Source organism: Manis pentadactyla, chromosome 7, assembly GCF_030020395.1.
Source record: "Manis pentadactyla isolate mManPen7 chromosome 7, mManPen7.hap1, whole genome shotgun sequence".
Classification (NCBI taxonomy): domain Eukaryota; kingdom Metazoa; phylum Chordata; class Mammalia; order Pholidota; family Manidae; genus Manis; species Manis pentadactyla.
Window position 1 is genome coordinate 32,871,641 of NC_080025.1, and position 144,179 is coordinate 33,015,819.

General features: G+C 37.8%; 1 protein-coding gene and 3 long non-coding RNA genes across 6 annotated transcripts; 2 read left to right on the plus strand and 2 right to left on the minus strand.

The window, feature by feature from the left end:
• Nucleotides 1-955: 955 nt before the first annotated feature.
• LOC130684378 (uncharacterized) lies at nucleotides 956-4,616 on the plus strand. The gene is made up of 3 exons (XR_008998625.1): nucleotides 956-1,364; nucleotides 2,567-2,718; nucleotides 2,901-4,616. It is a non-coding gene; the product is annotated as an uncharacterized LOC130684378 (long non-coding RNA).
• Nucleotides 4,617-5,178: 562 nt separating this feature from the next.
• On the plus strand, nucleotides 5,179-73,707 carry ADAM18 (ADAM metallopeptidase domain 18). Of its 3 annotated transcripts, XM_057505224.1 has the most exons (22): nucleotides 6,232-6,869; nucleotides 7,311-7,387; nucleotides 14,445-14,500; nucleotides 16,790-16,868; nucleotides 17,246-17,322; nucleotides 18,284-18,461; nucleotides 24,616-24,681; nucleotides 25,620-25,676; nucleotides 27,524-27,595; nucleotides 27,803-27,969; nucleotides 28,711-28,792; nucleotides 36,885-37,021; nucleotides 43,115-43,298; nucleotides 46,389-46,484; nucleotides 49,586-49,784; nucleotides 56,220-56,325; nucleotides 57,267-57,456; nucleotides 59,842-59,922; nucleotides 66,567-66,681; nucleotides 68,934-69,090; nucleotides 72,697-72,776; nucleotides 73,521-73,707. In XM_057505224.1, exons 1-22 carry the CDS (start codon nucleotides 6,806-6,808, stop codon nucleotides 73,592-73,594), a joined length of 2,394 nt encoding a protein of 797 aa, XP_057361207.1. In that variant the 5' UTR covers nucleotides 6,232-6,805; the 3' UTR covers nucleotides 73,595-73,707. The 3 variants fall into 3 exon arrangements, 2 of the variants coding, with proteins under 2 accessions (XP_057361208.1, XP_057361207.1); XR_008998723.1 differs by lacking the exons at nucleotides 66,567-66,681; nucleotides 68,934-69,090 and having other exon boundaries at nucleotides 5,179-6,869; nucleotides 73,521-73,578; XM_057505225.1 differs by lacking the exons at nucleotides 66,567-66,681; nucleotides 68,934-69,090; nucleotides 73,521-73,707 and having other exon boundaries at nucleotides 5,179-6,869; nucleotides 72,697-72,832.
• LOC130684449 (uncharacterized) lies at nucleotides 48,537-56,203 on the minus strand. The gene is made up of 3 exons (XR_008998727.1): nucleotides 54,261-56,203; nucleotides 52,437-52,640; nucleotides 48,537-51,030 (listed from the first exon to the last, which is right to left on the minus strand). It is a non-coding gene; the product is annotated as an uncharacterized LOC130684449 (long non-coding RNA).
• A 2,620-nt stretch (nucleotides 73,708-76,327) lies between the features above and the next one.
• On the minus strand, nucleotides 76,328-77,988 carry LOC118908297 (uncharacterized). The gene is made up of 2 exons (XR_005023136.2): nucleotides 77,441-77,988; nucleotides 76,328-77,237 (listed from the first exon to the last, which is right to left on the minus strand). It is a non-coding gene; the product is annotated as an uncharacterized LOC118908297 (long non-coding RNA).
• Between the last annotated feature and the right edge of the window lie 66,191 nt (nucleotides 77,989-144,179).

A 144,179-nucleotide genomic window follows, 5' to 3' on the forward strand; every position in this document is an offset into this window, starting at 1 on the left:
ATTAATTTTTTGGTTAATGGGTGTCCAATTTCTCCAGCACAGTTCTTTGATAAAGCTGACTCATCCATTTGTTTTTTGCACCTTATCAAAAATTAACTGGACATTTTCATGTTGCCGTACTTTTCAGTTCTCTGTTCAGTTGTCATTCTCTCCACCAGTGCTACACTGTTCTGATTATTGTAGTTGTACAGTAGTGTTTAACATTGGGAAAGCGATTCCTCTCCCTTTACTCTTCTTTTCCAAGTTGTCTTGGCTATTCTAGGGTCTTTCCTTTCCATACACATTTTAGAATAAGCTTGTCTGTGTATACAAAAAATATTGCTGTGATTTTGATACAAGTTGTATTAAACTTATGGATGAATTTTACAGAAATGAAACCACATACTTACAGTCACTGATTTTTGGCAAGGGTGCCAAGGCAATTCAGTGGTCTTTCCAACAATTGGTGTTGGGACAAGTAGATATACACATGCAAAGGAAAGAAGTTAGATTGCTACATTATAACAATCACAAAAGTTAACTGAAAATGGATCATAGATCCAAAACTTATAAGTTTATAAGTTTTATAAACTTATAAAACAGAACACGTATAAGGAAATCTTTGTTACCTTGGCACAGGCTGTTATAGAAGACACCGGAGCACAAAGAAGCAAGAGACTGATTGAACTACATCAAGATTAAGAATTTTTGTGCTGTCTATGGTACGTCTAAGAAAGTGAAAGAAAAACTACAACATGGGATACACATATTAGCAAATCTTTTATCTCATGTGGGAATTATATCCAGAATATATAAAAAGCACTTATAAGTCCATAAAAAAGACAAGGTGCAATTAAAATTGGGAAGGGCTTTAAAGAAATACATCACCAAAGAGGAAACATAAATGCTCAATAAGCCCATGCTCAACATCTTAGGAAAATGCAAATCAAAACCACAATGAGGCACTACCCCACACTCAATAGAATGATTATTAATGACACAGGTAACATGTGTTACTAGTGAGGCTGCGGAGAAATTGGGATCTCCTTGGTCTCTGTTTCCAGCACTGCTCAAACTCTAGTCTCTCCTTTCTATTCTTGAACTAGTAAAAGCTGCTGTCTAATAATCAGCTGCAGATTGTCCCATAAGATTGTCCCATACTCTGTGTCTGTATTGTCCTTCTCTCTCTGCCAGGAACTTCCAGGAGACTCCCAGCGCTTCTGCAGGCCTCAGTGAGCAGAGAATCTTCCTCTCCAGTGCCGCCCTGCAGATCCCAGCCATTTCTGCTGCTGAGAACAGAGCCTTTGCCTCCTGAACGCAGTGAGAATGCTGTGTTTTGCTCAGGCCTGTGATTCTCTGTGCTCAGATCAGCCGATTGGCCACAGGTAGAATTGTATTTTCATAAACACACCCTCATGTTTTCCTTCCTTCAGATGTTAGAGTTTCCGATGTCCTGTTGAAATCCAGAAACCATTTCCCTCATGTATTTTGCCCTGTTTTCTATTTTCTTATGAAAGGGCTTGGTTGGCACCACGTACTGGAAAAATTTAATCCTGGCCAAAGTGGAAGCCCTGTCTTTCTTCCTTGGGGTAATGGATAGTACCCAATTAATCCAATAATAATTAGGTCCAATTTCTTTTATCAGCCGTTGGAGTGATTAAGCACATGAGAGGGAAGCTCCACTTACAAAATGGTCACTTTTGTGAAGGCACACTAATGGGGCAGTGACCTTTTCTGACGGATGAGGCAGGGAGAGCAGAACTTTCCATGGTGGGTTCCACCCCAGCACAACACTGCTGCACAGTGGCTCCATTTCAGTATTTCTGCACATTTGTGCCAATTTCCTTACTGTAATATATAAAACATCCTGAATCACCTTCTTTTAGGGAAATCACTTTTTGTCAGGGGCATTCATTTGTATTTAATACCATCATAGTTGTTTTTGTGATAATTTTGACAGCTTAATTTAATTTTTTGTATTTTAGTCACCTGATTTATTTCTTCCATTTAATTGAAACAAATTTCCATATATTTTTCTAATTGTGCTGTCTTTATAACATCTAGAGGAAAATCTATTTTTTAAATTAATAGTCAAAATTTGAACAATATCATCTTATACAGATAGTATGGAAATTTAACCTAGTCTGCTATCATTGATTGTTTTTTTAAATTAATCTTCCATTATGTCAATAATTTTTCATTAAATCACTTGTAAAATAGTTCTTTCTTGCCCTATTTTTTAAGTATGTACTTAGGATAAATATCAATTTAATGCATTCTAAGCAATTTATAGGATGGAATATGATAGAAGAAAATACATTAGTATATAGAACAATATATCACATGTATATTATATGTTATGTAAATATGTAATTTAAAATAAATTTATGTCAGTTATGTTGAAAGACAGTGAGAGAGAGATACAGAGATGACAAATATATAAAGCCCTTTGAGGAAAAACACTTTTAAAATTAAGTTTATTCATTTTCTGACTGTATTATCTGAATCCCCAGTTTATATAATGCAAATGACTAGTATGCATTGAATATCATTTTTGAAATGTTAAAAGGCACTCTCATGTTTTCAGGTAAAAATTTTGTGAAACCATGTTCTGCTCCTTGAAGAAATGGCCTTGATCAGTTTCTATGTTTTTCTACCTTTCCTTATTTTAATGGCCGTCATTGTTCTTAAATGGAATAAAATGAGATTTTGGAAAAGAGAGGCAACAACAAGTGGAGGGTAAGTACAAATTTTTTATATAATATTTAAAATGCATTATGGGAAGAATTCAGATGTAATTCCGAAGTACTACAAGTAAGTGCTCTTGGATGGATTGGGCTAATGTTTAGAAATATTATCTGAGTATATCCCAGTGTCGTTTTCAGATTTCAGAATGTTTGGTATCCTTCCTGTTCTTATAGGACCAGAACCAACTGAAAGTACGCAGTCAGTGCTCAGTGCCGTTCACACAGGAAGCCACGTGGGCTAGAGTTTCTGTAGGAGGTTCTGGCTGCTCTCCAAGCAACCCCATTCCCCGCATTGCCATTCATTTGTGCCAAGGAGATCAATACATACAGGGAAGCAGGTTTGGTGACTAGAATATGGAGAAGGTGGAAAAACTATAAGATGACCAAGAAGGAGGGAGAGAACATGAGACAGAACACTGCCCATTTAACACTTAATTAATATAATATTGCTCATATGTTTCTAAAATTAGAATTAAGGTACTTGCATAGCTGTTGCTTTGTAGAGCAGAGCTTGGTTAGGTCTTCATTCTCATTAGGTATGACTGGGAGATGACATATTTTGGGTGTCCGACATAAGGAGGTGATACATACACACTGTGAAATGATCAGCGTGACATGACATACAGTTAACATGTGTCACTGAATGTAGTCAAAAAAAGCTCTTTTCTTATGATGATTTTTAAGATGTATTCTCTTAGTAAGTGTAGTCCGTATGTTGTGCATTACATCACCATGACTTTTTAATTTTTATTTTGTAAGCTTGTACCTGTTGACCCTCTTCACTCATTTAGCCCACCCCCTGCTCCTGCCAACAGTCTGTTCTCTGTATCTATCTGCTTGCTTTTGTTTTTAATGCTTAGATTCCACATATGAGTGAGATCATTATTTGTCTTTTTGACTTATTTTACTTCAGAGTTTTTTCATTACAACACGAATACAAACCACAATTTGCTTAGTGAATATTTAGGAAAATGAGAATGCCAAAGTAAGGATAAGTAAATGGGTCTCATTCCTCCAAACTAAAGGAAAATGTCTGTCTCTCACTTGTGTAGATGGAGATAAAATTATGGTATAAAAAAACTTCCATCAACACCTCTGTTTCCCAAGTTAGTTAGTTTTATTTACCCACAAGTTAGTAACACCCAGTTAAAGTCAGGGTAGAATTCTGCATGATGCACATGGTCATTTACATAATCACCATCCAGTTGCTCTAAGTGGACTGGATGGAAGGCTGTCTGGCAGAATCTCCCTGTGCTCTTATTTAAGGCACCTTGGACAAACCTCAGTGGTTGCTAGAAGTAACCTGACTTCTGTGGCCTAAGGGAGTAACAAAATCTGGTCCTGACAGCCTCAGTTTCAGAGCAGCAATAAGTGGTTTCGGGCTGCACAGGTAAGAGATGACGTGGAGCTGATGCCCAAAGGGTGGCGACAGCCTGGCTGGTTGGGAACCAGGTCCTGCTCCCGTTTCCCAAGGGCCTTATGGTCGACATCACGTCCTGGTCTGTGGCCTTTCTCTCCAAAATGACTGCTCTGCTTGCACGTGGCCCAGCAGACCTTCCTGAATCCTTTCTAGATTCATTTTCAAATAAAACACCAATAATCTGTCCACAGCCAATGCCTTGTAGTTCCTACTCCAGGAGACAGAAGGAGCTAGCTGTGCAGGTGGACCTAAATTCAGCCAGTGTTCTGCTGGATTTACACCCCTGAGTGAGGTGCTCAAACCTGACCTCACCTGTGGCCCAGGAACTGAAGCCACGTAGGGGGAACCTGAGCACCAGACACTCTTCCTCCTCATCAGGCACTGGGTGTGGGAAGGAGCCCAAGAAAAAATGGAGGCTGTGAAAATACCACCAAATGTAACTGAATGTTACATTTGTGAAAAGACACAGAAGCCTCCTTACAGGTCACAATAATGAAAGTGAAGTTAGTTATTCACATAGTTATTTGATAGAAATAGTATAATTACAGATATGATAATTTAAGAATTTTAAGATTTACATTTAAATTATCTTTCTAACTTTGGGGAAGTATCATCATATCATAGATATATTAACATCTCATTCTGTCTTCCATGTAGACAAAATAGAGAAAAGTACTACATGGATTTTTAGTTTGAAATTTTAAACATGCTTAACTTCTTTGAAAATTAGATTTACATTAGAAAGAGACTGAACAGTAGAATATATGATCAATGAGTGGGATATGGGAAGGAAGGTGGATATTGGTAATTGTTAATTGAGTAATTACTACAAATCTAGCATTTTTACTTGACTTTAAGGCTACAGTGTTTCCTAACCCTAAAAATAATGCTATTTCTCTTACACAGATCTCTGTCAGAAGACAGCAATGACAGCAACCAGTCGTAGAGATAAAAGGTGAATTAAAGGGATCAAACTATTGACAAAATAAAATCATGAGAAATTTTATTACATTTTTAGCAATACTTTAGTATAAGAAAACTATTATTCCCATATTTCATCATCCAGATTCCTATCTTCCAATTTAATATACTAAAACAGAGACTAGAACAAAGAGTTTGATGTCAATTTTGTTTTAAAGTAATTTAGAAATAGATAATGTTAACTGATGTTATCAGCCATCCATGAACTCCCGTACTTAAGGCTCTAGGGCTAGAGTGACTGAGTGGAGGGAGTGAGGGATGAGTGTGGTTTTGAACATGTGTGTGTGGAACATGTGTTGGAAATGCACGGAGGACTTTTGGAAGTACTCTTCCTCTGCAGATAAAAATAGACAAATTAACAGTAATTATTATCTATTTCCTCACATATTTTTATTGTTCTTGTCCTCTCTGTTTTCTTGCTGATTTTCTTTTACCATGTGAACTGTAGAGACTGTGTACATGAAACACACATAAACTCCAGGTTATAATATTCCTTTTAATGTGGCTTCACAGACGATAAGGAAAAAGAAACGGGTTTGCAAATTTCGCAGACACAGGCATAGATGGTGACAGTATAACCAGCGTCTTTTATACTAAATACTTGCTACACCTGTGGTTGCATAGTAAAATTTGACAGCTTTGTTGACAGTCAAAACTTAGCATTTCTATTTTTCTATATTTCTTTTACAACAGTGACTAAAGAATAATGTTAAAAGCCATAGGTTGGAGAAAAGGTATTACCAAGACCCTCACCATTACCTGACCTGATGCAAGAACGAGAAAAAACAATCGGCTCTTCATTCCTTTTGTTGTGGCTCCAAGCTCTCAATTTCACAAACCCAAATAAATCCTGGGAGTGACAGCACATAGGCTGCGGGCTGCGGGCTCTTCCTGCCGCCGCGATCCCCTGGGAGGAAGCAGGCGGCTCCGCCCCTCGGGGGACTCGGAGGCCCCCCATCCCGCTGAACCCCCTCTGCCCGCCGCCGCCGCGCGGGGTGCCGGGCCGCCCGCTGCTCCCGCCGCGGAAAGGACCCCGCAGCCCGCGCCCCGCCGGGAGCTCAGGGCTCCCCTGCCCTCTCCGCTCTGGGCTTTGGAGTACTGAGAGGAGGGGCCGCGGGAAGGCCGGCGCCGGGCGCCCAGAGAGTCGCCAGCACTCATCCCGCCTTCGGGAATTGCCACCGCTGAGCCCCGGGTAGTAGGTAACCTTGTGCTACCTGGGCCTCAGGTGAGGCGGGATGCAGGAGCCTCGGTCCCGGGGGCGCCGGGCTGGCTGCTCCTTCGCCCCGAGGCCCAGCTTGTCCGGGCGCGATGTCCTTGCCCCGGGGCCGGGCGCCCCGTCTTCCTCTCACCGAGACGGGTGCCCCTCCGCGTGCCGCCCGGCGCCGCGCACGCCTTCGTCAGTGCCCACGGGGCCGCCGGGTCAGAGCGCCCCGGGGGGGGGTCGGGGACGGGGGGCAGAAACCTTCCACACAGACGTTCGCGGGGCTCCTTCCTCTGCCCCCCGCCGGGCGGACGCAGCGCCGGAGACCCGGGCCGCGAGGCTGGCAATTACCCCGCGGCTGCAGGCGGCGCGGGTCGCGTCGCCCGCGCCCCTCAGGCCAGGACGCCAGCCGGTCAGCGTCGCCCCGCGCCCGCCGCGAGCCTGGGGCCGCAAACGGTCCGCAGCGACGCCCCGGCCATGCTGCTGCTGCTCGGCCTGCTCGGCCTGCTCTCCGGGCTGGCGCCGTCGCCCGCCCGTCTGGGTGAGGCCCGGGGATCCCCGCCCGCCGCTCGCTTCGCGCGTCCCCGCGGGTACCAGCCCGACACCCGCCCGGCGGGACTGGACTCCGGGACGCGGCCGCTGACCCGCAGCCGGGGTTCCGGGCCCGTCTCCCGCGGGCCGAGGGGCTGGGACTCCGGGGGGCGCCTGGCCTGTTCCGCTCAGACCCCTGGGACAGTAGGCCGACGCGGCTGCGCAGAGGAGCAGGGCGTCCACGGTCTCTTTTTGTTGTTTATACCTTAGCCGTTTTCAATGTGCCACCGAAAATCCAGCGAAAGCTGTGGACCGCAAGGAGGGTGGGCGCACAGGGGTCAGTTTACTTGCAATTTGAGACCCGGCTCTGGACTCAGGGTTAAGAACCCATGCTTGGCTGACACGGTTCTTGTTGCAAAAACACCGATTTTCTTACTTTTCCTTACTGCAGAGACTGAAGGAATATTCCTGCATGTCACGGTTCCACGGAAAGTAAGGTCAAACCAGAGTGTTGATTCAGAAAAGCAGGTAAAGGTTCAGGAATATTTGATAATTAAAATTTTTAAGACAGTGTTTGTTCATCTTTGTGTTAAGTCTGATCGCACTGATTTGTATTCACGTGCCAAGCAAACTGTTTTCACGGTGCTCCCGTCTCAGGGCATTTGGATCCAACCTGCCCACACTGCTCGTTCCTGTGTCCCCTTTTCCTCTGCGTCTCTTATGATCGCAGTGTTCAAGAAATATCAAATGCTTCTCAGAAATCATACCTGAAAAAGAAAAAATAAATATGGAATAAGCATACCGATGGTCCAGCCTGCAGTTTATAAACATTTGTTCATGGCCACTGAGTGCAGAGAAACTGGTGAGGAGCAAAATTCAGACCTACAAGTGTGACCTGGAAGCATCAGGCTTAGTAAAACCAGTGGGCGAAGAAAGGGGAACACTTAAGAATGTTACATTTGCCCTATTATGATGAAAAAGATCAGAGTAAATAAATATTAACTGGAAACAGAAGTTGAAAAATTGCTTACGTGCAATACAAAATAAAGTGATTCAATTGAAAGCATTTGACTTGAATATTTTCTTGATTAAAATGCTTCAAATTGGCATAGTTACAATGTTTTATCTCACAAACTGGAAGTCACAATAAAGAGTTTAGATTTCAATGTGGTTAATGTGGTGTGGTCCATGTATTAGTCCATAACCCTGAGAACATTTTTTCAGGTTGAAGGAAAAATTTTGAAATAAAAGTAAGTCAAAAATTAAGAATCCATTAACTGTTTTGGAATACAGTATTTGAACCCATCATGACTGTGTTCTACTGATCATAATAAAAATAAAATATATGTGAGATTGTACTTGAAAATCACAATAAAATAATTTTGAGAAGTTGCATTTTCATACTAATTTCATTTAATTCTCATGTTAACCTAGTGTAGGGTATATATATATACACACACAAATACACATATATATGTACTTAAGAAGACGATTAAAAATGTTAAAGGTGTCAAAGCTACAAGTTTCAGGCCATGGAATTTAATCTTTAATATATGACTTCAGTTCCATTTTAAGTAAACTATCTTTTGTTGAAAAACTCCTTATGTAAAAGTTATATATTTTTTTCTTCTGTGTTTTTCTGTTTTAAATTGTCATGGACAATCACTTTAAACTTGATATTGCTTACTTCAGATTGCCTGTCGCAATGCATATAGCAACTGTGCAGGACATGAGACAGGTTTCCCTGGAGGACGTGTTGTGTCCATACTTGTCTACACTTGCTGGATTCCGTATGGAATTCCAGAAGCCATTTTTCCGGTGGTGGGGTGCAGGTTTCCCTGGAGGATGTGTTGTGTCCATACTTGTCTACACTTGCTGGATTCCGTATGGAATTCCAGAAGCCATTTTTCCAGTGGTAGGGTGTGCTTACTGTTCTCCTCATATTTCTTTTTTTTTTTTAATTATTATTTTTTATTGAAGGGTAGTTGATGCACAGTATTACATTACATTAGTTTCAAGTGTACAACACAGTGGTAAAACATTTATATACATAATTCTAGGTTCCAGCTATCACCCTACCAAGCTGTTACAATATCTTGACTATATTCCTTATGCTATACATTACATCCCGGTTACTTATTTATTTTACCATTGGAAGTCTGTTCTCCTCATATTTCTTACAGTAGACCTCCCTTTGTCTCTCTTGCTCTCTTCTTTTAATCTGTTATTACCCCATTTCTTTTTTTTAATTAGACTTAAAAGGATTCTTTTTCATGGACTTCCAGTGTGTCATGACAAGCACATATTCCACTAAAGCAATGGCTTGGATTTTGTGATATTACAGTAATTATGCAGAACTTTCTTGGGTTTGCCCAGATATATTTGTGGAAGCCATAATGCCATTATTGGAATAACTCTGGGAAGAGACCCCTCAGCTAAGGAGAGCTGACCTCAGTTACAGTGGGTTTATTTCCTCCTGTCTGTGCCTTCCTGCCAAAGACTGTTGTGGAACAACAGTACTTTATTAGTCATTGCAGTGAGGGGGACATACACCACAGGGAACCCTGGGGCATGTCAGCAAGGGGGTGTTAGATAGGCCTAATAAGACTTTGACTTGTGTTAGGGGTTTGGATGTGGTTAGCAAATAGAGGTAATTCAATGATTATGTATCTTCATAAATCTCATCTAGGAGAAAGGAATCCTAATACAGTGCTAAAGTTGTAATTGGTCAAGAAGTAGCAGCATCTGATGTTAGCCCAGGAAAGACTTATTTGGTCATTTTCTCTGGCTTGGAAAATACTAATATTTTGTTTGTATTCAGACATGATTGCAAAGTGATCTTGTTTTCCTCTTGATTCATAATTGTCTCAACAGCAGAACACCAAGGCTCACTGATAGTGTCAAGCCAGCTCTTCAATATCAGAACTGCTTTTCTCTTTTTCATTCCTTTTGTAATTAATTTACATTGGTCATGTTTGACTTTAATTAAGGCTACACCTATATCAAGTATTGACATTATAAATGACAGGAGAAGACTACTGGGATATATATGTATATACTAAGTTCAAGTTGTTGTGGTAGAGTTTGGGAAGAACTATCTAAGCAGCATATTTCAGCTGACTGTTGATTTTATGTTTGTACATCTATGTACGATTGGAGTTAAACAAGGAGGCCATTAGACTGGGTGGCTTTAGTGCCTTCTGTAGCCTCCATAAGTAAACCAAAGCCTAAGGCAAAATTAGTGCACCAGAACCTGAACAAATGAGAACTACAACTACTCACAAACAGCCAAATAACTAAATTTTCCCAAAAGGCATGTGTTTAAGCAATAGCCAATTAAATTATTTGCTTTGCTTCCATGTCTTTTCTATAAAAATATCTGCCTGTACCCCCTCCCATGAAGTGCCTCTAACCACTTTTTATGAGGATTAAAAATATGTGTAAAACTCTCAGAACATTCATTGCAGGTATATTTTTCCAGAAATGTTTCTGTTCTAAAAGGCTTTCATCTAATGATATATTTAAATACTGTCTTTTGTAGTTAACCAAGAAAACTTGGACACCTTGATATGCCCAGTTAGTGGGAGAACCTGGGCTAGACCCTTGCTGTCTACATTTGTGATCGAGTGCTCTTTTCAGTCATATAAAATTGTTTCTTTTATTACAAAAAAAAATTAATGGGCCTCAGTTTGTCTTTTTACACTTCTGGTGATAGAAGTTATAATAACTGTGTAATATGTTAATATTCATCTTACTTACAACTTAAAATGATTTTATCCCATTATATGTAATTTTATAAATCATGTGGCTGATTTACAAATAAAGCTTAACTATAACATTCCATAAGAGATAAAAAACACATGGAGATATTTGCCTAACCTGAAGCCAAACACAAATTTTTTCCAATTGCATAAGACCTGACACTATTATGAATTAAGGTATATAAATAAATGCATAAAGAAAGTAATAAGGAGACTGAAATTGGTGTAGTGTCCCAGAGATACTGGCAATTGATGTAGTGGATCTGTGATTTACAAATTTCAAACATGCCCCACATTACTATTGCCATTTTGTGCATTGTTTTCTGGCTATTTGGTAGATTCATAGTTCCTTGTTTCTCATTCTGCTGTCTTTTTCTGTCAGTATGCTTTGACATTTTATCCTGTTCTTTTGTGTAATTACTACAAGTTTTCCCCTTAATGTTACCATGAGGCCTACGTAAAACATCTTCAAATTATAAAACCCTATTTTAAGCTGATAACTTAAAATCAATAGGCTTCCTAAATTTTACCCGTATATTTCTCCTCCTACTCACATTTTAATTAATTGTTGTTACAATTTATGTATTTTCATATTGTGTAAATAATAACAGATTATTACAGTTATGGTTATTTTTACTATGTTTCTTTTATTAACTTTTAAACTAGAGTTGTAACAGTACCATGTTACAGAATCTAATTTTGACTCTATATTTGCCATTACCAGTGAATTTTATGCTGTCTTTTTAATGTTTTTGTGACATTAATTAGCATCCTTTACTTTCTCTCAAAGAAATCCCTTTAAATTTCTTTTAAGGTAGGTCAAGTGTCAATGAACTCCCTAGGGTTTTTTGTTGTTCAGTAAAGTCTTTTATATTTCCTCTTTCATTTCTGAAGGATCGTTTTGCTGTGTGTGTAGAATCCTTGGTTGACAAATTTTTTCTTTTCAGTATTTTGAAGACGTCATCTCATTCTCTTCTGGCCTGTAAAGTTTCTGTTAAGAAATCTGCCAATCAGATTTCCGCTCTCTTATGCGGAGCCCCTTGTTTGTAACTTCTCTCTTTTTCTTGCTTCTTTTAAATTATTTGTCTTTGAATTTTGACAAGTGAATTATAATGTGTCTCAGAGTAGCCCTATTCAAGTTCAACCTATTTGGTGTCCTTTGGGACTTACGGATCTGATGTCAAGTTCTCTCCCCATGTTTGGGAAATTTTCAGTCATTATTGCTTTAAATATACTTTCTGTCCCTTTCTCTTTCTCTTCTCCTGCTAGAATTCCATAAGGTAAATATTGGGGTTTTTTTCATTGTTTCCCACAAGTCCCATGGACTTTCTTCACTTTTCTTCATAGTTTTATCTTTTGCTCCTCGGACTAGATGTGCATAATAATATAAGGCATACCTCATTTTATTGTACTTTGCTTTTTGAGCTTCACAAGTATTGCATTTTTTACAAAATGAACTTTGTAGCAACCTTGCATCAAGCAAGTCAGTTGGCATTATTTTTCCAACAGCATTTGTTCACTTCCTGTATCTTTGTCACATTTTGGTAATTCTCACAGTATTTCAAAATTTTTTATTATTACTTTATTTGTTATGGTCATCTTTCATGTTACTGTTGAAATTGTTTTGGGGTGCCATGAAGTAGTGTCCATATAACAACAAGCTTAATAAACGTGTGTGTTCTGACTGTTTCACAGACTGGCTGTGGTTAGTGTTTGAGAAAAAAAGCCTATTTTGATACTATGCCCATTTTTAAATTGGATTTTTTATCGTATAGAGCTGTCTAAGTTCTTTGTGTTTTGCATATTAACTCCTTATTGGATGTATGATTTTCAGTTAGTTGCCTTTTTGTTTTAATGATGGTTTCCTTTGTTGTGAAGAAGCTTTTCAGCTTGATAAAGTTCCATTTATTTTTGCCTTGGTTTCCCTTGCCTTTGGAGTCAGATCCAAAAAAAATGCTGAAAGTGATGTCAAGGAGTTTGCCTAGGAGTTTGACTGATGTCAAGAAAACCTACATTTTCTTCTAGGAGTTTTATGGTTTCAGGTCTTACATGCGAGTCTTTAATCCATTTTGAGTTAATTTGTAGGTATAGTGTAAAAGAGTGGTCTAGTCTCATTCTTTTGCATGTGGCTGACTAGTTTCCCTAGCACCATTTCTTGAAGGGACTCTCCTTTCTCCATCATATGTTCTTGGATCCTTTGTCATAAATTAATTGTCCATATGTGTGTGGGTTAATTTCTGGGCTCTCAATTCTCTTCCTTTGATTTATGTGACTATTTTTGTGCCAGTACCTTACTATTTTGATTACTGTCGTTTTATAGTTTGAAGTCAAGGATGTGATATCTCCAGCTTTGTTGTTCTTTCTCAATATTGCCTTAGCTATTCAGGATCTTTTGTGGTTCCACACAAATTTTAAAATTATTTGTAGTTCTGTGAACTATGCCATTGGAATTTTGATAGGGATCACATTGAATCTGTAGATTGCTTTAGGTAATATGTACATTTTAACAATATCCTATTCTAACCTATGCACATGAAATATCTCCCCATTTATTTGTGTCTTCTTTAATTTCTTTCATCAGTATCTTACAGTTTTCAATTTACAGATTTTTTTACCTCCTTGGTTAAATTTATTTACAGGTATTTTATTATTTTTGTTGCAGTTGTAAATAGGATAGTTTTCTTAATTTCTCTTTTTGTTACTTTATTAGTATATAGAAATTTAACATATTTTTGCATATTGAGTTTGTATCCTGAAACTTCACTGATTTGTTACTAGTTTTAACAGTTTTTTTGTAGAGCTGTTAGGGTTTTCTATGTGTAATACCACATCATCTGAAAACAGTTGCAGTTTTACTTGGTTGTTTCCAATTTGGGTGTGTTTTCTTTCTTGTGTTGCCTAATTGCTGTGGCTGGGACTTCCAACACTATATCAAATAAAGCTGCAATAGTAAGCATGTTAGCTGTGCATTTGTCACATATGGCCTTTATTATGTTGACGTGTGTTCCCTCTATACACACTTTGTCAAAAGTTTTTATCATAATTGGGTGTTGAATTTTACCAAATACTTTTTCTACACCTATTAAAATGTTGATACAATTTTTATTCATTTTATCACTGTTGTATATCATGTTGACTGACTGGCAGATGTTGAATCATCCTTGCATCATGGAATAAATCCCACTTCATTGTGGTATATGATCCTTTTAGTGTATTGTCTAATTTGGTTTGCTAATATCTTGGGGATTTTTTGCATCTATGTCCATCAGAGCTTTAGCCTGTACTTTTCTTTTTTTGTGGCGTACTTGTCTGGTTTCGGTATCAAGGTAATGCTGACTTCATAAAATGAGTTTGGAAGTATTCCCTCTTCTTCAGTTCTAGGAAGAGTTTGAGAAGAATAGGTATTAAATCTTTGAATATTTGGTAGAATTCGCCACTGAAGACATGTGGACTTTTGTTTGTTGGGAGGTTTTGATTATTGATTCAATCTCCTTACTAGTAATTGGTCTATTCAGATTTTCTATTTCTTCATGATTCAGTCTTGGAAGATTGTGTGTCTCTGGTAATTTATATGTTTCTTCTAGGTTGTCCAAATTTTGGCTTATAACTGTTTATAGTAGTCTCTTACATAGAAAACTATTCTCTATGTAGTTGTGTATTTGTTGTGTTCCTGGGAGTGAGGAAGCTCAGGATCTTCCCACATCTCTATCTTGAACCCAACCCCCTGAGTGAATCACTTTTTGGTTGACATGAGTGAAGTATACTGGTTTACTTTATATATTTCTGATTTACTGAATCATCTTCATTTATTTTCCTTATTTTAGGTGATTTATATCATTACAATTGATGAAAAAACATACACTCTGCATCTCAGAAAACAGTAAGATATGATTTTCCCTTAATGCTTAGATTTGTCTTTTTAAGTGTTTTGTATACTATTTAAATTTAAGAATGCTGTATAATGTAGACTGTTTAACCAATCCATTTTTCAATTTAATTCATTAAGTCTTAAATGTTAGATCTATGACAATATTGCATTTTAATTTTCCAGCTTGTTATTTTCAAATTAAGAAATAAGTAACATATTTGTAAATCTTCAACTGAATATAAACATTGAACCCAAGAACTGCAAGTTATATATTAAGTATGCTCAATGTGAAATCAAACACAGTTACTCATCAAGTGGTTATTGGTGGAAAATTCCACTGGTTGCATACATTTTATTAATTATATGTGTATTTATTCTTAACAACTTTATTGGGTACATTTCACATATCATAAAACTCATGTTTAATTCAATAATTTTTAATAACTTTATGCAGTGTTGTGACCATCAACCATAAATCAGTTTCAGATCATTTCATTCTCCACATAAGATTCTTTATGCCATTTCACATTTATTCCCTGTTCACATCCACCACTTCAGGCAACAATCAATCTACTTTCAGTATCCCAATCTGCATTTTCTCAACATTTCATATAAATGCACTAAAAAAACTGCTTCTCTGCCTGCATCTTTGAAATACATATTTATAACAACTGCGTTTTGTCTGCCTACATCTTTGTAGTTGAACAAGGCTGGAGAAAATTATCCTCACTTAATTCATGGCTGTTCTCACCTAATTCATGACCATTAAACTCATGTTGGCCTTTAATGTCTCTACAACTCTATTAAAAGTGTTTGTTGGTAAGACTATCAGTGACCTTCATGTCTCTGAATGCCAGTTATTTTTTAGTCTTCATTTTCTTGACCAGTTGGCAACACTTTATATAACTAATCTGTGTCCTCCAAAAATACTCTCTTCATTTGGCTTCCAGAATACCACAGACTTCCGGTTTAATTCAACGTAGTGCTTACCCCTTCTCAGGCTCTTTATTTTTTTATTTGTTTTTCAGATTCTTCCTCATCTACCCAATCTTACAGTACTCCATGGTACTATTCTTATCTTGTGTTTTTCTAACTACATTGAATCACCTGGTTACTTCATCCTGTCCTGTGGCTTTGAAGAACATTTATATGTTCATTACTCTCAAACACATATCACTCCTTTATTCCTATGCAATGAAAATTATATTCACTTATCTGACTACTTATTTGATAGCTGAGTATTTGCTAGAATTCTCACACTTAGCATGTCCAAAATATAGTTCCTCTTCCAAAATGTATCCTTCCCCAAATCATCTCAGTAAGCGGCAACTCTGTTCTTCCACTTCACTTCCTCAGAACAAAAGCTTTGGAATCATCCTTGACATCTTTCTTTATTTTGTTTTCCCCCACATCTAGTGGATTATTAAATCCCACATGTTCTACCTTCAAAATACACCCAAAATTGGACTTCCACCCCTGCTGTTGTCCTAATTTAAGCTACCATCACATCCTGCCTGGATTGCTGTGATAGCCTAACTGCTGTCCCTACTTCTGCTTATTTGCAGTATTCAGTCCAAGTCTATTAAAAAGTTGGTTTGTCATGTATCTGCTGAAAATCTTCTGATACCTTCTTATCTCTGCCACACCATCTCTTACTTCTGTCTCTTGTCATCAGTCCACACTCCACTATGGGCACATTGCCCCCTGGCTGTTCTTTGAATACACAAAGCATATTTCTGCCCCAGGGTCTTTGCACTTACCCCTAATTCCATCTGGAACAATATTTCTGTGTCATTCCACATGGATTGTTTTCAGGTCTTTAATTCAAGCAGACCTTTCAGTGCCATCTATCTGCATTTTGCAAACAACCTCCCTCACCTAGGTCTTATTTATCATCACCTAACATGCTAGCAGTATGTATCCCTCACTGTCATGAAGACGGGTGTTTTTGTCTTTTGTTCACTGTTGTATCCCAGTACCTAGAAGAGGATCTGTCAGTAGGCACTCAGTATTTGTTGAATGAAGAAATATGCAGGCACACACACAAATACCTGATACAGAGGATTCAGAGTCTATTAACAGGATATTATTTAACAGAATATTAACAGGATATCCTATTTAACAGGCTATCATTGTTAAAAGCCTGAACTTTCTGATACAACAGTTTTATGAATTTAAAATTAAAATTACTCTAAGGCATATTATTATATGAATCCTATATATTTCACATTTATGTTTATTATTTTAATGTTTATATTCATATTAGATTAATGACAATCATTTTTTTTTTGTTTTCCTTAGCTCATTTTTATCCCAGAACTTTGTGGTTTATTCATATAATGAAACTGGATTTTTGCATTCTGAATCTTCATATTTTAAGGTAAGACTCAGATATCAGTACTTTTTATCATCTGTTTCCTTATCAAAGTGGACACAACATTACCACTGGGTTATGTTTGTTCCATGTTGACAATTTAATACAAATATTTTATTCCATATAACTATGACCTGTCATGTGGTTGATTTTTGTACAAAAGGAATGGCATGTGATAGACATGAAGCCCAGGCTGAGAGCATCCTGATGGCACCTATAAAGGGAGTTGTCGAAAGCTCTTCTTGAAAATATGCATTAATAAATCTATTTTCTATTGTGTTATTTTCAAACCTTTCAATATTTTGATCTGTTCATAATGTTTGCCCATATATTTTTTATTCACAAAGAATTTATTTATTTGCCTTTCTGTATTGTTTTTTCAGATGCATTGCCATTACCAAGGATATGTTTCCAATTTTCCATACTCAGCTGCAATGCTCAGTATCTGCTCTGGACTCAGGTAATAGCCTCTTAGAGGATTTGTGCAGACGGAGAACTTACAATAAACTTTGAAATGAAACTTAGCTGGAAGACACAAATCTGGGGAAGTTTACGGGGAATCCTAATCTCCTTTTCCTTTATAATGGCCTTACATTTTTACATTAATATTAGTAGTTGGCCCTTAGCGCCTGTTCAAGTGAAGTCTCTCCAGGGAATCATGACTGGGAACATTTTCAAGATACTTTGTCAAAGGGGGTTAGTTTTAGTGAAGGAAACTTAAGAACTAATTATTATTATTGCATTATCTACCAGTTATCTCAAGTAGTTATGGAAAATGACATTAATTAGTTATTTAATTAGGCACATATTGTATGCTCTCAGCTTAGATGCACTCAGCATCAGACATAAAACTAATTGAGAAAATCCTTTGGAGGAAAAGAACAGGGATAGGTGATTTTCATCACTGATGGTAGCAGGGAGAAGATACTAAATTTATCAGGTAGGCAGGCCTAGAGCAGAGAAAAAAGACTCTTTCTAATTTTGGCTGCCTAATTTCCAGAATTCACTCAAGTCAAGTCAGAAAACTGGTATTCTCTGACTGTGGTTTTTCATAGATACCAACCTCTTTGGATACCCACCCTATATGGCTGCTTTCCCTTATTCCCTTATTCCCTTATTAATAAAGAGACTTTATTCTTAGAATTCTCAACCAATATCTTGGTTCCCAGCAAATATTTGGCCTTAATTAATATATCTTCAATGAAGGTGACAAGTATACAGAAAATATAAATACTTTCAATACATCTAGTTCTTTAATATGTGAGCAGAACTATGGTGGATGTGGTAGACTGAAAAAATGGGAAAAGACAGTGGGTTTAAAATATATTCCTTACTGTGATTCCTTATTTCTCACATTTTGGATTATAGATTTGATGGGATCATTTGCAGGGTTTTTATGTCATTGCTTTCTAAATATTCAGGGGATTCCTTCAGTTTGAAAACATCACCTATGGAATTGAGCCATTGGAATCTTCAGCAAGATTTGAGCACATAATTTATCAAGTGAAAAATGGAAATCCAGATATACCAATGCTAGCAGAAAATTATAGCTATATTTGGCAGAAAGACCAACCCTACAAAATTCATTTAAGCTCACAGGTAACTGTGATGGTTCTGATGTTATGAAATTATTTCTGAAAATTTTGTTGTGAAAAGGAACTACTTGGCCATTGAATAGGAATATTAAATTTATTATCTTCTGTACCTTAAATAAAACATCCATATTCCATCTAAAACTTATGGAAAATTGCACAAAATGTATTTAAAGCTTATTGTTTTTATAGTGTATTATGTAACATTTCTTCTACTTTTATTCAAACAAAAATGTGTGTTATTGACTAAAATATAGAAACATAGGAAGAAGAGAGTCACTATTAGTTACCACTACCTTGATAAAATTACTTTTAATATTTTGGCATATAGCTTTACATACTACCAGAAGAAGTCTTTCTAAAATAAATAATCATTTGTTATTAAACTCTCTTAACTTACCTATAGGCTGGATTGGTTAACAGATGTTTTCTTTCATCAGTTTGAATATTTCAATTCATTGTCTTCTGGCTTCCTTGGTCTTTGATGGAAAATCAACTATTATTAATCTTACTGAGGATTCCTTATACAGATGGGTCCTTTGTTGCTTCTGCCAAAATTTGCTCTTTGTCTTGGCCTTATGGCAGTTTTCTTAATGTGTCTTTAAATGGATCTCTTTGAATTTATCCTCCTTGTAGTTTACTGAGATTCTTGGAAATGTAAATTTGTATTCTTCATCAAATGTGGAAAATTTTTGGCATTAGTTCTTTGAATATTCTCTTGTCATTTATTTATCTCCTCACTTTCTGGTAGTCCCATTACATGTATGTTAACATATTAGTTTCTGTTCTTTTTTGTTCCACTCTTTTTTCTTTCTCTTTCGCAGACTGTTTAATCTCATTTGATATATCACCAAGCTCCCTGATTCTTTCTTCTGTCTGCTTAATACTGCTGTTGAAGCTCTCTATTGGATATTTCATTTCAAATATTTTCAATACCAGAACTTCTATTTATTTCTTAATAATTCCTATGCCTTTCTTGATATTCTCTATTTAGTGGGACATCATTATAATACTTTCCTTGCTTTGGTTCTACATGGTTTCTTTTATTTCTTTGAAATCATTTAAAATTAATTTAAAGTATTTTTCTAGTAAGTCTAACATCTACTCTTCCTCAAAGACAGTTTTCATTGATGGCCTTTTTCCTGTATACCTCTCTTGGTCCTTTTCATGTCTCGTAACTTTTTGAAAAATGAAATGAGTCATTCCAAATAATATAATGTGGTGATTCTGAAAATAAGATTCTTCTCCATCCCCAAATATTATTGCTGCTTGTTTTAGTTGTTTGTTCTGTGAATTTTTTGAATGGTTCTCTAAAATCTGTGTCTTTTGTTGTGTGTAGCCGCTGAAGCCTCTATTCTTTTATCTTATTGGACAGTTAATGATCAGGCAGAGTGTTCTTTAAATGCTCAGACCCAGTAATTTCCCAGTTATTGCCGAGAGTGTCTGTGTGCATGTTGCCACATGCCCTTTTCATTAAGCCAGGCAGATAACAACTCTGCTTCTCATGTCACATTCTGCTTGCAAGGGCTTTAAATGAAGATTGGCCAGAGGTGAGAGGTTAGGGTCTTTGAATGTCTTTCCTAAGCATGTACACAAGCTTAGGTATGCACTTAGCCTGATGCATGTGTGTTACAGCTTTTCAAAGCTGTGTGGATCTGATTCTCTGGCTTTGCCTTTTAAGTGAGTGTTTTTGTTCTGTTTATTTTTGTCTGTCCCACTGTTACTCACTGCCTCGGACAACTCTGAAGGTAAAAAAAAAAAATGCCAGTAATTGTTTACAACAAATGCCTTTGGGAAAAAAGTTTTTCATGCTGGGTGAGATGTAATTCAGGTCAAGTACAGACTAGCTGGAAGTGGGTCTTCTAGGAACCACAGAAAGCTCAGAACACATTTCTCTGGAAAGGAGATTTCGAAGATGCTCCAGCCACATTCTGCTATTCTTCTGGTTGCCATCTGCTGGCATTCACTGCAAATGTCCGCTATTAGTTTTCAAATACTGGGAGAAGAGACAAAGACAAATGTAAATCTCACAATCACTATTTTTACTGAGATAAATAATTTTTCTTGAACAAGCAATCCTAGAATTCTGTAAGCCTTGGTTAATTTTTAGGGCTCTGAAAAAGTTGATTCTAACCATTTTTGCCAGTTCTCTTGTTGGTTTCTTGGAGGAGAGAGTTTTTGGAGATTCTCACCCTTATTTTCACCTTTGTCGCTGCATTTCATGAAATGAATATTTAATATATATACAGTATGTGTACTATATACACATATATAGTACATATTTATAGTCTCTTAATATAACATGTTTTTTAATTTTCCTTGATCCATGGGAAATTTAGAAATGTGCATATTTGGGGATTTTCTAGATATATTTTTGGTACTAATTTTTAATTGAGTTTCATGTTTTTGTTTTTATACTGTTTTGTTTTTATACAGACTTTGTCAATATAAAATACTGCCATTTTTAATTGACTTTATCACATTCAGATAATGCATCTGTACATATGTTTCTGTACGTATCACGCAGTTGTTTTATGGAGTGTTGTACAAATGTCTATTAGGTCAATTTGTTTATATTCTTCAAAACTTATGTTTTCCACATCTTTGTTTCTCCTAGGAAATTTGTAGTTTATGTCTGTTGTCATTACATCTTCCTGTATGGCATTTTTGAGCTTTTTATGCATTTTTCATTTTTCAGTAATGTCATTATTGAATCTTATATTAAAATTATCCAGGATAAGTTTGGCACATTTTCACTATTTACTTTCAGACACATGTTGGTTTTGTCTAGTCATTAGTGGAAACATTATAATAATAGATTTCTGTCTGAGAAGCAAGCAGAGAGAACCCCTTTCTCTTTTCCTGACCATTTACAATTGCAAGGTTAACAATTTCTTACAAAGAACAGAATGCAGAGGTACTGAGCGATAAAATAAAGTGTGCTGAGACACATGTTGGTAGGGACCACCAACTCTTTCTGTAGTGGTTGTGGTAGAAATATTTGATGTTGAACTACATGTGACATGACCTTGCTTGATTAATATTTTCCCTTAGAGCCTTTAATGTATTAATTAAAGTTGCTTTAAATCTTTTTTCTGATAGTTTCAGCACCTTGTCATTTATCAGTCTGACTCTTATGAGCTATAGCTTTCATATCACATTTCTGCCTGCCTGCCTATATTCCTTCTCACTTTTTTTTTGGATGAAAGCTAAACATGTTACAAAAGGCAGTAGCCACTGAATTGAATTAATTATTATTTTTTGGCTTGGAGATGAGCACACCTTTCTTTCTGCTGTGTCTTTAGTTTGAAAGTGTGTGTTAATGTAGTCAGATGTAGGTCTATTTCTGTGCATTGTGGTCATGGCTACCCTTAGTGTACCAGCCAGAGGGGGATCGTCAGTTCCCTTTAGTGATATCTTATGTTTATTGGGAATGATAATTTGCAAGAGGGATGCCTGTTCTCTGCTTAGCTTTGGATTCCTCCACTTGGCTTTGTTTTGTGTCTTTATTGACAAAGTCTGTCTCTTCCCGATTCCCCTGCTCTCTTTACTGTAATTTTTTCTTGACACATTGTAGCACAGGATGAGGGCTTGGCATGGAGCAGAGAACCGAGGAATTCTGGGAAGTTTAGGATGAGACTCAGTGTTAGGAAGGCACTCGCCTGGAGTTGGGGATATAGTCTCCACAAATGTCCCTACGTCCATCCTCCAGAAGTCACACCGGGCCCAGCAAGTATCTCTTCCTCTCCCTGCAGAACTAGAGCTTCTTTCCCTCCTCCTCTCTCAACTGTGGGTGTTTTCACCAGTGCCCCAGGCTGCAGCCCTCAGTAAATCAAGGCTTTTCTATCATAAAGGTGGCAGAGATGAGTTTGGGGAGAGTTTCTGCAGGGGCCGTTGTTCTTCCCTGCCAGCCAGCACCACGAGGGACTCTTGCCCAGTGTATTCCACAGTCTTCATTGTGCGTAGCTTGTGGGGTTCCTGGAGGAAGCTATGAAACTGTAAGCATGAACATTCGGTTCTCTGCCACCCCATCCAGCCAATACCCAGAGAGTGTTGGGTAGAGAAAGAGTTTTTTCAACAAGCTGGCCAGTTGGAAGATGGGAGGATTAGTGTCCTGAAGGCCCATCTTCATTCAGGGTTGGTTTCAAGCTCCCTTTATGCTGGAGAAGGGGCAGCAGGAGGGGAGCAGGAGATGACGGACAACTGCAGACATTGGAGCGCCAGTGAGGGCCGAGGGAGGTCGTGAAATTCCCCGCATCGGCTGACTCCCACCGGCACAGGTGGTCATGATGTCTCTACAAATCCTTGATGAGAGAATCATTATTTTGTACATATTTTCTTATCTTTTTGGGGGACACAAGCCTCGGGCAAGGGGTATTTGCTGATCTCTAGCTGTAGGCAGAGCTATTAACAAGCCTACCTGCAGGCCTGCAGGTTTTTTGCAAATCTAAAAGGGAGTGTCAGTTAAGGGTTTTGTGGCAATTTTCAGTTCCACTGCTTGGTTTGCCTTTGTGCTGTTTCTATCTGTAAACTCCAGGAACAAAACAGACCCACAGGGACAGTTTCCACATCTATGCAGTCACCCTTACCCTTTCCTGGCAGCCTGCGAGGAGCCAGACCCCAGCTCATAACTCCCTCAGGAGTGGTTACAAAACCAACTATTTTTATGGCTCCCAGAGATTTCGCCCTTTGATGCCAGCCCGAGCTTGGCCTTTAGAAATTCAGCAAAACAGTTTTAAATGTATTACCCGTGTAATCAACCTTGGACAAAGTCAGGCATTGTAATGAAAATGTTAAGATGATACTGAGAGATGTTATTGTTCCAAAATATCAGAAATATTAGAGGGACATACAGGCAAGAAACTGAAGTACATAAGTATTTATCAAGAACTAGGGTTTTGCTTACACTATTTTTTATCACTGAAAAACTTTGAAAAATTTTTGACTTTGTATACTCAGATATATGTATGTATATAGTTAGAAGAAACCTACTCTTGAAAATAACTTTTGAGTAGAAATATTTCTAGGTCTACCAAAGTAATAAAATTGAACTAAATCTCAATTTCAATAATTATATAATTTAAATTTCTTGTGAACCCCCTTCCCACTCCACATTATTTCAGTCTGAGCACTACATTATTTGGTCACCATTGTTATAAAGAACTAGTAAGTGTTGAAAAATTGCAGAGAAGGTGATAAAAAAGTGCTTGAAACCAAACCCAAAATCTTATGAGGGACACTGAGAGTTAAGAGCACTTCCTTTCCTACAAAATTCCCTATATGCATGTAGTCAGACAGACAGATAATAACAATATTAGATGTGTGGGGTGCAGGCATACTGTACTTCCCTATGGAAATATAAACGAACTTATTTAAACCAAGGCTCTACAATTGAGTCCAGTTTATTTGCTTGTTTATTTTAACCCAAGCTATTTTATGATACACCAATCTTTGCACCCCCCTTACTCTTACATTTAGGGATCAATGTATTAGGATTAAATAAGAAACTTTTATTTCTTTAAATTTTTCTATGTGAAATGGCATTTCAGTGTGTTAGAAAATTAGTTCACATAAAAATTGCCATTATAAGTGCTACAAAATGATGTAGTAAATTGATTTATAGCTCACTGACTTGGCACAATCCAGGATTATTACATCTCATCAAATGGCACACATGGCTGATGCCCCAGAACTAAGGAATTATTTCTGATATTTTGCTTTCTGTTCTTTTCTGTATGCACATACAGTTAATACAAGTCACACTGTTTATCTGAATTTCTGGGTAGACTATGAGTTCTCAAACATTTCCTGTTATTTTCTGCTGAATGAATGGAAGACAACAGTCCAGTTCTCCAGTGTGAACTGGTATACATTGGTCATGAGATGAAGACAACAGAATGTGTATGTTTATATTCACTTTCTTATTCAGTATTAATAGGGAGGACTGATTCCTACATTACTCTAGCAGGCTCACTGTGTCCATTTAAACTTGGAATATGTTTCCAAGTGCAATTCTCTGATTGGAAATTAATTTTTATACTTAAGTCCTCATGATGGTACTATATGCAACCTTATTTACCTTCTTCACGTGTCACTCTTTGCATTTAAGAAATTCAACACATGGTTAACATTTGATAAATCCCATTTCTTTTTTTTTTCAGCAAAAAATTATTTCAAAACTATTACCTCAATATCTAAAAATGCACATCATAGTGGAAAAAGCTTTGGTAAGTGAAATTTCCTGTTCCTATCTGCCCTTCCAGGCTCCTTTCCCCCTTCTTTCTTTCTGTCTCTTTCTTTAAACTTAATGAAAATTTTTCCTTAATTTCAAATATTTCATTGACTTTTTAATTTCCAAATAAAGATATATTATTTTAGGTGTTACTCAGCCACAACTAGCCTAGATTGCCCTACACTGTCTCCCCCGCTCCCCATCCTCAGCCTTGACCGCACTGCCTAGCAGCCTTGCGCTGCCCTTAACCTGCTCTAGCCTCTCAGGCCACATTGTTTTCTTTGAGCATACCTGACAGTGATCAGCTTACTAATTCATTTAATATATTTTTCCAACTTTATGGCAGAATAATGGACAAATATAATGGTATATATTTAAAGCACACAATGTGATGATTTATCTATGTATACATTGTGCATTAATAGCCAAGATCAAGATAATTAATACATCTATCACTTCACATAGTTCACTCTCTCTTCCCTGTGTGTGTGTGTGTGCACATGTGTGTGCATGTTGAGAACACTTAAGATCTACTCACAGCAACTTTAAAGTATACAACACTATTACTAACTCTAGTTACCATGCAGTCCATGGGAGCTTCAGAACTTGTAGTTCAGCACTTCTTATAACAGAACTTCTTATAACTTTGACCTACCCTTCTCATTTCTCCTCCCTCCAGTCACTGGCATTCTGTTTCTATGATACCAGCTTTTTTTTTTTAGATTCTATGTGCAAGTGATACCATGCGCCTTTGCCTTTCTCTGTCTGGCCTACTGCACGGAGCCTTACACCCTCCAGGTGCATATCATGTTGTTGCAAATGGGAGGGTTTCCTCCTTTTTTATGACTGAATAATATTCCCTTGTATCTGTATGTATACCTTTCCTTGTCTGTTCATCCACTGATGGACACTTAACGTTATTTCTATCCATAGGCAAGTATGAAAAAGGCTGCAGTGAACTTGGGAGTGCAGATCGCCCTCCTGACAGTGGTAAAAATTCGCATGGTATTTCCTTTGTAGTACTTACCAAGGGTTTATCAACTGTACTCATCTTTTCACAGAAACTGTTTGGATTTCTTGATTTTTTAATGTTCATTTCTCAGTTTATTGCTTTCCTCTTTTCTTTGTTATTTCCTCCCTGCTGCTCTGATTTAGATCGGATCACTGATTTCATCCATTACTTATTTTCTAATGTGTTCCTGGTTAAAATTTTATCTGTAGTCAAAGAGCAGATATACAATACAGGGTTTTTTTGTTGTTTCTAGTAAAACAAATTTTGATATGCCTGATTTCCATCAAGATTTAGTTTTTTTTTAAGTTATTTTCTTATTCACTTGTACGTGTGGATGTATGTGTTTGACCCTTGAGTAACTTAGAGTTGTATTGGTTAGATTCAAGTTATTTGGGGGTTTCCAAGTTATATTTTTGTTGTTCATATTTAGTTTTATTCCATATTAGTAAAAGAGCATGATCTGAATGATGTAAAATCTTTGATATGTATTGTGACTCCCTTTTTAGCCCAGTATATGGTCAATTTTGTAAATGTTTTGTTTGTATTTGGAAAGGGTTTATATATCCTGCAATTGTTGGTTATACTGCTCTACATACTAATGAAGCAAATATTTTAACTGTGCTATTCACGCCCTCTATGTTCACTGAGTCCTTTTGTCCTATCAGTTCCTGAAATAGTTAATATCTTGAACTGTTATTGTGGGTTTCTTAAATTCTTTTAATTGTGTCAGTTTTGTTTTCCACATTTGATCATCTGTATTACTTCCTACTAATTAAGCATTGCTGTGTGTTCTTTATAGATCAAGAATTTTGGCCTTGTGAAATAAAACCTTCGAAGCTAATGATATCTTCCAAAGTGTCATGACACTTAGTATAGGAAATTATATATTCTACTCCTTGATGATCTTCAGTTTTCATAAATAGGATTTTTCTTATTTGTGTGTTGTATAGGAATATATATAAGCTGCCTAATCCAGTGCCTTTTGTATTACCAGGAAGATATCATTTTGTCTGGAATATATCTAATTTTTAATTCATCCAATAGAAGTATGTAGTTTTACATTACTTCTTTTATCAACACTCATGAGTAGTCCATCCATTTCAATTCTATTGCAACTGTGAGTGAACAAGCTATACAGATTTCTAAGATTTGGTAGGAGTCCTTATTTTCAATTTGTAGAATTGGCAACTTTTGCAGAAGTTTTAAGCATATTCAAAATATGACTGCAAAGAACAACTGTACTCATTAAGCTCCCAAATAACATGAGTCCATATCTTCTCCAGAATTTACCAGTTTCAGAGACCAACTTTTCCTTTCTCCTGCCATTTACGTTATTTTGTCTTATTCTTTATCAAACCTTTTAAAATCATTTATTCCACGTAATTTTTAATTCACATCATTGGGATTTCTTTCTTTTTGCCTATAGGTATATATTTTTTTATGTTTTCTTCATTTGCTCTCCTTAATTTCCTAAGAATGCCCAGGAGATACTGTGTCAGCTAGAAAATTTCTAGCTGAAGAAAGCCTTTACCATAGAGCAGAATGTGGAAAATCATTTTCATACCACTTGATTTAGATTGTTTTTGCACAAGAGTGTTTAAAATATTAAAAAGTGAGAATCTATTTTGAATGCTCACTTATGATTTTTTCTTTTTGTTGTTTTCTTTTATTGTAAGTGTAATAGTCTTTATAGTAGCATACTTCAAATTGTTTGACAGATCCTATGGTTTGGTTTTCCTGCCTGTTATCATCAAGATATATCCATTATACAAAACAATTTCTGTCATTCACATTTTAAAAGAATCATAAAAAATTTGTTTTCCAGTATGATTATATGGGATCAGAAATGATGGCTGTAACACAGAAAATTATCCAGATTATTGGCCTTGTCAACACTGTAAGTTTTAACACTTTTACATTGATAATTTTATGAAAATTCATTAAAAATAATTTCCATTTTATCATGACTAATTAATGACTTAAAGGCCCTTAATTAGTTTCATATCCAAAATAGTCAACTGAACTTTTTCTTCATTCATTATGCACTGTTTTGATGTAATAATTTATGTTACTTAAATAAATATACCATAAATCTTATCTTTAGATGTTTTCTCAGTTCAAACTGACTGTGATATTGTCTTCTTTGGAACTGTGGAGAGATAAAAACCAAATTCCTACCAGTGGGGATGCTGATGATTTATTACAGAGATTTGTGACATGGAAACAGGGCTCTCTTACCCTACGGCCCCACGACACAGCATTCTTGCTTATGTAAGAACTATACATAAATAATTCTATTAATTTGATAATTTAATGCATCTATCGTGGATGTCAGCTTTCTGTAGGCCCTTTGGAAATGTTAAATTAAACTTAGCCTTTGTCATAGTTGTGATAGTGTAGTTGGAAATATGATAAAAATAAAAACAACATGAATCATTTCACTAACAGTATATTTCAGAGCATAATTTATGTGAAAAGATCTATGTTTCATGAACTTTCATTATATGAATTATACTACAGAACAAATATAATGCATAGCTTATTAATGATGTAAAAATTGACACTCTTCTGTTAGTATTGCCTATATATATTAATACATTTCATGTCTACTGTTCGACATGAAGAGGGGTTTGGATTTTTTGGTTATATTTAATTTTAACAAGTGTTTACCTTTAGGACAGGCAGGATGTATTTTCCAATAATTAAAAATCCCTTTTGTTTTAACTTTTAGCTTAACAGTGAATGCAGAGTAAGGGAAACTGAGGAGAATTAGAGATAATAAAATTATATCAAGTCCAGGAGATATATGAGGGAAGAAAATGGGTACTATAGCAAGTAATACTTTTTTAGTGACTTGAGCACTTTATATATTAGATATTATCCAGGTCAAAAATATATTTGAAAGATCATTTATGGAAGGGAGATATAATTTAATAAGAAAGCTAGTGAGTTGTTCCGAATAATCATGCTAATAAAAAAGGCAGTACTGTAATCACTGCTGTAATGCTGTAGTTACAGGAAACATCCTAAATATGTGGGAGCAACATTTCCTGGCACAATATGCAATAAAAGCTATGATGCAGGTATTGCTATGGTATGTAACTTTAATCCTTCTTTACTATTTCCCTAAACTTTATAGTATATTTTATATTCTTTTATGTAGTTAAGCGATGTATAATAACTTGATTTTTTTCTCATATGTATATTTATTATTTTGGGGGGACAGATCATTTTAATCTCAAAAACTTTATTTAAATGTAAATTTAAAACATAAGGAAAATAATATCAACAAACATCAGTGTACTCATTCATACGTGCATCACATCTTCTAAGGACAAAAAACAGAGCAAAATTAAAGCCTCCTGTAGGTCACGTTCAAATTTAAGATGTAGCAAAAATCATAAATTTGTGCTTGTCATTTTGTGCACTCTTAATAGTGTTGTTACAAATATATGTATCCATTAACCATGTATTGTTGTTCTGCATTGTTCTTATTTTATGTACCATTTCAGAACTATTTTAAAAGATGTATACATGTGGAAACATCACTGCAATCACTTTTTACTTAAAAATTTTTATTTTGTCAAGTAACACACGTATACTTATAAATACAAATGGTTTTTACAAGACTAATAATGAAAAAAAACTAAGTCAGTTCCTTGTAAATCCCCCCTGAATTCTGTTTCCCATTTTTTAAACTTTTCCTTCGGGCATGTCCTTTTTTGTTTGTTTGTTTTAAATAAAAGTTTTATTGAAGTACATTGTGAAAAATAATTAAGGGAAAGCTCATTAATATGGCATTGGGAGGTCTGCAGGGGGAGCTCGCCCACTCGCCAAGCCTCCAAATCTCAGGCCCCACTAGAAGGTAGGGGCTGGGGGGAAGCCATTATACTGTTTTAGCTACTTTCCTACCCAGCAGGAGGAAGCACAGTTTGTACCTTCTGCTCCCCACAAAGGCCCAGCCAACAGGAAGCCATGATCTGTGGGACTCCCAGTTTACTCCAATGGACTTGTTGCTTAGAAACAGCCCTCCCAACTCAGCCCTTTCCTCTATAAGAGTTTCTCTCTTTTGTTCTGTGAACTTGCCTGTGGTTTTGCTTGTTCCAGATTGCTATCTTTGCTACTCCCCCCCCCACCCGATAAACCCATTTTTGCTAGTAAACACGTTGATTATTTTATTTTTAAGGTTAACAGCATCATGTATAGAGAACATTGTACAAGTCATACCTGAAAAGCACAATCTTAATTTTGGCTAAGTCAAATACATGGGTATATAATACATCACAGAGAAAAAAATGGAATATTGTCAGCACTTCAGAACACCCCTATAACTCATGCCTCCTCCCATTTATTAACCATACCAAAGAAAACCTCTGTCCTGACACCTGTCTCCATCGGTTAGTGTGAAATTTTTTTGAGCCTTATGTAAATGAAATAATACAGTGTGTATTCTGTGTCTGCCATTTTTTGTTCAGAATTAATTCTGTGGAAGTTATCCATGTTTACATGTGTAGGGGTAATTCGTTCATTCTTTTACTCTATATTTCTGAATAACGTGTCCATGAAATTTCTTACATAATTCAAATCTAGACATTATCTATTGTCTTCCTATTATCAAAGTGAGAATTTAACATCCTAACAGCTCATCATATCTACATTCTGCCTCTTCCATTCTTCCTCTATAGTTATATAGCTTATTAGAATTGCGTTTTATTTTCTGAGAAGCCAAATAATAACTTGAGATTAAATTGCTTTTATTACATAACTTTCAGTTGTTCCCAAATAAGTAATTGCATCATACTGTTTTTGCCCAAAATCTTGAATAAAATTTAAAATTACCTCTAATTTTCTACATTTCAGACATTCCTCTCTTTAACCCAAGACATTTCTTTTTTTTTTTTCAACAATCTTTGTTAGACTTTTGGCATAGCTGGTGTTCAAGAATCTCTCTCTTGTCTCCTTTGTAATATGTACATTCTTCTTTCATGACTTGCTATATTGGTAGAATACATACTCCTATAATTTACTGAAAAAGTAAATAGGTATTAAATTGTTGGGGAGTTGCATTATTGAAAATGTATTTAATTATTTTAAAAGATTGTTCAGTTAATTTTAGTTTTAAAACAATTATACCTCAGAATTTTAAAGGTCTTCTCCTTTGTCTCTTAGCTTCTGTTTAGAAATCCAGTGTCATTCTTAGTCTCATTCATTGTGCATGTGGCCTGCTTGTTTTCTCTGTGGAAACATTGACTTGGTGTCTTTTATGATCCAATATGCTGGTTATGTTGAAGCCCTTTCAATCTGGATGCTAATTTACTTTTGACTTGAGAAACTTTACTATATTATATATTTGATAATTTTTTCTTTTCTCTTTCATTTTGGATTTTTGTCAGTTATGTATTAGAGCATTTGACTTGTCATGTCATTTGTTTTCTCAAATTTTTTTCTTTATACATCCTGTAATATTTCTTAATATTCATATTTTGGATCAGTCCCTCACCACATCCTCTCAGACCTATTTCCTGCTTATCCCTGTCCTGCTCTGTCTCACAGGGAACTAACTATACATTCCCCAGCTTCATTGCTATTTGGCTATTAAGTATGTTCAGCAAATGTGGATGATTAGAGGGCAGAAATGTCATGGTATCTCTACGTACTGGCCCTATACAAATGGTGGTGTGGGAGTGTATTTTTTATGCTCATTACACTCGCCCTTGACTGTGCTTCTTGTGATCACTGTCCTCTGTAGGCTGGGAGAGACAGTTACATGAGTTGTGTGATACACTATAGGGTTCTCTATATGGATTCTGTCCCTGTTTGGAAATGCCTCAGAGCTACTGCTTCCTGGTCCTGTGAAGCAGCTCTGTGGGCTCACTTCCTGCCGAACAGCACTTATTTGTGGATTCTGTCCATAGCTCCTCATTCATACATCCTGTCCTGGTGTTGGTGGCAACATTCTGCTTTCCAGATCTCAGAGTTGCCTCATCATCTTCTGTTACTTCATCTATATTTTGTTACCTGTCAACCAGTTGCTTTTATTAAACTATTTCTTCTTGGATTCTGTGCTGACTTTAAAGTAATCTGTCTCTCTTTATCTCTCTCATTCTTTCTCTTTTTTTTAACGTCTAGGCCAATATAGCTGAGAATCATGTCCCAAATGAATTAGCCACGTCACAGAATCACAAATCAACTTGGCTCCACACCTGTTATTCTATAATTAGGGCATTAACTGGAAAGGAGTGAGACCTTAGATTTGGGATGGTAACATTAGACAAACTAAGATGCATCTAATAAGTCTAAAACCCCCAAGCCCTGCTAAAAGTTTTGTCCACTGAAGCAGCTGATCCTCCTCTGTATGGTGAGATGGGCCTTCTTGCTTCTCGTATTTAGAAATCCTGCAATGGCCTCATTTCAGTTGGATGCCTTATCATGACATCTATTCACTGTAATCTCTCAATTGGCAAAGTTTTTATGTAAAGGGCCAGATGGTGAATGCTTTAGGCTTCCTGGGCCATATAAACTGTGTCACAGCTACTCAGCTCTGCCATTGTGGTACAAAAGCCAGTGATCGAAGGGTGTAAATTTATGAGCATGACCTTCACCTGTTACAAAATATTATTTTTCTTTTGATTTTTTTCAGCTGTTTAAAAATATAAAAATTTTAAATACATTCTTATTGGCAGACTGTACTGGTCACAGGCTGGGTTTGGTCTATGAACCATAATTTCCCCACCTCTACCCTATTCCCATCAACCCTTATGCTCACAGATTAATAATAAAAGTTTTAAGAGCTTCCCTGGAAGGTGGTAGTTTATAAGCCAAAACAATTTATGAGATTTTGCTAATTTATATTGATACATTCCGGGGAACATGGAAAGAAATAGATACTAAAGGTTCTAGACAAAGAAGTATGGGATGATCTTTGGTTCAAATTCAATTTATAAGCAGAGGTGAAAATACTTGAGATTTTGGATTTAGTGTGTTCTCTCTAACATTTGGAAGTGGCTGTAACAGTTACACTGATTGACTGAAACATGTGATCAGTGGTGGTGTATTTGCAATGAAGTTGGCATAATAAAAAGAAAGGAATTCACAGGCCTATACACAAGGTGCTATGGGAGTGTATTTATGATGCTCATTACACTCGCCCTTGACTGTGCTGCTTGTGGTCACAGTCCTCTGTAGGCGGGGAGGGACAGTTATATGAGTTGTTTGGTACAGTATGGGGTTTTCTGTGTAGATAATTAGGTCATCAGATGGAGATAGTGTTATTTATTCCATTCCAATCTGTCTGCCTCTTATTTCCTTTGACATATTCCACTGGCCAGAATCCTCTTATTGAATAGAAGAGCTGAATCCTAATCCTTGCTGTATTCCCAATCTTGGAGGGAATGTATTTTCATTCTTTCACAGTTTCATATGATACTAGCTGTAGGTTTTTGGTAGAGGCCCTTTACTAGAGTAAGGAAGCTCCGTTTGATACTCACTTTACTGATAGGTTTTTTTATTTGGTTATTTGGTTTACCAGAAATGGATGTTGAATTTGTCAAATGCCTTTTTTTGCATTTATACACTCATATGGTTTTTATTCTTTAGTCTGTTGATATGGTGAGTATATTATTGATGGATTTTTCATTTGTTGAACCAGCTTTGCATTCCTAGAATAAACCTCACTTGGTCTTAACACATTCTTTTTTTTATGTTGGATTAGATTTGGTAAAATTTGTTAAGAAATTTTGCATTTATGTTGATGAGGTGTATTAAACTGAAGCTGTCTTTTTCATAAGGAGTATTTTTTTATTTGATATCAGGGTAGTCATGATTACATAAAATGAGTGCATTTTCTCTATTTTTGTCTTTTTTTTCTTGAGTTTATGTACAGCATAGAGAACAGAAAAATTGACAAAACTAGTTTTTAAAAAAGATAAAATTATCTAAACATACTAAGCATCAAAAAGAGAAGATTTAAATAAATAAAATCAGAATTGAAAGAGGAGGCATTACATTGATTTTGCACCATTGTCAAAAATCACTTGAGTATATTTGGGTCTATTTCTGGAATCTCTTATCTGTTTCATTGATCTATTTGTCTATCTTTCTGATGTTACATTGTTTTGATTATTCTAAATATATGGTAAGACTTAAAATTGGGCAAATTGATTCTATTTCAAAATTGTTTTCACTATTCTAATTACTGAGCCTTTCTATTTAAATTTTAGAATCATTTTTTAAAAAAACATGGCAATGATTTGATAGGCGTTCATTAAACCTATAGATCAATTTGGGGAGAATTGACCTCTTTACTCTGTTGTAATTTTTAAGCCATGAACATGCTATGTTTCTCTATTTCTTTTGGACTTACTTGTTCAGCATCTTCTGATTTTAAGCATATAGTTCCTATACATGTTTTGTTTTCTTTATATTATTATGGGGCTGAATTATATCTTCCCAAAATAATATATTAAAATTCCACCCCTAGTACCTAAGAATGTGACTATATTTGGAGACAGGGCCTTTAAAGAGGTAATGAATGTAAAATGAAGTCATATGGAGGTTACTAATCCAGTGTGACTACTGTTCTTATAAAAGAGATTAGGACACAGACACACTCTGAGAATGGACCACGTGACCACAGACGCCGGTCATCTGTAAGCCAGAGAGAAAGGCCTTAGATGTAACCAGCCCTGTCAACTTGATCTGGGACTTCTAGCCTTCAGAATTATGAGAAAATAAATTACTATTGTTTAAACCACCTACTTTGTGGTACTTTGTTATGGAAGTCCTAGTAAACTGATGGATATGCCTAAATATTTTTACTTTTTTAGAGAAATTATAAATGGTATTGTTTTCAATTTTTGTTTTATTTGTTCTGTGCTAATATAAATATGATGGATTTGTGTTTGTTGAACTTGTATCCAAGTTCAACTTGTGTCAGGTTCCATTTGTGTATCAGCATTTTATCATTTTACTGCTCACTTTCTAAGCTCTCATTTTTAGTTTTCTGAGCTTTTATTTTTAATATCACTTGAGATTTTCATATACTACATAGATAATTATGTCTTCCACAACTAGGGACAGTTTGGTTTTTTTCTTTCTAATCTGTGTGCTTTTATTGACTTACTGTATTGGCTAGTACTTCTAACACTATGGTCAATAGGAGTGGTAAGAGTGGATGTGATAGATACATACATACATATATATAAATAGATAAATAGAAAGATACTTTTTTGACATAAATGGTTTAAAAATGTGTTGTGCAGTATCTGTGTGTCATGAGTTTGGAGATTTTCCTGTCAAACTTATTTGTTCTAACTTAATTCTTTTATACTCAGAGAATGCATATTGTATTCTTTAAGTTCTTTTACAGTTGTTTTGTTTTATTAAATGGGATGTGGTCTCAGTGAATACTCAATGTGTGTATGAAAAAATGTGTATCATGCTGTGGTTAAGTGTTCTATAAATGCCAGTTTATAGACATTGTTTGATGGTGGTGTTCATGTCTTCTAAACAATTTTTTATTTTTTATCTATTTTTTTTTATCACTTATTGTGAGAGTGTTGTTGAAGTCTCCAACTGACTGTATATTTGTATATGTGTTCTTTTCACTGTGTCAGTTTTTGCTTCGTAAGTTTTGCAGTTCTGTTGTTTGGTTCCTGATTTAAGATTATTATGTTTTATTGGTGAAGTAGACCTTTTTATTATGTTATAATGCCCTTTGTCCTCGATAATTTTTTCTTTGACATTAACTTGCAACTGTTATTAGTAAAGCCTCTCTGGTTTTCTTGTGATAAATATTGACATATATTTTTTCTTAACTTACTTTTATCTCATGTGAGTTTATATAAACAGCATATAGTTGGGTCATTTTTTTCCCCTGAATTTTGCTAATCTCTGGCTTTTAATGGGTATGTTTAGACAGTTTGCATTAAATCTAATTGTTGACATGTTTCTATTCCAGTCTGTCATTTTAATATTTGTTTTATGTTTTACACTTTCAGTCCTCTGAGTTGGCATTAAAAGTTCAGCTTCTGTTTCCTACATCTTGCCCTAAAAAATGACAGCCAGCCAGATATCATCTCTCATGTTCTTACTCTGTCTTTAACCTCCATTCAAATTCTGATACTAGGATTTTCCCTTTCTTTTAACCTTAGCTCTTGTAGAACAATAGGAGAGGGTGCCTATTAACTGATATTTCCATGTTGCTCCATAATATTCCATGTTTTCATTCACACACATACACAATCTTTTTTCTCTTTAGGTATGAATTACTTAAATTTTACTCACTATAAATTTCAATTGATGTAGACAAATTAGAGAAGTTCTAGGAATTTTGCTTACAATAGATTAAAGAGATGAGAAAAATTTCTCGATTTATCAAAGTTAATGTGAAACGCCACTTTACACTGCTACTAAACTTTTTTTCATACCTCCTCATTCCAAATTTCCATCATCATTGCTTTGTCTCTGTCTCTGACTCCTGCCGGGTTATGTCTTCACTCATGTACTACCAGCGCTGGCCGGGGTCCCACACAGCCGCCCCATGCGTCACCATGCTGCTGGATCATTCCCCAGACTCTGTAGCTCAGCCGAAATATCAATTCCACAAATAGGTTGTTCTAACCACCTTATATATATCCACCTCAAAATTCTTTACTGGAGCACTTCATTTTCTTCAGAGCACTTTACATGACCTCTCTCTATTTGGGAAGTTGGTTGTCAATTTCCTGTGCATTTTCTTTATTCCTTTCTTTAATATAAGTTCCAGGTGTAGACAACATCCATTTCTTGCATGCGCGCCACTATATTCCTGTCTATTGTAGGGCCTGACACATGTGCATATTGAGTTAAAATGTGTTAATGGGAGGGGCTGATTTAATGGAAAGTTAAATAAATGTGTTTCATATTGATTCCATTGGAAATACTAAATGTGTTTAGGGCTATAGAAGCCAGGCATGCCAAATTTTAAACAAGAGACTGTTGGTAGTTTCATTACTTTTTACATTTTGTGCTTCTTAATCTATTAACTAGTATGGGTATGCATATCAATGACATATCAAAATAAGATGTAAAATAGCTTAACATAGACAATATTAAAATACAAGAATTTTACAGGAATAAAAATGGTTTAATTTATTTCTTGATGTGTTTTCTTCTTATATGATTGTTTTCCCTTTGATTCTTTTTAGTATCCAGATGCAATAACTTTGGAGGGATTTTCAGTTATTATAGCTCAACTACTTGGCCTTAAAATTGGATTAACATATGATGACATCAATAAGTGTTCTTGTCCAAGAGCTACGTGCATAATGAATCATGAAGCATTGTAAGGCTTCTTTTTATTCATAATTAACTTTATGTATATTTATGAGGTTGTTTACAACATGTAATGAATTCATTCCTTATACTCCTTATAGTCCACTCCACATCAAAAATTGGAAAGGTATGTTTTGCACAATGAGATTCACATTAACAAATTTGTTTAAGTGACATAAAACTGCAGAAAGCAGTAAATCCCACTATTAAGAAATATTCACTCAAAAGAATTAGAGGGAAAATTTTAAGATTTATGAAGACTATGAAATATTGTGTAAACATATGATGCTACTGTTTGACTCTTGTAGTAAGTTGTTGCTCAAGGCAAAGATGTCTAACATCAACCTGAATGATATAATATAGTACTGGCAGTTTTAGCTAGTATTTTAAAGGAAAGAAAAAGGAGGAAAGATTTGAAGAGGACAAACATTGTCTTTATTTGCTGGCATTATAACTGACTACTTAAATCAACAGAATCAGTATACAGTTAGAACAATAACAATATCAAAAACTCATTAGGATGATCATTCTAGAAAAACAGCATATGTATACCAGCACTAAGGATATAGGTAAACCTACTATAAAATGGCTGATATTTTCAGAAGAGGCTTATAAATTCAGCACAATCCCCAAAAATATTTAGACTGTTTTTAGGAGCTTGATAAACTATATGGGATGTAATAATGGGGATGATAAATACAAACTTTTAGGGAGTATGAAGTGGAATTTATGATCAAAAGAGAGCTTGTATGGACGGGAAACAGTATATATCATCTTTATAGTCAACTCCACATCAGACTGATAGAAATGAAGAGAAAAGTAGGAAAAGATGATGTTGGATATAAAGAAGACTTAAAAAGCAAAATCATTGAGTAAAGCAGGATAGAACCTAGTGCATAAGTGGAGGGTCTGGCTTTAATTAAAGCTGGGTATATTCAATTATTGTGATAAGGTCTGGGGAGAGTAAATAGATAAAGATGTATGTAATTTAGTTGATGGAGGTGTAAAGATGAGGACAGTCTCTTCTGATAGGGAGCTGAAGGCAAGGAATATAAGAGCTTTGTTAGAAGACATGAAACACTTGGTCTTGGAGACTAGAAAATAGAAATGATTTAGGAAGTGCGATAGGATTGCTGGGCCTTTTGAAGACATCCTTAGAATTTGTTAAGTACAAATTGAGTATAAAATCAAATGCTGTTTTTTTTTATATTGGTCCATTTAATTTCAGCTACTGAAGTGCATATGTAAAGAATGAATAGTTGATCTTTTGCTAAGTTAAAGTCCATGGATTCAGAAAGAGTTAGGGCTGCAGGAGAAGCTGTGTTCCCCTGATATAATTACTTCAGTTTTTTCCTACCCCACAGTGGGAGCTTTGGAAAGAAATTAAAGTATTTTGAGATAGCTGCCTTAGCTCACCTTATTTTATAATTGTCTTTAGGCCTGGATGGTAATCTTCCCCACAGATAGCCAATCAATTAATACTTACTTTGAAATGTCTTATGTCTATTAAAATTCTATATACTTAGTCATTTATATATATAATATATATGTGTTATAGCTATATATTATTTTTCTTATTAAGGTATCATTGATATACACTCTTATGAAGGTTTCACAAGAAAAACAATGTGGTTATTACATTCACCCTTACTGGGTCACCCCCATACCCCACTGCAGTCACTGTCCATCAGTGTAGTAAAATGCCACAGAGTCACTACTTGTCTTCTCTGAGCTACACTGTCTTCCCAGTGACCCCACACACACCATGTGCACCAATCATGATACTGCACAATCCCCTTCTCCCTCCCTCCCCACCTGCCCTCCCTCACCCCTCCCCTTTGGTAATCACTAGTCACTTCTTGGAGTCTGTGAGTCTGCTGCTATTTTGTTCCTTCAGTTTTGCTTCATTGTTATACTCTACAAATGATGTAAATCATTTGGTATTTGTCTTTCTCTGCCTGACTTATTTCACTGAGCATAATACTCTCTAGCTCCATCCATGTTTTTGCAAATGGTAGGATTTGTTTCTTTCTTATGGCTGAATAATATTCCACTGTGTATATATACCTTGTCTTCTTTATCCATTCATCTACTGATGGGCACTTAGGTTGCTTTCATATCTTGGCTATTGCAAATAGTGCTGCAATAAACATAGGGATGCATATATCTTTTTGAATCTCAAAACTTGTTTTCTTTGGGTAAATTGCTAGGAGTGGAATTCCTGGGTCAAATGGTATTTCTATTTATAGTTTTTTGAGGAACTTCCATACTGCTTTCCACAATAGTTGAACTAGCATACATTCCCACCAGCAGTGTAGGAGGGTTCCTCTTTCTCAACATCCTCACCAGCATTTGTTGTTCCTAGTCTTTTCTATGTTGGCCATCCTAACTGATGTGAGGTGATATCTCATTGTGGTTTTAATTTGCATTTCCCTGATAATTAGTGATGTGGAGCATCTTTTCTTGTGCCTGTTGGCCATCTGAATTTCTTCTTTGGAGGATTGTCTGTTCATATCCTCTGCCCATTTTTTTAATAGGGTTATTTGCTTTTTGGGTGTTGAGGTATGTGAGTTATTTATATATTTTGGATGTTAACCCCTTGTCAGATATGTCATTTACAAATATATTCTCCCATACTGTAGGATACCTTTTTGATGCAATTGTTAATGGAATTGTTTTCCTGTTCTGCTGATGGTGTCCTTTACTGTACAGAAGCTTTTTAGCTTGATGTAGTCCCATGTGTGTTCATTTTTGCTTTTATTTCCCTTGCCCAAGGAGATGCATTCAGGAAAAAGTTCTTGATGTTTATATTCAAGAGATTTTTACCTATGTTTTCTTTTAAGAGCTTTATGGTTTCATGATTTACATTCAGGTCTTTGATCCATTTTCAGTTTACTTTTATGTATGTGGTTAGACAATAATCCAGTTTCATTCTCTTGCATATAGCTGTTCAGTTTTGCCAACACCAGCTGTTGAAGAGGCCGTCATTTCCCTATTGAATGTCCATGGCTACTTAACGTATATAAATTGATGATATATGTTTGGGTTTATATCTGGGCTCTCTAGTCTGTTCCATTGATCTGTGGGCCTGTTCTTGTGCCAGTACCAAATTGTCTTTACTACTGTGGCTTTGTAGTAGAGCTTGAAGTTAGGGAGTATAATTCATCCACTTTATTCTTCCTTCTCAGGATTGCTTGGCTATTCGGGGTCTTTTGTGACTCCATATGAATATTAGAACTATTTGTTCAAGTTTGTTGAAGAATGCTGTTGGTATTTTGATAGGGATTGCACTGAATCTGTAGATTGCCTTAGGCAGGATGGCCATTTTGACAATATTAATTCTTCCTATCCATGAACATGAGATGTGTTTCCATTTATAGGAACCTAATTTCTCTCATGAGTGTCTTGTAGTTTTCAGAGTATAGGTCTTTCATTTCCTTGTTTAGGTTTATTCTTAGGTATTTTATTCTTTTTGATGCAATTATGAATGGAATTGTTTTCCTGATTTCTCTTTCTGCTAGTTCATTGTTAGTGTATAGGAATGCAACAGATTTCTGTGTATTATTTTGTATCCTGCAACTTGGCTGAATTTAGATATTAGATCTAGTAGTTTTGGAGTGGATTCTTTAGGGTTTTTTATGTACAATATCATGTCATCTGCAAACAGGGACAGTTTAACTTCTTCTTTGCCTGTCTGAATTCCTTTTATTTCTTTGTGTTGTCTGATTGCTGTGGCTAGGACCTCCAGAACTATGTTGAATTGAAGTGGGGAGAGTGGGCATCCTTGTCTTGTTTTTGATCTTAAAGGAAAAGTTTTCAGCTTTTCACTGTTAAGTATGATGATGGCTATGGATTTGTCATGCATGGCCTTTCTTATTTTGAGGTACTTGCCCTGTATATCCATTTTGTTGAGAGTTTTTATCACGATTGGATGTCGAACTTTGTCGAATTTTTTTTCAGCATCTATGGAGATGACATGTGGTTTTTGTCCTTTTTGTTGATGTGGTGAATGATGTTGATGATTTTAGAATGTTGTACCATCCTTGCATCCCTGGAATAAATCCTACTTGATCATGATGGGTGATCTTTTTGATGTATTTTTAAATTTGGTTTGCTAATATTTTGTTGAGTATATTGCATCTATGTTCATCAGGGATATTCACTTTTAGTCTGTGGTTTTCTTTTTTTGTGGTGTCTTTGCCTGGTTTTGGTATTAGAGTGATGTTGGCCTCATAGAATGAGTTTGGGAATATTCCTTTCTCTTCTACTTTTTAGAAAACTTCAAGGGTAATAGGTATTAGGTCTTCACTAAATGTTTGATAAAATTCATCAGTGAAACCATCTGTTCCAGAGTAGATTTTTGATTACCAATTCAATTTCATTGCTGGTAATTGGTCTATTCAGATTTTCTGTTTCTTCCTGGGTCAGTCTTGGAAGGTTGTATTTTTCTAGAAAGTTCTCCATTTCTTCTAGGTTATCCAGTTTGTTAGCATGTAGTTTTTCATAGTATTCTCTCATAATTCTTTGTATTTCTGTGATGTCTGTAGTGATTTTTCCTTTCTCATTTCTGATTCTGTCTATGTGTGTAGACTCTCTCTTTTTCTTGGTAAGTCTGGCTAGGGGGTTATCTATTTTGTTTATTTCCTCAAAGAACCAGCTCCTGCTTTCATTGATTCTTTCTATTGTTTTATTCTTCTCAATTTTATTTATTTATTTATGCTCTGATCTTTATTATGTCCCTCCTTTTACTGACTTTAGGCCTCGTTTGTTCTTCTTTTTCTAGTTTTGTTAATTGTGAGTTTAGACTGTTCATATGGGATTGTCCTTCTTTCCTGAAGTAGGTCTGTATTGCAATATACTTCCCTCTTAGCACGGCCTTCGCTGCATCCCACAGATTTTGTGGTGTTGAATTGTTGTTGTCATTTGTCTCCATATATTGCTTGATCTCTGTTTTTATTTGGTCATTGATCCATTGGTTATTAGGAGCATGTCGTGAAGCCTCCACGTGTTAGTGAGATTTTTCATTTTCTTTTCATAATTTATTTCTAGTTTCATTCCTTTGTGGTCTGAGAAGCTGGTTGGTACAATAAATCTTTTTGAATTTACTGAGGCTATTTTTGTGGCCTGCTATATGATCTATTCTTGAAAATGTTCCTGTTTCATCCTTCTTGAGAAGAATGTGTATCCTGCTGCTTTTGGGTGGAGTGTTCTGTAGATGTCTGTTATGTCCACCTGTTCTAATATGTTGTTCAGTGCCTCTGTCTCCTTACTTAATTTCTGTCTGGTTGATCTGTCCTTTGGAGTGAGTGGTGTGTTGAAGTCTCCTAGGATGAATGCATTGCATTCTATTTCCCCTTTTAATTCTGTTAGTATTTGTTTCACGTATGTAGGTTCTCTTGTGTTGGGTGCATAGATATTTATAATGGTTATATCCTCTTGTTGGATGGACCCCTTTATCATTAGGTAATGTTCTTTTTTGCTTCTTGTGACCTTCTTTGATTTGAAGTCTATTTTGTCTGATACAAGTAGTACAACCCCTGATTTTTTCTCCCTATTAGTTGCATGAAATATCTTTTTCCATCCCTTCACTTTTAGTCTGTGTATGTGTTTGTGTTTGAAGTGAGTCTCTTATAGGCAGCATTTAGATGGGTCTTGTTTTTTAATCCATTCAGTGACTGTATGTCTTTTGATTGGTGCATTCAGACCATTTACATTTAGGGTGGTTATCGATAGATATGTACTTATTGCCATTGCAGGCTTTAGATTCATGGTTACCAAAGGTTCAAGGGTAATTCCCTTACTATTTAACAGTCTAATTTAACTCACTTAGTATGCTATTACAAACATAAAGTTTCTTTTTTTACCCTCCATTTTCTTCCTCCTCCACTTCTATATATTTATTTTAAAAGAATATTAAATGTTAACATAATGGTAAAGATTAGCAATATAAATGAAAATTTAACCATGGCTGACTTCACCTCTGCTAAAGTACAAGGGTTTCATTTGAGCCATCTCAAAATTCATACTGTCACATGTGGAGCATTATTTAGATGTGGTTTTATTTGCATGATTGATTTACCTGAGGAATGTTATTTTATTTTAGGGGATCCAGTGGTATAAAGATTTTTAGCAACTGTAGCATGCATGACTATAGATATTTTATTTCAAAACTTGAGGGTAAATGTCTTCAGAACTTACCAAAGTTGCAACCATCATATCAAAATCAATCAGTGTGTGGTAATGGGATTCTGGAACCTGACGAAGAATGTGACTGTGGCAGTGAAGCGGTGAGTAATATACCATCTGAAATATGAGCACAATTTCTTGTGTTTTCAGTAAGTTGTTGTCATGGTATATACGGGATGATATGCAGCTATGTCCTCCATATAGAACTTAGATATGAAAATGAGGATGAGATATATCAGTGACTTTCCCACCCCTCTTCAGTAGAGAAGACAAATGAATCATGAAAACTTGGTTTGCACACACTCTTCCCGATTATGCCAGCAGAGAGATTTTTGACTATGTAGGTTTAATGAATGCCTTTTTTTCCACTTCTTTCCTAACTCAGATGCCCTCAGTGTCTGTTTTCTCTTTAGACTTCTCTAGAATTTCATTGTCTTGTGGTTGCAAGAATGTCAAAACATTATAATGTGTGTTTCTTAATCATTTCCAAACATTTTTGCATTTCTGTTTCAAGATGTGTGAAATTTGTTCTATTTGCTCACTTCTAAATATAGATATGCAGTCTACCACAGGTCCATCAACCAAAAGTTCAATGTATACTATTCTCAGCAGATAGGAACAACATTTAGTGTATTAAACATCATTATTGTGTAATATTTAACAATTGTCCTCTATTTAAATAAAAGTTTCTTCATAATTACTCCCCCAGCAGTTACATGAATTTCTTATCCACCTACAGAAACAGCTGGCCACCACTTTTTTACATAAAATTAAACCCCTACAAGTTCTCTTAATCATCCACCATTCCCCAAAGTAAAGAATGTGTGTGTGCATGCCTCTGTATATATGTATATAGGTTTTCCAATTATCTCAGACCTTCCACTGTCATCTTGCAGTTCATCTACCCTTAAATATGGTGCCAATTACCTGCCAAAAAATCCAGTTATTTTTCAAGAAGGATAGAATAAAACAATGTAATCTGGGACAAGGTCTGCGCATTGTGAGATTCCACAGCTCCAGGCAGACCAGCTCACGGCAGATACTGTCAGTGCCCCACCAGTTCCTCCTAGGCACTGACTGTCCCTGCAGAATGCTTTTGCTCTTAAGTATCCGGCCTCCCTGTTGGCTTCTTCTGCCCTCGGTAACATGCTCAGCCACAGGTAGGATGGGCTTATGCTCAGGACTTATGCACCTGTGATCAACGTCCGTGATCATGATGGATGAAGAAAAAAAGCAAAGTCATTCTAATTATGTCTAACAGGGAAACCTTGAAAATCGTCCAAGTCACAAAAATGGCTGAACACTCTCCTGTCCTGGCTAACAGGAGTAATTCCTGCTTCTTTACTGGTTTCAATGTCAGCATTGGAATAGTCTTTTCTTCTTCAAGAGAAGAATCCAGTAATAGATGTACCCCTGTTTTCTGATAACCTCTAAGCTAGCAAAGTCCAGATTCCTTAAACCTTTCCCCAAATCACCTAACATGAGCCCATATCCTATAATTATACCTTCTTATGAGGTATCCACAGTTATCATGGTGTGTATTCTCCTTTTGCTAAAACTAGCAATAAATCCAATTTGTTCAGCTTATAGATGTGTTCTAGATGGTCCTTAGGAAAATGACATTGACACCTATATCTTCATAAATATTCCCCATTTGACACAAATACAGCTCCTTTTATGCACCCTCCCACACACATGCAGATGTGTATATTTATTTGTTCCTGTATTCACAAATATAATAACTAGTAATAAATATTTGAACAATTATTCCACAAAATATAGAGAGATACATTTCAGAAAAAAATTAACCTAAAGTTTTTAAAAAACAAAATACCACAAGAAAGCATTGATAATATTTTATAATTTTGGCATAATGGAAGTCTTGGTAAGGAGACAAAAAACCCAATGTGCATAAAGAGAACATTGCAAATTATCCCAAATGGCAGGCACCATTAAAAAGTCAAACAATAGACTGCAAAGAAATGTTATAAACATATAAAAAGGAGAAAGGATAACTGGATAATATATAAAAGCTGTTCCTATTATTTAGTGGGGAAAAGACAGGGAAAAATAATTTACTTAATTCACAAATAAAATTGTACAAAATTCAAATTCATGCTCAAACTCACTAGTTAGCAGAGTAATAATGACAATGAACAGTGAGGCACCGTCTCCCCATTAGCTTGTTATAAGTTAAGCTGATAGGTTGTAATCAGTATGGATAACCATGGTTGGCAGAGCGTCCTCGTTTACTGCTCATATACATACGTACACTCATGTAACGGTACTGAGCTTTGGAACAGGAACACTGAAATATACCAAGTGATTACCCCTGAAAAATCTGGGCAATATGTGTTTATCCAACACTAAGGCCATTCTACTTATGGCTGAGCATGTACCGAGGTTACATATCCAACATATTTCTTCTTATGAAATAACTACAGCTTTTACTCTAAACTTTCTATATTCTAGGATGGGAGTATTTGTAAATACATATCGATTCACATAAACACATGAAAAAGTAGAAACAAACAAATGGAAAATTAAAGAAGAATCCTGCCTTCATTCTAACTGGCAAGATCTTTGAAACTAGATTTTTGAGTAAATGGAACATGTTTGATTTAAAAAAAGAATATAAAAATATTAAAGAATTACATCACTACAATGTATTTACATGGAAACAATATTTGGTTTGTTGATATTATTTATCACCTAATTTGAATAATAGTTGACTGTCATTTACCTTGTAAAACTTATATGTACTGACATATCTTTTTCTGTTCATTTCCATTATAGTGAAATGATAACTGTCCTAAATGTATTTTTATTATATTGCCTAACTCTAACCCTAGTCACAAAGGAAAACTTTAGTAAACAAATCGCTAAAAAGAAACTGGGGAGAGTTTTCTCTTGGGAATTCATACTTTTCCTCCCAAGATTTTGTTCTTGTTATTAATTACCAAATATTTCAGGTAATAAATTTAATGATGAACTGATATTTTAGATGTTATTTAGTTCTTGTACATGCTTTTGGATAGTATTGAAATAGTGAAATAGTAAAGCTTCATTGAATATAACTAGAATGTATAATTGAAAAGTTGAATACAAGCGAGGATTTAAAAAGTTGATTGATTCAGAAACAGCTGTTAAGTGGTTAAACTAGAATGGTATTTCTTCTTATGAAATTTTAGGAATGTCTATTTAAGGAGTGCTGTGATTACAAAACATGTAAACTGAAAGGCTCAGCAAAATGTGGTTCTGGACCATGCTGTACTTCAAGCTGTGAGGTAGGTTTCTGAAATTTAGAAAAGGGGTTTGAACTGTCGTAATAAAAGGTTATATTAATTGAATTAATGTGGAGTCAGTAAAAAGAATATAGAAATAATGGAAGGGACCAAAAAAGTGAGCACAAACATGACCACAGGTGGATAGGAAAGCAACTATGAAATAAGAAGGCATCTTATATTGGTACTGATCATTCTACTGTGTAGAAACCACAGCTTACCATCTTCTAAATTATCAGATAAAGTGCTGGATAAACATACACATTACTATATCAAGATATATAAACTCTTGGAGAAATTGTGAAGTCAAATAAATGGTGTATGACCAATTGTGGGAAAAAAATTCTAACACAAATAGCAGACAAAATGTGTAGCAGACTAAACATGTCGAATATAGAATATGCAAAGAATTCTCACACACTGATAAGTAAAAGACAAATCACACACACACACAGTAAAAGACAAATCACTCACACACACACACACACACACACACACACACACACACACATAAACATAGGCCAAGGGAGCCCCCAGGATATTTTCAACAATGAAAATAGAATTATTCAATGAATACACTGATTGTCTGCAGTATTAAAATAAACATGAATAAAAATAATAATTCAATATCCTAAAGCAGTCATCCAAATGGCAATTTTAAACACAATATCAGATACTGGCCAAGGAGTGGGGATGGAGATCATGCTCAGACAGTGTTGTGGAATTTTGAATTACTATAATCCCTCTGGTGAACAATATTTGCATATCTCTGAGTAGAGTATAAATTATCAAGTTAATTGATTATCACCAGTTCTCTCATGTATATACCTTAGAAACATGCACATGTATGGAAAATTCAGTAAAGAATATTAATTATAGAATTGTTTGTAAAAGCAAATCATAAAGGCAAACAGTATTTATTGGTATTGGATGGCACATAAATGTACATTGTATAAGAGGTATTTAACAAATGCAGGCTAAATATACATATGCTAATACGACATTATCTTCAAGATAAGTTGGGATAAGAAAGCAAGTGGCATGATACAAAGATTTCATAATTCCAGTTCTGGTATATTATATACACATAAATACTCCCTATATTCTTTTTGCCCAATTATTCAATAACTTATAATTTATTATAGTAAACTTATTTCAATGAACACTTTTGAATATTATGGCAAGCATATTCAGTCTTATAACTTAACACCACAATCAAGGGACAGGCAGTCTCACCACTACTCCCCCAGAAATGCCCCTGTTCCCCACTGCAGGCAGTCCACACTTCCACCCATAGGCCCTGGCAACCACAGGTCTGTTTCCTGCATCTGTAATTTTGCTTTTGCAAAATGCAATATAAACTGAATCATTATATGGGTAAACATTATAATTAGGCATCTTAGCATAATGCATTTGAGATTCACTCATGTGGTGGTGTTTCTTACTTTTTTCTTTTTGTGTTGCTGAATAGTATTGCATGCATGCACCACAGTGTGTTAATCCTTCCCCCAGCTGAGGAACACCCGGGTTTTCAGTTTTTGGGGACGCAGATACAGCCACTATAAACAGTCTTCATAAGCAAATTTTGTATGAACATAGTTTTATTTCACTTAAATATCTATAAGGGAGGTTGCTGGGTCATGCTGTAAATGTATATTGAATTTCATAGGACACTGAAACCTATTTTTCAAAGTGGCCAACCTATTTTGAGTACCCGTAGCATTGATGAGACATGCAGTTGCTCTGCAAACTAAATGTAAACTCTAAAACCATACGACATAGGGTTTCATTTTATGTTTGCTACTGGTGTATTGTTTATACTTTAAAATTCATTTTACTGTTTGTCTCGAGTTTACAATTCTTTGATTAATCAGTCTGATTTCATATAATACACCACTTCATGTGTAGTGAATTAATCTCAGAACACTCCCATATACTAGAAACACAAAATATACTGTTACTATTTTTGCTTTATATAGTCTTTTATCTTTTAGAGCCAGTAAAATAAGGAAAGTAAAAAAACTTTCTTATTAACATCATTTATTCCATTTCCAGCTCTCTTTTTCCTTTTGTAGATTTCTGTTTACTGTCACATCGCTTGTGCCTAAAGACCTCCCTTTACTCTTTCCTGTAATTTAGGTCTGCTGAAAATGAATTCTGTCAATTATTATTGGCCTAGGAAAGTCGTTATCTCTCATACATTTTTGAAATATAGATTTCACAGGTATGGCATTCTAGCTTGGAAGTTCCTTTTTATCTTGTCATTTTGAAGATGCCACTTCATTCCTTACCCATCTTTGTCTCAATCTGTGAAGTGCTAATTCAGTCAGACTGGATTGTAGAATGTCTCTGAGTGTATGAGAGCATATATAGTGGGTCAGCATTTGGACCTGTGAATTTCATTGTTGAAGGCAATGGATAACTGATTGAATCAACAGGCCATAATATTTGATAGCTGATCTACTCTTTACCTGAGCTATGCAAGAAGGCCCTTCTGCTCTCAGATAATAGTAAATATGATGATGATGGTCATAACCTATTTCATACATTGATTCCATGTGTTATTCTAAGCACTTTTTAAATATTAATTCCATTTAATACTAACAATCCTCTGACAGAATGATTATTATCTCAAGTTTACAAATGAGGAAACTGCAAAACAGATTCTGTACCTCAGCCACACAAATAAGCTAGTAAAAATCCGAGCAAGGGATTTTCAGGCTGTTTGGCTCCTGGGTCTCTCCAAGAACAAAAAGACAGAGGCAATGTTCCTCCAGTTTTGAGGGACAGGTGTGTTTAAACTAATCTGTCCCCCTCCAAAAGCCGGTAGAATTAGATGGCCTCCTCCTGGGAGGAGAACACAAAGCAGTTGCAAATCCTCTGTTGGAAAGGATCCTTTCATATCTCTGAGAGAGTTACTCTTCTTCAGGCTGCATAATGAACACTGTACCTGATTTTTCCTTCAAAAAACTCAGAGCCATGGGAACTCTGGGATTCCCTCAAGTATCCATGATCAGATGTATTTTATTTGAAAATTCTCTTGAGTAGGTAACTGAGGGTGGTCATTCGCAGGACATGATTTTCTTTCTCTTTTTCCCTCGTAGATATCAGTGGTGGGCACTCCATGCAGAAAGAGTGTTGATCAAGAGTGTGATTTCACAGAGTACTGCAATGGGACCTCCAGTACTTGCGTTCCGGACACCTACGCGCTCAATGGCCAGCTGTGCAGGTCGGAGACCGCGTTCTGCTATGACGGACGGTGCCAAACTGCTGATAAACAGTGTGCCCAGATATTTGGAAAAGGTACTGCTCTAGCTCATGTGTTTCTTTTACCTTAAACTGGGACCCTCCAGAGGATATACTACTTATCACACCTCTAGAAGTGGAGGAACCTGAAGCACAAGGTCAAGAAAGATTAAATTTCAATTAAAGAAGGTTTGTTTTTGTAGGAGTGTTTGAGATTTTCCAGAATGGTCTTGCACATTCCTTTTCTCATGGTTTGGTCTGGTTTCTGGTCATTAGCTACCTAGGCAGAAATCCATAGGATGGCTCATGATTTACAGAGAGATTGGAATGGCAAGTCAGTAGCTTCTGAAATTTTCCTTAGACTCCTTTTATGTTCATGGTCTACTTTTAATTTGAAAGGTTCAGAGTGAATTTCGTTCAAGTATAATCATATTTCCTCGCTGAAGAACTGCTAGAGTAACAGTAGTCATAGGTCACTGATGACAATTCATTTTATATTTTGCTTTTTAAACAGCTTTTGAGAGTACTTCAACTAAGACTCACACAGATATGCTTGCCTTGAGGCAGTAATTATTCACAATACCCCAATATGATTTTGTATTTTTAGAAATTAAGTTAAATTTGAATAAATCAAAATCACCCAGGGAAAGGCCCTCACAGTCATCCGCTCATTGAGCAAAGTAAATGTATACCATCAAGTTTCAGTGATCTCCCCAGAAGTAACATAAATACAGTTCATACCGAAGGACGTGGTATGTGGTCCATACGGTCTTCCTAACCACTCAAAAGTTGTCTTTAGGATCCCGTTGCAGATCAGGTGCCTTCACCACCATGCAGTGGCCACAGAGCCCTGGCCGTCTGAGCCACAGGCGCCGCCCCTTCTGGGCGCTGCGGCTCCAGGACACCCCTTTTCACTTGCTGTTTTCCTTCAGGGCTTACTTTCATTTGAAGATCCACGATCAGGCATATTTTCAGGAGCCTCTAAGACACGCCCCTTTTTAAGATTAAGTAAAACTTTTAACCACAATTGAGTTACTTGACATTTGACGTCTTTCCGAGTTCTAATAAGAACATGTCTAGCTCAGACTTGACCATTCCTGTATTTCCTCTTCTAATATATACTCTAGTGTCCCCACAAAACTGAGCCAAATGGGTCAAGAGTTTGATCTTTTGATGCAGTTCATTCATTCCCCTTTTATACATTTATTCAGCTCCCATCTGGAGCAGGTATTTCTTCTTGTTTTTATGTTACTGAAAACTAGAAGGCAAACGTCTGCTTGTAAGGTAGTCTGCTATATGAGACCTGTGAATGAACAAACAGTTGCTTATATTTTGCATTATTTCTTTAAGTAAATTTAAACTTTTAAAGCAACTGTAGAAGTTTAACCAGATTGGTTATATTTTCCCACGAAAAATATATTTACTGAGTATGTGCATAGAGATGACAGTATTCAATAAGACAGGCATAGACACGTGGTTATTAGACTCATGGAGCACTTGAGCAGGAGACAAAGACAGCAAGTACATAGACACAAAAGAAGCAGGAGGCCTCGCACTGGTCTAAGTGCAGCTAATGAAAAGATAATAGGATGCAGAAAGGATCATGAGGTGTAGTGGACAAGAACAATACTGCCTGCTGCCATCAGACAGTGTCGAGCTACCAGCTTGCTCTTGCAGAATCTGTCTCAACTGCACAGACGCACCTTACCCAAGGGCCCCACTTCCCGTGCAGCACACGTCTGGTTATGCAGTCATATTAATGAAGGTAGAATATAAAGGCCTGGGCAGGTGGCCCAATAGGCACCTGTCAGGCATGTACTCCGGCAGGCTATTCATGCCACCCGTGGGCCTGCATCTCACTTGCCGTCTCCGCTCCGTCCCACTTCCTCCCTCTCACTTCCAGATGTTCGGATCACTAATAAATAGCTCACATGTCGTATTTCACCTAGATGCTGGCTTCTGGAGACTCTAACCACTAACAGTTGATACTCAGAGTGATGTGAGGAAAAAGCCTATGAGATAAAATTTCAAAAGTAAATCACTTGCTGCCAGGCCATCGGTGAGCACCCCAGCACTGGTGGAATTTGAGAATACAGTCACTGAGTGACCTGAGATGGTGTACCCATGAAGGAGCATGCATTAGCCAGTACCGCTGGGGTGTAGGCGGGAAATAGCAACTGTACAGAAAATGGCATGGGATGGCTATTACTCAGCATCACTGAAATCTAGGAAAAGGTAACAAAAAGGTGTGCATTTGAAATCAAAGTGTGAGCTGGAAGGCTTTCCCTGTAAAGGTATAAAGAGGCTCCCATCTCTTAAAATCAGAGGTTAGCAAAGTTGACAGAACTCCAGAGAAGGTTCAATTCTCAGTCAAGCCTGTTTGGCCAGGATTAGGTTCTGGTGGGGAAAAGAATGGGACCTGCACTTGGGATGGGAACAGATGAAAAACTGGCCCTCCAGATTTTGAGCCTCCACACTTCTCTGAAATTTCTGAATCTGTAGAATGATGCAGCCCTGTTCCTTCACACCACAGCCCTTCCCTAGTAAGAATGGCGAAAGTATCTTCTCCTTGCTTAAAGATAATGCAGAAGCCTGTCACTCACAGCACAGATTAAATCCCTATTCGATCTTGCCCCTACCCACCCTGGCCACTAGCTGAAAACAGAGGGAAGGCAGAGCAGCAGGGAGCCGGGCTGTGCTGGAACTTACCCGGGAGTACGGGAACTACTCCCCAACGTAGTGCAGGTCCTACACAGCCGTTCCTACCAGTATCAAGGGAGGGCACAGGGGCCTGGATTCTGCACGTGCTCAGTCATAAGACTGGACAGGGGAACATTAAGAGTGGATAGGAGAGAGTTTGTTGATTTGGGAGCACTCTCCCAAGATATGGGATTTAACATCCTGGCAAGGATCCTAGAAGATAGCAAACATTTCCATTAGGATTATTTCCCGAAGCATGGAAAAAGCACAATGGCTCACTCGAAGTTTAAGTGGCAGAATTGTTACAGTGGAGGAAAGGATTAAAAGGCTCGAAGAAGTGGAGATGCTCAACTGCATATACTGTATATGTTTGGCCAAATAATTAGGCCCAACAGGAAGGCCCAAGGCATAGGGAATGAGCTGCTCAGAGGAAGGCCAGAGTCACCTGACATTTCTACAGTGGCTTTCTCTGTCGGCCAGGGCTGATGATAGGAGATGCTATTAAAGAAGCAGGCTCATTGAGAGCAATGGGTGTGATAAGATCTTGAAAAATCAAGGCCAGATAGCAGTGCGTCACTGCCAGAAACCAGATGGATAAAATTATTGTAAGTAATACAGACAGAGTAGCAGACATGGGAAGCTGATCTATACACAGTCAGGGACATGGTTAGTAGAATAGGACTTCTATTCTGTTGTATTCTTTGGGCAGTCAGCAAGGGTATTACCTAGTTTGTGCTATCAAAAGAAATAAAATGGGTGACTATTAAACTGAGGAGAGTTACTTTAATGAATGGCATAATCCCATGTCCAATTCTGAATCTAAGCCAATTTTCAGAAACAAAACTCCTTGACTTAAAGCAGGGTTAAGGATCCAGAAGGAAAACACAACACCTTGGCAAATATACGTGTGAACAATTCTTCTAAAACATCCATAGATGAATGTGAAACCATTTAATCAGGTATCTGCTCACTGGGGAAATACCTGAGCATTTTGGAAACTGGTGGACAAAGAGTCTGAATACCTGGAAATCCAGGGAATGAATATGGTCCTTCCCAAGTTTCAGTTTACAATGGGTCCACTAGATCCACAAGTCCACTGGTAGTCATTTCTCAGTCCCAAAGGGCATCCTTGGGGCTGGCCCATCAGTGGTTTGTGCAATACCATTACTAGGTCCTTGTCCTGTGTGGTGAGGCCTTGGGCAACGTGTCTATAACTGTCACTTTCCAAATACTGGTGCTCCCCTCAAAGGGTGGTTGGCTGTGTTATATGTACATGTAGTTACTCAGTCTGATCCCTGCAGAAACCAGATGGTCCTCAGAAGATAATAGTAATCTACTGCAAATACAGCCAAGTCGTAGATTAAGTAATTGCATCCCCTGAGGTCTCTCTGCTCCAGCAGATCAGCATGGCCTCAGATATATGGTAGGAGAGTAGGCACTGGTTTGGCAAATATAGTCTTTTCTATTCCTATTTGAAAAAAGAAAACTAGAAACAGTTTGCATTCACGTGAAAGGGACAATGCCATTAATTTCCAGTTTTGCTTCAGAGCTATGTTTACGCTCCTTCCCCCAGGCATCATGTAGCTGAAGAGATGTAGACATCCCAGAAAATATCACATTGATCCACTCCATTAGTGATTTCATACTGATCCAGCTAAATAAGCGAAGCATAGGTAGAATGGTGGGGGTCTAAGTAAACACATGTGTGCAAAGGGCAGGAAATAGACCCTCAAAATGCTCAGGAACCTGTCACATCAGTAAAATTTCTAGGAGTCCAGTGGTCAGAGGCATGATCTGATACCCTGTAGAAAGTAAAAAATACACTATATGCACCTTGCATCTCATATGACAAAGAAGGGTAACGCTGGTGGGCCTTGGGTCCCAGAGGCAGCAGACTCCCCATGGAGGAGGACTGCTCAGCTCCGTTTACCGGGTGGCATGAAACGCGGCTGACGTTGAGTGACGTGAAGAGCAGGAAAGGGCTCTGCAGCACATCCAAGCTGCCAGGTGAGCATCCCTGAATTTTGAATCATAAAACATCACTGATCCAATAATATTAGAGGTGTAGGTTGTGAGGGGAAAAATGCCATGTGGGGCTTGTACTGGGCTTCTTTGGGAGAGTGACAGTGAAGTTCCCTGGGGTTCTAGACCGAGGCTGTGCACTCTGAACCAGAGAATGATACCACTTTGACAAAAAAACTGGGCACACTATTGCTCCTAGTGGAGACAGCGAAGCTGACTTTCATACACCAAGTGACCATGTGTTCAGGACTGTGCGTCATAAGCTTAGTTATGTCAGAGCCACTGAGTTAGATGAGTAGATAGACGGGAGTCACTCATTCATCTGGATTCATGCACAAGCAAAGAGGGCGCAGAAGAGCAACCCATGAGCGGGAAGTCCAGAACTGTACATCTCTCTCCGCCTTTCCCCTTGGCTTCTCCGTCGGTTCATACCGGTGGACACATGGGGCCTCAGTATGACCAGCTGGCAGAGGAGGAACAAGCCTCGGCTCTTGCTGTAGATGTGTCGGCTCACTAAATCGGTTATGAGCTGAAAAAGGACAGTAGCCATAGCATAGCCTCACTCGGGGGGATGCCTGGTCCACCATTTCCTGTGGAAGGAGACAAGGTCAGAAGTTAGGTCACAGATGGCCTCACGGACAATGAATGAGGGCCCAGCTGGTCAGCGGGGCGCCTGGACATGGGACCCTGGGAAGGCTAGAGCCCGGAGTTCTGTGACGGAGCTGTGTGAATAGACACGTAGGAATGAACGGGAGATGTGAAGACCTCGTTCCACCAGGTTAGCAGCCGCCAAAGAGCGCCCACCACGGGAAAGGCAGAAAACCACCCAAGGGACACAATGACTCAGGCGATTCACGTTGGCCAGCCCTGTCACCATCCGCCCTGGCGCCTGGAGGGTGGACACATTTCTGGGCTTTGTCTTCTTTTATTATTACTATTACTTCTTCTGAGATAACTGCATCTTCTCCGAGGTGAGCTCCTCTCTGCCTGGGCACTCTCCCCGTCTAGTCCAGTGCAGCCATCAAGACACATTTTGGTTCCTTGCCCTTTCGCTTAAGGCAACAAGTCCCTGAAGGACATTATCTCCTTTTAAATGACTGAGAAAATGGTTTCTCCAAATGTTTCATCCTCACAAAGCATGTATTCCTCTCCTTTCAGCCTCTGATGATAGTTTTCTTCACACCTACTGCCAGGCTTCAGTTCAGCACCACATAATTTAGGTATGGTTTGTAATAGAACTCTATTCAAGGTACCAGTTCCTGTGTTTAAGGAAATGGAAATAACCTTAAAATCCTGAGGCTCACATGTCCTGCAGCTATTCTGCTCCCCCACACTGCCTTCCCTGTGACTCCAGACTCGCAGCTAAGGCTGTGCTTGCAATACCGCTTATCCCTCATCAGAGAAAAAGAGTATGTTGCTCGTTGTACTAGTCCTGAAGATTTCCACCCATAAATGACAAGCGTCAATTCTCTCATTCCATTAAGCAGAGCAGGTTACAATATCTGTCTTAATCTCCACTGGACTAGGAAGTATGCATTCTCACTGGGAGGGGTAGGAAATTGTTTTCAACAGTAATATGATTTACTGCAATAGATACAATCCTTTTCTGTTTTCTGTTCAGTAAGCCAACTGTTAACCTTCTACTTGCATTGATGGCACACACAGGGAGAAAATGATTAAGTTCATGATTTTTCTGTTTATGCAATAAGAGTTTTTATTAGCTTTTTATAGACAAAAATTTTAATTTGGATTACCTGTTTGCATTTTAAGGTGCTCAAGGAGCTCCGTTTGCCTGTTTTGAAGAAGTTAATTCTCTGCATGATAGTTCTGGAAAGTGCGGTTTTAAAAATTCACAACCATTGCCTTGCAAACAGAAGTATGTATCTAAAAGTAATTGTTTCATTGAGTTATAAAAATTACTGTTTCTTATCAAGAGACAAGATAGAAATGGACAGTAAATCTTATACCAGGAGAATAGTTTCATTTAACATTTTCCATTTATTTTCCTTCTATGCAATTCAGTTTCCTTTTTCCTCAGTATTGTTCTAATAAGGAGACTAGACTAAAGAAAGGCTGGTGTTTATTACCAGAGAGAGGAAGTGCACATAAACTGCCAAAAATCAGAAATTTGTGCTCTATATGGAAATTTTAAATTGAGGTTTTTTTATTAAGTTGATTGATAATGATGCTAAAGCAAGTGCTTTGAATTTTTAAGACATAGGACTGATGAAACAGAGTTTTATTTTGTTTTTGTTCTTGTTGTTTATTTCTAAAACACTGTTATGTAAAACAGTACCTATGGATAGCTAACCTTGGAGTACTAGAACCTGTTTTGTATCAACTATGTAGAATAAAGGGATTATGGCAGGGACCATGGGCATAATCAGAAGGGACTATAGGATGCACGGAGAGCAAATAAATGCCATCAGCCACTGTCAGAAAATGGTGGGTAACAAATGACCAGACTGGCTAATCTGTATCAAAGTGGGCTTAGGTGATGAATTTTCCCAAAGAAGGAGCAAGATACGATGACCTCTCTAACACCATTGGAGATGAGGCAACAAAGTTGAGCTCTGAAACAGGAAATGAAGTCCTCTCTGCACATAAAGTTCAGAATTTTTCAGTTCTGCTACAGTGCTAATTAATTGGATTGCATTTAGTTTTGTGCACTGTAAGATAATATTATTTTGGCATATTTTTCTGGTTTTATATCATCAAACAAACAACATCTATGCTACCATCTAGTAAGATAATACTTATTTGGAATTAGGCATCATTTAAGAATAAAATAAAAAATTTTCTGCTTTCCATTTCCAGGGATGTTCTCTGTGGAAAACTAGCTTGTGTTTGGCCACATAAGAATACTTACAAAAATGATGTTCAATCTGCAGTTTATTCATATACTCAAGGGCACGAATGCCTCTCTGTAACTACAGGGTCATTAGTGAGATCAGATGGAAGAGGTCATGCCTATGTAGCTGATGGCACTATCTGTGGTGCGCAAATGGTAACAAAACATGTTCATTTATATTTAGCCATGTTAAATTATGTAATTTTATCAGATGTGTATTTCACGATGACTATCACAATTACACTGAGGGGATTTGAACCTTGTGCTGCCGCTTATTTTCCATATGATATTAAAAAGATAAACTAAGCCTCCGTTATCCAGTAACTTTTATTTTTAAATTAACTTGTCATCACTCCTTACATGAGAAAAAAATGCCTGTGTTTTAAGCACAAGATTCCACTAACAGGTGATATTTTTAGATCTTTGAGTTATAACAGCTTTAAAGTACAGAATTCTAATTTAGAGTTTGCAATATTCTATGCTTCCCAAATAAACATAATTGAGCTTTCATTTTATTTAAATTATATGCTTATGTGTAAATCAAAATGTCAGGGTGAGAAGTTTGGAAGAATCAAACAAGAAGTCTGTAATAGAAAAGCATGGTTACAGCGATGTACAAGCTTATGATATGTGCATATATACATATGAACATTTACATTCATGTAGTCACAAAATCAAGGGAGAACAAAAATGGCTGAGGCTTATTCAATCTGGAAGTATGAGTGCACACATTACAGAAAACATAAGGCATCTGAGATTTAAAGAGTATTTCATGTATATGGCACTCAGCACTTACTTCTGAATTAAAAATAAAAACTAGACATGATGACTGAATTAGCCAGCTTTTTTTTTTAGTGTCATGCTGTGTGTTAATTATTTTTATCTTTTTTATTGAAGTATAATTGACATAAATATTACATTAGTTTCCAGTATACAACATAATAACTCAACATTTGTGTACACTGGAAAATGATCACCCCAGTAAGTGTAATTACATCTTAGTGTAATTAAGTAAGTGTAAAAGTTAATGCAATATTATTGACTATACTCCCTGTGCTGTACATTACCTCTCTGTGCCTTCTTTATTTTATAACTGGAAGTTTGTACTTCTTGATCCTGTTCACCCATTTTGTACCCCTCGACCCTGCTTACTTTGGCAACCACGTATCAAACAGAAAACATCTGTCTATGAGTCTGCGTTTTGTTTGATTTGTTTGTTTTGTTTTTTAGATTCCACATATAAGTGAAATCATGTGGCATCTGTCTTTGTCTGAATTGTCACCTAGCATAATATCTTCAAGGTCCATCCATGTTATCACAAATGTCAAGATTCATTCTTTTTTATGAAACTGGAAGTTTGTATCTCCTTATCCCTTTCACCTATTTTGCCCATCTCCCAACCCCTCCCTGTACAACCACCAGTTTGTTCTCTGTGTTCATGAGTCTATTTCTGTTTTGTCTGTTTGTTTTTCATGTGCTTGTTGGCCATCCCTATATCTTCCTTGTAGAAATATCTATTTTTGTCTTCTTTGGCCATTATTTTTGAGTATTGGTTTTTGTTATTGAGATTTATGAATTCTATATATATTCTGGATATTAATCCCTTATCAGATATATGATTTGTTAATCATTTCTCCTATTCTGTGTGTTGCCTTTTCAGTCTCTTGATAGTGTCCTTTGACACATGAAAGTCTTTTTAATTTTGATTAAGTCCAGAGTATGTGTTCTTTTTTGTTACCTGTGATTTTGGTATCATATAAAAAAAGCATTTCCAAATTAATGTTAGGAAGCTTTTTCCTGTGTCTGCTAAGAGTTTCATAGTTTTAACTCTTAGGCTTGGGTCTTTGATCACTTTGAGTTAATTTTTGTAAGATAAGGTGTAAGATAAGGGTCTAAATTCATTCTTTTGATATCTAGTTTTCCCAGTACTATTTGTTGAAGAGACTATTCCATGCCGTTGAAGAGACTATTCCATGCCATTGAAGAGTCTTGGCAGCCTTATTGAAAATCATTTGACCATATTTACAAGGCTTTATACCTGGGCTCCCTAATCTAATCCATTGGTCAATGTGACCAGTTAACTTTTCTCTTGCCAGATTATTTTGATCAATACCATAATAAAGATTCATGACAATTTACAATCCAAAATATTACTTATATTTGAAACCCGAACAAAATTACTGAATTATGTTCTAATTTTTGAAGGGATAAATCATTAACATTAATCTAACCAATTATTCACAGCAGAACATTAACATAATATAGAAAACTCCCAATGGACATTCTCAATTCAATTCCCAATTGTAGGTGTCAAAACAAATTATATGATATCATTACATAAACTATGTCAAGGTGAACATCCTCAGATTTTTTTCTTAAATTTATTGTTTAGAATTTTGTATTGGACTTGCAGAGTCAGAGTAATATGGAATCAAAAGTCTCTACTTGACTAATCTCATATATCTACATATATAAAACATAATTCTTATATTACATCAAATTTGTGGATGACTATGAACTATTATGTTTGTTTTATTATAGTATTGTGTAAATAAAACCTGCAAGGAAGTTCATTTAATGGGATATAACTGTAATGCCACTACAAAATGCAAAGGGAATGGGGTAAGTAATTTTTTTTTTTGTAGCTCTTAATTGCAAGTTATTTTGTGGGCAATTCAAAGTAAAAATGTATTCTGTTTGGAAGAATTGCAAATCTAACTGACCTTGCCTAAAAATAGCTAATATAAAGAAAGTCAGCTGAGCTAATTCAAACACTATTAAATGACTTGTACTATATGTGTTGAATTTATAAATTAGTAAAAATGAATTAGAACAACTTCCGATTAGGAACGTGTTTAAATGAAAAACATTTATTCTTTTCTTATGCCAATAAACACACATTTTACCTAGATTGTGAACATATTTTATCATTCCTCATATTCTTCATAATTAAAATGTATGGCTACATAATAATTTACAGAGAATATACTTAAAAAATGTTGACATGGTAGAGAATTTTCTGATTGTTCTTATGAAGAGGTTTCTAATAGGCAGTGTATCCTCATGCAAAAGAACTTTTTGTTTCCTCTCAACTGCTTCTCTGTTTTTGTCTGGTAATACAAATTTTTTGTTACTTTTACATGTCATTTTCATATCTTCACATTTATAATTTTGCTTTTTTTTTCTTATTTTCCTAAAAGAAAATCAGTGTATACTGTAGTCAACATAAGACTGATCCCAAATTCACCAAATTTACTAGTATTCAACTTTATAATTTTTAAACTGATTGGAGCGAGACTATGTAAAATATCTCAGCATTGCCTTCAGTGTTCTGTGGGCTTTATCTTAATATTAACACGCTGATGTTATCCTTTATGTTAATGTGTTCCTTAATGTCAATGTTATCATCTTTAAATTCAGCAAACAAAATAGCTACACTTTTTATTTTTACTTTCTGTAACAGTTATTGGCCTGGTCTTTTTCTTTCTTGTTCAATCATCTGTTTTAAGTCTTCAGCCTTAATGTATTTTATAACATCTCAGAGTTAGAGATTGTAGATTATTGATACTTTGTTTTATTGAATACAAATTTGTTTTCTTAATTTATTACTATTTGTATTCCTGTTTTATTTTTACTTAAGACTTTTTGGATGTTTTTCCTTTTGATAAAACTTTTTACCATGAAATATGACACACATAAAAGAAATAAATAAAACTTCTATATTCATTCTTAAATTTTCTCTATGATGTTACATTTCACGATTAAAATGTTTAAGAAGGAAAACTATTTAAAAGTAATATATAAGAACAAAGAAAAAACTGAAGGAACAAAGCAGCAGCAGACTCACAGAACCCAAGAATGGACTAACAGTTACCCAAGGGAAAGGGACTGGGGAGGGTGGGTGGGAAGGGAGGGACAAGGGGGGAAAAGGGGCATTATGATTAGCAGACATAATGTAGGGGGTGGAGGGACCAAGGAGGGCTGTACAACACAGAGAAGAGAAGTAGTGATTCTATAGCACCTCACTATGCTGATGGACAGGGACTGTAATGGGGTGTTGGGGGGACTTGATGATGGGGGGAGTGTAGTAACCATAATGTCACTCATTGTAGATTAATTACACCAAAATAAAAAATAAAAAATAAAAAAAGTAATTAATCAAGTAAAATCTAAATAAATCCAAGAGAATCTCTGTTTTCTTCCCAGTGACATCTCAACAGATAGTCAACTCTATCACTGACAGTGCATGGAATTTATATCTCCTTCATTTACAATTCCAGTTCAGTTTTATGAGCATGTAATTGTTCAGAAATCTCCATTATGAAATTTTGGCAGTTATTGAAGTATTCTTTCTTTATTCCTGATATACTTTTCTTTATTAATAAGATTTCCATTTTTTTAGAACAGTTTTGGGTTCACAGCAAAATTGGGAAGTCCAGTCTTCCCATATATCTCTTGCTCCCACACATGCATAACCTACAGCATTACCAACATCCTGCACCAAAATGGTACATTTGTTATAAACGATGAGCCTGCACTGATGCACCATTATGGCCCAAGGTCCATAGTTTACCTTAGAGTCACTCTTGGTGTTGCACATTCTGTGGGTTTGGACAAATGTATAGTGATATGTATCCATCATGATGATATCATACAGAGTATTTTTCCCAGCCTAAAAATCCTTTGTGCTTCTCCACTCTTCCCCGCTCCTCCCTCAACCTGTGACAACCACTGATCTTTTTACCATGTCCATAGTTTTGCCTTTTCCAGAATGTCATAGACTTGAAAACAAGCAGTATGTCACCTATTCAGAGTGGTTTTTTTCTCTTAATAACATGCATGTAACGTTCCTTCATGCCTTTTCATAGTTCGGTAGCTCATTTCTTTTTAGTGCTAAATAATACTCCATTATCTGGATATACCACAGTTTATTCATTCAGCTACTAAAAGACATCTTGGTTACTATCAAGTATTTGCTGTTATCAGTAAAGCTTCTTAAATACCCATGTGCAGGTTTTTTGTTGTTGTTGTTGTTATCATTAATCTACAATTACATGAAGAACATTATGTTTACTAGACTCCCCCCTTCACCAAGTCCCCCCGACAAACCCCATTACAGTACTGTCCATCAGCATAGTAATATGTTGTAGAATCACTACTTGTCTTCTCTGTGTTGAACAGCCCTCCCCATGCCTCCCCCCACATTATACATGCTAATCGTAATGCCCCCTATATTTTTCCCCACCATTATCCCTCCCTTCCCACCCATCCTCCCCAGTCCCTTTCCCTTTGGTAACTGTTAGTACATTCTTGGGTTCTGTGATTCTGCTGCTGTTTTGTTCCTTCAGTTTTTCTTTGTTGTTATACCCCACATATGAGTGAAACATTTGATACTTGTCTTTCTCTGCCTGGCTTATTTCACTGAGCATAATACCCTCTAGCTCCATCCATGTTGTTGCAAATGGTAGGATTTGTTTTCTTCCTATGACTGAATAATATTCCATTGTGTATATGTACCACATCTTCTCTATCCATTCACCTACTGATGGACACTTAGGTTGCTTCCATTTCTTGGCTATTGTAAATAGTGCTGTGATAAACATAGGGGTGCATCTGTCTTTTTCAAACTGGGCTCCATGTGCAGGTTTTGGCATGGACATATTTTCAACTCTTTTGGGTGTGTGTATTTTTCTCTTGATCAGTCCCCCAACCACTAATTTCCAGAATAAAATCAACCATGGCCTTTTTAAAATTTAATTTTTAATATATTGTTTGATGTATTAATTCCTATTTTATGAATGAGACTAATTTTTAAGTTTTATATCTTATACTTAATGTAAAATGAGTTGAAAGGATGTTTCTTTATTAGTTATTTTTAAAAACAATTAATATACATTTTTAAAGCCATTCAGGTTACAGAAAAATAAGTGAAAAGCACAAAGAGCTACCATCGTTCCCTCACTCCCTCTCCCCATGCCTGCTTAGTGTGGTACATTTCTTACAATTTGTGAGCCAATGTCTAAAAATATTATTAACTAAAGTCCATGATTTACATTGCAGTTAACTCTTTTATACATTTTATATATGTTATGAAATATAACATGGTTCCATCATTACAGTATCATACAAGATAGTTACAGTGCCCTAAAAATCCCGTGCTCCACATAGTCAACCCTTCTTCCTTCCCCACAAGCTTCTAGCAACCAAAGATCTTTTCACTGTTTCCATAGTTTTGCCTTTTCCAAAATGTCAGAGTTGGTATCATACAGTGTGTGTATGTCCGTGTACGTATATATTTTTGTGGCTTCATAGCTTCCTTTTATCATGGAATAATATTTTATTGCATGATGTACCATAGCCTATTTATCAATTTTGGTTTCTTATAACCTTTACAATCATGAATAAAGATACTATAAACATTCATGTGCAAGTTTTTGTGTGTACATAAGTTATCAACTCACTTGGTTAAATACCAGGAAGCCCAATCACTGGATTATATGGTTATGGCATGTTTATCTTTTTAAGAAATTACTTATAAAGTAGTTGTATCCTTTTGCATTCCCAACCAACAAGGAATTAAATTCTTGTTACTCCACATCCTCACCAGTGCTTGGTGTTTTTGGTGTTTTGGATTTAACCCATTCTGATTATTGGGTAGTGGTAACTCATTGGTGTTTAAATTTGTAATTCCAAATGACATATGATGTTGAGCATCTTTTTTTATGTTTATTTGCCATTTTTTCTTATGCTTCCTTGCCCTTCATCTTCTTTGGTATGGTGTCTGTTCTGATCTTCTGCCCATTAAAAAAATTGGGTTGTTTGTTTTCTTATTGTTGGGTTTTAAGAGTTCTTTGCATATTTTGGACCAGACCTTTATGTGTTGGACATATCTGCCTAAAATATTTTTTCCCAGTCTGTGGCTGTTGTTTCATTCTCTGAACAGTGTCTTTAACAGAGTAAAAGTATTTAATTTTGGTGAATTCCATGTCTTTCTTTCATAGAATATGCTTTTTGTGCTATATCTAAACAGTCATTGGCAAACCCAAGGCAACTAGATTTTCTCTTAGGTTACCTTCTAGGAATTGTATGGTTTTGTATTTGACATGTAGCTCTATGATCCATTCTGAGCTAATTTTTATGAAAGTCATCATTTTTTTTTGCAAGTGAATATCCAACACTAAAAGGAAGATCATTGTCTCTCCATTGAATTGCCTTTGCTCCATTATCAAAGATCAGTTGACTCTGACTACACAGGTCTAACCCTGGTCTCTCTATGCTGTTGATTGATGTGTTTGTCTATTCCTGTGCTCATACTATACTATCTTAATTATTACAGCTTTATAGTAAGTATTCCTGTCAAGTTGCCAAAGTGATCTTGTTTTTGTTTAGTATTCTGCTGGCCATTCTGGGCCTTTTGCCCATCTATGTAAACATGAGTTTGCCTTATCAGTTTGTCAATATCTGAAAAATAACTAACTGGGATTTTGAATGGAATTGTGTTGACTTTATAGATCACATTGGGAAGAACTGACATCCTGACAATATTGAGTCATCATATCCATGTAGCTAGAATATCTTGTATTTATAAAGATCTTTGAGTTTCCTTCATTAGACTTTTGCAGTTTTCCTCATATAGACTGTGGACATATTTTGTTCATTTTATAACCAAGTATTTCTTTTTTTGGTGCTCATGTAAATGGTGTTGTATTTTTAATTTCCAGTTCCAATTTTGTATTGTGTATAGATGGGCAATTGACTTTTGTGTTTTGTCCTTTCATCGTGCAGCCTCATGTAATCACTTATTGGTTCTTGTAGCTTTTTTGTTGATTCTTTGGTATTGTTTTCATAGGCTGTCATGTCATCTGAGAACAAAGACAATTTTATTTCTTCCCAGTTTTTGCATCTTTTATTTCCTGCTCTTACCTTATTGCATTAATTAGGACTTCTAGTATAATATCGAACAGGAATGGAAGGAGGAATCATCACTTCCTTGTTCTTGATCTTAGCAGGAATACTTTTAGCTCCTCACTCTTTTTAAATGTATTTCTCCAATGTAGTATGCCATGTTAATTTGTGCATTTCTAACTAAGACAGAAATTTCTGTGTATTTCAAAATAAAACTAAACCTTAGAGAGGGTCGTGTTCAAATGAACAAAAGTAATAAAAACATTCCGTCCCTGGAAACCAAGAAAGGGGATACACGTCACAACCCAGGGAACACTTCCCAAGTTCCTTTTTCCTCTTCTTCACAATTTTCTTTCATGTCATTTTATGCTGGAGCCTCTCATCTGCCACCTTCTACCCCCAACACACAGGCAAAAACTCACAAAATAAATCCTGTTTTTCTCTAAACCCCCAACTTACTCTCTTCTTTCCCTTTGTTCTCTTCTTCCTCTTTCTCCCTCAACATTATCTCTTTTTTACTCTCTTTTATTTGCTTTTCCTTTTCTCCTTTGGCTTCCCCCTCTTCTCTTTGTATTCTTAGCTTTACTCCTTCTCGGCCCTTTCCATTTTTCTGGAGATGTTACTGACACATAGCATAATATTCGTTTCAGGTGTACAACACAGTGATGCAATATCTGTATATATTGCAAAGTGGTCACCACAGTAAGTCTAGTTAAATCCATCACCACACATAGTTACACCTTTTTTTTTCTTGTGATGAGGACTTTTAAGATCTACTTTCTCAGCAAATTTCAAAAATGCAGTACAATATCATTACCTACAGTCTCACCATGCTGTACATTACATTTCATGACTTAGTTATTTTATAATTGGAAGTTTGTACCTTTTGACCCCCCTTCAGTCATTTAGCCCATCCCCATCTCCTGCCTCTGCAACCACCAATCTGTTCTTTGTATCTATGAGCATGTTTTTTTTTTATAATTCCACATGTGAGATCATATAGAATGTGTGATATTTGTGAAAAATTCTAAATTCACCCAATGACGTGCTCTCTCCTCTGTGAATATGATGGTCATAATTTAATGACTCCTATTTGTTAAAAGATGATTGGGGAAGACAAAGTAATTATCAAAAACAGTCAATATATAGGGGTCGGAAATATACTATCATGTATGTAGTGATTTTTGTCATTCATTATTGTGTTGTCAAAATTTTCACTTATTTTTCTAACCCCTTTTTCATATTTACAGTATTATTAAACCTAGAAAAATAGTGATTTTTATTCTTTATAATTTAGGTATTTATATGTAAGAGGTAAAGACTAACATGATTTATAGTAATTATGTGTTTTTCTGTTTCAGATATGTAATAACTTAGGTAATTGTCATTGCTTTCCGGGCTATAGGCCTCCAGACTGTGAATTCCAGATTGGTTCACCAGGGGGAAGTATTGATGATGGAAATGTTCAGAAATCTAGTAAGAAGAAATTAAATTTTTTAAACCACACAGAATGTCATTTTATGAAATAACTAAAGAAATATACTGCCAAGTCAAATTTTATGATCTGTGTAATTGTAAGAGTTATCCTGAATAGTGGCCTCAATCAAATTAGTGTGACACAATGTTTGTGATGAGATTTTCTGAGACATTCAGTTTCAGTCAACTTAGTTAAACAAGTTAGAGTACTCAAAAAACTTTAAATTTTTTATATAAAATTATAAATTTTTATATATAAATATGTAAGTATTATAAAGGTAATAGCATGAATGCAAAACAAATCCAAATATGGAAGAATGACACTACACAAGTGATTTGCATTCCATATTATTAAAAACCTTGTAGGAAGCAACTATAGGATAAAGTGTTCATTTTTAATGAAATTTGGAAAAGACATGGCAAAGTATAAATAGAAAGAGTAGCAAATCATATTTTGACTGATGAAGTCCATGTTTATACTCTCTCTTGTTCCCATGAATGAAGGTAAGTGCCAGAGCATATCCCTAATTAAATCATTCAATCATCATTAATACATTACCTCCACAGCATGTTATTAAGTGTCAGGGAAGGCAATAATATTGATATCCACAATTCAGAAAGTCTCTTCAAGCAAAAAAGTGAAGAGCAGTTTTCATAACATGAGGAATGAAGGTAAATTACTTAGCACTATGATTGATTATAAAAGCTTGAAGTAAGCTGAAAGAGAAGATAAATAAGTCATCACATAATATCAAATATTTGTTAGCAATAAGAAATAAGGCATGATGATCAGTTGTGTCTGGCACAAGCACCAGAATGGATAATGATGGTTTATCCATGTTTTCATAAAAGAATCAGGATAGACAAAGCATGAAGTTAATGAATTTGACTTTGAATAGACAGCATCTAGGTCACATGTAGAAGAACCCACGTGAAGATGTCTACAGGAATCCACGGGTGTCTGATAATAGTTTCAACTAAGTAGGGATGTCAGGGATTGGTAATCCTTAGATTATAATTCACTTATAATTAATTAAAGTAATTTGTGAGATGGTAAAAATGTGTACCTTTTTATGTGGCATAAGGGATTTGAGTATAATTTCAGGGACATAATTTCTAGATTATTGCTGATTCTTGAAAGAAAGATCATAAAAAGGAGTAGTCCCAAGGCCTTCTGTTTCTGGCCGTGACAGAATAACACTAGAGAATTAGATGAGGTATTTGTTACCAGATAATAAATAGTATAGGACTATGACCCTTGAGATAAGGGACATACATGCACAAGACTCAGCACTGTGTCTTTAAGTCAGTATTAACCATTCTTGCCTACCGTGTAATGGGTGATTCAGATGAAAAGGACAAAGAATGCGCAGGAAAGACACTTGAAGAAACAATGACCCCAAATTTCCTAAACAAGATGGAAAACACCAACGTTCAGTTACAAGAAACTAAGTGGACCTCAAGCTAGATAGATATAAAGAACTTTACGCCTAAGAAAATCATAATCAGGCTTCTGAAAACCAATGGTGTAGAAAAAAATTTTAGAGCAGCTTGAGCTGGACTTCTGTTATCCAGCAATGTAGAGGGAGGAGATCAGGAAAACCTCTCCTCCAAAAGCCGCCGAAAGGACGGGCCACCTGTCAAACGAACCACTTCAGTTCTATGGAAACCAACCAAAGCCACACTAAAAAGTTGTTTCCTCATGAAAACCACTTCAGTTAGCAGGAGTGAGTCCGTGGCTTCCTGCCCTGCGGCCGCCCCGTCTCCGCAGGCCCAGCTCTGTCACCGCGGCAGTTCAGCCAGGACGCGGCAAGAGGTGAAAACCGCGAGCTTTGCCGTCGCTCTCCGTTGGTTTCCTTTAAGGAGGGAAACTGTGAATTCGGCGGGAGAGGGATGGGGGTTTTCCCACAGTCCATTCCCTTCTCAGTTTTTAACTTAAGTCCTGTTAATGTATTACCCTTCAAAATACTGATGTTATAAATAAGCTGAATGTAGTAAGCAAAACTCAAGACATGTATACAATACCATAAAAATTAATATGTATAAAAGACAAACAGGAGATCTATGAAAAACGTACCATTGTCATTTTGGGTCATGGGCTTAGGTATGGTTCTATATCCCCCATAAGAGTTTGCAGCATATTGAAGTTTCGATTATGTTTTTATGCGTATTTATGCAAATATATGATTAAAGTGAAAGAAACACACTTGAATTACTCAGTGAATATCCACTGAATTCTGTTTCATTTCTAGATACAATTTTCATTAAAAAAGGCTACAATGCACAAAAGAACTGGCTTATTCTGAGTTTCCTCATTCTTCTGCCCTTTTGTGTAATTTTCACCATTATGATTATGAAGCGAAATGAAATGAGAAAAGCATGCAACATAGAGAACACAGAATATGAAGGGTAAATATAAATATACAAATAATGGACATACATGCATCTTAAACTGCACCGGTCACTGACCAGTGTCATAAATTCATAGATGACTGTACATTTGTTATATTTATTCCTAAGTCTGTGCTATTTATAATCTAGTGTAAATGCCATTTTTACTATTTTGTTTTCTAATAGTTTGCTGTTAGCATGTTGGAGCAAGTCAAAATTTGGACTATCCTAGAGCTGTTTTTTTGATAACTGTTCCACTCTGTGCTAGGGACTTAGTATATCAGAGAATTTATTTGGTGCATGATTTTAAGTTCCTTTCCAAGTGGGATCTAAATTACATACTGGCATTGGTTTTCTTCAGGGAAACCCTGTTTTAATTTAGAAGCTGTGTGAAAACTTACGTTAATAAATTCTTTGAACCTCACAATTTTTCTATTAAAGTCTCAGAACACTGTAACACTTCCTATTAGTATTCTCAAATGTTGTAAAAAAAAAATCTCTCTTCAGTATTCCCTTGAAATTAGGTACTATTTCTTACAAATTTATACCTGCCATTCTTACATCTGTGTCTCTTCTGACCAAACATTTAACTCACTGAAGGCAAGAAACCCTCATTTAAGTACCTAAAAGTAACCTTACAAATGTCAGTTTTCTTGAAAGCTACCACCATTAAGTGGTCCACTTAATGAAAAAACTCATTTGTAATTTGTACACACATGACATGTATACTGTTGAGGGAAGTAATGGACTGTACGTAGTCTCTGAAAGCAGAAGTGACTTAATTTTGGCCTGTCATGATTCTTTGCAGAGAAAAAGAGAAAAGAAAATTCAAAGAATGGCCTCATGGGTAATATCACTGGGGGGATCTGAGTAATGCCCATGCTCAGTACATCTCCCCAATCCAGAACTTCCCCTGCTGAGCCTTAGTGAATGCCCCTTTATGACCTCTCCCAGCAGACCTGGGAGGTGCACCTTCAGGCCTTGCATCTTTATGTCTTCTACAAGCAATACCTAGGAGCCATTGAAAACGTTATTTTAATCAGCTGGAAATAAAAGTATTTCACCTTGCGGCAATATATTCATTTACATCATGTATTTCCTTCTTAAGTTTATAAAGGACTTCAAGGCTTAGCTGATTCTGGAATAGCTAACATAGAACCGTCTGTCCTGTCTGGAGTCACGAGGGACTTAGTTAGCAGGGCAACTAGACTGGAGCCTTACAAAGTCCTATTTCCCTCCCTTTACTTAATTTCGTGATACTTGATGCTACAAGTAAGACAGTCTTGCCTCTGAAGTACTGCCACCACTACTTTGTGTATGTGGAGTGTATGAGAGCTGAATTACCTGGTTTTCCCCCTTTGCTTATTTTTAGTTTTCCAAGGGAACTTTTTATCCATCTTTTTGTTATATTTTTGGATGGCCTCTGCAAACACGCCCTCTCAGTCCTGCTCTTCACAACACTCTCAATCTTTCATTTGAGTGAACTTAACATAAAGTATTAATAGACAAAATACTGGGCCTTCTTATAAAATATGCGAATCTAATTCACTTGTCTTTCTGCTTGTCACAAAAACAGTCATTGAAATTAACAATATAACACACTAAGAAAATTTTATGTTAAGTGAAACCCTGAAGACACTAAGGAAGGAGCACAGTGGATATCACAAAGTGGGGAAAGGTCCAGCCAGGCTGGGAGAGTTAAAGAAGGATACTAGGAGATTCTCATTAATCTTTTTGGCTTCACACACAACCTGAAAATAATGGATGACTGTGACTGACAAAGTGTTATGTGGTAACAGATAGATAGGTGGTTACTTTAAAATAAGTAAATAAATAATTAGTGAAAGAAATTTCTGAGAAATGCAATTCCTTTCATACATAACATGTTCTGTTGGTCCCCACTTGGGTTCAAGAAATTATGTCCCTCTTTTGTTTTATATATATGTGTATAAATATACACACACACACCAGTTACATATCTATAAAACTATATATATAACTACATAAAGAATTATTTAACTATATATATAGATAGACATAAACACACACATATATGTATACTTCCTTATATATAAGCAATGTAATATTCCTAATTAATTTGCTTTTTATATGCTTTGCTAATTAGTTTTGAGAAAATCCGTATCTGGTATATGGCCTGGTACATTTAGGATAATTTTGGTTGAAAATAATAGAAAAGACTGAGTATCTCCTTTCCTCTGGTCTCAGTTCAAACCATCATCTTCAGATAGACTTCCCTTTTAGTGGGAAGATGGATGATTCTTAGATGTTTCTTAGAAGAGTAAGTAGTTCACCTAAAATGCTAAACATCCTAGTGGGTGTGAGGCGGTAGCTCATTGTGATTTTTATTTACATTTCCCTATGATTAATGATTTGAGCATCCTTTAATGTGGTGATGGGCCGTTTCTAAATCTTCTTTTGGAGAAATATCTATTCAAATCATGGTCAATCAGGCTGGGTTTTTTTGTTGTTTGTTTAGTTTTGATTTTGTTGCTGAGTTTTGGGAGTTCTCTGTATATTCTGGGTATTAATCCCTTATAAGGGAAATTTTCTCCCATTTTTTAAATTTGCCTTTTACTCTATTGAGATACAAAATAATTGAAAGTAGGGTCTTGAAGAGAGATTGTACCTCCGTGTTAATCACAACATTACTCACAGTAGCTAAAAGGTGGAAGCAACCCAAGTGTCCATGATAGATGAATGGATGAGCAAGATGTGGTGGTCTAGACAGACACTGAAATTTGGGGGGTGCAATATCCAGCCATAAAAAGAAGGAAATTCTGACAACTGCTACAACATGTATAAACTTTCAGGACATCATGCTAAGTGAAATAAGGCAGTCACAAAGGACAAACACTGTATGATTCCACTTACATGAGGTACCCAGAGTAGTAACATTCCTAGAAACAGTAAGTATAATGGTGGTTGCCAGGGCTTGTGGGGAGGAGGGAATGGGGGCTCCTGTTTAATGGGTATATAGTTTCAGCCTTATGAGTTCTGGAGCTGGTTGGTGGTGATTGGGTAACTGTGAATTTACTTAGTAGCAATGAATTATACACTTAAATGTGGTTAATATGGTAAATTTTAGGTTATGTGTATTTTAACCACACTAAAAAATATTTTGGAAAAAAAACCCTGAAACTAGGCAAGCCATCAACCTGCATATTAAAACATGAAAGTTCTTTCCAAGTTAACTCTATTTGCCGTTCAGTGTGGAACTCCATATTAACTGGGAAAATTTTCTGTTTAGCCTTTCACGTAGACTCCCTAAGCCATAGGTTTTTCTAAGAAACAAAAGCATACCAAACTGAATAAGTGGATTTCAATTGTTTTCCAGTCATTTCATGGGTGAAATTATTTTGCCTCATACTTAAATTATAAATCAATACTAAAGTAGTAAATCATGTAATGTTTAGCATTTTAGTTGGATTACTTACTGTTCTAAGAAACATCTAAAATACTATTGATTTTTGAAATCCTCTTAGTGTGAGTATGTTTTTGGGCTGTATCTTAAATTAGAACTCTGGCAGTAGAATGATTGACATAGGCAGTGGTCTGCTACTAAAAATACTGTGAATTTCTATTTTCTGTTCTCCTTCACTACAGTAATTCAGCCATTGTGCCAGAAAACCATGACCTGGACTATGCCAAGAAGTTGACCAGCAAATGTCCTGTTTCCAGAGAATGTGAGCTCAATAACCCTTACGTTACCCCCGAATGCGATTAAAATGTCGAATGTTTGGAAACCAAACACCACGTGGGCAGGAGCACAGCGGGTCCCGGGTTACCTCCTGCCGCGGACGGTGGAGGGGCCGGCGGCTGCACCTGCGCGTCCGGCTCCTCAGAGCCCCGCCCCGCCCCTGGAGCACAGCCCCTCCCCCGCCACAGGTCGCAGGCCCCTCCCCATGCCCCGCCTCCGAGGGCAGCCACGCCGCCTCATCTGTATCCCCGTATGAGCACCGTTCCCCGGGGTGCAGGCCCCGTCCCTCCGCCGCACTCCGCTGGGAAGCTCAAACCTGCCTCTTCCACAACCGCCTACGCAGTGGCGGGGCTGGCCGGCCGGCCGGTGCTTCCTGTGCTGCTGACTCTCTCAGTCCTGGGCCGGCTGAACCCCGCGGACCCTCGTGAGCGCAGGAGCCCGCTCCTGGGGGGGGCCCCGGGCGGGCGGGGTTGCCCCGCGTCCGCGCAAAGCTGCTCACCGGGGTCCGCGGGGCCTGACGGCCGGAGGGCTCCGCTCGGGCCTGGGCGCGGTGTCCCGCCCTGGCCTGACCCTGCACCCGCGGGAGAGGGCGCGCACCCTCTGCGGAGGTGCGGAGGAGGACCCGATCGGGGGCTTCTGAGACCAGCCCTTCACCTACGCCCCTTCTGGGGAAGCCTCGGAGGATGCTGTCCGGCCCTGGGGACGCTCACACACGTTTTCCTTACTGCAGACGCTGGAACATCACTTCTGCAAGTTACAGAACCACAGAAGATCGAGACACACACCAGTGATGATGTTTCTTAAATCCATGCCGTTAAGAACACATTCTGTATATTTTCTGTGTATTTTAAATAAATTGATACATATCCATTCTTTAAGATTATGTTTGTGTTCATATTTACTTTGTTAATGAGTTACGTTGTATGAATGAGGGCATCGTTTTGGAATTTAAATTTTTTCATTATTTCCCAAGTAATATATAAACGTAGTAGAAATATTTTTAAAATATAGACTCAGGAAAAAAAGTGACAAAAATTTCTCTCTGAAAAATGTATAATTTAAATACTCTTACATAAGTGAGATCATACTAGCACGTTTGATTCTTGGGGTAGGTAGGTTCTGTATCAAGTCCCACCACACGGAGTCAGCTAATGCTGAATCACTGCTTCAAGGGGAAGTATGTAGATGTCTCATATAGATCATCTTAAATTCTAAAAGCAACTCATCCGGGGAGATTCTATTTTCTCTAGGTCACAAAGGATCAAAGGACGTTCAGAAGTGAGAGTGACTTAACGTTAAACAACGGGCAAAGGACCTGAACAGACATTTCCCGTAGAAGATGGCCAGCAGACACAGGAAGAGATGCTCCGCATCACTGGTCCTCCGGGAGATGCAAACCCAAGCCCGGATGAGACAGCGCCTCACGCCTGTTAGAATGGCTGGTACCAAAAAGACAGGAACTAGCAGGTGCTGGCGAGGATGTGAAGAATAAGGAAATAAGTACTCTGCTGGTGGGAGTATAAATCAGTGCAGCCACTACGTAAAACAGTACGGTTTGTCATAAAACTAAAAATACAAAGACCATATGACCTCATAAATGCCACTTCTGGAAATTTACCTGAAGAAAAAAAACCCACTAATTTGAAAAGATACCCACCTCTATGTTTATTGCAGCACTGTGAAAGTTATGAACAAACATCTTTTAAAAAATAAAAATTTATTTCGGAAAAGGAGGAAAATCCAAGGAATTTAATAATTACAGAAAAATAAACTTTTTGAAAAACAAAAATAGAAAAGTTCCCATTTACTCTTCACTGAGTCACCATGTCCAAATACTTCCCAGATACGTTCTAACAGATAACATTTCTTATGCTTTTAAAATTTTTCCAGTGCCTGTGTCAAACTGTTTTAAATCCAGTAAAGTCTAGCATAATCTGAAAATAAAAATACACCAATATCCCAATTTTGAAATTTAACCTCAAATAGCTGATTTGATAATTCACTCTATGCATGCATATTACATAAAAGCTAGATTTATATCAGAAAGTACTGATTTTTAATTAACATTGCAGGAATATCACAATTCTAACTTAAAGATATAAAGTGTGGACTGTTTATATGTATTGCAATATTTTATATAATTTTTAACTGTTCTGTGATGTTTTATAAATTCTATAGTGGCTGGCCCAGTTAAATTCTTAATGGCCAGAAGTAGAAGTCACGTCCTTTTCCTATAATAATAGGTATCTCATAAGTGACCCAAGAAAAATTAGGTCCAGTTTTAAAATTTGCTTTTGGAGTAATTAAGGCAATAAAAAGGAAACCCCAGCTCTGATACATCTTCAGTGGAGACGGAGGAGGCTGGGAAGCAGAGAGCCATGAAACAAGCTCTATCTACCATAGCATAACTGCTTCACATTAGCTTAAACACAATGTTTTTGCACGACTATTTCCAGTTAATTTCTATGTTATATAAAACTTTCCTAATTTCTTTTAAGTCAATCTCTTCTAATCAAATTGTGCATATGATGGTTTTCATAAGTTACAGAATCCTTGTCTCTTAATTAGGATATTAAATTCATTGATGTAAGTTATTTTGGTTGTGATTTTGGTTGCTTAATAATGTTTTCTTATGAATCTGGTTTGTTCATTTGGACAGTTTCCATATATTTTATTTTTCTAATTATCTTAGTTTTATAAAACCTACACAAACACCTATTTTTCTAATTAAAATATTCAAAATTATAATATCATGATACGGGACATGTGAAGTTTTAACTTAGTAACTATCATTAAATGCTTGTTAAAATGAGGTTATCAGGCATGTCAATAATTTTACATTTTAATAAAATGTAACATTAAAATTTTCCCCCTTTTACTCTATTTTTTAAAGTCCAGAACCCATTTTTGAATAATAATATCAATACCAGTGGATTTTACATAACGGTTTATAGAGTGGAATATGATAAAATATACCATACAAAGATGAAATATAAAAATTAATGTAGACAAGTAAAGACTAAAAATGAATTATGCCAGTTATATTTTTATGTGTATTGAGTTTAAAAAACATAATTCATGTTGACATAGTCATAAAATATTGGAAAAGACTTGTAAAGTCAACTTTACTCCATGACTTTGTCATTTGAGCTCAAATTTATATAATTACCGCTATGCCTTGAATATCATTTTTGTATATATCATTTAGATTTTAAACTATTATACCAGTATAATCTCTTCATTGTTCATTAGTTGCTATCTTAAACTAAAGCAACCAATTTTTATTTTCTCTAGAGAAAATTTGAAAGCAGACCAAGAACAATATAGCTACTTTTTGTCCACAAGTATACAAGTACATATCTCTTTTGAAAGAAATTGCATTTTACAGTTTAATTTAGTTGAACACATAATTTTGTAACCTTATAATCTTGAAATGATACTAGTTTATCTAAACCAGTTACGCCAGTAGGATTTAAGAAATTCAAATTGATCAGGTTTACCATGAAAAAATATATCTAAGACCAGCAAAATTTAGAATATTGTAGAAACATCTTTATTTTTAATAGCAATTTTAGGTTCACATCTGAACTGAATGGACAACAGAGTTCCCCTGTAACCTCTCCTCCTACAAATGCATGGCCTCCTCCACTACCACCCCACATCAGATCAGTACATTTATTAAAATCAATGACCCTGCATTGACATACCATTATCACCCAAAAGTCAAAGTTTACATTAGGGTTCACTCTTGGTGTTCCACATTCCGTGGGGTTTGACAGGTCTATGGCATGGGCCCACTCTTACAGCACCATGCGGAGTCACTTCACTGCCCTAGAGATCCCTTGTGCTCCACCTGTTCATCCTTCTTCCCCACCAGACTCTGGCAACCGCTGATCTTTAACTATCTCCATACTTCTGTCCTTTCCAGCATGTCATATAGTTGTTAACAGACAGTAGATAATCTTTTCAGATTGGCTTAATTACCTAGCATTATGCATTTACGTTTCCTTCATGTCATTTCATGGTCTGACAGCTCATTTCTTTGCATCATTGAATAATTTTCCATTTTATTGATCTACCAGAGGTTGCTTATTCATTCATCTTGAGGGAATCCTTTACTGCTTCCAATTTTGGCAAGTATGAAGAAAACTGTTCTATGCATCTGTGTGATTTTGTGTGGACTTAAGTTTCCTGCTCACTGGGTAAATACCAAGGAGCATGAGACTGGATCATAGGTAAGAATACATTTGGTTTTGAAAGAAAGTGCCAGACTGTTTTCCAATGTGGCATGCTGTTTTGCATTCCCTTTGAAGATCACTTCTGAAAATGTAAAAGGTATTCTGATATTGTAGCTCAGAATATACCTTTGTTTATAAAACAATGTGGTGCTCTTCCAAAAAAAAATAGCATTTTTCTATTTGCCCTCACTTTAACTGCTGTCATGGCTCTGAAATGAAATAAAGATATTCAGAAGATAAATTTTGGAAGAGAGGGAAGTGCAAGAAGAGATTCAATAAAATTACTTTTATATTTAGCATTAAAAATGCATTATAAGGAGTATTCAAATTAATTCACAATAAGTCTGGACTATTACTTGGATTGGATTAATGTTTAGAAATACTGAATGCAAGAAGAATGTCTCATATATACTGATTTTATTTTCAGATTCCAGGTGGTTAGACACCCATCATGTTCCTAGAAGCCCAGGAACAACCAAAGCTGCTCAGTAAACCCAACACCCGTCCAATAGGAAGCCATGTCAGCTGTAATTACAACTTTTTTCTCCTTCCCTGTAACATGGTAAAACCAAACCACAATCTGTTTAGTGACCCTTAAGGGAAAAAAGAAGGCTGACTTATGGAAGGAAAACTTGGGTCCATGGGAAAAGAAAATGGCTTTTCACTTTTGTAAAGGATATAATGGTATAAAATCTCCCTCAGCACCTTTTAATTTACCAAGCTAGTTAATTTTATATCCAAGTTAGCACAAACTAGAACAATTTGGACTAGTATTCTGTGTGATTTATATAGATATTTACACAAATTGGTAGAAATGAACAGAACTGAAGGATTTCCTACCTGGCACAGGTGTTTTGCAAGCTCTCTCTTAAGCCACTGTGAAAATATCTCCATGGTTTCTAGAAAGTAACCCCAGCTTTTGGAAGAGATACTATAAGAGATTATTGTCAAACATCACAAAATCTGGTTCGAACTGTGTAAGCAATTCCAGCAAAACAATGGAGGCTGTGTAAGTACCATAAACTACAACTAAATGCAGCTGAAGGACTTACAGGACCAATGAAGGAGCAGCGGAGGTGGGATTGTAGTCCAAACAGCCATTTACATAGTTATTGGTGGAAATATAACTATGGAAAGAAATGTTAGGAACTGGAAGATTTACACGCAAATCATCAAGGTTTAGAGAAGCATTGTTGTAAATACATATTTTATCCCAACTTTCATGCAGACAACATCCAGGAAAATAGTAAATGGATTTTTACTTTGATATCCAAAAAGCACTTAATAGTGCTTACCCTTTTTAAATTTCTGACCAATTGTAGAAAAAGACCTACAGTTGGATGTAACCACCAGTTGGTTGTGGGAAGTAAATGGGTTATTAACACATCTGAATTGAGTAGTTAGCACAAATCTTGCTTTTTATGTTGGTTATGCTCAAAATCATGGTATTTCCTATAACAGATGCTATTTTTTGTACACAATTCTATAGCAGAAGGCAGCAATAGTAAGAGCAATCTGCCACAGAGTTAAAGGCAAATTAAGGAATTTAATTGTTGATCAATAGATATAGCTCATCAAATGAGTTTTTATATTTAAAAATACCACAGGTAGGAGGTATGTTATCTTCATAATTCATCATCTTGACTCCTGTTTGTCAATTTCATGTGCCAAATCAAGAACTAAGATAAAGCACCTTTTGATGTTGTGTTTTCATATTGTTTCATTTAATGTTAATATTATCCAGAGATTTTACCAAAATTGTTATAAAGCACTTTTAATATCTTCAAATATTTATGAGCAATCATCTATCTTGACTCCAGCCTCAATTACTCTACCCCTTGTTATTAATTTCTTTCTCCTATTCTATAATGTTACTAATATTGCAAACTTACTGACTACTTCCTGGGTACTTCTGTGTGTCAGATTCCAACTGGTACACTTACACAGATTGCCTCTCTACATACATTTCTTGCTAAGATCTTGTTATCCATATTTTAGAAATGAGGAAACAGAGACAAAGAATGTAAACAATTTCTTATATTTATAGAGTTAGTACGTTAGGGAATTGGAGTTAAATTAAGGTAATCAGACTCTATAGCTGAAGTCCTCAAGAACTCCACAATTCTGAAATATATATCTTGAGACACAAACATTGGGGATAGAAAATTGAATTTACATGTGTGAAGGTCTTATCGGATGCTGGGAAAAGGCTCAATGTGTCCTTCTCCAAGCCATGAAGACAAGTCTTTATAACAAGATGAGGTAGGGTAGGCATCCAAACATATTTCTCAGAGAATTAATTCTTACATATAAATAGTGACACTTGACATGTTAGGCCTCACTCAGAGCAAATGCAACAATTCAACAGAGACCAAGAGTTGGTCCAGTTGCCTATGTAGCTACCATTCCCACAGATCTGACAGTTAAATCGGTCTGTTACTTTACTGGCACTAATCTCTAGTCCAGTCGCTACCTGCTGTTCGATTCTGTTACATATAACAAGCAAGAGAAGGCTCTGCCTCAGGTACAGGCTGCAAGGCAAGCTGCTCTGCCATTTGCACCACGTGGCCCAGCAGACACAATGGTGCCTGAAGTGGCCGTGCTAGACGGGCTGCCGTCTGGAGTCTTTGGCAGGCCCCATGGTGCGTCACAGTGTAGGCCTGTAGGATTTTTGGAGAAAGGCCCTGCCACAGCACAGATAATACTCTCCTTTGCAGAAACCGCTCTTGGGTCTGCTACTGGGCCTTAGTAGAGAGCGAATGCTTGACTGTGGACCACCAGGTTACCCTACAACCTCAGCTGCCCCTCATGAACCAGGTGTTTTCTGAACCACCAAGCCATAAAACTGGGTGTGCACAGAAATACTCCACCATCAGATGGAAGTGGTAAATATATGACCAAGCAGGCCTTGAAGGTACAGATAGGTTACCCGAGGAAGTGGTCTAAATGCCCACGGGTCCCACTCCTGCTCCGCTGCCTTCTTTCCCCGAGTTTGCATGTCTGGCCTCAGGGGTTCCCTGCCATCAGTTGACAGAGGAAGGGACGACTTGGGCCTAGCTTACAGATGACGCCTCACGGTGCAGAGGCACCGCTCAAAAGTGGGCAGTACAGCCCTTATCTTCAGCAACCTCGAAGGACAGTGGTGAAGGGCAATCCTCCCAAGAAAGCAGAACGTCCGGCATCGGACCTGGTTGTGCACTCTGACTGGAAGGAGAATTAGCCAGACATGTGATTATATATGAACCCACAGTTTGGCTGGATGCTCAGGGACTTAGAAGGGACCAAGTGGAAAGCTGGTGACAAATTTGGAGAAGAAGTTGTATGTGGATAGACCTCTCTGAATGGGCGAAAATGTGACGATATTTGTGGATGCTCACCAAAAGGTGACCTCAGCGGAGGAGGATGCTAATAATCAGGCGAGAGGGTGACCCACTCTGGGGACAGCAGTCGGCCTCTTTCCCTTGGCACGCCTGGTATCACCCGACGGGCTCGTGAACGAAGTGCCATGGTGGCAGGAATGGAGGTTATGGATGGGCTCAGCAGGAGAGACCTCCACTCACCAGCCCCGCTTGGCTGCAGTCACTGATGAGCGCTCATCTCCCAGCAGCTGATTTCAGTGCTGAGCCCCAGATACGGCAACATTCCCAATGATCAGTCTGCCACCCGGTGGCAGGTTGATTCCACTGGACCACTTCATCATGGAAGAGGCACTGGTTTACCCTTATTGGCAAAGACAGCCTGGATTTGGATTTGCCTTCCCTATATGCAATGCTTCTGCCAGAACTACCATCCAGGGACTTACAGAACACCTTACCCACCGTCATGTTATTCTACTCAGCATTTTTTCTGACCAAGGAACTAACTTCACAGCAAAAGCAGCATGGCAATGAGCCTGGACGTATGGAATTCACTGGTTGCCCACCATCTGCAGCAGCTGGCTTGGTAGAATGGTAGAATGGCTTTTTGAACACTCAGTTGCGGCATCAGCTAAGTAGCAATACCTTTCAGGGCTGGAGCAAGGCTCTCTAGAGGACTGTATATGCTCTGAATCAGTGTTCAATATGTGGTGCTATTTCTCCCATATCCAGGATTCATGAGTCTAGGAATGGAAAGCTGGAAATAGGAGTGACACAACTATTACCCCAAGCCACCCACTAGCAAAAAATTTTTGCCTCCTGTTTCCACAACTCTAAGCTCTGCTGGCCTAGAGGCATTAGTCCCAGAAGGAGGAACGCTCTCACTGGGAATCACAACCGTGATTCCTTGAACTGGAAGTTAAGATGACTGACTGGCCTCACTGGGCTCCTCATGCCTCTGAATCTACAGGCAAAGAAGGGAGCTAAGGTGTTGGCTGGGGTGACTGACCCTGATTACCAAGGGGAGATTGGACAGCCACTCCACAAAGGACAGAAGAAAGAGTATGTGTGCAATGCAGGAGATCCCCTATGATGTCTCTCAGCACTACTATGCCCTGTAATTAAGGTCAGCAGAAAGCTACAACTGCTGCTAATGGTCCAGGCCCTTCAGAAGTGATGGTCTGGGTCACCGAGCCAGCTCAGGTGCTTGCTGGAGTCAGAGGAAATACAGAATGGGTAGTCGAAGAAAGTGGTTATAAACACCAGCTACAACCATGTGAGCAGCTACAGAAACAAGGACGGTAATATCATGAGTGTTTCCTCCTTATTTTGTTATGAATACATTTAGGTATGTGTGTGTGTGTGTGTGTATAAAGCAAATACCTTAGCTTTTCTCCCCTATTTTATTCCCTTAGCATGTAACATAATATGTACTGATTTTATATCAGTATTCTAGTATTGCCAATTTACATCATATTATTTAAGTTATGGGATGTTAAAAGAATCACCATCACTTAAAGATTTTATCTCCTCTCCCTGGGAAGGGATTAGTCCATTTTCGGCTGTATGCAGGATAGTTGTATCATGGTAAGCAGAGTTACAACCTTCATTGGAGAATGAGTATTGCTTAAGGAGATGCATATGCCAAGTTGACAAGGGGTAGGCTTGTGATGGTTTGTGACGGTTAATTTTACATGTTAACTTAAGGATGCCCAGATATCTGATAAAACTTTATTTCTGGGTGTATCTGTGAGTGTGCCCCTGGGTGGATTAATATTTGGATCATTAGACTAAGTGAAGAGCATTAACCTCACCAGTGGGAGTGGCATCATCCAACCTGTTGAGGGCCTGAATAAAGAGATCAAGGAAGGATGACTGGGCTCTCTGTTGAGCTGAGCTGTCTGTCTTCTCCTGTCCTTGGACATCCAATGGCACTCCTGATTCTTGGGTTTTTACCCAGGACTTACCACCATTGGCTGCCCAGCTCTAGGTCTTCAGTCTCAGACTGAATTTCACCACCAGCTTCCCCGGTTTGCCAGCTTGTAGACGGCAGATCATAGGAGCCAGTTCCTATAATAAATCTCATTTTTCTATCGCCCATCCATTTTTTTATCATCTGTCTGTCTATAGCTATCTGTCATCATCTACTGTTTCTATCTGTATCTGTCATCTATCTATCTCCTATTGGGTCTGTTTCTCAGGAGAACACTGACTAATGTATTTTTATTATTGTTGCATCCTCTTAGATTGACCCTTAACATTATGATATATTCTTCTTTAGTTCCATTAATGCTTTCAGTGTTTCAAGTCTTATTTTGTATAAAGTTTTTGTATAAAGTTCCATGGTATATATTTTTCTATCTTTTACTTTGAACATTTATATAACTAAAATTGCAGAGTATGATTTAGAATTTTTTCCAAATCTCAGGATTATTGTTTTCTGATTGACTGTGAACCATCTGACTGTAATATAATTACATAGCATTGCAATTTAAAATGTAACAGTGGCCTTTAATCATGGCATTGCATTTATTATATTATAGCCTTTCCTTGTCTCATGCTTACTGATTAAAAGACAGTGCCTATTAGCAGAATTAGTATGAGATAACTTTAAAAATAAGAAATGTAAAATATAAAAACTCATAAACATGAATTTCTTACAAATAAGTTATTCTATGGAATTACATATATGTAAAAGTTATATATAAAAATGTCTATTTTTTATCAGATCAAAATGATAATATACAGGTTTTGAATCTCAGACAACCAGCAATGCATGTAAATTTTCTTTTCCATTTTCCTGTCCATTGAAGATAATTACTCTGAAAGAATAAATGAGGAAAAAAAATCTGTGTGAAACAAATGGCATGAGGTATTATTAGGAAATAAAGTTCTTTCATGTAATTTATTTCTAACCAACATTTTGGATACACAAATGCTAAAGGATTAAACATTAGAAAACTTTAAACAATAACACTGTCAGAAAATTCTTAAATTACAAATTGAAATGTCATGTATAGTTTCCATGTCTATATTATAGCTTACAATATTGAGAAATATTCTCCAATTTAATGTATATACAGCTATATGATCATTGCCTTTAAATATGTATTTACATTATGTATATTTATCTAAGACATTAAAATCGCTCTGTTCCTCTGTCTGTCCCTCTCCTCCTTAGAAATTTGACACTCACTGTGATAATGTGGATTCACTGTTTTCCAGGATATGCTTTGGATTCACTCTCACTTCCAAGTTGCCTAAATGTTTAAAATAAATATAATCACTTAAAATGTTATTTTCCTCAAGATTTTTCTGCAAAATTGTATATGCTACCTATCATTATTGAAACAGTTTTAAATTCCTGTCTGGGATCTGGGAGCAACTACAACTACAGAATATTTTACCACCTAGAACATCTTTCAACTGATAAGCAAGACTAACATGAGAAAAAAATTAAGTAACACAGTTTACCAGAAAATAAACTTCTATCATTTTCATACTCATAATATTGTTAGCTAAATAACTTTAAACTATTTTTGCAATTGGTTTTCTGCCAGATTTACTTCTACTAACATTGCTAGCTACATTTTCCCCCTAAAGATATTTGATACCAGTTTTTCCCACAATAAAGTTATCCAATAGAAGGAAATTGCTTTTTAACACTGAATTGTTAGCTATTGTATGTGCTGCATATTATTTTAGCAATTTACCTAAACTTTCAACACGTTTCTATGAAATGTAAGCAATTTTAATGTTTTTTTATCCTTGAAACATATTTTTAGACATTTCTAAGGTTGTTGAATGAAAAACTTTAATTTTTTTCCAAAGATGAGTCTTAGGTATAATCTAGATTTTTAGTCTTAGTCATATGTTGATTTTTAATCTTTTTCACTTCTGGATGCCTGTCAGTTTAACTGCGTAAAAGGCTAACTCCTGAATTTTCCTGCTATCTTTTAATAAAATAGTGCATGCAAAATTCTTTGAAGTGTATAAAAATGAAATATTAAAATAACAATGTTTAATACATATTTAATAATTAAGAACAAATAATAAGTAAATAAACATTAACTAGAAGTAATTTCCATTTAATTTTACTCTTAACAGATTCCACGTTGTTACAAGATTAAAATTGCTGACCTTCTAAAAAATTGTTCTCATTATGCATTATATCATTCATATATTAAACATTGCATGATTATATGAAGGTAAAAATTAAATCCAAATTATTGCTAGTTACATCATCATGATGTTATTTATTAGTAAGTCATACATATGCTGAAAAATTATAGAAGAAACAAATCTTAAATATGAAATCAATATACTCATCGCTTGTATCCTCCTCAGTTCTTTGTTTTTTCCTTTCGAAATAATCTTTGAGCGGGATACCAATCAATATAGAGAGAAACAGAATGACTAAGAAAACCAGATATTTTATAAGTCTGAATTGAAAGGCTTCTTTCTTTCTAGGAAAGAAAACACAGGTGATTTGAAAGCAATCACCATGAACAAGGTAAAGACATTTCTGTATATTTTAATATGGACTGTTAGCATAACAATTTTGAGCTATTTTATAATTTTATAGTTAACATGTTTTTAACGTGCAGTAGATACGTTGACAACATAAGTGCCCAGACTCTTGTTTCACATAAAAGCTCCATCCCTTGCTTTTTTATGGCGAACCTTCTGTTCAGAACTGCCTGATAAGGTAGATGGAAAGAATTTAAGTGAGATTCCAATAAGAACTGAGTTTTTCCTCAATACTCTGTTTTTAGTAAGAAATACTGTGCATAAAATAAGATTTTCATGAAGTCCAAACGATCTTGCCCTTTATTGCATTGATATGTATTTCACGTCTTACCTAAAAAGATACTGCTTGCCCCAAGGTCATGTAGAAGTTTCCCTGTGTTCCTTCAGGAAGATAACATAGTTTCAGCTTCTGCATTTAGATTTGTGATCTATCCCATATGAATTGTTGAAATTTTGATGTGCATTTGGTTTATACCCAGTTGTTACAGTACAAAGTTTGGAACAGACTTTCCTTCCCCACTGAACTTTTTATTTTTCTTGAAAAATTGATTAACCACACATTAATGGGCATATTTTTAGACTCCCTATACCATTACATAGGTCTGTGTGTCTATCCTCTACCAGTGCCACCCTGTCTTCATTCTTGACGCTGTGTACTAAGCCTATACTGTACTACATTCAATGTAGGGCAAATAGACTAAATTGTTCTTTGTTGTTCTTTTAGGGGGTTGCTTGGGGATCCTAAGCAGTTTCATGTACGGTTTATATTCAAATTGTTAATATCGAATATTAAATTCTTAGTATCTAATAAAGGGTTTTATGATTGGGTTTCTGTAATCTGTAGCCTAAATTTGGTGAGAATTGACATCTTAGCAATAACAGATCTTCCAATAAGTGAACAAGGCATATTTCTCCATTTATCTGTTTGTGTAACACTGATCTGCATTTTTGTTTTAGGTTAAGTGTAAAGGACTTGCACATGTTTTGTTAAATTCCTAATATTTTATATTTTCATAGTATTGTAAATAGAACTGACTTCAGGTTGATTTCCATTTACTGCTGCTGTTAGATAGCAATACTCCTGACATTTGAACACTGTTTCTTTTGACCTTTCAAAAGATATTTATTACTTCTAGGAGTATTTTGGTAGACTTGTTAGGATTTCTATGTACTTAATCACATCATCTGCAGTCTCATGTCACCCTTTCCAATCTGTACCCTCTTGATTTCTTGTCCTTTTGCTATTGCACTGGCTAGGATTTACGGTAAAATGTTGAACAGATATGGTGAGAGCAGAGTTTATTGCCTTGCTCCCATTTTTTTTAAAAGAAATGTTTCATCTTAAGATATATTAGCTACGTGTTTGGTTGGTGCTTTCCTATCAGTCTGATGAGATTTACTTCAATCTATTTCGGCTTTTAAAAAAATTCATAAATAGGTGTTGAATTTTGTCAGATGATTTTTCTGCATCAAATGAGAAAAACAATATACTTTAAAAATCTTTTGTTGATTTGGTGAATTGTATTGACTTTCAAATGGTGGAAGAGCCTCACATGCCTAAGAAACCCAGTTCGTCTGTTTTATCATCCTTTAAATATAGGTAGCGCTGTTACATGAGCTAATATTTTGTTGAGCGTGTTTACATCTATGTTCATGAAAGACACTGCTCTGCAATTATTTTCTTTGTTAACCTCCTCGTGTGGAGTTGGTGTCAGAGCTATGCTTTCCTCATACAATAAGGCAATACAAGTCCCTTCCACCACTGTTTTTTAAAATGGTATTTCTTCCTTGAAAAAGTTTGGTGGAATATGAAACCATCTACATGTGTATTTCTTTTTATTTTTCTAATTTGAAAAAAACAAATCAAATTCACATTTTGTCTTCTGGCTACTTGGTTACACCCTTGGATTTATTATCCTTTTCTATAAGGAACAGCTATTTTTTTTGCATCTGAATAGCTTTATCAGCATGCTTCTTGCCCATGATTGATTAGGACTCATAGATACTATCTTGATCACTATCATCTGATCTAATTCCTTTAGAAATGTATGCATTTCTTGCATATCAAACAAAAAAATACACCCCATTAAACAAAGGGCACACCCACAAATGTCTGAGATAAAGCCTTTTCCTACATGGGTGAAGCTGCTATGAAATTACTTTTTAAGATTCTTAGCATCCTTATTGTTTGAGAGTTTCTATGATGTCTTCCAATATTAGAAGGGAAACTTAGAAGATGTTTTGTATACACAAAGGTGTCTAAGAGCATCACTTTTAAGTTTTACTGACGTTTTAATAGAAGGCTTTATAGTCATATGTTTGACTTAACTTTTCTCTGAGGTCAACTTTTATTGCTCAGTATCTCAAATTTATCTTTCAGTCATTTCTTACTTTAAGAACATGTTGCTGAAAGAGTCCAGGAACAAGAATGTTTTATTTTCAAAACAGAAATAAAATCCTAGCTCTTTTATATTTGATCTACCTTTTACTTGAAAATTAAACTGTTCCTTCATTATTACTGTCTTGTATTTTACATAGGTAACTGCAGTCACCTACCTGGAAATCTTTACAATTTACTTGGAGATCTTGATGACTAGAACCATGAATTCTATTTTCCACATTAGCATAGGCAGCAATGATGCCAAAAAGTTCACAACTTCATAATGAATGTTCTTTTTTCTCTAGTTTCTAATAACATCTTTTAAAGCTGTATTTGAATTGCTCACCAACAGTCTTCTAAAGACAATTTCAATATATGCTAATAGTCTTCAGCTGTTTCCTAGAGGTCTTTCTACCTTCTGTGCACTATCTAATTCCAAAGCTAAGAATACATGTTTTAGATTCTTTTTATGTAAATACACCATCTAGTTAACAAATTGTTTTCTACTATATATGTACAGAGAGAGAGAGAGAGAAAGGTGCAAGAAATTACCCCCCAAATCATTTAATTTTGTTCATTTTGTCATAATGAATTGGGGGAGAGGTTGGTTTCATAGTTGTATTTTTCGGTCTCATTGTATTCAGAATTCATACAGAGCACATGATTTTCAACAGTGTTCCAATAATGAGAGTTCCAATAACTGGTATGCTAAGAGTCAGTCAGAATCTGCAGGAAGGCCATAGAAGTCCTGGAACCTCACTTCTGTACATTTAAAAAATGTTATTCCACGTATAGCTGACATATTATTTTCAGGTGTACAACATAGAGATTTGACAATCGTACACATTATGAAATGCTCACCATGGTAAATGCAGTTACCATCCATCACCATACCGAGCTATTACAACATTATTACCTACATTCCCCATGCTGTACATTTCATCCCTGTGACTTACTTATTTTATAACCTGAAGTTTGTACCTCTAAATCCTCTTCACCCATTTTTCCTGTCCCCCCATGTCCCTCCCTTCTGGCAAAAATCAGTTTGTTCTCTGTATTTATGAGTCCATTTCTAGGCTTTTTTAAATGGTTTGTTATTCTCTTTTGCTTTTTTTAGATAACACATATAATTGCAATCATATGGTATTTGTCTTTCTTCGTATTATTTCACTTAGCATAAAATTCTCTATGTCCATCCATGTTCTCATGAATGGCAAGATTTCATTCTTTTTTATGGTTCAGTAATATTTTTTGATCAGTCATATTACTAACACCAACCTGAATTCTAGGAAAAAAGCAGTCTCCTTTGCTCTTTGGGGAAGTGGTGTGTGTACATGGACAGAAGCAATTAATTGCTATCGATCTGAAAGTAAGTTATTGCCAGGTAATTGTTACCACAAGAGAGGAATAGCATTAAATATATTATAACATTTTTCACTTAATCATCTACTGCCATATGGCCTCAAAGATAATATTTCAAACACTGGAATGAACGTGGAAATGTTAAAACAACATCTGGCTCAAAATCCTGGAAAACCTGCTTTAACTATCTATAAGTTTAGGTTTTTAAATAAAAGAAGTCTAGCCGTAAGCACCATTGGATATGCTGGCTTACTTTAAAATCCATCCCTGCTCTGAAAAAAATTGTAAGAAACTACATCCTTAGGCTCCTTGACCTTCTGTCTTCTAGTTAAAGTTGGCCAGTGGGAGCCACTGGATCACATTTGGAAGGTCACAGAAGGGAAGCAGACATGGTGTACTTACCTTCCTCTCCAGCATCTCCCATAGCGGTCTGTATGTTTCATACCATCAACTCATGCCAGACAGTACTTCTCACTGAGAGCTAGATACCGGTATGTAGCCCTGACCACAGCTACACGTCAAGCTAGCTGGCTCAGATTCTGGTTCTAGAAATGCCACCTCCTTTTTACTATCCCTCCAGCCTCAGTTGGTGCGGATTCCTGTTGTCACTAATCTCAGGGTTGCTTCCCCAGTCTGTGATTGGCCCCCATCTCTGTCGTTATGTGTTACCTGATGCCTTCGATTGAATTCCATCTGTATGAAGGACTAAAGTGATTTTTATTTCCCTGATTTTTAGGCCCTTATCAACATATCTTACTTATACAATATATGTTACCTACGTTAAAGTACTCTCTGGAATTAAAACATAAACTAAATAGCCATATATGTTTTATTATTTAATGGCCAAACATTATCTAAATATAAATTAGTAGGCAAAGTATGATTTATTTTTTAAAAGTCAATAAATTGAAATGTTTTAATTATATTTTCAATTTGTTATTAATACTTACTAGGTAAGCTGTCTTGAGGTGGAATACTGCCACTGTCAATACTTCCACCAGGCCATGCATCTTGAGCAAGTTGGCAATTTGGAGGTAAATATGTGGGGTTGCAGTGACAGTGTTTTTTATTATTGCATATCTGAAGCCAGGAAAAAGATCACCGCATAAGATAAGTACCTAGAATTTTTTGCATTCAAGTAGAATTCTAAAATAATACTTGGCTCAGATAAGGTTGATTTTCTTAAGTGGTTTATGAGTGTGTGAATGTCGTTGTGTATATGTGTGTTTAATGTGTGTTTGCTTTCTTAGGATGACTCTCAATGATTTCTACCCTGGCCTTGATGTACTGGTACTTACACCAGGAGAATTGCATTTTTCTGCAGTACAGTCATAGCCCAGGAATCCAACATCTACACATTCCTTATTCCTGCAAGCCTGAAAAGGGAATAGCCAAAGTAAGCTGACTGTATTTGGCAGTTAATTAAAGGAATTTCACACTATACTGACATAAGAGGTACTCATTTAGCAACAATATTAATACGCCAACAATAAATGATTAATTCATAGCACTACTTCTTCCAGCACTAGATGAGAGTGATTACTTGAGAGTAAACAAAACAACAAAAGTATATTCCTTGCTTATCCTGGGATAGAAGGTAAATATATGAAATAAATAAAAGCAAAAATAAATACGTGATAAATACTACAGTTTATGAAAGGATAAAATACAGGGAATTTACCTAACATACGAGAACAGTAAAAAAATCTTAATTGAGTCTTGATTTTGAACAGGACTTAATTAAGCACAGAAATAAAAGACAAGTACTTATAGGAAAAGAAATATTTTAAACAAAATTACATCATGACGTAGTATGCAACCTTTGAGAAATATTAAGGGCAGTATAGCTGTTAGATAGCAGCCATTCAATCATTAACTAAATATTTAAGAACTACAATGTGCATGGCTCTGAGAATGGTGCAGCAAACAAACAAAATCTCATATTGCTCATTTTGCAGTAAAAGATACAGAAACACTCAAAGAAAGCAAAAGCGAAATGTGATGTGGCTGAAGTTGTTATGGCAGGATTGTGTAGGGTCTTACAGACTTAGCCAAAGCTGGCTACAACTTAAAAAGAAATTGGTTGTATTTAGAGATTCAATCGGAAGATGGAAAGCCAATAAAAGTAGGTTTTGGAAAAGAGAATGGAAATGGAAAGAGAAAATACAGAAAGGCAGACTAGAATGCCATAATAGATGTCCAATAAATGACGACCATTGTGTGAAATGGGGTGATAGAGGTGCAGATGGAAACCAGTGGTTGTATTCTAGCTATAGCTAAAAAGTTTACGCTGCCTCAGTGTAGTGATGGACTTGATAAGGAGGATGAAAAGAAAGATGGGTCAATGACACCAAGGTTATTGACTTGTCTAGCTCTTAGGGAAAGCTAACCATAAAGTTCAAAAATTTAGCAGTATTATTTTTTGAGCTGTATATCGTCAAGGAATATTCTGCCTCAAAGTAAAAAAAAATGTTCACTGAATTCATAGCAAAATTGATTGATGGTAAAGGAAAGGACACATAATTAGAAATATTTTTATTAAAAATTCTCTAAATAATATTTTCAATATTTTATAGAGATTCTGTACTTTTGAAAATAAGACCTTTATATACTAATTTTTAAAGTCAGAGAGTAAATTTGCTTGCATAGGTTTTGCTAAATATTACTGAGTATGTAAAGACATTATTAACAGTGTGTGATAATTTGAGAACACATAACCAGTTAAGACTTAAGAGAAATATGCTGATGATAAACAGATGGTCAGGTTATTTTGAGTGGTTATGGTAATAGTTGTAGCTCTGGACACAATCTAGTGATGTTATAGTTAGAAACATGTCTGTTCTGTTAGAATGGTGCCTTAACACCTAGCTAGAATGGCAGAGAAATTAGATATATAATTTTCAGAGCTATTGTCTAATTCTCAGAAATGTTAAGTAATCTTTGAACTAGAAAAGAAAACAGTTGAGAAAAGGTTGATGGTATTATTGGTATTCTTTTTGTGCAATGAAATTATTTTTTCTGCTTTAACATGCTTACTTCAGTTGCACCATGCAGAATGGCCAAGAAGAAATACCATCCAAAGTAGAAATGTAGCTACAGAACCACAGAAGTTATTTATCACCATATAAAATTAATATATATGTAGTGTGGACTTGTGTTCCCAGAGCAGATCTTCAGGGCCAGGTGTGCAGAATTTGTGAGCACCGATTCCCTCCCATTCTTCTTCCTCCCACTTGTAGGCCCAGTTACACGTCAAGCCTGTTGATAATAAAGGTTTTTCAACCAAACTCTCTGAAATAGGTTTCCTGTTTTGAGATAAGAAAGATAATGAGGCTTCTTATTCCTGCCACTAGGGCAGAATAGGATTCTGGAGAAACCTTCTTGTATAGAGAAACTAAAATAGTGAATAAACTAAAAAATGTGTACATATTGATTTTAAAAACACATGGTCATACTGGAGATAAATAAATATTATTTTTTAGGGTCAGAAAATGTGAGACAGTGTTATTCCACAAAGTAACCAAAAATGAAGCCAGCATTCCTCCAGGGGTCATCAGTGACCAAGCACATAGGATTTAAATGACCATGTGCAACCGACATCACTGACAGAATTATAAGCAGGTTTACCAAATCCTGAAAAAATAATCTAGAGAGTGACATCAGCAAAACAGTGTACTAGGAAACAATCCTCAAGTCCTCATCCTTCCTTGGAGATATTTAAAAAGAAGAAGAAAAAATACTGGCTCAAATAACCTATAGGAGCTCTGGAAGCAGTCAGAGGTATATAGCAACTAAGCAGATGCCCAATCAAGAATAAGCCACATTCAAAATAGTTGACAATTTTGTGACATTTTTGCTCACCCTTGCCACCCTCCTTCCCTGCTGTATTACAGTCTTGGTCTGGAAGAGGCAATAGCTGAGTTTCTAGTTTCCTCCTCTGAAAACTGAAGAGAGCAGAGAAGACCTTATTTTCATCATTATAACCTATCTGGGAGAACCTGAAGGACTGATTTCAGTTTCACCTAAGTCAGGTCTCAGATGCAGGGAAACATTGGGAACTGCTCAGGAAAGCTACAGGGAGACTGAGCAAGAGAATATGGGTAGAGACATACAATAAACCATCCAAAGCTCCAAGGAGATGCTGACAGGAGACTATTTGGAAAAATAAGACATTTGAAAGCATCCACGTATGTGGGAAATCAAAAATGCTACACAGAGTTCCAGCAAAGAAACATACTCACAAAAGTCCTGACAAGATAGTTAGCCTTCTCCTCAGGGAGATGCCAAGGTTCAAAGCTCATCCAACAAATTTAGTAAAGGGCTGTCCCATCACAGAGCCAATCTGTAGACACTGGGAGAAGTGGCTGTTTCTTCAAATGTCAAATTTGCAACAAAAAAATCACAAGGTATAAGTAGACAGGAATACATGATCCATTCAAAGGAAAACAATAAAGTGACAAACTGTTATTTTCAAGTTACTGTACTACATGTGCTGAAAAAAAAGCTAAGTGAAAACATGGATAAAGAATAAAAGGAAATGAGGAAAATGATATATGAACAAAATGAGTATATCAACAAAGAGGTTGCAATTATACACAGAAACAAAAATAAATTATGGTGCTGAAAAAAATGCAGTAACTGAGTTGAAAAATTCACCCAGGTGGATTTAACACCAGATTTGCACAGGCAGAAGAAAGAATCATTGAACTTGATGACATTTAAATTTTCAAATCTGAAGTGCAGACAGAAAAGAGAATGAAGAAAAAATAACCAAGTCTCAAGGACTTATTGTATAGGATACCATCAGGCTGATCAGTATACACAGTATGGGAGTCCCTGAATGAGCTAAGAATGGAAAAGGCTAAGGAGATTATTTGAAGAAATGGTGGCTGAAAATGCCCTATAATTGAAGAAATACATGGATCTGCAAACCCTAAAAAACAATGAATTCTAAGTAGAATAAACATGAAAACACTCATGCCAAGACATGACATAATCAAACTGTCAAATGCCAAAGAAAAAGAGAATCTAGATAGCAGCAAGTGAGAAGTGAATAATCATGCATAAGAGATCCTCAACAAGATTACAGTAGAGTCCCCAGCAGAAATCATTGAAGACAGCAACTGGTTGATCTCTTTGAAGTACTGAAAGGATAAAAAAAAAACCCTAAACAAAAACCTGCTTACTAGGAATTCTATATCCAGAAAATTTTTCTTTTGCAAATAAATGGAAAAAACATTGGGAAAAAATGGAGGAGTTTGAAGGCAAATAGAGAAGTATGAACACACACACTAAAGAAGCAATAAACAAAATACAACTAACCTTGAAAATGACTTGAAGACTGAAGAACAGACCATCTATACCTGGTGAAGAAGAGAAGACCACACAGAGAGGGGTAAAGTTGCAGAGCTGCAATGGATCAGAACCCAAGCCCTTCCCCCATACCAGCCTACAAGTGGGAGGAAGAAGAATGGGAGGGAATCGGTGCTCACAAATTCTGCACACCTGGCCCTGAAGATCTGCTCTGGGAACACAAGTCCACACTACATTGGGCTTTGGTGATAAACAGGGCAGGACACCAGGAGAGTCGAAGCACTTTGGGAGGCTGAGACACTGCTGCTTTTGGAGGACAGGCATGCTCCCTTGGTCCTGCCAGGACCCAATACAGAGGTGGCAGTTTGAAAGATTTACCAGCAGGGTTTGGATCATCTAGGCACCACAGGACACCTTCTTCATAAAGCCATTACTCTCCAGACCAGGAAGCACAGCTGATCTATCTAATACAAAGGAAGAAACCCAGAAACCCAGACAATATGAGGAGGCAGAGGAATATGTTCTAAACAAAAGAACAGGATAAGACACCACAGAGATGGCTAGATGAAACAAAGATCACCAATCTTCTTGATAAAGATTCAAAGTAACAGTCATAAATATGCTCACTGACCTGCAGAAAATAATTGGTGATCTCAGTGAGAACTTCAACAAAGAGACAGAAAATTTCAAAAAGAGCTACTCAGAGCTGAAGACTACAGTAATTGAAATGAAAAATACAATGGTGGGCATAGATGAATAATAGACTGCTGCAAGTAGAGGAGGCAATCAATGAGATGGAAATTAGAGAATAGGAAAACAATGAAGTGAGGACCAGAGAGAAAAGGGAATCACTAGAAACAATAGGATGCTAAGAGAGCTGAATGATAACTCCAAATGAAACAATATTTGCATAATAGGGGTGCTAGAAGAAGAAGAGAGAGACGAAGAGTTAGAAAGGCTCTTTGAGGAAATAAAATTGTTGAAAACTTCTCCAATCTGGCAAAGAAAATAGACACTCAGGTCATGGAATCACAGAGAGTCACTAACAAAAAGAACCCCTGGAATTCAATGCCCAGGAATACAATGTAAAATAACTAAAATGAAAAAAATTAAGGATAATGAAAGAGTATTGAAAGCAGCCAGAGAGGAAAAAAAATGATTACTTATAAGGGAAATCCCAGCAGGTTCTCAGCAGAAATTTTCAGGCCAGAAGGGAGTGGTATGAAATATTTAATGTATTGGAACAGAAGAGCCTTCAACTAAGAATCCTCTACCCAGCAAGATTATCATTCAAATGTGAAGGAGAGATTAATCATTTCACAGATAAACAAAGGCTGAAGGAATTTATAACCACTAAACTGGCATTATATGATATGTTGAAGGGACTGCTGTATACGGAAATGTTCCTAAGGTTAAATAGTTTTCATCAGTGAAAAACACACAGTGAAGGTAGTAGACCAATTACTTACCAAACAAGCATGACATTAAAACAAAACAAAACAACTGTACAAAAAATCAGTCAAAAGACACAAAAAATGCAGATTATGACATCTAAAAAAGTGTGGAGGAAGAAAAAAGAAGTACTTTTAGATTATGTTTGAAACACAGCAATCATCAACTTAATATAGACTTTTATATACTTAGAAAACCACATATGAACCTTATGGTAACCACAAACCTAATGCCTATAACAGATACACAAAAAAATTTTTTTAAAGGAATCCAAGGGTAACACTAAAGAAAACCATTAAATAACAATAGTATAAGAGGAAGAAAGGAACAGAGAGGAACTACAAAAATAACCAGAAAACAATTAATAAAACAGAAATAAACACATATGTATCAATAATTACCTTAAATGTAAATGGACTAAATATATCAATCGAAAGAAATAGGGTGGCAGAATGGATAAAGAAACAAGACCCATCTATATGCTGCCTACAAGAAACTCATTTCAGACCTAAAGACACACTGAAAATTTTCAGACTGAAAATGAAAGGATGGAAAAAGATATTTCATGCTAATAAAAGGAAGAAAAAGACAGGAGTAGCAGTACTTATATCAGACAAAATAGGCTTCAAAACAATGAAAGTAACAAGACCCAATGAAGGACATTGCATAATGATAAGGGATCAGTCCAACAAGAGGATATAATAATTATAAATACCTATGCATCCAATATAGGAGCACCTAGATATGTAAAATAAAAACTAAGAGAATTAAAGGGGGAAGTAGACTGGATCTCATTCATATTAGGATACTTTAACACACCATATCAATTGAGCAACCAGATACAAAATAAATAAGGAAACAGAGGCACTGAACAACACATTAGATCAGAGGGACTTAACATACATCTACAGAACATTCCACCCAAAAGCAGAGGGATACACATTTTTCTCCAGTGCCCATGGAGCATTCTCCACAATAAACCACATATCAGGACACAAAAAGAACCTCAATAAATTAAAAAAGATTGAAATTATATCATGCATCTTTTTAGATCACAGTGGTATGAAACTAGAAATAAATCACATGAAGGAAACAAAAAAACCCACAAACACATGGAGGCTAAATAACATGCTTCTAAATAATCAATAGATCAGAGAACAAATCAAAGAAGAAATCAAGCAATACATGGAGACAAATGAAAACAAGAATACAACAGTTCAAAATATGTGGGGTGCTACAAAACTGGGTCTGAGATGGAAGTACACAGCAATACAGGCCCACCTCAAGAAACAAGAAAAATCCCAAACAGTCTAAACTCACAGCTAAAGAAACTAGAAAAAGAAGAACAAAGGAAACCCAAAGTTAGTACAAGGAAGAACGTAATAAAGATCAGAGCAGAAATAAATAAAATAGACAAGAATGAAACAATAGATAAAATCAATGAAACCAAGAGCTGGTTCTTTGAGGAGATAAAATAGATAAATCCCTAACCAGACTTACCAAGAAAAAGAGAGTACACACGTAAACAAAATCAGAAATGAAGAAGGAATAGTTACAACTGACACCACAGAAATACAAAGAATTATCAGAGAATTCTATGAAAAAAATGTATGCCAATAATAGGACAACCTAGAAGAAATGAACAAATTCCTAGAAAAGTACAATCTTCTAAGACTGACATAGGAAGAAGCAGGAAATCTGGATAGACCAATTAATTACCAGTAACAAAATTGAATTAGTAATAAAAAAACTCCCAACAAACAAAAGTTCAGGACCAGATGGCTTCACAGCTGAATTCTACCAAACATTTAAGGAAGAGCTAATAACCCATCCTTCTTAAAGCATTTCAGAAAGTGTAAGAGGAGGGAATAATTCCAAACTGATTCTACAACTATTTTTTTTATACTTAGTCACTAATGTCTGAGATTTTGAAACAATACGTATAGAACCCACTATCTCTTTCTTTTCTTGGTTGACGAAAGGAATTTTGAAATTTCTTGTGACAATGTGTCCATTCTAATCCAAATGAACATTATACATGAAGCACTTAAAAAACAATTAACATTCTAATTTGAAGGTTATATAAAATGGTTAAGAGCACTAACATGCAGCTACTTGGATCATCTTTTGATAACAGAAATATATGAAGGCAAAGTTTTATGGCCACTACTTGGATAAAACCTTGTGTGATCTCCTCCCCCCACTCTATCTCCCTACCTTGGAACAGAAACTTCTCCATCATCATCATGTATGGTTTTTTAAATGATGAACGGTAGTCTGTTTTCAAGCTGCTGAAGTAGATGCCTATTTGGTTTCTCATCGGCTTGGTCATGAATACTGTAGCAGATTAGTGACTGTCAGATACCTCACTGTGTTCACTGGGTAAATAAGGATGGCATGCCACCTTTTCCCCACTTAGCTCTTTCCAGTAATGCTTGAAGTGTGAGAAAGTTAGAATTCTATCAACCGTCTTGAAAGTACAAGGAAGAGTGTCACTGTATGGGATCTAGAGCTGGAAACTAGACCGAGTCTGGATCTTTGATGACATGGTGGGACACCATAACCTCCCTACTTAAACCATATGCTGTTGAAACCATTCTTAGTGGTTTCTGTTTCCTGTGCAATTTCTAACTCTTCATAAAACTTATGTTAGGCTGATTAGAAATATTGGAGAGTTCAAAATCAAAGACAGCTTAGCCAATAATTTGGGAAATATTCTGCAAAGTAAATTTCATGGAAGCAAACTTATTACAAGGTTTTAAAATTAAATTTTTGTGTATGAATCTGCAGTGCCCCTTTTTCTTCTGTATACTTTATTAGTCCCTAATTTTCTAAATGAGTATTAGTAACATTAGGTTGTAATAGGACTTCACCAAGTATATTAACTATTCCCCAAATTATCAGATAAAAACATTTAAAATATGGATACATTCATACTGGTACTAAGATGTGAAACACTGTGGTTTCATTTGTACCTGGTTACAACCAAAACATGGAACTTTTACTCCTCACTCACTCACAAAAAAATTCTTCTGCTCCCAAGTCAATTATATTTTGGCTTTCCCTCTGTTTTTAAGGAAGTGACTTAATATATCATGGTTCTTATTAGATGAGAGAGGCTTTACAAATTAAAATTTAGACATGAGAATAATTTGAGGTTAAGTAGCACATATTTTATAGAGGACAGATCTAGGCAGATAGAAAATATTGATACACATCTATATGTACTATATGGAATGATAGAAGAACAAATTCAGATGGAATGCTTTTGTAAAAATATATAGTTAGGATAGCTAGACAAGTATTTTATATTTGTGTTGAAAGTTTCAGGAAATAGAAGATTCAGTGATGGAAGGTCAGGAAAATGGGAAGAATAGTTGTGTCTCAAATATGTGCCTTTGAATGATTTTTGCTTTAGGTGTGCGGTCTTTTATTATATTCATCAAAAAGTGGGCATATAGTACTTTAAGAGCTATTTTAAAGTAATTATATTAAAAGATAATTCATGACATTAAAAATACTCTCTGTGTATTATGGTATAACTTGATAAAATACAATGAATGAATAGCATGAATCTCAATGCAGCAAACATCATTTCCATGAAAAAATACTAAATAAGCAGTAAAATATTCATAGCACTATCATCTGTGCTTGAAGGCAGATTATATTTTTTTGTTGTATAAAAAGTTTTTATTGGATGGGCGGAAGATGGTGGCGTGAGTAGAGCAGCGGAAATCTCCTCCCAAAACCACATATATCTATGAAACTATAACAAAGACAACCCTTCCTAGAATAAAGACCAGAGGACACAGGACAATATCCAGACCACATCCACACCTGAGAGAACCTAGCACCTCGCGAAGGGGGTAAGATACAAGCCCCGGCCGGGCGGGAGCCGAGCGCCCCTCCCCCCAGCTCCCGGCGGGAGAAGAGCAGGCAGAGCGGGAGGGAGACGGAGCCCAGGACTGCCGAACACCCAGCCCCAGCCATCCGGGCCAGAGCGCAGACACAGTACGTGCCCAGGGGGCCCTGGATGCTAGGGAAACAGGGCAGCAAGAACAGTGAGCGGGCACCAGAGGCCGGGCGCCAGAGAGCATAAGAAAAGCGAGCGACCAATTTTTTTTTTCTTTTTTTGCTGTTTTCTTTTGGCGAGCGCTTTTTGGAAGTCTTAAAGGGATAGGGACCCCAATACTAGGGAAACAGGGCAGCAAGAACAGTGAGTGGGCACCGGTGGCCTGGCATTGCAGGACACCAGAAAAGCGAGCGACCATTTTTTTTTTCTGTTTTGTTTTGGCGAGAGCTTTGTGGAAGTCTTAAAGGGATAGGGACCCCAATACTAGGGAAACAGGGCAGCAAGACCGGTGAGCAGATGCCTGAGGCTGGCGCCGGAGAATAAAGAAAATCGAGCAGCCACTTTTTTTTTTTTAATTAAAAAAAATTTTTTTTAATTTAAAATATATATATATTTTTTTTGTGGTCGTTGTTTTGCTTTGGTGGGTGCTTATTGGAAGTCTTAAAGGGGCAGGGCGGGACACTTAATCCAGAGGTAGGGAATCTGGGGATCTCTGGACACCCTAACCCCCAGGCTGCAGGGAGCACGGAGGCCCCTTATGGAGATAAACAGCCTCCCAGCCGCTCCCCCTCCAACACGACTCCACCACTTTGGAGCAGCTGCCTGAGCCAGGCCACGCCCACAGCAACAGCGGAGATAAACTCCATAGCAGCCGGGCAGGAAGCAGAAACCCTGTCTGTGCGCAGCTGCCAGCACAAGCCACTAGAGGTCGCTGTTCTCCCAGGAGAGGAGGGCCACAAACCAACAAGAAGGGAAGTTCTTCCAGCCATCGCTCGTCCCCGCTCTGCAAACTATTCCTATCACCATGAAAAGGCAAAGCTACAGGCAGACAAAGATCACAGAGACAACACCAGAGAAGGAGACAGACCTAGCCAGTCTTCCTGAAAAAGAATTCAAAATAAGAATCATAAACATGCTGACAGAGATGCAGAGAAATACGCAAGAGAAATGGGATGAAGTCGGGAGGGAGATCACAGATGTCAGAAAGGAGATCACAGAAATGAAACAAACTCTGGAAGGGTTTATAAGCAGAATGGATAGGATGCAAGAGGCCATTGATGGAATTGAAACCAGAGAACAGGAACGCATAGAAGCTGACATAGAGAGAGACAAAAGGATCTCCAGGAATGAAACAATATTAAGAGAACTCTGTGAACAATCCAAAAGGAACAATATCCATATTATAGGGGTTCCAGAAGAAGAAGAGAAAGGAAAAGAGATGGAAAGTATCTTAGATGAAATAATTGCTGAAAACTTCCCCAAACTGGGGGAGGAAATAATTGAACAGACCACGGAAATACACAGAACCCCCAACAGAAAGGATCCAAGGAGGACAACACCAAGACACATAATAATTAAAATTGCAAAGATCAAGGACAAGGAAAGAGTTTTAAAGGCAGCTAGAGAGAAAAAGGTCACCTATCAAGGAAAATCAATCAGGCTAACATCAGACTTCTTGACAGAAACCCTACAGGCCAGAAGAGAATGTCATGATATATTTAATACAATGAAACAGAAGGGCCTGGAACCAAGGATACTGTATCCAGCACGACTATCATTCAAATATGACGGTGGGATTAAACAATTCCCAGACAAACAAAAGCTGAGGGAATTTGCTTTCCACAAACCACCTCTACAGAACATCTTACAGGGACTGCTCTAGATGGGAGCACTCCTAGAAAGAGCACAGAACAAAACACCCAACATATGAAGAATCGAGGAGGAGGAATAAGAAGGGAGAGAAGAAAAGAATCTCCAGTGTATATAACAGCTCAATAAGCGACCTAACTTAGGCAGTAAGATACTAAAGAGGCTAACCTTGAACCTTTGGTAAACACGAATTTAAAGCCTGCAATGGCAATAAGTACATATCTTTCAATAGTCACACTATATGTTAATGGGCTGAATGCACCAATCAAAAGACACAGAGTAATAGACTGGATAAAAAAGCAAGACCCATCTATATGCTGCTTACAAGAAACTCACCTCAAACCCAAAGACATGTACAGACGAAAAGTCAAGGGATGGAAAAACATATTTCAAGCAAACAACAGCGAGAAGAAAGCAGGGGTTGCAGTATTAATATCAGACAAAATAGACTTCAAAACAAAGTATCAAGAGATAAAGAAGGACACTACATAATGATAAAGGGTTCAGTCCAACAAGAGGATATAACCATTCTAAATAAATATGCACCCAACACAGGAGCACCAGCATATGTGAAACAAATACTAACAGAACTAATAGACTGCAATGCATTCATTCTAGGAGACTTCAACACACCACTCACCCCAAAGGATAGATCCACCGGGCAGAAAATAAGTAAGGACACGGAAGCACTGAACAACACAGTAGAGCAGATGGACCTAATAGACATCTATAGAACGCTACATCCAAAAGCAGCGGGATATACATTCTTCTCAAGTGCACATGGAACATTCTCCAGAATAGACCACATACTAGGCCACAAAAAGAGCCTCAGAAAATTCCAAAAGATTGAAATCCTACCAACCAACTTTTCAGAACACAAAGGCATAAAACTAGAAATAAACTGTATAAAGAAAGCAAAGAGGCTCACAAACACATGGAGGCTTAACAACACGCTCCTAAATAATCAATGGATCAATGACCAAATCAAAATGGAGATCCAGCAATATATGGAAACAAATGACAACAACAACACGAAGCCCCAACTTCTGTAGGACACAGCAAAAGCAGTCTTAAGAAGAAAGTATATAGCAATCCAAGCATATTTAAAAAAGGAAGAACAATCCCAAATGAATGGTCTAATGTCCCAATTATCGAAATTGGAAAAAGAAGAACACATGAGGCCTAAGGTCAGCAGAAGGAGGGACATAATAAAGATCAGAGAAGAAATAAATAAAATTGAGAAGAATAAAACAATAGCAAAAATCAATGAAACCAAGAGCTGGTTCTTCGAGAAAATAAACAAAATAGATAAGCCTCTAGCCAGACTTATTAAGAGGAAAAGAGAGTCAACACAAATCAACAGTATCAGAAATGAGAAAGGAAAAATCACAACGGACCCCACAGAAATACAAAGAATTATTAGAGAATACTATGAAAACCTATATGCTAACAAGCTGGGAAACCTAGGAGAAATGGACAACTTCCTAGAAAAATACAACCTTCCAAGATTGACCCAGAAAGAAACAGAAAATCTAAACAGACCAATTACCAGCAATGAAATTGAAGCGGTAATCAAAAAACTACCAAAGAACAAAACCCCCGGGCCAGATGGATTTACCTCGGAATTTTATCATACAGGGAAGACATAATACAAATTCTCCTTAAAGTTTTCGAAAAAATAGAGGAGGAGGGGATACTCCCAAACTCATTCTATGAAGCTAACATCACCCTAATACCAAAACCAGGCAAAGACCCCACCAAACAAGAAAACTACACACCAATATCCCTGATGAACGTAGATGCAAAAATACTCAACAAAATATTAGCAAACTGAATTCAAAATTACATCAAAAGGATCATACACCATGACCAAGTGGGATTCATCCCAGGGATGCAAGGATGGTACAACATTCGAACGTCCATCAACATCATCCACCACATCAACAAAAAGAAAGACAAAAACCACATGATCATCTCCATAGATGCTGAAAAAGCATTTGACAAAGTTCAACATCCATTCATGATAAAAACTCTCAGCAAAATGGGAATAGAGGGCAAGTACCTCAACATAGTAAAGGCCATCTATGATAAACCCACAGCCAACATTATATTAAACAGCGAGAAGCTGAAAGCATTTCCTCTGAGATCGGGAACTAGACAGGGATGCCCACTCTCTCCACTGTTATTTAACATAGTACTGGAGGTCCTAGCCACGGCAATCAGACAAAACAAATAAATACAAGGAATACAGATTGGTAAAGAAGAAGTTAAACTGTCACTATTTGCAGATGACATGATATTGTACATAAAAAACCCTAAAGACTCCACCCCAAAACTACTAGAACTGATATCGGAATACAGCAAAGTTGCAGGATACAAAATCAACACACAGATATCTGTGGCTTTCCTATACGCTAACAATGAACCAACAGAAAGAGAAATCAGGAAAACAACTCCATTCACAATTGCATCAAAAAAAATAAAATACCTAGGAATAAACCTAACCAAAGAAGTGAAAGACTTATACTTGGAAAACTACAAGTCACTCTTAAGAGAAATTAAAGGGGACACTAACAGATGGAAACTCATCCCATGCTCGTGGCTAGGAAGAATTAATATCATCAAAATGGCCATCCTGCCCAAAGCAATATACAGATTTGATGCAATCCCTATGAAACTACCAGCAACATTCTTCAATCAACTGGAACAAATAATTCAAACATTCATATGGAAACACCAAAGACCTGAGTAGCCAAAGCAATCCTGAGAAAGAAGAATAAAGTAGGGGGGATCTCACTCCCCAACTTCAAGCTCTACTATAAAGCCATAGTAATCAAGACAATTTGGTACTGGCACAAGAACAGAGCCACAGACCAATGGAACAGACTAGAGAATCCAGACATTAACCCAGACATATATGGTCAATTAATATTTGATATAGGAGCCATGGACATACAATGGCGAAAGGACAGTCTCTTCAACAGATGGTGCTGGCAAAACTGGACAGCTACATGTAGGAGAATGAAACTGGACCATTGTCTAACCCCATATACAAAAGTGAACTCAAAATGGATCAAAGACCTGAATGTAAGTCATGAAACCATTAAACTCTTGGAAGAAAACATAGGCAAAAACCTCTTAGACATAAACATGAGTGACCTCTTCTTGAACATATCTCCCTGGGCAAGGAAACCAACAGCAAAAATGAATAAGTGGGACTATATTAAGCTGAAAAGCTTCTGTACAGCAAAAGACACCATCAATAGAACAAAAAGGAACCCTACAGTATGGGAGAATATATTTGAAAATGACACATCCGATAAAGGCTTGACGTCCAGAATATATAAAGAGCTCACACGCCTCAACAAACAAAAAACAAATAACCCAATTAAAAAATGGGCAGAGGAACTGAACAGACAGTTCTCCAAAAAAGAAATACAGTTGGCCAACAGACACATGAAAAGATGCTCCACATCGCTAATTATCAAATGCAAATTAAAACTACAATGAGGTATCACCTCACACCAGTAAGGATGGCTGCCAACCAAAAGACAAGCAACAACAAATGTTGGCGAGGCTGTGGAGAAAGGGGAACCCTCCTACACTGCTGGTGGGAATGTAACTTAGTTCAACCATTGTGGAAAGCAGTATGGAGGTACATCAAAATGCTCAAAAGAGACTTACCATTTGTCCCAGGAATTGCACTCCTAGGAATTTACCCTAAGAATGCAGCAATCAAGTATGAGAAAGATCAGTGCACCCCTATGTTTATCACAGCACTATTTACAATAGCCAAGAATTGGAAGCAACCTAAATGTCCATCGATAGATGAATGGATAAAGAAGATGTGGTACATATACACAATGGAATACTGCTCAGCCTTAAGAAAAGGGCAAATCCAACCATTTGCAGCAACATGGATGGAGCTGGAGGGTATTATGCTCAGTGAAACAAGCCAAGCGGAGAAAGAGAAATACCAAATGATTTCACTCATCTGTGGAATATAAGAACAAAGGAAAAACTGAAGGAACAAAACAGCAGCAGAATCACAGAACTCAAGAATGGACTAACAGGTACCAAAGAGAAAGGGACTGGGGAGGATGGGTGGGTAGGGAGGGATAAGGGGAGGGGAGAAGTAGGGGGGTATTAAGATTAGCATGCATTGGGGTAGGAGAAAAGGGAGGGCTGTACAACACAGAGAAGGCAAGTAGGGATTCTACAACATTTTGCTATCATGTTGGACAGTGACTGTAAAGGGGTTTATAGGGGGGACCTGGTATAGGGGAGAGCCTAGTAAACATAATATTCGTCATGTAAGTGTAGATTAGTGATACCAAGAAAAAAAAAAGGGCAGTTCCTGTGTGGTAACCTCCAGTGAGTTCTACACAAGGGTATAAAGGGCATATAAAAGTGTTGGCAAAGGGTCTGTTTGTATTTATACAGAGGATCAAAGCCTAATTGGGCTACCCCGAAAATGAACTAAGATACGATATGAAAAAGAACTTCCAACATTAGCACTCTCTGGAAGACTCATGCCAGAAGATGATCATCAAAAAACCCCAACAAAGATCCACGCACTGCTACAGCTGTAGATGCACTCATCCCACCAGTTCCTGGACTTGCCATGGGAATGAAGAAGGAGATATCTGAGCTGGCCTGTGCATACAGTAAAACAACAAATTTGACTGGATCTATACTGTTGGAACTCAATCAAGAATTAGGAGAAGTGCAAATTGTAGCACTCCAAAATCTTACAACTACAGACTATTTACTGTTAAAAGAACATAAGGGATGTGAACATTCCCCAGGAATGGTTTGTTTTAATTTGTCTGATTTCTCTCAGACTGTTCAAGCTCAGTTGGACAATATCCACCATATCATAGATAAGTTTTCACAAATGCCTAAGGTGCCTATCTGGTTTTCTTGGTTTCACTGGAGATGGCTGGTAATTACAGATATGCTTTGGTTATGTAACTATACTCCTATTATGTTAATGTGTGTCGCAATTTAAGTAGTAGCTTAAAACCTATACATGCTGAAGTTACTCTACAAGAAGATATGTCAAAGAAATAATCAATCTTCCCATGTTTTCTTCCACCTGCTACTTCTATAGCTTTTCTTCTTCCTTCCTAATTACAACCCTTAAATAGAATTCGTGCCTCATATCAAATTTACCGAGTATCATAATTCTTCCAAGTGGTAAAGATACCTCAAGACAAATGCTGGGCATAGAAGCTACAGGGCATAAATATGCAAAGAAATAAAAAGCTAACCATTTCAAACAATAAGGCTTCTCTCTCACTTACCAAATTTACATTTCCCTGTATGGCCCCGGAAGATGACTGGTTAGCCAGAGACGGGTAAAATTCCTCAAGGGAGGAACAACCTAAGACAGGCACAGTCGCAGGGGGTCATCAGGTGAGAAATTGGGGATCAACAGAGGTGAGGCTTAGAACCTCACTGCCCCCTGTTCTGAGAGAAATCTTCTGCATACGTGGATGTTTTATTGCCCTGGTCTAGCTTGGATTAATGCATAGTCTACAGGCACACACCTGATCATCTACATTTGCTCTCTTACAACACTAAACTATGTTTTCTACCTTTATCTTGTATCTACCTACCACTTCAGCATTTTATTAAAAATAATAATAATAAAGAGAGAAATGTGGTATCCACATATAAATCAAGTATAAAAACCAAATGAGTATTCATATTTGAACTGACTGTTTATAGTTCATAATGCATGAGCAAAACTGAAAGTTTCTGTGATGACTGCCCTTGTACTGTTCACTATGTAACTTGAGACTGACGAAAATTAGGCTTGGGGTGGATTAATGATTGTGCATTGAGCATTGACTCCCCTATACAGAATTTTATTGTTGTTAACAACCATTTGGTCAATAAATATGAGAGATGCCCTCACAAAACAAAACAAAACAAATCAAAAAAAAGTACACACTTTCAATGGTAAATTAAATAAGTAACAAGGATGTAATGTATAGCATAAGGAATATAGTCAAGATATTGTAACATCTTGGTATGGTGATAGCTGGTACCTAGAATTGTCATGCATATAAATGTTGAATCACTATGTTGTACACCTGAAACTAATGTAATGTAATACTGTGTGTCAACTACCCTTCAATAAAAAATAATTATCTAAAAAAAAAAAAAAAAAGTTTTTATTTTCAGTTGCCTATTTCTTTATTTTTGAAATCCAATGTGCACTTAAACTATGAGGAAAATAGTAAATAGGTACTTAAAGTATAAAATATTAGGTAGTTATTGGGGAATAAAAGACAACATACCGTATTTGAATCAGAAACAGTTCCATCTCTCACCCACATTTTTGTGCTGTCTTTATCATTATGTGGAAACTCCAATGCGACACAGCGATGTCCACTCACGTTGATATAAGTAGCAGAGGCATTTGGAATATTAATTATACGCTCGCTTGTATATTCACATATTAATTTTCCACACTTCAGATCCCTATAATTTGCCAATAAATGAAAACCATTAGTTTTCAATAAAGGTAAATATTAGAATATTATTTCTAAGGCAAAAATAAACATTTAAAAAAGCGTTGAAGACTTGCAAAAAGATGTATGCAATAATTGTGAAACACCAAAAATTATGAGGGCCTTGCCTGCATTATTAATAACTGAACATTTTAATAATGATAATAATCTTGAACTACTTCTTAGGTAGCCTGATCACTTTTTTGGGTAGTTTTTCCTTCATTCTTTTTTTGTTTTTTAAACATAATCAATCCCAAGCTTATCCAATCCTAAAAAAAACTGTCAAGTTTGTCTTATTACCAATCTTATTGGATTACCTTTTCAGTTTTTCAAACATAATACCTATTCGCAGCATTATGGGCAAAAAAAATATTAAAATAAAACCACAAAGATTATCATCATGCAGTGCTGTAAACCACAGGAGAAAAATTACAAGAAAGTAACCAGAAAATTAAAAAGCAATAACAACAGAAGAAGAATAATATGACTTTCAACCACAACTATGGAAACCTGAAGATTACTGAATGATGGATTCAAAGGAGAAAGAGTCTACTGTCTTCCCAGTCTATATGCAGAGAAAATATCTTTCCAAATGAAATACAACATGTGCAGGCAATAATTAAGAAAATGCATCACCAGCAGTTCTGGACTAAAGAAAATGTAAACTGGGTTGTTCCCATTGAAAGGATTTATCCCAGATGGATCTTGCAGAAGCACAAAGTACATACATCTTTTATCAGAGTGAGGAACTGCCTTTCTGCTCCTAGTTGGATGAAGAGTCTGTATCACGAGTAGTGCTAGACAACATGGTAAATCAGGCATAAAATGAAGAAAATTGTATAGATAAAGCTAAATGCGGGAGCTATGAGAGACAGAAAATATAGATAAAACATCTCCCGCCCACCCCGAATAAATATAAAACTGAAACAAATTTCTCAAAACAGTAATTTCAGGGCTATGAAAACTGATCAAAAACAAACAGAAGATTGAGAAGCATTTATGAAAAGCTGCTGTAAAATCAAGAATAGTGGGAGGCTGGATCTTCTTGCTGAGTCTACTCCCATGCCCTCTTCCAGGTCAGCCACTGCTGTCACTTTATCAGGGCAGTGCTGGCCATAAACACCAGTAAATGCAATGGCAGATGGGTGGTTCTTATTTTGGCGCAGAAGGCAAAAAAGGAGTCACACCCTTCAGCACTCTCAGTAAAAGTAGTAACTCTGTGGGGAATGAATATAAAACGAGAAGCACTGTAAGCCCGAGGTCAAGGTACCTATTGGGATCAGTGACAGACCAGCCAGAAATTAAAGGCACAATCCTGGGAATGCCAGTTCCATAAAGGGTGGTGATGAATTTTCCTTGTATTACATTCCTAGCTGACTTGCATGTGCTAGAGAGACTTGAGAAGAATTAACAACAGAGGAAACGTCAAATTTGCCTAAATCTAAATGTGCTCCCTACTTTGAAATCAGACCCAGCACAAAGAAAATCTCAAAGCCAGATGGTTTCGCTGGTGAATCCTATGAAATACATAAGGAAAAAATAATGTTAATCCTACTTAAATAATTACAGAACTTAAGAAAGAAAAACACTTTCCACATCATTCTATGAGGCAAGTAGTATTGCCCTGGTACTTGCAAAGACACTACAAAGATCTCAAAGCCAAGCAAAGACGCCACAGTACAATGAACACTGACACAAAACTCCTTCAAAAATATTAGCAAGCCAAACCTAGAATTATATGAAAATGACTATACAGCATGACAGCATGACTAAGTGTGACTTACCCAAGAATGCAAGATTGGATTAATATCTAAAAACCAATTCAATAGAATAAAGGGAGGAAAAATCTGTAATCATCTCAAAGGACACAGAAAAAGCTTTTCATAAAAGCCAGCACCAATCTATGAAACTCTCATTTAACTAGGATAGAAAGGAACTTCCTCAAGCAGGTAGAGCTATATGTGCAACCTGCTCAAAACAACATGTTTCAGGTTGAAAAATTGAATGCTATCATCTTTCAATCAGGAACAAGGTAAATATTTCCATGTTCACCACTTTTGCGCAATGGGGCACAGATTTCTTAGGTTATACCAAATTCATGATCAGTAAGAAAATAAATGAGTCGGATCTCATCAAAATTAAAGTTTTTGCTCGTCAAAAGGTGCCATTAAGAAAAGAGGACAAAGGACAAAGTGTGAGAGAGAATATTTATGATTCTTGCATCTGATAAAGATTATATTCTGAATATGTAAACTACTTTTACAATTGAATAATAAAGAAAACTGAATTTAAAAATGGAATACAGATTTGTCAACATATTTCACCAAAGATAAGCAGGCAAATGCCTAATAATCACACAAAAGAATGGTCATCTCATAAATCAACCGGCATATTCAAATTACTACTAGAATGAGATATCTCTTCAGAATGGCAAAACAAAAATTTGTGACAATATCAAATGTTGGGAGAGGTTGGGGAAAACCTGGAATTCTCATACATTGTTGATAGAGTGTAAAATAGCATAGTTCCTATAGAAAATATTTGGGCAGCTTCTTAAAATGTTACCCATAGACTTGCCATATGACCCAGCAATTTCACTTCTATGTGAACGTGAAATGCAATGAAAAAAATGTACGTCTATGCTAAGACTTGCACCTTCATCATCTTGTTATAACCCAAAGAAATAAGTACCTGGGCTCAACAAAGCAGGCAAAAAAATAAAATACTGCACAATAATTTTCACAGCACCATTGTTCTTGACAGCCCCATACTAGAATCATACTAACTGCCCATCAACTGGTAAATGATTAAACAAAATGTTATATCCACACCCTATAATATTCAGCAATAAGAAGTTATGAACTACTGATGTATGCGCAAAATGGATAAACCTCAAAAACATTATAAGTAAAAGAAACGACACAAAGACAGCATAGTGTATGATTTCTTTTATATAAAATTTCAGATCCTACCATTTACAACAACATGGATGGAGCTAGAGGGTATTATGCTCAGTGAAATAAGCCAAGCAGAGAAGGACAAGTACCAAATGATTTCACTCATTATGTGGAGTATAAGAACAAAGGAAAACTGAAGGAACAAAACAGCAGCAGAATCACAGAACCCAAGAATGGACTAACAGTTACCAAAGGGAAAGGGACTGGGGAGGATGGGTAAGAAGGGAGGGATAAGGGTGGGGAAGAAGAAAGAGGGCATTACCATTAGCATGTATAGCGCGTGGGGGGCACGGGGAGGGCTGTGCAACACAGAGAAGACAAGTAGTGATTTTACAGCATTTTACCTCGCAGATGGACAGTGACTGTGAAGGGGTATGTGGGGGGACATGGTGAAGGGGGGAACCTAGTAAACATAATGTTCTTTCTGTAATTGTAGATTAATGATACCAAAAAAAAAAAATTTCAGAAAAGGAAAATCTATGGAGACAGAGAGCTGGTCACTGGTCGACTGGGGCTGGATGGGAGTGAGGATTGACTCCAAATGGGCATACAGGAAAACTTCAAGTGACCCTGGAGCAGGGTGATTTTTACACCTCTATAAATTTATTATAAAGCAAATAAAAACATCCCTTTAAAATGGATTGACTACTCCTTAACTAAGTGATTTATATCTTAATAAATATTTAAAATTTTGCTTAAGAGCCCCTACATAAGGAGTTTGAAAATCATTTCACCTGTCATAACAAGAAAACAAGCTGAATAAACAAATCAGTGACTCTTTATTGGACCCATCGGAGAGCTACGGTTGCAGAGAAAATCATCTACATGACTGTGAAAAGCTAACTATATGCAGAAACAGAGCACAGCACCTGCAGCCAGCTTACTTGGGGCAGAAGCCACTGAACTACATGAACCACGAGGAATACTGGACACTAACTTTGACACATTACTGGAAACTGAATACGGGCTAACATGAGAATGAGAAGCCCCTGGGAGCACAGTCATAAGGCACTGTCATACTTTTCCTTGCCTTTGCCGCAGGTTCCTGGGGAGGATCTGAGAAAGTTCTCCACAGAGGCCCTGCAGGGGAAGGACAGTGATCATTGTGGAACCTTCTAGACCCTTCTCTCTAACAATTGTTTCATCTCCAGGGGAGAGGCCTTTAGCACAGGGGCATTCTGAAACATTCTCCCTAGCTGGGAAAGGGAATTTCATTCTTCTTGAGCTAGCTCCATCCTTTCTGTTTCACCTAAGAAAAAATAATAACAAAGTCACAGTCAATAATGGGGCAGGGTTTGAGAAGGTGGTGGGAATGCCATAGCTCTGGCAGCATCTGGGATGGTAGCACAGACAGGAAGCTCTATACCTGGAAAAGGGACAAAAACCCTTCTGAAAGCACACGTGGAGACACAGGCACACTAAAAGACTGAGGCTTGCCCGAACACTAGCAAGGGTCCCCTCCCCACGCCCTCCCACCACACTGATGAGTCTCCAGAATGTATAAAGAACTCTTTCAACTCAACACCAAACAAACCAACCTCATTTTTAAAAAGGGCAGAGGACCTGAATAGACATTTTTCCAAAGACATACAAATGACCAACAGACATATTAAAAGATGCTTAACATCACTGATCCTCAGGGAAATGCAGATCAAAACACAATGAGATAGCCCTTACACAGTCAGAATGGCTAATATCAAAAAGGTAAGAAACAGCAAGCACTGGCAAGGATGTAGAGAAAAGGAAATACTCATGCACTGTTGGTGGGAATATAAATTGCTGCAGCCACTATAGAAAGCTGTTCCTCAAAAAATTAAAAACAGAAATAACATATGACCCAGTAATTTAACTTCTGGGTATTTACCCAAAGAAAATAAAATCACTGATTTGAAAATATATATGTGTACCCCTATGTTTATTGCAGCTTTATTTGCAATAGGTAGACATGGAAGTAACTGAAGTGTCCATCAATAGATAAATGTATTTTTAAAAAGTAGTACATACATGTGATGGAATATTATATAGCCATACGAAAGAAAGAAATATTGCCATTTGCAACAACATGGATGGCCTATGGTATATTATGCTGGATGAAATAAGTCACAGAGAAAGACAAAAACGTATGATTTCATTTGTACATGGAATCTAAAAAATAAAAGCCAAATGAACAACAACAAAAATAGACTCATAAATACAGACAACAAAGTGGTGGTTGCCATGAGCAGGGGGTGGTGGAGGGACAGACAAAATAGGGGAAGGGGATCAAGACATACAAACTTCCAATTATAAAATAAAATAAGCCACAGGGATGGAGAGTACAGCATCGGGAATATGGTCAACAATATTGTAACATCTGTGTATCATGACAGGTGGCAACCAGACACAGTGCGGTGAGCATTTTGTAATGTACATAATTGTCAAATCACAATGTTATCTGCCTAAAACCACTATGTTGCATATCAAACTTTACTTCAGTCACAGTAAAAATAATGGAGCTAGAAAATCATAAATAGATTTAAAACTAGTGGGTTAAAGTTTGAAGAGGGACAAAACACGTCCATAGTCTCTATATAATTTTAACCTAAAATGTCCACTATTGAGAGAAAAGGGCAAGTGCCTTTTTTAAAGCTGCACGTGAGGGTATAGAATCACTTCAGTGGTGAGCATGCCAAATGCATAACATGAAGCTAACTATGGAAAAAATCCAGCAGACCCAAATTGAAGGAAATTCTCCAAAATAATAGCCTGAGGCATAAAAAAACAAAAGCAAGGAAAAGAAAGAAGTGAAAACAAAAGAAATGTTCTAGATTAAAGTTTAGAAGTACATTATGACTAGATGCAAATAGGTGACCCTTGATTTGATCCTGAACAAGGCAAAATATCTATAAATGCTTTACTGAGTCAACTAATGATGTTTTAATATGAAGTATGTTTGGTAGCTATGATATAGCTATAAGAAAATATCTTTAATCTCAAGAAAGACAAAATGATTTATTTAGGGTTAAAGGAGCAGTTTCTGATTTTCATTCCAATGGTTTAGAAAATCTTTTGAAGAGATAAGTGGGGGAGGGTCAGAAGAACAAAAGGATAAAGCCAGTGGGCAAAATGTAAACAATTGGTAAATCCAGGTAAAGGGGTCCTTGTATTAGTCATGCAAATTAGACATATTTTACAGAATTTTTACTTTTACTACCAAACTTCTGCGATCACATATAAAATAATATCAAAGATATTGCAATAATATTCTAGTTCTAATATACACATACTAATGATATTATTTAATAATTAATTTATGTAGTGCATATTATGTGCAGTCCCACACCAAGTATTTTTCATAGAGTATCTCAAATTCACACTGGCAGCAGCCCAATGAAGCTGGTGGAATTTGTATTTGACTTTTACACATCAGAAAATAAAAGCACATGTCCAAGAGCACACAAGAAGGTAGACAGTGGGGTTTGGGTTGGAAGCCAAGATTTCTAGCCATGTTCTTAAACAGACTGCTTTACTTCCCGGATACTAAAAATTAGACACTTTCATTTCATCACTGTAAGACTGGTCATTTTTTTATAAAATGAAGCGACAGCATGCAACAAATAAATGATTAGTCCTTCTAACTAATGGGTAATTAATGTACCTATATGTAAATTAAACCCTCTGTGGTAAGGTACAAGGGATAATTTGGATATGTGAGAAAGAGAAGTACAGATATTCTGTATTTAAGATATTTGTAATTTGATTAAATATAATCTTACTTCGTGATCAGGTAATACTTTGATTACATACAAACAATTATCTGTTGGCATTTGTTAATTTACAGCAATAAATAAACTTTCTCAGATTTCTCAAAACGTGCTTAGGTTTACGCTTAGTGTGTCCTGAAGCGCTTGAGCCACAGTTCCCAGATCCATCAGTTCCAGTGTTCATGTGATTATAGCACTCGGCAGGACCAAAAGCTGAACCTAAAAAAAAAATATGTGGTTGGTCATATTGAACTTAATCCAGAAGAATTACTGAATACATTTAAAATTCTGAAATGCTTTAAAATATATACTAGGTTTAAGATCACAGAAAACCACTTCAATAGAATATTTAAAACTTGAAAGCATTCTTGTCCACTATCCAGAAAGGTATCTTAGAATTAACTATGACAGGCAGTTTATCTTCTAATTCTTAGTAAGTCTAAAAATACATATCTATAAGTATATAAGAAATGTTTAAAAAATGTTAAAAACTTATTGGTCAGTAATCCTTTTTTGCATAGATGTCTTTTTAGGTCAAACCATTAAACTAATACCTTGTTTTCTTTCATCATAATTTGCCCAGATCAATAAATCTCATATTCATGATCCAATGAATACACATAATGTATTTAATTCTCATAAGATTCAACTTACTTAAGAGCGTTAATCATAACCTCCATCAGTTCTACTCTAATTGAAGGATTAAGACTTTGATGGGGAGATTTAACCACTGCATAGTGAAGCCTAAGAAAAATGGTGCAGCCCAGTGAGCACATCAGAATCGACAGCTGAAACTACTAGAAGCAGTAGTGAACTAAAATAAGCAGTTGATTTTTGTCCCAGAGGTCACTGCAAACCTGGTCGTGGGTAAGAAGTCAAAATTACAAGCTTAGCAAGGGAAGCAGGCTGCTGCTGAACATAAAAATAAGCCAACGTTGGAGGATTTTTCATAGCTCTAGTGGCAAAATAGAGGCTCAAGGAGCCTCAACATATACTTTATTACACCCATCAAGGTTTTTTACTTTTTAAACATGTGAAGAGTAGGCGATTAAAATATAAAGACATGACTTCCATAAAGAACTGCAGATTTTTCTGCAGTTTGTTGTGGTTACATATTTGCCAGGGAAAGAGGTCTCAGTAAATATACCAACTCTTTGTTGGAAACCCTGAGAGTTACACCCTATAAACCACAGTGAACTAGGTGTAGACTGGGCCTTATCTAAACTAACCAAACCTTAATACCAGTTTCCGATTTAGCTGAAATGATTAGTCTCTCATTTCATATACCTAACAGAAGGGAAAGATGAATGATTTTAGTATGTATACAAGAGAAGCATTTTGACTGAAAGCTGGGCTTCTCACAAGGCAAAAATTAAAGATGGAGACAGTAAAAAAAATTTAACTAGAAATGTGTCTTTATTTTAAATATCATTCACAAAAACTCTAAGACAAAGACCTCCATATGTATTAAAATAACAGTAAGAGAACCATGGTGCATATATACAGAAATTAATTGCAAAGGATGTAATATACAAGAAGGAAAAAAGTGCCAAAATGAATACTGAAATAATTGTGAACAGATAATTATAAACATAAATGAAAAAAATTTTCAATCTGTATAATAACAGTATTTACAGTGGAATTCCAAGAAACTCAGAGAACAGTAAGCAGAATTAAACACACACACCTATACAAACACTTCTGAACATAAATTAAGAAGACTGTTAGAAACCCAACAAAGAAAACTTGGATGTCTCAAGAAAAAGACACAATATGACAGATTTTTCTTTAGAAAATATGGAAACCACCTGACAATGGAGTAACATCTTGACAACATTCATTTGACAAAATTCAACACATTTTAATGATAAAACAACTAGAGGTAGAAGGAAAGGACCCCAATATAATAAATACCATCTATAAAAAACAGTTGACATAATACTCAGTGGTGGAAGTTTACATCTACTCTATGCTAAGGAACAAGAAGGGGATGCTGGCTTTTGTCACTTCTACTCAGTTTAGTACTGGAAGTCAGAGCAACAGTTAAGTGAAATAAATGATAGGCATCTAAATTGGAAAGGAAGAAGTACAATTATCTCTGTTCACTGTTGCCTTTTATGATCTTATATATGTAGAAAAGCCTAAAAATCATGCACACCACACACACACACACACACACACACACACACACACACACACACATGCAATTAGTACTAATAATTCAGTAAAGTTTCAGGATACAAATTTAACACAAAATTCAGTTGCATTTCTGTACATTAGCAATTAAAAATCTCAAAAGGAAATTAAGTAACCAATTCCATTTACCATAGTATCAAAAAGAAAAAGAATACTTAGGAGTAAAATTGACCGAAGAGGTATAAAACTTGCACAATGAAACCCACAATATATTGCTGAAAGAAATTAAAGAAGACACAAATTAATAGGAAGATGTCCTGTATTTATGGGTTAGAAGACTAAATATTAAGAAGATAATATTACCCCAAAGGATGTACAGCTTCAATGCAAACCTTATCAAAATACCAAAAATGTGTTTTTTGCAGAAATAGAAAAATCATCCTAAAATTCATGTCTATTCTCAAGGGGTCTTCAATGGCCTAAACAATTTTGAAAATGGAGAACAAATTTGAAAGTCTCACACATCCTCATTTCAAAACTTCCTACACAAGCTACAGTATTTAAAACAGTGTGGTGCTGCATAAAGACAAATATCAAATGAAACAGATATCAATGAAATAAAATAGAAATGCCACAGATAAATCCTTGCATATATGTCTAATAAATTTTGATAAAGAATCCAAAACCATTAGATGGGAAAGGACAACCTTTTCAACAACTGGTGATGAGAAAACTGGATACTGACCTGCAAAAGAATGAAGTTGAACTCTTACCTTACATGACATACAAAAATTAACTCAAAATGGATTAGATATCTAAATGTAAGAGCTGAAGCTATAAAGCTCTTAGAAGAAAATACACAGGAGAAGTTCTTTGACACTGAATTTGGTAATCATTTCTTGGATATGACACTGAAAGACAGGTGACAAAAAAAAAAAATATATATATATATATGAAAACTCTTAAAAGTTTTTGCACATAAAAATCAATAGGGTGAAGTGAACATGCAGAATGGGAAAAATATTTGCAAATTACATATCTGATAAAGTGGTTAATATATGAAATATGTAAAGAACTTGAGCAACTCAACAACAACAAAACCAACCCAGTTAAAAATGGGCAAAGGACTTGAACAGCAATTTCTCCAAAATAGATATACAAATAGCCAGACAGCACATGAAAAAATGCTCAACATTATTAATCATTAAGGAAATGCAAATCACAACCACAATGTGACACCATCTCATACACATTAGGATGGCTATGATCACAAAAAGAAAAAATAACAAGTATTTACAAGGATGCAGAGATACTGGAACTCTGTTGCATTGCTGGTGGGAATGTAAGGTAGGGCAGCTGCTGTGGGAAACAGTAAGGCAATTCCTCAAAAATTAAAAATAGAATTAGCTAGAGGGTATTATGCTCAGTGAAATAAGCCAGGCGGAGAAAGACAAGTACCAAATGATTTCACTCATCTGTGGAGTTTAATAACAAAGCAAAAACTGAAGGAACAAAACAGAAGCAGACTTACAGAAGCCAAGAATGGACTGACAGTTACCAAAGGGAAAGGGACTTGGGAGTGTGGGTGGGGAGGGAGAAGGGGAATGAGGGGCATCGGAATCAGCACACATAATGCAGGGGGGGCGCGGGGAGGGCGCTACAACACGGTGACGACATGTAGTGACTCTACAGCGTCTCACTACGCGGATGGACAGTGACTGTAATGGGTATGTGGGCGGGACTTGAAAACGGGGGGAATCTAGTAACCACATTGTTGCTCATGTGATTGTGTATTAATAACACCAAAATAACATAACATAAAATAAATAAATAAAAATAACACGAGGTGGTCATCTAATGAAAAATTAGAAAGTACATTGAAGAAAATGAAACTCCCCGCCTCACAGCCCTCGCGGCCAATGAGCATGCAGCGTTCCGCGCAGACCATTCCTATGGCGGCCGTCGCAGCCCATGAGCTTGTGGCGTCCCGCTCAGGCCCTCCCCCGATTGACGGCATTCGCGGCCAATGAGGGAGTGGATCCATGGAGCAGGCAGCCATTGGGCGCGCGCGAAGAAAACGTAACTCCGGCGGCTACGTAGTAGATGCAGGCGCCGAAGCCGCCATATTGAAGCTTCAGTAGCGTCGCGAGCGCCGCGAGGAGGAGCTGCTCCCGCGGCTCAGTCCGTACTCCGGTCAGCCGTCTGTGTCCGGGCGCCTCCGGCCCGCCGTCCCGTCCGCACAGCGAACCCGGCGGAGCCCAGATGGTGAACCCGTGCTGTGCTCGACTGCGCCTTCCTCCCGGCGCGCAGGCGCTGGCCTCACCTACCTCGTCCCCCGGCCTCGGATCGCCTCCTCGCGCCGGCTGGGGTCTCGGAGCCGCACTCGCCCCTTCGCGGATCTCCCGCGGCGGGCGGAGGGCGGCGATCGGCCCGGACTTGGAGCCGCCGCCCCGGCCGGACCTGCGCTCATCCAGCTCTGCCGCTTCCAGCCTAGCGCCGTCGGACCTGCGGCGGAGAGTCCAGAGCTGGCCCCGCTTCAGGGGTGACGGCGACAGCGACGGCTCTGCGGGACGGAAGGTACGTGGCCGCGGGGACCCCTGTCTCCGCCTGCGGACGTGGCGGACCGGTGAGGGGGCGGCCGTGCGAGGGGCTCGGCGGGCCGCGCGTGGCCAGCGGGGCTCGCGGGGCCCGGCCTGGGGCGCGCCGTCGACCTGCCACCGCCGCCCGGGCCGGGGCCGCAGGCAGAGGGGCCGTGCCGGGCCGCGCAGACGGTGAGGCCGGCGGGCGTCTTGCCGTGTGCGCAGTTTTCCGGCTGCGGCCTCGGGGCGAGGACCGGGCGAGCCGAGGGTCGGGTGGGACCCGCGGCGGGGCGGTGGGGGAGAGGCCGCCGGAGGCAGCGCCTCCAGGATTAACAACTGTTTCCCGAGGCTTCTGTCGTCCTTGTCATTTGGGATTACCGGTTCCGTTTCCCTGCTGGTCATTGGTCTGTTCAGATTTTCTGTTTCTTCCTGGGTCACCCTTGGAAGGTTGCATTTTCCTAGAAAGTTGACCATTTCTTCTAGGTTGTCCTGTTTGTTACTATATAATTTTTCATAGTATTCTCTAATCTTCATATTTCAGTGGTGTCAGTAGTGATTTTTCCTTTCTCATTTCTGATTCTGTTTTTGTGTGTAGATTCTTTTTTTCTTTATAAGTCTGGCTAGGGGTTTACCTATTTTGTTTATTTTCTCGAAGAACCAGCTCCTGCTTTCATTGATTCTGTTGTTTTATTCTTCTCAATTTTATTTCTTTCTGCTCTAATCTTTATTATGCTCCTTCTAGTGACTTTGGGCCTCAGTTGTTCTTCTTTTTGTAGTTGAGTTAATTGTGAGTTTAGACTGTTCATACGGGATTGTTGTTGTTTCTTGAGGTAGGCCTGTTTTGCAATATACTTCCCTCTTAGCACCGTATTCGCTGCGTCCCACAGATTTTGCGTTGTTGAATTATTGATGTGATTTGCTTCCATATATTGCTGGATCTCATTATTTGGTCATCGATCGATTGGTTATTTAGGGGCATGTTGTTAAGCCTCCATGTGATTGTAGGCTTTTTCTTCATCTTTGTGTAATTTATTTCTAGTTTCATACCCTTGTTATCTGAGATGTTGGTTGGTATAATTTCAATCTTTTTGGATTTCCTGAGGCTCTTTTTGTGCCCTAATATATGATCTGTTTCTGAAAATGTTCCGTGTGCACTTGAGAAGAATGTGTATCCTGCTGCTTTTGGGGGCAGAGTTCTGTAGATGTCTGTAAGGTCCATCCGTTCAAATGTGTTGTTCAATGCCTCTGTCTCCTTACTTATTTTCTCTCTGGTTCATCTGTTCTTTGGAGTGAGTGGAGTGTTGAAGTCTCCTAAACGAATGCATTGCATTCTATTTCCCCTTTTAATTCTGTTAGTATTTGTTTCACATATGTAGGTGCTCCTGTGTTGGGGGAATAGATATTTATAATTGTTATATCCTGTTGTTGGATTGACCCTTTTATCATTATGTAATGTCCGTCTTTGTCTCTTGTGACTCTCTTTGTTTTAAAGTCTATTTTGTCTAATACAAGTACTGCAACACCTGCTTTTTTTCTCCCTATTAGTTGCGTGAACTTTTAGTCTGTGTATGTCTTTGGGTTTGAACTGAGTCTCTTGTAGGCAGCATATAGATGGGTCTTGTTTTTTTATCCATTCAGTGACTCTATGTCTTTTGATTGGTGCATTCAGACCATTTACATTTAGGGTGATTATCGATAGGTATGTACTTATTGCCATTGCAGGCTTTAGATTCGTGGTTACCAAAGGTTAAAGGGTCCCTTCCTTACTATCTAAGAAGCTAACTTAACTCACTTAAGTATGCTATTACAAACACCATCAAAAGGTTGTTGTTGTTTTTTCCTCCTCATTATTTATATATTAGGTATCATATTCTGTACTCTTTGTCTATCCATTGTTACCTCTGGTGACAGCTATTTAACCTTAGGAACACTTCCATCTATAGAAGTCCCTGCAAAATACACTGTAGAGATGGTTGGTGAGAGCTAAATTCTCTCAGCTTTTGCTTATCTTGAAATTGTGTAATCCCTCCTTCAAATTTAAATGATAATCTTTTTAAAAAATTTATTATTATTATTATTTTATTTTTTGTATGATTAATCTACAATTACATGAGCAACATAGTGTTTACTAGACTCCCCCCATCACCAAGACCTCCCCACATACCCCAATACAGTGTCCATCAGCGTAGTAAGATGCTATCGAATCACTACTTGTCTTCTCTGTGTTGTACAGCCCTCCCCATATCCCCCCTATATTATGTCTGCTAATAGTAATGCCCCCTTTTTTCCCCTTATGCCTCCCTTCCCACCCATCCTCCCCAGTCCCTTTCCCTTTGATAACTGTTAGTCCATTCTTGGCTTCTGTGACTGTGCTGCTGTTTTGTTCCTTCAGTTTTTGCTTTGTTCTTAAACTCCACAGATGAGTGAAATCATTTAGTACTTGTCTTTCTCCCCCTGGCTTATTTCACTGAGCATACTACCCTCCAGCTCCATCCATGTTGTTGCAAATGGTGGGATTTGTTTTCTTCTTATGGCTGAATAATATTCCATTGTGTATATGTACCACATCTTCTTTTTCCATTCATCTCCTGATGGACACTTAGGTTGCTTCCACTTCTTGGCTATTGTAAATAGTGCTGCGATAAACATAGGGGTGCATATGTCTTTTTCAAACTGGGCTGCTGTATTCTTAGGGTAAATTCCTAGAAGTGGAATGAATTCCTGGGTTAAATGGTATTTCTATTTTGAGCATTTTGAGGAACCTTCATACTGCTTTCCACAATGGTTGAACTAATTTACATTCCCACCAGCAGTGTAGGAGGGTTCCCCTTTCTCCACAGCCTCGCCAACATGTGTTGTTGTCTGTCTTTTGGATGGTGGCGATCCTTACTGGTGTGAGGTGATATCTCATTTTGGTTTTAATTTGCATTTCTCTGATGACTAGCGATGTGGAGCATCTTTTCATGTGTCTGTTGGCTATCTGAATTTCTTCTTTGGAGAAGTGTCTGTTCTGCTCCTTTTCCCATTTTTTAATTGGATTATATGCTTTTTGTTTGTTGAGGTGCGTGAGCTCTTTATATATTTTGGATGTCCACCCTTTATTGGATCTGTCATTTATGAATATATTCTCACATACTGTAGGCTGCCTTTTTGTTCTATTGGTGGTGTCCTTTGCTGTACAGAAGCTTTTCAGCTTGATATAGTCCCACTTGTTCATTTTAGCTTTTGTTTCCCTTGTCCGGGAAGATAGGTTCATGAAGAAGTCACTCATATTTATGTTCAAGAGATTTTTTGCCTATGTTTTTTTCTAAGAGTTTTATGGTTTCATGACTTATATTCAAGTGTTTGATCCATTTCAAATTTACTTTTGTGTATGGGGTTAGACAGTCATCCAGTTTCATTCTCTTACATGTAGCTCTTCAGTTTTGCCAATACCAGCTGTTGAAGAGGCTGTCATTTCCCCATTGTATGTCCATGGCTCCTTTATGTTATATTAATTGATGACCTATGTTTGGGTTAATACCTGGACTCTATTTAGTGTTCCACTGTTCTGTGGGTCTGTTCTTGTGCCAGTACCAAATTGTCTTGATTACTGTGGCTTTGTAGTAGATCTTGAAGTTGGGGAGCGAGATCCCCCCTGCTTTGTTCTTCCTTCTCAGGATTGCTTTGGCTCTTCAGGGTCTTTTGTGGTTCCATATGAATTTTAAAACTATTTGTTCCAGTTCGTTGAAGAATTCTTTGGTATTTTAATAGGGATTGCATTGAATCTGTAGATTGCTTTAGGCAGGATGGCCATTTTGACAATATTAATTCTTCCTAGCCAAGAAAGTGGGATGAATTTCCATTTGTTAGTGTCCTCTTTAATTTCTCTTAAGAGTGTCTTGTAGTTTTCAGGGTATAGTAGGTCTTTCACTTCCTTGGTTAGGTTTATTCCTAGGTATTTTATTCTTGTTGATGCGATTGTGAATGGAAATGTTTTCCTGATTTCTCTTTCTGCTAGTTCATCGTTAGTGTCTAGGAAAGCAAGAGATTTCTGTGTATTAATTTTGTATCCTGCAACTTTGCTGAATTCAGATATTAGTTGTAGTAGTTTTGGAGTGGAGTCTTTAGGGTTTTTTATGTACAATATCATGTCATCTGCAGTTAGTGACAGTTTGACTTGGTCTTTAGCAATCTAGATGCCTTGTATGTCTTTGTTTTGTCTGATTGCCGTGGCTAGGCACTCCAGTACTATGTTGAATTAACAGTGGGGAGAGTGGGCATCCCTGTCTTGTTCTATCTTAGAGGAAAAGCTTTCAGCTTCTTGCTGTTAAGTGTGATGTTGACTTTTGGCTTGTCATATATGGCCTTTATTATGTTGAGGTATTTGCCCTCTATACCCATTTTGTTGAGAGTTTTTATCATGAATGGATGTTGAATTTTGTTGAATGCTTTTTCAGCGTCTATGGAGATGATCATGTGGTTTTTGTCCTCCGTTTTGTTCATGTGGTGGATGATGTTGATGGATTTTCGAATGTTGTACCATCCTTGCATCCCTGGGATGAATCCCGCTTGGTCATGGTGTATGATCCTCTTGATGTATTTTTGAATTCGGTTTGCTAATATTTTGTTGAGTATTTTTGCATCTATATTGGTCTGTAAGTTTCTTTTTTTGTGGGGTCTTTGCCTGTTTTTGGTTTTAGAGTTAAGCTGGCTTTATAGAATGAGTTTGGAAGTATTCCCTCCTCTTCTATTTTTTGGAAAACTTTTTAGGAGAATGGGTATTATGTCTTCTCTGTATGTCTGATAGAATTTAGCGGTCAATCCTTCTGGCCCGGAAGTTTTGTTCTTGGGTAGTTTTTTGATTACCAATTCAATTTCATTTGCTGGTAATTGGTCTGTTTAGGTTTTCTATTTCTTCCTGGGTCAGTCTTGGAAGATCATATTTTTCTAGGAAGTTGTCCACTTCTTCTTGGTTATCCAGTTTGTTAGCATATAGATTTTCATACTATTCTCTAATAATTCTTTGTATTTCTGTGGGGTCCATAGTGATTTTTCTTTTCTCACTTCTGATTCTGTTTTTGTGTGTAGATTCTCTTTTTCTCTTAATAAGTCTGGCTAGTGGTTTATCTATTTTGTTTATTTTCTCCGAGAACCAGCTCTTCATTTCTTTGATCTTTTTCTATTGTTTTATTCTTCTTAGTTTTATTTATTTATTCTCTGAGCTTTATTATGTCCCTCCTTATGCTGACTTTGGGCCTCATTTCTTCTGCTTTTCCAGTTTCTATAATTGTGACTTTACACTGTTCATTTGGGATTGTTCTTCACTATTTAAATAGGCCTGGATTGCTATATACTTTCCTCTTAGAACTGACTTTGTTGAGTCTCACAGAAGTTGGGGCTTTGTGCTGTTGTCATTTGTCTCCATATATTGCTTGATCTCTGTTTTAATTTGGTCATTGATCCATTGATTATTTAGCAGCATGCTGTTAAGCCTCCATGTGTTTGTGAGCCTTTTTGTTCTTTTTGTATAATTTATTTCTAGTTTTATACCTTTATGATCTGAGAACTTGGTTGGTAGAATTTCAGTCTTTTTAAATTTACTGAGGCTCCTTTTGTGGCCTAGTAATGTGCTCTATTCTGAAAAATGTTTTGTGTGCACTTGAGAAGAATGTGAGTCCTGCTGTTTTTGGGTGTAGTTCTGTAGATGTCTGTTAGGTCCATCTGTTCCCAGTGTGTTGTTCAGTGCCTCTGTGTCCTTACTTATTTTCTGTGTGGTTGATCTGTCCTTTGGAGTGAGTGGTGTGTTGAAGTCTCCTAGAATAGAATTGCATTGCATTCTATTTCCTCCTTTAATTCTGTTAGTATTTGTTTCACATATGTTGGTGCTCCTGTGTTGGGTGCATATATATTTATAATGGTTATATCCTCTTGTTGGGCTGCTGCTTTTACCATTCTGTAATGTCCTTCTTTATTATCTCTTGTTACTTTCTTTGTTTTGAAGTCTATTTTGTCTGATACTAGTACTGCAACACCTGCTTTTTTCTCCCTGTTGTTTGCATGTTGTTTGCATCTTTTTCCATCCCTTCACTTTTAGTCTGTGTATGTCTTTGGGTTTGAGGTGAGTCTCTTGTAAGCAGCATATAGATGGGTCTTGCTTTTTTATCCATTCTGTTACTCTGTGTCTTTTGATTGGTGCATTCAGTCCATTTACATTTAGGGTGATTATTGAAAGATATGTACTTATTGCCATTGCAGGCTTCAGGTTCGTGGTTACCAAATGTTCAAGGGTAGCTTCTTTACTATCTGACTGTCTAACTTAACTCTCATATTAGGCTATTATAAACACAGCCTGATGATTATTTATTTCTCTCCCTTCTTATTCCTCCTCCTCCATTCTTTATATGTTAAGTATTCTTTTCTGTACTCCTTTGTGTTTCCTTTGACTGCTTTTGTGGATAGTTAATTTTATTTTTTTTGCCTTTAGTTAGTATTTGGTTGGTCTGCTTTCTTTGCTGTGATTTTATTTTCTCTGGTGACATCTATTTTGCCTTAGGAGTGCTTCCATCTAGAGCAGTCCCTTTAAAATATCCTGTAGAGGGTGGTTTGTGGTAGGCAAATTCCCTCAACTTTTGCTTGTCTGGGAATTGTTTAATCCCTCCTTCATATTTAAATGATAATTGTGCTGGATATAGTATTCTTGGTTCAAGGCCCTTCTGTTTCATTGCATTAAATATATCATGCCATTCTCTTCTGGCCTATAAGGTTTCTGCTGAGAAATCTGATGGTAGCTTGATGGGTTTTCCTTTGTATGTGGTCTTATTTCTCTCTCTGGCTGCTTTTAATAGTCTGTCCTTATTCTTGCTCTTTGCCATTTTAATTATTATATGTCTTGGTGTTGTCCTCCTTGTGTCCCTTGTGTTGGGAGATCTGTGCACCTCCATGGCCTGAGAGACTATCTCCTTCCCCAGACTGGGAAAGTGTTCAGTAATTACTTCCTCAAAGACACATTCTATCCCTTTCTCTCTCTCTCTCCTTTTTCTTCGGTCACCCCTGTAATATGTTCCAATTGAATTGGTCACACAATTCTCTCAGTATTCTTTCATTCCTAGAGATCCTTTTTTTTTCTCTCTGTGCCTCATCTTTGTATTCCTCTTCCCTAGTTTTCTATTTTCATTTATCGTCTCCTCCACCAAATCTAATCTGCCTTTCATACCCTCCATTGTGCTCTTCAACAATTAGATCTCCATCCTAAATTTTTTCCTGAGTTCTTGAATATTTTTCTGTACCTCCATGAGCATGTTTATGATGTTTATTTTGAAATCTCTTTCAGGAGGATTTATTAATTCAGTCTCACTCGATTGAGATTTTGCTTTGAACCAGGTTCCTTGGACGTTTCATATTTGTATGTGGCGCCCTCTAGTGCCCAGAAGCTCTCCTCTCTGGAGTTGCTCAGCGCCTGGTGCGATGTCCGGGGTCCCAGGGGAGTGGTGCTGGTGCCCTGTTCCGTGAGGTCTGCTGTTTTCTCCAGGTGTATGCAGTGTGGCACAGCCTCTTTCCTGGTGCTCTTTCAGGACTAGTTGTGTTAATTATATTATCGTATTATTTGTGGTTTTACGAGGGGTTCTCTGTCTCACCTCTCATTCCGCTATCTTTAATCCAGTCTCAGTTGTTTTGATGCTCCCCCCAGAACTTGGACTTCTGACTTGTCAACCCTGTATGGCTCTCTTGGGTGCAGTTAATTTACTGTCAGGAAAGGGGCTACTGGATCTCTGGGACTTACCTTTCCACTTCAGAATGAAGAAGTAGTAAGATTCTTAACTTATTCTTGAGCAGACAGACAACAACTCATCCCACTTTGCGGGCTGGGCAGGCGGGCTTCTCTGATATGCTCCGTGACCAATACGTGGGTATCCTAGGGAGAAACCAGAGAAGTAAATGTCATGTGTTAAGTTAACTTTAAATATTCAGGAACCACTTAACAACACCACACCATTAAGCCTTTATCCGCTTCCCAAAAATCCTCCAGTGCCTGTAAAACCCCTAGACAATGCACAACTATGGGCTCTCTTGTCCGTTCCTGGCACGGCGAGCCAGGAGCTCTGTCCTCTCACTGTATCTCTCACTGAAAGCCTCACCTACCTTGGGTGTTTGCTAAGTTCATTCTTTGACTCCGCAGACAAGAAGAACCCGAGAATCATTTTGTGGGTCTCGTCCAGGATAACTTTGGCGGTGAGTATCAGCATCCAAGCCTGCCTTTTCTTTCACTGTCCTTATAGAAAGAAGCCGTCTGTGGCACACAAGATTGGGCGCTCGTCAGCCACTTAAATGGGACTAGCCCGGCTGCCGACCTCAAAGTCTCGAGTGACAGGTTCCCCTGCGTCTCCCTCAGTGGATCCCCCGTCTCCCTTGGGAGCCGGGAAAGTCACCTGAGTGGAGACCAGGATTCCCCTTCAAAGGCATCTCCTTGGATGCGAGGGACTGAGGAAGACCATGGGCAACTGCGAGAGTCTGGGCTGAGGCTACACTTCAGCGGCACCTCAAAGGCCCGTGTGTCTGGAATCAGACCCTGACAGCCTGACTGGGTATTCATGAGGAGTGTCTCTCTTTCACTTCCCGCCTGGTTCTTCAGGCCGCCCTGGTCTCTGAGTGAGGCAGGGGGCATCCCTAACTCTCTTCTAACTTCATCAACGTCACGGAACCCGATGCTCACCATTGCAAGGTAGGAGATCTATGCTTCACTCTTATTCCCGAAAAAATGCTGTACTTTTTATCTCATAAAAATGTGTCTGGTTCGTTGAAGAATGCTGTTGGTATTTTGATGGGGATTGCATTGAATGTGTAGTTTGCTTGAGGCAGCATGGCCATTTTGACAATACTAATTCTTCCTAGCCAAGAGCATGGGATGAGTTTCCATTTGTTAGTGTCCTCTTTAACTTCTCTTAAGAGTGTCTTGTAGTTTTCAGGGTATAGTAGGTCTTTCACTTCCTTGGTTAGGTTTATTCCTAGGTATTTTATTCTTGTTGATGCAATTGTGAATGGAATTGTTTTCCTGATTTCTCTTTTTGCTAGTTCATCGTTAGTGTCTAGGAAAGCAAGAGATTTCTGTGTATTAATTTTGTATCCTGCAACTTTGTTGAATTCAGATATTAGTTGTAGTAGTTTTGGAGTGGAGTCTTTAGCGTCTTTTATGTACAATATCATATCATCTGCAGATAGTGACAGTTTGACTTGTTCTTTACCAATCTAGATGCCTTGTATTTCTTTGTTTTGTCTGATTGCCGTGACTAGGACCTCCAGTACTATGTTGAATAACGACGGGGAGAGTGGGCATCCCTGTCTTGTTCCCGATCTCAGAGGAAAAGCTTTCAGCTTCTTGCTGTTAAGTGTGACATTGCCTGTGGGCTTGTCATATATGACCTTTATTATGTTGAGGTACTTGCCCTCTATACCCATTTTGTTGAGAGTTTTTATGATGAATGGATATTGAATTTTGTCAAATGTTTTTTCAGCATCTGTGGACATGATCATGTGGTTCTTGTCCTCCTTTTTCTTGATGTGGTGGATGATGTTGATGGATTTTCTAATACTGTACCATCCTTGCTTCCCTGGAATAAGTCCTACTTGTTCATGATGGATGATCTTTTTGATGAATATTTGAATTTGGTGTACTAATATTTTGTTGAGTATTTTTTTTTGCTCAGAACCACTTTTATTTTTTGTCTTTTCAATATACAAAGTGTTTTTCCCACTATGCCTGCAGCACACACACACATATATATGCATAAAGATAGATTTTTCCTTTAGAGAACACACAAAATACAGAAAATTGACCCATTGCAAATCTGAACTGTTAGCATCTGGAGCATATAAAATGTGTGTTCAACTGCTTTTTTTTTCACAAGGTCCCTGATCTGAATGAACTGGCCAGTTGGAGTTTGTATCCTCTTCTCTTTGGTCCATTGATTTCAGCCTGGACACACTGATTCTAGACTTCCTAGGTGGTTCACAAACAGCTCAGGTTAAATTAACTTGAGGACAGTGTTTGAAAATGCAGAATTACTCAGACATTTTCATGCCTGTTATTAAGCATTCTTTCCAGAAGATCAATCTTTTAGTTACAGTGAACTTCCCGACTGGTGGCTCTCAGTAACAAGAAGTGTATTGTGTGAGCTGACTGGAAAAATAAAGACAAGGAGAAAAATTCTTTATAGCACATTGCCTTTGCAAAAGTAACATCTCCAGGGTATTGAACAGAGTCTGGTCTTCACCTGTCAACCTAAGGTTGGTCCTAGAATCTCCATCAGAAATTTACCTTCATGAGTTCATGTTTGATAGGAAGAACTTATAATAGATACATGCTCATACTTATTGTGTATTTGCTGTGCAATGGGAATTGTGCTAATCGTGTTAAATTATATACTATGAGGTTGGTTCTGTTATCCTTCCCTATTTTAGAAGTGAAGAAACTAAGGCTATTCAACAGTTAATCTGTGGCCATATAACAATAAGTGGAGCACTATGTTAAATTTAGCTCTATCTTACCACAAAGGGAATGGTCTTAACTCTGCTGCTCTTCTTTTATTTATTTATTTGTTTGTTTTATTTTGTTATCATTAATCTGCAATTACATGAAGGACATTATGTTTATTAGGCTCCCCCCTTCACCAAGTTCCCCCCCCGCAAACCCGATTACAGTCACTGTCCATCAGCGTAGTAAGATGTTGTGGAATCACTACTTGTCTTCTCTATGTTGCGCAGCCCTTCTCACGCCCCCCCACCACATTATACATGCTAATCATAATGCCGCCTTTCTTTTTCCCCCTTATCCCTCCCTTCCCACCCATCCTCCTCAGTCCCTTTTCCTTTGGTAACTGTTAGTCCATTCTTGGGTTCTGTGATTCTGCTTCTGTTTTGTTCCTTCAGTTTTTCTTTGTTCTTGTACTCCACATATGAGTGAAATCATTTGGTACTTGTCTTTCTCCGCCTGGCTTATTTCACTGAGCATAATACCCTCTAGCTCCATCCATGTTGTTGCAAATGGTCGGATTTGTTTTCTTCTTATGGCTGAATATGTACATGTTTGAGGACAGTGTTTGAAATGTGTATATGTACCATCGTGTATATGTACCACATCTTCTTTATCCATTCATCTACTGATGGACACTTAGGTTGCTTCCATTTCTTGGCTATTGTAAATAGTGCTGCAATAAACATAGGGGTGCATCTTTCTTTTCCAAACTGGGCTGCTGCATTTATAGGGTAAATTCCTAGAAGTGGATTGTTGAGTATTTCTGCATGTATGTTTGTCAGCGATATTGGTCTGTCATTTTCTTTTCTTGTGGTGTCTTTGCCTGGTTTTAGTATTAAGGTGATGCTGACCTTGTAGAATGAGTTTGGAAGTATTCCTTCTTCTTCTACTCCTTGGAAAAGTTTAAGGAGGATGACTATGAGATCTTCACTCCATGTTTGATTAAAGTCAGCGGCAAAGCCATCTGGTTCAGGTGTTTTGTTCTTAGGTAGTTGTTTTGATTACCAGTTCAATTTTGTTGCTGGTCATTGATCTGTTCAGATTTTCTGTTCTTTCTGGGTTAGCCTTGGAGGGTTGCATTTTTCTAGAAAGTTGTCCATTTCTTGTAGGTTATCCAGTTTGTTAGCATATAATTTTTCATAGTATTCTCTAGTAAGTGTTTGTATTTCTGTGGTTTCTGTAGTGATTTTTCCTTTCTCATTTCTGATTCTGTTTATGTGTGCAGGCTCTGTTTTTTTCTTGATTAGTCTGGCTAGGGGTTTGTCTATTTTGTTTCTTTTCTCAAAGAATCAGCTCCTGCTTTCATTGATTCTTTGTATGGCTTTTTCTTCTCCATTTTCTTTATTTCTGCTCTAATCTTTATTGTGTTCCTCCTTCTGCTGACTTTGGGCCTCATGTGTTCTTCTTTTTCTAGTTATGATAATTGTGAGTTTAGACTGTTTATATGGGATTGTTCTTTCCTGAGGTAGGCCTGTATTGCAATGTACTCCTGCTTAGCACCGCCTTGTCTGTGTCCCACAGATTTTGCATTGTTGAATTACTGTTGTCATTTCTCTCCATATATTGCTTGATTTCTGTTTTTATTTGGTCACTAATGCATTGGTTATTTCGCGGCATGTTGTTAAGCCTCCATGTGATGGTAGGTTTTTTCGTTTTATTTGCGTAATTTATTTCTAGTTTCATACCCTTGTGGTGTGAGAAGCTGCATCGTTTTTGAGGGCTCGTCCGGGATAACTTTGGAGGTGACTATCAGCATCCAAGCCTGCCTTTTCTTTCACTGTCCTTGTAGAAGGAAGCCGTCTGTGGCACACAAGATCGGGCGCTCGTCAGCCACTTAAATGGTACTAGCCCGGCTGCCGACCTCAAAGTCTCGAGTGACAGGTTCCCCTGCGTCTCCCTCAGTGGATCCTCCGTCTCCCTTGGGAGCCGGGAAAGTCACCTGAGTGGAGACCAGGATTCCCCTTCAGAGGCATCTCCTTGGATGCAAGGGACTGAGGAAGACCGTGGGCAACTGCGAGAGTCTGGGCTGAGGCTACACTTCAGCGGCACCTCAAAGGCCCACGTGTCTGGAATTAGACCCCGACAGCCCGACTGGGTATCCGTGAGGAGTGTCTCTCTTTCTGTCTCTCTTTCACTTCCAGCCTGGTTCTTCAGGCCGCCCTGGCCTCTGAGTGAGGCAGGGGGCGTCTCTAACTCTCTTCTAACTTCATCAATTTCACGGAACCCGATGCTCACCATCGCAAGGTAGGAGATCTGTGCTTCACTTTTATTCCTGATTAAATGCTGTTTTGTTTCTTTCTTAGAAATATTTGTGGGCACCGGTTAGGTGCTTAAAAAGACAATTATTGTCATCTACCAGTGTTAAGTCTTGCGTGAGAGGTTTCCCAGTGTCTGCCACTCCTTGATTCCCCGCCTCCGGATGGATGGGAATGTCGGGGAGTGGCTGATCGGATCTCCTACTTTACTGATCTGCGGATTGCGAGGGCAGAGTGGACTAGTAGACAGTGGTCCTTGGATCTCGGCTCCGGCTCATGGATCCGATGGCACTGAGTGAACCTCAGCCAGGCTGCTGCCTATGGGAGAGTCGCAGATGACCCCTGACCTCTTGTCTAGCAGGATGATTCTGAGGCAGTGGCAGGAACTGGTGATTTAAGAGTATAGACCTCCCCCTCCCGGTAAATATCCGTGGCAGACACTGAATTTTATCTCTGGCTTTGGAAAAAGTTCCCCTGCTCCTCATTCAAAGCAGTCCTCTTAGGACTGAGCCACTTTCTCCTGTATAATGTAAATGAAGTCTATGAAGTAGTCAGGCTGAAACCTGAGTCCAGCATGTAAATGGCTCTATTCTATTGACCTCCCTTCCTTAGAGGCAGCCATCCTGGGGCTATGGCATTTCTTTACCTGCTGCCCCAGGGAAGCGAAACAGGCTTGTGACTGACCAAGGCTCTGGCAGCGAGAGGTCACACAGTCTCTGCACTTATCGGACAGGCAAGGGGCTCTCAAGGAATGATCTGGAGTGTACTGTGCTAAAGCTTGTGTAGAGAAATCTAGGATCTAGATTAGAGGTCCCAAAAGGCGTAAAGTAGGAGCACACTGGTAAGGTCCCACTAAAAATCCAGAGCTCTGAGGTGACTCTTGCTTAGTGGGAGGGCAAGAGGGACATCAAGGCAAGGTGCAGGCCACGGTGGTAAGGAGTGGTGAAGCCCAGTAGGCCTGGCATAGGAGGTGATTGACCACTGTCACCCAGGCTCCAAGGCGAGGGGATGCCCTCACGGAGAGAGAGGCTAACCAGGTGCTGGATGTGAGGCCCTACACAGGGAGCACCCTGGCCGGCCTGCGGGGGCCGAGGCAGGTGCAGGCCCAGTAGGTCTTTGTGCCTGTGTGCTGAGGTCACCCCTGTGGCCCTGCCTGGTGGCCCATCTCCAGAGAGCATGGGTAGTCACAGGTAAGGGAGCCATCTTTTGGGTACACCCAGGCCTGGTGTGGATTAGTGGCCCTTGGGCTTGCTGAGGTGGCAGGTCAGCTAGCTTGCTGGGAAACTGCTCCCCTCTCTGCTGTCAAGGTGGAGGTGGTGTTTCACTGCATTTAGGCATTTAGATGTGAGTGAGTTCTATTTGAAATGGAATAGGAGCTTTTAGAGCTATGTTTCTTTCTGTTCGTATGAAAAAGGTGCTGAGTCTAAAGAGTTGGGTGAAGGTGGCAGGAATTCTAAGAATATTTATGTCCTTGCATTTCTCTTTAGGGAAGTGATTGTAAAGTAATTTTTTACACATGTATGAAGATGATGAGTAAAGTCACATCAATCATGTCGAGATGAAGTGATGTAGTAGAAATAAAGCCCCTACACCTTGGCCTTATACACAGGAGACACACCGTTGGTGCTCTTTGCTCTCCTGTCTTGGTTTATTACCTTAACTAACTTAATGGTTCAGAGGGGTCCCAACCACATTTCAAGCAAAATCTTTCTAAAACTGCATAGAAACACTTGGCAGGATATCCCCTGAGGCTAGTGGAAAAATTACTCTTTCTGATCACTGTTTGTTTGCCAGTTGTTCTCTCTGTCCCACATTCCTTTCCTATTTTTGCATTTCCTGTGATTGTAGACCAAGAGGGGCAGTGGTACACATCTCTGCTAGACGAGCCTTTGGGGCTGTTGAGGGGCCGTGCTTCTGTGGTGATGGCAGTCCTCTTACCTTAAACATAGCTTGTCCTCTGACGTATTCATACGGGGTTACTTCTCTTATGCAATCAAAAGTGTAGGAAAACCATTAGCTTTCTATGTTCTCAGTTATGTTTCAGATCTAACCTGGTTTCTTAGGCACGTTATATGTTCCTTTTGAACTGTAAGCATAAAGCAACAGATCAGTTTTTATGTTCACCTATGTCGTTAACTGTAAAGAATTACATCAACATGTAAGTTTTATCAAATTGTGGAGCATACCAGTGTTCTAGCTTTGAATAATTCTGTGTGATCACTTAAGAATCACGTCTGGCACACAGTGTATCATTTGGCACACACCTACCATCATTTGCAGGAATGTCTGCCAGTTTTAATTCTTTGATTTTTTTCACTGTTTGCTCACTTTCACCTAGGAACTGATGTTTGAATATGTTTTAGACATTTTCTGATGATAAAATATCGAGATGAAGCATTGAATCTCTTCATGGTCACACGTCTGTTCTCGTTATTGTAATCTGAGTATTTGAGTTACAGACAGTTGATTTTGTTTCATTACTACTGAAATATAGAGATATTCTTGGAGTTTGTGAGCCAGTCACACTGGACCATATTTTATGTTCTTTTAAGCACTCTTTTGAATATGTTCAGCCATGAAGTGAAATACACACCCATAGTATCTGAATCTCTACATATATTTATGATGACATTTTTTCAGAGGGACCCCAGGACACAGCCATACCAGTGAAACAATGACTTAAAAAAGACCCTGCCAAATAAAATTATGTATAATAAGTAAATATGCACATGCATTCTCCATTAAATGTGAAAACTGTAACATAGTTTGGAAATTATCTTCCCGGGTTAATTATTTCTCTGTGGCATAAATAGTATCTTTAAAAAACAAAAGGGAAGTAGTTGACCATCAAAAATAATAGTAATTTCTAACAGATATTTTAAAGGTAATAAGTGTTGAACTATGAAAAGTGTTTTAGTACATTCATATTTTAAGATAGTTTCAGATTTACGGAAAATTTGCGAAGAAACGGCCGGGTTTCACAGTTTGCTCAGATCACTTCGCCTCCTACCATCATTACAGTTCGTTGTTACAGTTCCAAACAGTGATGCTGCACTGTCGCCATCTGCCATCCATTCCTTCCTTCAGATTTCCATAGTTGGACCCTTTCTCGAAGATCCAGTTCAGGCCACCTCAGCACATCCAATGACCTTGTCTCCTTAGGACACTCTTTGTTGTTGGCGTTTCTGAGACATTCTTTGTTTTGGATGATCTTTTCCACTTCAAGATTCTTTGCCATTAATATTGTAGAATTTTTCCCCAATCTCACTTAACGTGACATTTCTCTCGTGATTACTTGGAGTTGTGTTTTATGGGGAAGAAGGTCACAGAGGGCAAGTACAGTTCACAGCACCTCATGTCAAGGGCAAGTGCTCTGAAGGAGACTGATATTGTTGATATTGTCCCAAATGGCAGGGTTTTTTTTCTTTCTTAAAGCTGAGTAATATGCCACTTTGTGTGTGTGTGTTTCACATGTTTATCCATTCATGTATCTACAAACATTTAGGCTGCTGCCTTATCTTGTCTATTGTAAATAATGCTGTAGTGAACATAGAAGTGCATATATGTTTTCAAATTAGTATTTTCACTTTCTTGGAGTAAATACTAAAGCAAAATTGCTGGGATATATGGGAGTTTTATTTTGAATTGTTTGAGGAGCCTCCATACTGTTCTTCGCATTGGATACACCAATTCCCATTCCCAAAAATCAAGGGTTGCTTTTTCTCCACATCCTTGTCTACTTACTTTTTGTCTTCAATTCTAGCTTCCTTTCTAACAGATTTGAATTGAGATCTCATTGGGTTTTGATTTGCATTTCCCTGACATTTAGTGATACTGAGACTCCACATGTCAGTTGACCATCTACATGTCTTCCTTGGAAAAATGCCTGTCTAGGTCCTCTGCCCATTTTTTTAATTGGATTGTCTTTTCAATAGTAGTTGTAGGAGTACTTTGTATGTTTTGTATGTTAACCCCAAATTGAATATGTCATGTGCGAACATCTTCTACCATTCAGTACATTATTCTTCTGTATGGTTGATGGTGTCCTTCGCAGTACAGAGCGTTTTAGTTGGATGTGCGAGAAAAACGGCCAGGGGAGGAGGAAAATGGCCCTGGGACTCCTTGGTACAGGAGCCCAATGCTCTGTGATTCCCAAACCTGTTGGTGAAGTCTTAGCAGGGGCTAAGGTTAGATTGGGAAGATAGGAGATGCAGTGGCTGATGGTATTGAGGTGGAAGTTTGGATGAAAATTGGGTGTTTGAGCAGGTTTTGCTTGAGGTGGTTGCATCCCCTTTACCTGAAAGTATTATTGAGATGGATACTATGTCTGACTGGGGTTGGCTTCCGCTGCCTAATACAGTAAAACAGGAGGCATGTAAGCCCGCCCTCAGGCCCGTTTAGTCAGACATGCTAAATTGGGAATGGCTGGAACTTGACAAACATATCACCATTCTTAGGAGTGACATGCTGGAAGCTGGAGCTCTGGTGTCCACAGATTTGCTGTGCAGTAGTCCTGTGTGGCCTGTGCAAAGGTGGATGGCACATAGAGACTATTCATGCTTAGCTAAAGTGGGTACCGCCCATAGTCCCAGCAGTTCCAGGCATGGTCTCAGCCATACAGACAGTACAGCAGGTTGAAGGAGGCTGGTACTCCTGGATGGACCTTGGAAATGCTCTCTTCTCCATCTCAATTCCTGAAAAGAGCCAAGCCCAGTTTGCCTTCAGGTGGGAAGGATCCCACTTTGCCTCTGCTGTGCTAGGCGGGGATCTGAGCTCCCCGGCTTATTGTCACCACGTGGTCAGGAGGGATTGGGACTTGGTGCAATGCTCGAGTGTAATAATACACGATGGTGGTGACATTATGGTAATACCAGAAACGGAGGAGCTGGCTAGAACTGATTTCAGTGCAACAAGGACATACATGACCAACCAGGGCTGGTTAATAAATCCAGCGAAGGTCCAAGGTCCTGCTCAGTGCAATTCATAGGAATAATGCGGGCAGGAGCCACCCAGGATATTCCACAAGTGTGACTATCAATAAACTGCTGTCACTCCCCCACCAGGTCCAAACAAGAAGCCCAGCACTTTTTTGGTTTATTTGGATTTTGGAGGGCTCGTATTCCACACCAGGGACTATTTCTAGCTCCTGTGTGTAAGACTCCATGAAAGAAAGCTGCATCTGAGTGGGGTTTTGAACAGAGGCGGGCCACGTCAGAACTACACATGGCAGCTGTGTGCTTGACAGCATTGGGCCCTTGTGACTCCCACTCAGACATGATTTTGGAAGTGTCTGCCCCCCACACCCATGCAGACTGGAGTTTGTGGCAAAAAAAGAAAATGAGCACCTCCCAGCTGTGACCCTTGGGATTTTGGACCAGAAAATTCCTACACGCTGCTGCCTGGTACACACCACTTGAGAAACAATTATTAACATGCTATTGGGAATTAATCAAGACTGCCTCAGTGACCAAAGTACATAAAATAATTTTGAAACCTGAGATGCCCATAACGTGTTGGGTGATGTCAGAGAAACACCCTAATGGGGAAGGCAGAGCCCAGAAGAGTCCCATAATCAAACGGATATGGTTCCTGCAGGGGCAGGCTGCCGGGGGATGCAGGGAGGCCCCCACGGATCCATGAGCAGGCAGCCTCATTTCCTCTGGGACCAACATTGGAGCCCCCGGGGAGCTGCGTGGACGGTGCCCTAGGAACAGCTCTCAGCTGAACGACAAAGCTGCTTGGTTACAGATGGCAGTTCCAGGAGGCATGGACAGTATCCTGGTTGGAGAGCTGCTTCAGTGAGACCAGAGGATGGCAAGACTGGCTGGGAGGAAGGAGAAAAAAATGATCTCAGTGGGCTGAGTTCCATGCCCTTTTCTGGGCAGTGACGGGAGAATGGAGCAGTGAGGAAAGCCCCTTGTGCTGGGGTTCTTATGACATGGGGCTGTGGCCACTGGCCTGGCTGTGTGGCCAGGTAGACGGGAAATGGGAAACAGGACTATGAAAGGAATGCCCGTGTGGGCGACGGCCATATGGATATTGCCCTGGGAATTTGAAGGGCACGTTAAAGCAGGCTATGTTGGTTTGCATCAGAAGAAGCCTTTCGAGGAATGGGAGGTGATTGGAGCCACCAGGTGGGCCTGCTCGTGCTGCCCTTGGAGGCGGCCGCTGGGGTCCATACAAAGAGTGACCATGGGGAGCTGCAGCAGCGCATGCACAGGCTGAGTCTACACGTATTCCTTTTGCACCCCGTGAGGCACAGAATGCCAGCAAGACCTGTTCCGACTGTCAGCTAAAGAGACAGAGACTGCATTTGGCTATGGGGAAAGTTACCCTGTGGGCACACCCTGCACATAGCTGGCCAGTGGGCTACAATGGACAACGCTGGTACCTCTTGGAGGCTGTAAGTGGGTCGTTAGCAAAGTAGACACTTCTTCTGGACTACGCTTTGCATACCCAGCAGTACATGCAAATGCTGAAGATGCCATTTAAGGTTTGAAACTGAAGATTCTGTACCAGTTTGGACAACCAAGCTACATCTCCGACCAGGGGACACGCTTTACAGACCATGGTGTTCCACGGTGGGCCGAGAAACATCCCATCAGACGGATGTACAGTGTTGCAAGTCACTCTCAGAGCAATGGTTTAATAGAAAATTGGAGCGGGCTGTGGGAACATTGGCTGTCTAAAATGGGAGATAAAGGCACAAGGGGCTGGCTTACATGCCTTCAAGAGTGGGTGCTCACACTCAATGGGAGGCGGGTAAGGGAGGGTAGATTCCTCTGCTTCTCCAGGGGATCTGGGGAAGGGGGTCTGGGAGAGGTTGCTAGTGCAGTATTCTGTTCTTCCCCACATCACCACAACTTTGTTTTTTCCTAACTGATTCAATGGTTCCAGGAACAGAGCTGCTTCTGAGGGTGCCAGAAGCAGTGAACTTAACTAAGCAAGAAAATGTAACCACACTCTTAAATCTTCATGCCCTAATTCCTAAGCGCCTGCTGAGGTGAATGGTGCCTTGACCCCAGGTAGCCAAGTCAGAGCTGATTGTGCAGCCGTGCTTCGTAGTGGCCGGGAATGCCCCCCGGCTCTGCTCCTGGGTAACCATACCTTCCATGGGTGGGATGGGGCTGAAGGGAGGCACTTGTGAGACTGGTATTGCTGCCAGCCATCTGGAACAGCACAGTAGCCACACCTGATGTCCACTCTACAGGCGGGAAAATCTGGGTAAAGATAAATGGCAAATGAAGAGAGGAAGAAATTACAGCTTAGGGTACAGGGATGGATAAGTGGGTTATGCATGGAGAGAAATCCAACATTTTATTAATACCTCGATAGAGCCTCAGACCAAGAAAATAGTCACCTGTCAGCGAAAGCACACCAGACGCCCCGAAGGGTGAAGCTGTGTGTTTGCCATGACCACCACTGCGTTTGCAGCCTGGCAAGGTTGAATGGCAGCCTGCAAAATGGAGTTACATCACTGGGAGAAACTCTGGTCATAAGATAACGTTGACAAAGTGAACCAATATAAAATGCTTGTAATGAGTTTATAGGTCTAGTGAGTTATCACTGTAAATCTGCCCCCACCTCCCACTGGCATCTCCAAATGTCAGGCCTATTTGCACCGGTACTATTGTTCTATCTGTTGTATAAATGCTATGCCACATGTAAGGGCTGTGACAGGCATGATTGCTTTGCTGTGAGGAATCTGTGTTTGAGACCAAGGAGTGCGCTGCACGAAAATGCCCTCCTGTTACTCTGCCCTCTTCCTCCCATACTGCCGTCTGCCCTGAATTCCTGCTTCCCTGGGATCGTCCTCACCACTGCAGCAACAGCACAGAAGGTGTTGAGCTCCATCCTGCACCTGAGCTGAGAGGCAGGAGAGGAGGTGGAGGGAGCTGGCATTGCTGTGGGGCTGGGTAGCTGAGGACTGGTCCAGGGAGGGGGTGGCTCGTCCTCTGAGGCCTGAAGGTGGGTCAGAATGAAAAGGAACGGCAGGGGCTGGGCCAGAGCCTGGAGGAGTCCCGTGTGACTGCTGCGGAGGGGTCTCGGCAGTGACCAGCTTCACCTGCACCTGTGGCTGCCAGCATACCTCCGGGCCCTGTCATGTGGCCTCTCTGACAAGATATTTTCAGAGGCTTTAAAAGAAAGAAAAGAAAATGCTATTGTAATTCTCTTCCTGTTTTACTAAATAACCTGCATGTAAACCATAGAGCGTAACAAAGCAAACCCACTTCTCCCTCTCCCTGAATTGGGTGGGGGCTCGGCCCACCCCCAGTGCTGTGTAGTTACTGCTTGCCTTACGGCTCCCCCCCCTCCCCCGTGCTCGGTGGGAGAGCTGGACTTCAGTCCAGGCTGTTCCCTCTCTCCTGCCTGGCTCCTGGGAGGCCTGTGTGTCTGCCTTCCTGATCACAGCTGGGTTGGGCTGGGGCTCCTGGATACAGGAACAGGGATGTCTGTCCCCAGCCCTGGCCAGGACCCAGGCACGGCTCTCTTAACCTCACCTGCCAGGACTGCACAGCCCTGAGGTGACCCAACTTCCAGTTCCACTGACCAGCTTGAGGTTTCCATATCCCATCTTCTTTTGCCCTCTACTTGCCTGCTGGAAACAGCTCCACTTAAAACTTAAGGGGATCTGCGATTAGTACACATAAGGTAGGACTGTGGGGACATGGGGAAGGCAGTATAACACAGAGAAGGTAAGTAATGAATTTCTATAGCATCTTACTACGCAGATGGATAGTGACTGTAATGGGGTATGTGGGGGGGACTTGATAATAGGGGGAGTCTAGTAACCATAATGTTCAAGTAATTGTACATTAACGATAGCAGGAAAAAAAAAGAAATCCCCACGGACAAAAAACAAAAAACTTCAGGGTATCTGAAAATAAAGGGTTTAATACATCCAGGTTATGGCAAAGAATCACTAGTATTTAATGATTGTGTGTGTGAGAAGGGGAAGGAGAGGGAGAGGAGAGAGCTAGCAGGAGAGCTCTTTAACGGGTTTATCCAGTTTTCCCAACATAATTTGTCAAAGATTCTATCCTTTTCCCATTGCTGTTTACGCTGGTTCCTTGATTGTCTATGTTTATTTCTGGGCTCTCTCTTCTATTCTGTTGAGTTACATATGTGCAGCATTATGCCAGTGTCATACTGATTTAATTACTATAATTTGTAATATAGTCTGCAGTAAGGAAGTGTGAGTGAATTCCCCCCATTTTGTTCTTTCTCAAGATTGTTTGGCTCTTCTGGGTCTTTTGTGGTTCCATCTGAATCTTAGTTTTTTAAAAATATTTTTGTAAAATAATCATTGTGGTATTTATGGGGACAACATTGAATCTGCTGATCACTTTAGGTCAGATGCCCCAAAGCGCAAGTAACAAACAGAAACAAATGAGGGGCTGCATAAAACTAAAAAGCTCTGTACTGCAAAAGAAATAATCAAATGGAAAGGCAACCTACAGATTGGGGAAAATACTTGAAAATCGTCTATCTGATAAGGGGTTAATATCCAAAATATGTAAGTCATTTCTACAACTCAGGAGGAAAAAGAATTGGAAATTGAGCCAAGTACTTGAATAGATACTTCTTTAAAGACAGAGAAATGGCTCATTTAGAATGATCACTCCTCATTTAGAATGGCTATTATTACAAGTGTTGGCAAGGATGTAGAAAAATTGGAATCCTCGTACATCCTTGGGCTGTGTCTACATCTGTCTGTGTCTCAACAATGGATGTGGGAGATTCTTCCTCTGTCAGTAATTATTTGTAAATTCTGATTGCTGTGTGGGGTTCCATGGGGTGCAGAGAGCGCTGTGTATGTACATCCCCTATTCATGAGCATTTGGTTAGTTTCTAGAACAGTGATTTTGACTGGTTGTTGGGACGACACAGGTGCACAATATTGGGGATATTTGTGTGCAGGGACCACTGTAGGCGTGTATACAGCCTTGGTAGATGCCGGCTGTTTTCCAAAGAGGTCCTACCAATTTAAATTCTCACTAGCCCTACATGAATGATCTCATTGTTCCAGAACCTGGGGAGCATGTGGTATTCCTGGTATTTTTTCATTCATCTAATCTGATTTCTGTCTTAAAACAGCTCATTGCAACTTTTATTAGCATTTCCCTGCAATTAAACAGGGTAAAGCTTTTTAAAAACACTTCAGTTATTTGCTTATCCTCTTTTATGTAATGTTTATTCTAGCTTTGGCCATGTTTTTCTAGTGGGCTTTCATCCATGTTTTATTGGATGACATTATTTACGTAATTTGTCTTGATGTCCTTTATCAGATGCAGGTAATTTGAGTCTCTCCCACTTGGGCTTTCCACTGCTCTATCTCACTGGTGAATTTTGATAAAAACCTCATAATATATCTTAATATGATCCAGGTTGTCATTTTTTCCTCTCTGTGTTTCTCTGTATGAGAAGGAAATTTTTTTTCTCCTCATTGTGAAAGAGCTCTGCTATGTTCCAAATTAAGGCTATGTTTTACGTTTATGTTAGAAGTTAAATTAATAATTTAAATTAAGAAGTGATTGATTCCAGCAAAGGCTGGATTCCTGAATGGCAAGACAGTTGAAGAACAAATATCTCAAGAGAAGTGCAGTGTGAACAATATTGGAGATGTCAGGACAGAGTGGAAGGAGAAGTAGGATGTGATTGAAAGAGGAGCGGAGGGAATGCCGGGTAAGGAATTGATACCACAAGTGAAAATACACAGCATGCTCCCTGCTGATGAAGGGCGGCAATCCACACGTGCAGTTAACATTCCCTAAGCACAATATTTAACTGCAAACCATAAGGGGTTACACTATGATGGAAAAACCAGAATTAACATAACAGACTTTAGGGAAATCAGAGGCCAAATAAGCAAGAAAAAGGGTGATAGGTGATGTCTAAACATATACATAAGGTAGATATCAACAGAGCACCATTTTAAATATGCTAAAAGAAATTTTCCTGTCAAACCAGAATTCTACACCTATCAGCAGTAACCACAAAGATGTTTTAAGAAAAAGTTAAAGTGAGACACTTCATAGTTGGCAGCCTTGAATTAGAAGAACTACTAGCGTGAGTTCTTAAGTCCAAAGGAAAGTAACCCCAAGTTGAAAACCGGCAATGCAGGGAGAAACGAAGAGGAAAGGACAAGGCAATTTATAAAAAGAGATGAATTTTAGTCTATGAGTTCTAGAATGAACTCTCATGGAGATTAAACTATATAGAATTAAAATGCTTGATAATAGTAATAAAAGTCAGGAAGGTTAGGAGAATTGAAAGTGTTCTGAGGTATTAATTAGCATTTGGGAAAGTGGTAAAAGTAATTATTTTATTAGACTTTTTTTTAAGTTTATTTTTTTTGTTTTGGTATCGTTAATGTACAGTTACTTGAACAACATTATGGTTACTAGACTCCCCCTGTTATCAAGTCCCCACCACACACCCCATTACAGTCACTATCAGCGTAGTAAAATGCTATGGAATCATTGTCTTCTCTGTGATTTACTGCCTTTCCCATGTCACCCCCTGCTACATTATGTGTGCTGATCGTAATGCTCCCTCTCCCCCCTTATCCCTCCCTCCCCAGCCATCCTCGCCAGTTCCTTTTCCTCATTCTTGGGTTCTGTGATTCTGCTTCTGTTTTGTTCCTTCAGTTTTTCTTTGCTCTTGTACTCCACATATGAGTGAAATCATTTGGTACTTGTCTTTCTCTGCCTGGCTTATTTCACTGAGCATAATACCCTCTAGCTCCATCCATGTTGTTGCAAATGGTCAGATTTGTTTTCTTCTTATGGCTGAGTAATACTCCATCGTGTATATGCACCACATCTTCCTTATTCCATTCATCTGCTGATGGACACTCAGGTTGCTTCCATTTCTTGGCTGTTGTAAATAGTGCTGCGATAAACATAGGGATACATATGTCTTTTTCAAACTGGGCTCCTGCATTCTTGGGGTAAATTCCTAGGAGTGGAATACCTGGGTCAAATGGTATTTCTATTTTTAGTTTTTTGAGGAACCTTCAGAGTGCTTTCCACAATGGTTGAACTAGTTTACATTCCCACCAGCAGCGTAGGAGGGTTCCCCTTTCTCCACATCCTCACCATTTGTTGTTGTTTGTCTTTTCGATGGTGGCCATCCTAACTGGTGTGAGGTGATACCTCATTGTGGTTTTAATTGACAAAATTGCACTTCAGATTTCTTAGGAAAAAGAGACCACCTACATGCATCTTAATAAACCTCGCAGTGTTTCCTTATGTAACTGCCATAGAGCACTGTTTCCTCAGTTAGTACCAGATGAGGCAGCTGGTTTGCTCATCTTTAAACACCAAAATCAC

Bases quoted from the DNA above. Each gene is read 5' to 3' on its own strand.
- ADAM18 (XM_057505224.1), top strand. From the start codon at position 6,806: ATGCTGCTGCTGCTCGGCCTGCTCGGCCTGCTCTCCGGGCTGGCGCCG. The intron at 37,022-43,114 runs GTAAGGCTTCTT...ATTTTATTTTAG, and splicing joins ATAATGAATCATGAAGCATT to GGGATCCAGTGGTATAAAGA. The intron at 66,682-68,933 runs GTAAGAAGAAAT...TTTCATTTCTAG, and splicing joins TGGAAATGTTCAGAAATCTA to ATACAATTTTCATTAAAAAA.